The 144,179-nt window shown below is 45.0% G+C and overlaps 2 protein-coding genes across 2 annotated transcripts; both read right to left on the bottom strand.

Annotated features, from left to right (window-relative positions):
- Nucleotides 1-52,761: 52,761 nt before the first annotated feature.
- PSMG1 (proteasome assembly chaperone 1) lies at nucleotides 52,762-61,618 on the bottom strand. The gene is made up of 7 exons (XM_080919592.1): nucleotides 61,476-61,618; nucleotides 60,452-60,558; nucleotides 59,017-59,168; nucleotides 58,387-58,449; nucleotides 56,881-57,079; nucleotides 55,139-55,275; nucleotides 52,762-52,922 (listed from the first exon to the last, which is right to left on the bottom strand). Exons 1-7 carry the CDS (start codon nucleotides 61,610-61,612, stop codon nucleotides 52,848-52,850), a joined length of 870 nt encoding a protein of 289 aa, XP_080775718.1. The 5' UTR covers nucleotides 61,613-61,618; the 3' UTR covers nucleotides 52,762-52,847.
- A 2,527-nt stretch (nucleotides 61,619-64,145) lies between these two features.
- On the bottom strand, nucleotides 64,146-139,027 carry BRWD1 (bromodomain and WD repeat domain containing 1; the record flags this gene model as incomplete). Its single annotated transcript, XM_080919615.1, has 42 exons — nucleotides 138,770-139,027; nucleotides 138,638-138,696; nucleotides 138,517-138,546; nucleotides 138,359-138,418; nucleotides 125,142-125,292; nucleotides 123,197-123,295; nucleotides 122,731-122,891; nucleotides 121,471-121,692; nucleotides 118,778-118,878; nucleotides 117,536-117,606; nucleotides 116,672-116,772; nucleotides 116,394-116,434; nucleotides 115,372-115,470; nucleotides 113,143-113,293; nucleotides 111,864-111,998; nucleotides 108,363-108,491; nucleotides 107,971-108,196; nucleotides 106,261-106,449; nucleotides 104,973-105,156; nucleotides 103,049-103,142; nucleotides 101,760-101,891; nucleotides 98,132-98,223; nucleotides 96,554-96,743; nucleotides 94,179-94,304; nucleotides 93,995-94,102; nucleotides 91,912-92,036; nucleotides 91,116-91,198; nucleotides 89,640-89,751; nucleotides 88,881-88,942; nucleotides 87,232-87,387; nucleotides 86,924-87,044; nucleotides 84,919-85,044; nucleotides 83,453-83,522; nucleotides 83,188-83,229; nucleotides 81,430-81,573; nucleotides 80,217-80,369; nucleotides 78,247-78,407; nucleotides 76,471-76,697; nucleotides 74,877-75,044; nucleotides 73,810-74,652; nucleotides 72,390-73,313; nucleotides 64,146-64,516 (listed from the first exon to the last, which is right to left on the bottom strand). Exons 1-42 carry the CDS (start codon nucleotides 138,816-138,818, stop codon nucleotides 64,146-64,148), a joined length of 6,888 nt encoding a protein of 2,295 aa, XP_080775741.1. The 5' UTR covers nucleotides 138,819-139,027.
- Nucleotides 139,028-144,179: the final 5,152 nt, after the last annotated feature.

The following is a 144,179-nucleotide window of genomic DNA, read 5'->3' as shown; positions in this document are numbered from 1 at the left end:
CTCACTCACACACACACACACACTCTCTCTCTCACACACACACATGCACTCACACACACACACATGCACTCTCACACACACATATACTCACACATGCACTCACACACACACTCACACACACACACTCTCTCTCACACACACACATGCACTCACACACACACACACTCTCTCTCTCTCCTCTCACACATACACACACACTCTCACACACACAAACTCTCTCACACACACATTCACATACTCACACATGTACTCACACATACACACACCTGTGCACAAGCTGTATTAGAAGACACTGTCACCACCCACCACTGATGATGACCTCTTGCTGCCATTCAGCTCTTTGCTGGGCTCAATCTTGACACCTTTTCGCAGCGCAGGCAGGGATTTCTAGCTCACTTCTGCTTTGACTGAATTAGTGTTGGCTGGTTTAAAAGGTCCATTTTGTTCTGTGTGTGCTGCCCAAGCTGTTGTCTACCTCTTCTTCCAACTTGGCTTGAGGAGTACCCAGGAGTCTCTAACACTGTGGTCTGTAGTTTGCAGGGGGCAGTGGGGATGATTGGTGCCCAGAGCAACTGGAAGGAGGTGGGAACCTTGCTGAAGGCCCTGAGCCTGGAAGGAGGTGGGAACCTTGCTGAGGGCCATGAGCCTGGAAGGAGGTGGGAACGTCGCTGAGGCCCTGAGCCTGGAAGGAGGTGGGAACGTTGCTGAAGGCCATGAGCCTGGAAGGAGGTGGGAACCTTGCTGAAGCCCTGAGCCTGGAAGGAGGTGGGAACCTTGCTGAAGGCCATGAGCCAGCAGATTTGGACCAGGACGGTTCCCACAGTAGCAGTTCCCACACTTTTTTTTTTTTTTTTTTTTTTTTTGATGTGGACCCAGTCTCTCTGCCAACAGCTCATTTATTCTCCAGTCTGCAATTCTTTATCCTTCCCTGAGGTTTCCTCCTCTTTCTTCTCTCCCTCTTTCCCCCACTCCTGTCTCTGTCCATCTGTCTGTCTGACTCTTTGTATGTATGTATATGCATATATGTATGCATATGTGTGTATGTGTGCATAGGTGTATGTATGCATATGGATGTATGTATTCATATGTATATGTGTGTACATGTGTGTGCATGTGTGTGTATGTGTGCATGTGTATGTATGCATATGTGTGTATGTATGTCTCTCTGTGTATGTGTACATGTGTGAATATTCTTATGTATGTGTGTATATGTGTGTATGTATGTCTCTATCTCTGTGTGTATGTGTGCCTGTGTGTATGTCTGTATGTCTGTGTGTGTGCATGTTTGTGCTCACTGAACCTGGAGCTTTTGCCATTTCAGGTAGACTGGGGCCAAGACTGCCTGTCAGCAACCACTTGGCCATGCTCTTTTTGTCAGCACGGAGACATGAGAAGGTCAGACATGTCACATCTGTCTATCACATCAGCTCACATACTGGTAGCCCAAGATCTACTCCGTGGGAGCCATAAGCCCTTCCAGGAAAGCATAAAACACCTATACTCTGGAGACAGGCAGATCCACCTTCCTACGTGTGACACAGAGAAGAGGGTCTGGACATTAAGGTAGGGACCTTGGGCAGACCCTCCCTCCTGGCTCAGGAGACCCCCCTCTCCAGGACCAAGTTAACCAATGTCTGTGTGTAAGCTGCCTGGAGCATGCCGTTTTGTTTCCCCAGCCTCAGAAACTTAATATACAGTCACAGTCATCGTGAAAGAGGTCCCTAGGAGTGATCTGTGACCGCCCCTGCCCCCACCCCAATGGCAAAGCAGTGTTCCCATGAGTTGCAGTTCTTAAGGTAGCAGTTAACCCTCAGGTTCCAGGGGAATCCTGTGGGTCAGAGGTCTGTCTGTCTCTCTAGCCAAGCCTGCACCAAGGAGGCTCCTGACCCCTGAAGAAAGAGAGCCTGACTAGTCAGGGCAGACAGATCTGCCTGTCTCCTCAGGACTCTGATTTTTTTTCCCTTGATCAATAGGGGTAACTTGGAGGAAACCTAGATTCCCAATTATCAACATTCAGTGACCCAGCTTGTTGGCTCAAAGTGAAGGCAAGTCATAGCAGCTGACATGAGATGCTAAGATGGCTGAATTCATTAGTTCTGATGTTTTGCAGAATTGCCTGAGAACTTTTCATGGAAATCATTCCAACATCGTTGACAAGAAGCTTTGGATAATCAAACCACAGGACAAACCGATTACAGTTTAGTGATAGCCTGTGTGTACCCATGCAGAGTTTCCAGTTTCATTCAGCACTAGAAATACCAAACTGTCCTAAAATCCCAAACTATCCAGGCACTGGTATGACACCATACGTGGAAAATGCCATACCATGAAACTTTGCTTCATACACAAAGCATGGAAAATATTGTACAAAGCTCTCCCCGGGCTGTATGCATTAGGCTTATATAAACACAGCTTTATGGGTAGACTTGCATTCCTCCCTCTGTCAAGACATTCATCTGTTTTATACGACTATTGCAAAACCAAATTCCAAAGTTCAGAACACTCTAGTCCCAAGCACTGGGGATACGAGGGATCCAACCATTCAACCTGTGCACACATGCATGTGTGGGCACAGCACACATGTGGACTAAAATAAGATGCCGTGTGCATAGCATGCACTAAACATTACTTAGATAAATCTTTAAAGATAGAAGATAGATTCATGGATAGATATTGTGTTACTGGAAATATATGCAAATACCCAAGTTTCAAAGAAAAAGGTTTGGGGGGGGTTGTTTGTTTGTTTTTGTTTTCCTGACTCACACTCTCAGAGGTTGGTCTCTGATGCTGAGGGGCCTGGAACAGCACCATACGAGGCAGCAGTGTGTGGTGAAGAAGGCTTTGTTGCACAACACTGTCCTCCAAGCCAAACAACCGCCATCTTCCTATAAGCAGCTGTGTCGTCTCGCAAATGACCATCACAGCTGCTCGTGTGACCGCTGATGTTCAGCAGTGGAGGAGGGGTCGGGAGGGCAACTGGACCCTCGCCTGAGAGTCTGACAACTCCCAAGCAGCTGGAAGCAGGTTTGTCCTAATTTCACATGGCCTGGAGTGGAGCTACCTGAGGAGGAACAAGAGCTTAGAGGCTGTGGAAGACTTGTAAGGGTCTGTCTGTGTGACTGTGAGAAAGAAACCATCCATGCCTCGTGCAGACTTTCCAGTACCGCCACTTTAAGGTCACCCACATCCCTGCAAGCAGCCCATCACCCATGCTGGAAGTAAGCTCAAACTCGTTCTCCCCAAGGGACTTTGGTGTGTTGTCACTGGGACTTTAAAACGGGGAATGGTATTGGCTAGTCACCCCCACCCACCCTAAAGAGAAAATTCTCGAAACAGGCCTGTCTACATCACGACACCTGGGACACAGAGAGAGGAATCTGAGGTTTCAAAATCTACCCGGGACCTGCCCGGAGTCAGCTAACTTCTCCCAACTCAGCCCCATTCGGTAAAGATTCCACCAGCTCCAGGTAACACCACTTCTGGGTAACACCTCAGGCTGGGGCGGGAAAGCCAACATGCTTGAGACCCAAACAGCAACGTAGATATAGGTGACAGACAACTGAGAATTAATAGACATTCGTTCCCCAAATCTCAGGAACGTGTCTTCCGTCGCTCACTGAAATGAAACGAACTATGAAAAATGGTAGCCCAAGTGGAGTGTGAGCCTGTAACCCCAGCACTCTGGAGGCTGAGGCAGGGGGATAAGTGCCAGGCCAACCCGAATTACATAGAAAAACCCTGTCCCAGCATACGCACACACTTTACTATTTTAATGCACAGGTTAGATAACTGTACGATGTAATAGATTTCCTTTTGTAACACTGTCTTTTGTTTGACACATTTGAAAACATCCTAGAGGTCTGACACCCAGAGGAAGGAAACCCGCCCCACCCCCTCACTGCCCCACTCCCCGCCTCCTGTCTACACTAGAGGCTCCTCTCAGCCACACAGGAGGCAACTGCTCACCCACTTTGAACAAGTGAGGACAGACACCTGGAGGGTGGGGGAAGCTGGGCGCTCCCGTTCTCCACATCCACACTTCGTAATCACGACACTGGACACGGACTCCACGCCGTTCTTCAAGCAGAGGTGGCTTTTCCCACATCGCAGCGTACAGACTGCCAGGGCAGACCAGCTGGTGTGCTGTCCTTAGTGAAATGCAGAAACTCAGGGAAATGAATGCCTTGGGCAGAGTTGCTCCATCTGCACAGAGACCAACGCCCTCAAGCTGTTTAATTCAGAACACGTGGCCCAGGAGCCCTACTTTGGTTTACCTGAGCGAACTGCGCCCTAGACAGTCCCTATCTTCCAGCCTCTTCCAGCTCAGGGTGAGGGCAGGTGGGAGGGGCCCTGTGGGACCCTGTGCTGATTGGCTGTGGCCCGTCCACTGTAGTGCCCTCGCCAGGGAGGCTCAGCAGTGTGGGCAAAGGGCCAATGCCTGACCCATCCACCGCTGGCCTGAGATTACTGCCTCACCTGGGTCCCTACTAAAATAATTCGGGGAGACCGGATTTGGTTGTCTTCTCCAAGATAGAGGACATTTAGGCTGGTGGCCTGAGTGGGTAATACGCCTGGAGCCAGCTTTAGATTCCCCCCCTCCCCCAGGAGTGTGTGCTTCCATGGGGCAGAGGGCGCACAGCCTTTCCAGCTGACTCGGGATGTCTCGCTGTGTCCTACAGACATGAGTAAATCCAAACGAACTTAAAGTAAAAAGTATCTCCCTTCACCGGCCCTCCGGTTTCCTAAACCTCTCTCTAGCTCCTGGGAATGGCCGTCACAGCATCGCAAGGCTGGGAACTGGGGTGTTTTCCTTCGGATGCTAGGTCTGTCTACACTGCACACTCTGTGTAACGAGCCCCTCTGTTTCCTTCAGTCAATCTCCTGAGCACGTGGGACCTGTGTAGGTAGCAAGACTGAGTCACGACTTGCATGAGGCTGGTTCTGCTCATGTCGGATGAGCAAGAACCAAGAAAACTCTCCGTCATCAGCCCTCTGTTACCATCGCGGCTCTCTTGGGAGTCGTGTGGTACGGACGTGAAAATGCTGCCGACAGGCTGAGTGTCCTAGCGAGACTGCAGCTAAAATCGGTGCCTTGGCGAGGGTTACTATTACGGTGATGAAATGCCGTGACCAAAAGCATTGGCTTCCATAACCAGAGTCTCAGTCCACTGCAGGAATCCAAAGCCGGAACGCAAACGGAACGCAAACAGGTCAGGGCCCTGGAGGCAGGAGCTGATGAAGAGGCATGGAGGGGTGCTGCTTACTGGGTCGCTGCTCAGGGCTTGCTCAACCTGCTTTCTTATAGAACCCAGAACCACCAGCCCAGGGATGGTCCCCCAACAATCACGAAGTGAGAAAAACTCCACAGGGTCACCTACAGCCGATCTTATGGAGGCATTTTCTGAGGTTCCCTCCCCTCGGATGACCATAGCTTGTGTCAAGTTGATATGAAACCATCCAGCATAGGAACCGTATAGAGGTCACTGTGAGTTCCAGGACCCGAGCAAAGCCATTGCTTACAACACACGTCTCCATTTCCCCTCCCTTAAAGCCTCTTTGTTCCCCTCTCTGCGTTTCCTGGTCCCTGTGCACACTCACACTTAGCACACGAACATAACTGAGGGCTCGGATCTGCAAGTGAGAGCCACAGTGGTACTTGCTCTTCCAAGCCCATATACAATAGCATCCAGTTCCACCATTTTCCTGTGAATTCCATCATTTTATCTCTTGTCTTTACAGCTGAATAAAACCCCGTGTGGATACCTGCCATACTTTTAATATCCATTTCTCAGTGGGGAGAAGCTTTCCTCAAAACTACGTGTATCTGAAAGTGTCGTAAGACAACCTATTTGCTCTTTAGGCTAATTAAATTCATATCAATTTGGGGAGAAACCGACTACCAGTTTTTGCAAATAAAGTTTTCTTGAACACAGCTAAAAGTAAAACAAACTTTCCAGGTAGTGTTGGGTGTTTCGGGGTGACAACGACCTGGACCAATCACTGGATGCCAAGAATAATGTAACAGGCAGGTGACCCATCCTGTGCCACTCAAGCAGTTGTATGGCTGGCTGCACGTTCTCAGTGAGAACAAGCAGGCTAAAGAGCAAACAGAAGCTTCCTCCATGAAAAGAACTTCTAATCCCTATCTACCATCTCTCTGTCTCTGTCTCTCTGTCCCCTCCCCCACCCCCAGACATAGGCTGATGTGCTCAACCCCTTGGGGACCTCCTTATTTCCCCAGTATTGTGGTTTGTATGGAAAAAGACCCCCACACCCACCTATCGGGTTTGGCACTACTAGGAGGTGTGGCCCTGTCGGAGGTGCTCCGTGTCAATCACTGAGGAGCAGCTTTGGGTCAGGTGGCTCACTGACCCAGCAGTTAAGAGCTGCAGGTCCTTAGCAAAGAGAGGGAGCAGCAGATACTCCCACCCCACCCCTGCCCCTGCCCCCAGGAAGCCCTGTTTCACAATCATCCTGCCCCTGGGGATATACAAAGCCTGCTAAGGCTGGGAAAGGACAGGGCTTGCAGAGTGAGAGGAGAAGGTAGTTGGTACAGCAGACATTGACAGGATCCAGTCAGGCCAGAAGCTGAGCTGAGCAGAGAGGCTGGAACATTCAGTAGTGAGGAGCTGCCGGGAGTGGGAAATGTCTGAAGAGAGGGGACTGTTCAAGCAGGCTGTTGGGGAACTGAGGGAGGGACAGGGGAGAAACTTTGGAAGAGTTTGGGTTGGAAACGGGGTGGGGGGTGGCAGGGAGTTAGGAGAACTGGTTACTGGGTTTTTTGGGAGGAGGGTCATTTGATATGATCTTGTTTGTAATCTCAGCTCCTAGGATTCAGAAGCAGCAGAAGTTCAAAGCCAACCTGAGCTCCATAGCATACCTGTCTCAAAAAAGAGAAAGAAGGTTTTAAAAGAAGAATAAAAGGAGAAATGAGAAGGGTTGTGTGTGTGTGTGTGTGTGTGTGTGTGTGTGTGTGTGTGTGTGTGTATCACAAGCAAACTATGAACTGCAAACTTGGTGCAGGGATTTAGTGTGGCCCCAATCTATTCCCTTATCCTAAAAGCAAACCAGATCCCAAACTGTAGCCTTGGGAGCTCAGCTCCGAGAGGACATCCACCTGAAACTTACAACTGTTCTAATTCTAATCCACCACACGTGAGAAGGAGCCACAGTCATGGCCACAAAGGTGGGTCTGCCACCAAGAATCTCTGCCAAGCGGATCTGCAGCAAGGGGTCCAGCCTGCAGCTGAATGGAAACCAGAGAGGGGCTCTCTAGCCCGGGGGCCTGCAGTTCATTAAGACTAAAGGGGCTCTGAATGAGCCCTTTGTGGATCAAAAGCCTCCATTGGAAACCCAGCCAAATAACCCCACAAAACTGGCTTCACAACTTCTCTAAGAAAACCGTCACTACCCCAAGGACTGAAGACTTTTGTTCCAGACCTTTGAGCCCCCGAGACTCAAGTTACCAAGAGGTGACAAGCATGGCCAGTTGAGCCCACAGCTGTCCAGATGTGGGGAAGCCAGAAAAAACACATCAGCTTCAAAGCCAGAGCTCAGGGGAGCAAAAATAACACTCTCCTAGGTTTTGTTTACTGAAAGAGATACACACCCCACACCATCTAGTGGGACCATACCAGAAACAAAAGCTGGCCATGGACACTGCCATCTGACAGAACCTTCTCCTGTGTCCTTATGTAGTCACACAAAGGTAACTGACAGAGTCCTCCTGGTGCCACAAGCAGGTCACAGATTAGAATCACCAAAGACTTTGCAAGCTCACCACACAGATTCTCATCCAGGTGCAGATTTTCTTCTGTGTAGCCCTGTCTGTCCTGGACTTACTTTGTAGACCAGGCTGGCCTCTACCTCACGGAGATCCACCTACCTCTGAGTGTTGGGACTAAAGGTGTGTGCCACTATCTAGGTGATATTTTAAAGGCCTCTCCAAGTGGAATGAGTGTCCCTCACCCAAATGTATCTGCCCTGGACCTTGGAATGTCACCTCGTTTGGAACAAAGGTTAATATTGGAACACTACCTAAGGTCACCGCCATGCAGTGACCTGTGTCTTGTTGAGAGATGGGAAGAAGATGCTGAAGAGAGGTGGTGGGCGCTGGGCTGAGATGAGATGATGCTGACACAAAACATGGCTGCCCAGGGTGGTCAGAGCCGGTTCCTCCCACACTGCCGGAGAATACGTAATGGGTCCTGCACCACATGGTTATTTGGGAGGTAAGCCTGAATAAATCCACACCTCTGGTGACTGTAGAGATGCCCAAAATTCCAAGTACATGGAGCCTCCGAAGCTGAGATCCATCTAGAAGCCAGAGTGGCTGGGGCAGGGAAGGTTCTAGAACTCTGCATACCCCTACAATCAGCTTCCTGGCTGTGCTCCAGGATCCACATCATAAAGTACTAGTCTGGGTCCTGCAGACTCTGACGTGTCGGTCTGGGTGGTGTGCCTTGCTAGGGAATATTTTTAAAAGATCTCCACGTGCTTTTGATGTGCAGTCAGGAATGTGAACCATGTCTAGAATTAAAGACACTGGAAATTAGACCTGGCTGGGCCCATGTGAAGTGGCCGGGGTAGCTGCTAGGCCCCAGGCCTGTGTCAGCTTCCTACAGTCTGTCGAGTGGTCGTGTGAACGGCTCCTTTGTCTGGTTACCTGGGTGTGTTTTGTACTCAGTTGCATAGTGCTTGGGTCTGTGCATCCTGGTGTGATGTCAGTGCTGCGTAGGTCAGGATCTAGAATCACCCAGAATCTAACACTTCTGGACACATCTGTGATGTTTCTAGATTAAGCTAATTGAGGTGGGAAGGCAGCATTGGCACTCAGTGGGCTCAGGTCTCAGACAAAAACAAGAGAAGCAAGCTGAGGAACAGCGCCCATCTCTCTCTCTGCTTCCTGACTGTGGCCGCAGGTCCCATCATTGAAGGGAGAAATGTTCTTCAGTTGTGTAGTCACTGCTAAGGTGCCTGGGCTCCTGTGAATGAGCACTTGCCTACGCTCCTATGGGCAACCCTAAAAAACTGTGGGCTACCAAAACAAGAAGACATCAGAAAAGTAGTGGATGGGGAAGAGGAGAGCATTGGGAGGAAGAAGACAAGGTAACGGGTGAGTAGAATCGAAATACATTATGCACATGTATCAATGTGGCATCATGAAGCCTGTCATTATACATAAATAGGTCCTAATGACACAGTTTAATCCCCTCACTGAACATAATCCCATGGACTTCCTAGAAAGTGCAAATTAGAAACACAACACAGGTCAACAGTTCAGCCCCGGTGAAGGGTCTGTGTTTGAAGTGTGGCCTTTGACCAAAAACAGCAAACAAGATGTCCAACTTTGCTTCCATCCAACCATAAGCCAGGATCTGACTGAGCCCCTGACCCAACCAGTTGCAAAATGTAGACATTCAGACTGAGAAGCATTCTGGTGTGTGTTGATGTGGGGGAGGTTTCTTGGAGCAGGTGAAACAGGAATCAGCTCTCTCACTCCCCAGAGTCCATGAGAAGACAAAGGAAAGTGAAGCAGCCTTCTACCTGTCTGGTGGTCTGTGGCTGTGTAGCAGCACAGGCTTCTTCCCAGAGCAAACGTGAGGAGTTATGGCAGAAGCCTGTGGCACCAGCCAAGAAAGCAAAGCCTGGTGGTGTAGGCACAGATGTTGACTTGTTCATGCTCCTTGAGGCTTTAAGTCCAGCATGGATGCCGGGACCTGAGGGTGGCTGTATAGCATGTAGAGAGACAGCATGTGATGGCATGTGGCTAACAGACCTTCCCCAAAGCTTGTCCGTTAACTCTTGGAAAGCTCCTAGTAGATTGGAGCTAGGCACTGGGGTGTGTCTTGAAGAAGATAGGAGACCCTGGCTCATTTTACCTCTCTCTCTTCCCAGTCACCCTGAGGGAAGCAACCTTCCCCACACACACTCATGTCTTGTGCTACCACAGGACTCAAGCAACAGAGCCAAACAACATGAACCACAAGCTCTTTATAGTTGGTTGCTTGAGACATTTTTGTTATCCTGGTGAAAGCTGACCAACAGCAGGTACTCCTCTGTTGCTGTGTTCTGCTGTGATAATCACTGTGACCAAAACACTTCAGGAAGGCAGGCCTTGCTTTAGCATATGGTTCCAGAAAGACAGAGTCCTCATGCGGGGAAGGCAGGTCAGTAAGCGGGAAGCTAGCTGATTGCATTTCTCATCCACACAAAGGAAACAGAGGGGAGGGACAGGAAGTGTGATGAGACTATAAGCTCGGCCCCAGTAACACACTTCCTCTCTCTCCTATAATCTTCACAAACAGCAGCTCCAACAGGGGACTGAGTGTTCAGACGATGAGCCCATGGAGAGACTATTTCATTCAGATCACCACAGCACACAGGAGAGTGAAGAGGGAACTCTGTTCTGACTGCCCACTGTCAAAACAACCCACAAACTTCCTGGGGCAGATTAATTCATACCCAAGGGTGGAGCCCTCCCAGCAAAATCACCTCCTAAAGCCCCCCATGCTGTTGCCATGGCAACTAGACTCTATTCTGAATGATGTGGCAGTGGTGACCAATGAGAACAATGGCTGGACAGTGGCTTTTGCAAAGATGGCCCTGCCTCTGTGTCCATATATAAGCCAGGGAAGGCACAAAACATCTGACAGATCTGCAGGGAGGTGGGGCCCACCTCTCAGGTGCAGCTACCTGCTTCTCCTCTCGGGAGCTCAGGTTTCTTAGAGTTTTACTGCTGTGAACAGACACCATGACCAAGGCAACTCTTATAAGGACAACATTTAACTGGGGCTGGCTTACAGGTTCAGAGGTTTAGTCCAGTATCATCAGTGTGGAGGCATGGCAGCGTCCAGGCAGACATGGCGCAGGCAGACATGGGGCTGGAAGAGCTTGAGAGTTCTACATCTTTATCTGAAGGCTGCTAGCAGAAGACTGGCTTCCAGGCGGCTAGGACACGGGTCTCAAAGCCCATTCCAACAAGGCCACACACTCCAACAAGGCCACATCTCCTAATGGTGCTGCTCCCTGGTCAAGAATAACACATAAACCCACAGAGACACACATAGACATACACAAATATACACAAACACATAGACATACAGACACACACACAAACACAAATACACATTCACAGACACACACACACACATATAGACACACACACAGGCACACACCATACATGTACACGCACACATACCATCACTCACACAATGAGCAGCATGGTATGTTCAGCCTACAGCTGAGCACAACTTTTGATTATAGCCCAGCATTAAATCCTAAACCACTTAAGACATGAAGAATTTCCCTGCCTTTTTTGGTTGGTTGATTAGTTGGTTAGCTGGGGTTTTTATAATTCAGCTTCACGCTTCTCCAGGATGGACTTTATAAATGACAATGTAGAATTGCAGTGTCAGAAGGCTGAACACTCAGATCCTAGTGAAAAAAAGGCCCAGCGTCCGCTCCATGAGCCCTGTGCACCAGAGCAGAAGAGACCCTGGCTGAAGATATAACCACAGAGTATGGCACCCCAGTTCAGAACTGAGTAACAGAAATGTAGGAAGCCAACCATAAAGGACATCACCCAACATAGTCACAACCTTCTGTAGGTCACACGGAGGCAGCCCAACCATAGACAGCTGGTCTTGGTGGTGACAAGGTGAGCCACTGAACCAGTGGTGCCCAGGCTCTAGGGTAGAACGTGAGCCTGTGAGGAACTTTCATGAAGCCCACAGAACCCGGATGGCCTCCACAGTTCTCCTTCGGTCTATTAAAAGCCCCGAGCCCCCCACCGCATCCTGTTTCTCTTTCAAGAAAGCAGGTTGACCTCAGGCACAAGCCTTATTTCCCTAGGTTGTGTCTGCTTTTTTCTTGAATGGAATTGTTCTGTTGTTTGTTTCGGTTCCTCTTTGGGGATATCAAGGAAGCTGTGTTTCCCTTTTCCTGGTATTAGAAGTACGTCAGTGTGGGAGTGAGCAAGTTAAACAGCTGAGGACTCAGGGGCGGCATTGTGGCTTCCGAGCATCTGAGGGAGGCACTGTTCACTGTTTGTTCTCTATTATTGCCAACTGTCTCAGGGTGTGTCTCTGAGCAGATGTGTGCCTGCTGGTACAGGACAAGAGATGGAAGGCAAAGGTAGCTTCCTTGCCTGAAGGAATTCACCAGCCTCATCCTTGGGTCACAGAAGTGGGAGGAATACAAAGTAACCATCCATGGTAGGATGGGGTCCAAGTACCCTCCAAGAGCCACACTGTGTCTTAAGCTGCTCAGAGCCTACTTCTTGAACCATGGCTCTTTCGTGATTCAAAATAGATTAGAGCCGGGGAGACAGCTCAGGGGTTAAACCACTTTCACATAAGTAAGCAGCAGGCTTTAGAATCAGAGTTTAGATTCCCTGAACCCATATAAATAGCAGGTGGGTCTAATGACCCACCTGTAAAACCAGCACTCTGAAGGCTGATAGGAGATCCCCAAAGTGCAGCAGCTAGCTAGAATAGCCACATTCAAATGCTCTGGGTTGTGTGAGGGGTCCTGTCTCTAATGAACAAGGTGGAGAGCAATGGAAAAATACCCTTGATGTCAGCCTCAGGCCTCCACTTGCACACCTGCACACCTGCACATACATACATATACATACCATCTATGCAGACACATGAAAAGAATAAAAGAAAGAAACTAGCTAAACGCACACATGCACACTCGCATGCACACACACACACACACACACACACACACACACACACACACACACAATGTCATCAGATGCCAAGAGGGTATTCATTTCTTCTCTCCCAGCTTAGCTATGAAAGCAGATGCGGTCAGGTCTCTGTGCATCTTTCTTAGATCCTTTCTTCCCTATGTGGCTGCCCTGCCCTGAGCTTGCACCAGCTAACACGTCTGTTTCCTAGGGTCTAACATGTAAAGGAACACTTCCAGGCAGAGAAGTGGAGATGAGATCTGAGAGAAAACTGTCCTCTGTCTGCCACATGTGTACCACAGTGTGCAACAAACAGCAGTAACGATCTTCCATTAAAAAATCAGGGAACAGGCAGAGGGCTCAGTTGTTAAAGTGCTTGCCCTTCCAAATGTGATGTCTGACCAAGTTCAAATCTCAGAAGCAACAGAAATGCTGGGTGGGTGTATTACTCAGGGTTCTCTAGAGAAGTGAAACTAATAAAATTTATATAGATTACATAATACATACACTTATATATATTACATATACACACATGCATGTGTATGAAACTTATATTTGTGTGTATATACATATATTTGTAGTGGGAAGACCCACTTTTAATTATTCTGCTGATATATATATGGATTTGTTTAAGTGGCTTACGGTATGGTCTAGACAGCTGTCCAACAATGACTGTCTATCAGGACACTCCAAGAATCCAGTTGTTGTTCAGTCTATAGGGCTGGATGTCTCAGCTGGTCCTCAGCACATACCTGAATCTGGAAGAAACAGGCTTTAATGCCGGAGTGAGTGAAGGTAAGCAGGCAAAGAGAGCAAGCTTCCTTCTTCCGTGTCTAGGAGAAGGCATGGGGCAGATTAAAGGTAGGTCTTCCCACTACAAATGTATTAATTAATATAAGTTCCTCGCAGGTGTGCCCAGATGCTTGGGTTTTAGTTAATTGCAAGTTGACTACGAAGAAAAGCCATCAGAGTAGGTTTGCAGTCTTCCTGTGATTTCTGTAATGAAAGGGCAGGGATGGAGATCTCAGAGCAAGGTGATTATGAAGATTGGCTGCATCATTGAGCTCTGGGTTTGACTGAAAGACCTGAGTGATGTAGAAAGCAAGGGAAGATGATTCCCAACATCAACCTCGGGCCTCCATGTGCTTGCATACACATGCAGACATGCACATACACACGTGCATACCACAAGTGTGCAGGCATGCACATATATACTCATGCAAACCACACACATGCAGACATGCACATGCATACCATATTTGTATGTTTATTTGTTTGCTTGCTCGTTTCTGAGATAGGGTCTCACATACCCTAGGCTGACTTCAAACCATTATGACTTTGAACACCTGATCTTTGGCCTTCCAAATGCTAGAGTTACAGGTGTGAACCACCATGCCCAGTATCAAGCCTTCTTTATTATCCATATAAAATAATGTGGAATAGTATGATGGTGTGGAATGCTGTTATATAATATGATATGGGATGGGATGGTGATATCGTGTGGTATGTTGTAGCACCATATGGTCTGGTATATGGTATGGTATGAAATATTATGGGTAATGTACATTTTAATACTGTATGCTATTACATCTGGCTACTATCATTTCCACCTCTGGACTCAGAAATCTTCAAATACTTATGCACAGTGAAGCTCCTGGCCCTCAACAAGTGGCCAGCACCACACCCGTGGGTCCTAAACAGGTCCTGCATCTCCGGGAAAGGCAACCTTCACTCCCTTCTGGGTTCTGATGCCAGGAGTGGCAGCTCCCCTCCAGAGGGCTATGCTATGCATTGCCCTCCTTACAAGGGCAGGGTCAGAAGTCATCGCAAGAGGAAGTGAAGCCTCAGCCTCCCCTCCCTGCCTTCAGGAAACCCACACCTCACAAATCAGAGCTCAGGGCCATGAACCCTGAGTGCCAGAACCTCGGTGTTCATGGGCTGACACCAGCAAATGCTTGGAACCACTTATGCCTACACCAGGGTCAGTCACCCCTGGAGCCGATAGTGCAGCATCAGAAGGGTCCCTCCCTGGGGTCTGGGTGAACACTTTGCGAGAGTATTTACTTCCTGTTGCCATCTTTACAGTTTTCCCCCAAAAGACTGTTGCCACGGTAACAGATGTCTCCACCCTTTAGCTGTTCAATAAATAAAATGACTTTAAGGTTGTTGGGTTTTTTTTTTTTTTTTTTTAACCTCTTTTAAACTTTATCTCAATGATCTTAGGGAAAAGGGTCTCTTCTGCATGGGCTAAGTCTTTTAAGTATATTAATTGGCTGTTAGTAATGTTTTCTAAATTAGACTCAAATTTCACAAAGCTGGTGATCCTATCCAGAGCTCACCCTGTCATTCAGGAAAGAACCTGACCTTCCCAGAGACTTTCAGAATTCTCAGTAACACGTCTCAGTAGTATGTGGTGACCTGAGGCTTACCCTGATGGAGAGGCCACCAGCCCCACCTCATAATGGACCCAGTGAAGCTTCCTGTCTGTCAGAGAGTAGAACATCCAAGACACTGCTGGCCTAGCTGGACCAGCCTTCAGCTACCTCCCTTCTCCCTCCACCACCACTATTACTGAGGGCCACCTCATGCTGGCACTGTGGTCCATGTTCCCTATACAGGAGTGACCAAGATAAAGGCCCTGCCTTCCTGGGTCCCCGGTTGTAACGACAGAGAGTGAGCCATATTTAATAAACATGGAATAACACATCACAGAAAGGGATAGAGCCCAAGGAGGAGCACAAAGACTCCTCAACTGGTGCGAGAAAGCAGGAAGTGGAATATCTGGGAAAGAAGTTTCTAGAAAGCAGGAACCACAGTCCTGTCTTGGGAACAAGTTTATGGTGTTCAAGGACATTGATCAAGGAAGCTTGAGGGAAGCCAAGGATGGGCTCAGGAGGCCCTTCGCCCTCTTTCCACTCTCCAGAAGACCATCGAATCAGCAGTCCACTGACTTCTTGAGGTTTCTTATCCCAGCTGACTCAGTGTATCTATCGCTCATCTCTATAAAACCTTGAAGCCTTGATTTCACAATGTATTTTTAATTTCAAACTTTTTCTTGATTCTCTTTTATAGTTTTGTGGTGATTTGTATATGCTCGGCCCAGAGAGAAGCACTATTACAAAGTGTGGCCCCGCTGGAGTAGGTGTGTCACTGTGGGAGTGGGCTTTAAGACCCTCATCCAAGCTGCCTGGAAGCCAGTCTTCTGCTAGCAGCCTTCAGATGAAGATGTAGAACTCTCAGCTCCTCCTGCACCAGGACTGCCTGGACACTGCCATGCTTCTGCCTTGATGATAATGGACTGAACCTCTGACCCTGTAAGCCAGCCCCAGTTAAATGTTGTCCTTATAAGAGTTGTTGTGGTCATGGTGTCTGTTCATAGCAGTAAAACCCAAACTGAGAGAAGTTTCTAGCACTCTGACAAAATTCAAAGATTTTACTGACTCTGTTAAGCATATTTATTTAAAATCCATATACTTCCTATCACTATTTTCCCTTTACCTCTTAATTCCTCTCTGTGTAAATCTCTCTGTCCGACCAGAGCACCACCTTATCCCACATGCCAAGTCATTTAAAGTGACTGATCAGGGTGGGGAAAGCCACTCGCTGCACAAATATAAGGACCTAAATTCAAATCCTCTGCACCCTCATTTTTAAAAAAGGTGGCTGCATGTATCTGTTACCCCAGAACTACTGAGAGTCAAAGACAGAAAGATCACCGGTCTTGCTAACTGGCAGTCTGGCTCCAGGTTCAGTGAGAGAACCTGTCTCTAGGAATAGGTAGAGAGTGATTATGTCGGACATTCCTCTGACCCTCGTATGCGTGCATATACCACACAGGTACAACATGTACATGCATGCTTGCACCTGTACACGCATGTGCACACACATGCACACATGACCTAGGTCTTTGGATGATTCCTTGTCAGAGCAGCCATGTTGTTGGATTAAAATTTCTCTACAATTATGTATAATAAACTTCACAGAAATCCAGGTGTAGATTTATATTAAGTCGATATACGATTGAACAGTAGAGAGATAGGGGGAGAAAAGGTAGGAAAACGAAAGAGGAACAGAGATTGAAGGGAGATCAAGATGGAGCCGGGGAAAGCAGACTTAGATCCTGGTGGCTGTAATCAGTCATAGGTAGATATAAATATTTGAAGGGTTTCTGTAGGCCATTTTATCTCATATAGAAGGGCAGTTTGTGTCTTTGCCTATTGGATGTAATCTTATTGTGTGGAGGGTTCGTGAATTGAGAATCTGTTATATGAACCTGTTTGAAAAGTTACCGGACTTTGAAGTGATGTTTGTGATGGCAGTGGGGGAAAGAAGACACCGGGGTGTGAGGCGGTAGGGCAGATTCACACGATTCCCTTCCCAAGTGGTCCACTCCACCTGCCCTACCGCCTCCGTCCCGGGTGTGAAGAGGGCAGCTTGCGGGCCGAGTGACGGAGCCCATGCTCTTGGCTCCACACTAACAGCTGCGCCCTTGAAGTGAGACTGTGGGGCCGATAAAGAGAAAAGTCATTTCTTTTTTAATATTTACTGCAACATCCAGGTGTCTGTCACCTTTGTGCAGACAGAAATGACATTCGCCCATGACAGATGTGGGCTTATGCCCTAAATGTACCTACTCTGGGACTGGGCCAAAGTCAAGCTTCCTTTACTGGGAAGGCCAGGTCATTTCTGGTCAGTCCTCTGCCATAGACTATTGCTCTGCTGGAGAAGAGCAAAGCCTTATTCTCCAGAGGGTCCTGAATGCTGAGTGTATTCCATGCTGCCTAGCAACAACTCCTCCACGCTCTCTTCTAAGGGAAGGGTTCACAAACGCAACTTCACCTTGCTGCACCTCAGTCCTTCCCCGGATTCCACCCTGAAGCTCTTCACTGATTTATGGTCAAACGTCTTGGATACATTAAGTATTTTTTTTTCCACCTCCAGTTGTATGTGTGATAGATTGTTTTTAAAAATAACCCCTTCCACAGGTGCTACTTATAAGTCACAAACTAGTTCCCTGCTAACTTCATAAGAACATCAGGACATGCTTACTGGAGGTAAGGAAATGCTGTTGAGCAAAAGGCCTCAGCTCTCCCCGTGTGGGACCCCCAGCTAGGAAGAGCTGGGGGTGCACAGGAGCAGATGTGGTAAGACAGTGACATTCGGAATGTGTTTGTGAGTTGTAACTCAAATACACGTTGAGAACCCCAGTATTCAGGAGGCTGAGGCAGGAGGATCAAAAGCCCCAATCACATAGTGAGTTCTCAGGACAAACATAGGTGCCAGCCAGGACAAAATGGGGACAGCGAGGCCCAGGCTGGGAGGGGTCTTAGAGACTGTAGTCAGGCAGTGAATCCACTCTTGGAAGGCTGAGGCACAGCGCAGCAGCCTTCCCAAGGGTCCCTGCTGCCCCAGGCAGCAGAGGACTATGCTCAGAGGGCAGGGTTGTTTATGAGAGACTTAGGGTGCTTTTCCAGCTGACGGTAAACTTAGAAGCCACATTCTACCTTGAATGCCTCCCTCTACTTCCTAGTTACACATAGCACTAAAAGGCCTCCAGACAGACTGTTCCCACAAGGGTCTTCAAAAGGCCTATTTGACACATTCTGCAGCTAGTGGGAGGGAGAGGTGAAGGGAGGAAGGGCCTGGAGGGGGAAAAAGAGGAGGGAGAGAAGGAGGAAGAAGATCTGTGGACAGCCCGCTCCAGGTTCTTTGGTTTATCAGTTGCCTACAGTTGCTTCTGACCTATATTGGTGGGGACTGCATGGTCCTCAGCTCCCCAAATACTTACATTCTAGCCCTAAGGCTGCAGCTCCCTGGTGTCACTAAACAGCACAGGTTAGAGACTCATCGTCTGTCCCAGGACCCCTGACCACGTTGCCTTTGGTTACAGTGGCCCGTCACAGAAATAGAGGCCCTAACTAAGCAGCTGCTCTGGGCAACTTGCTTTTCTGTGAACCACAGCCCCAAGTCCTGACTGGAGGGGGCTCTCAACACTGGCAAATGGGGCTGAAACATGAGCCAGCCTGGGCTAGGTGAGTGAGATAGACTGAGGAAAACAGATTAAACCTGCCCTGTAGTTCATGAGTGTAAACATTCTCCTGATGGCTGTTCCTGTCTCAGTGTGGGCCGGTCTGGGGCAGGCATAAAGGTGGAGAAACACAAACCGCATTCCTAAATGTTGCAAAACAATAAATCAAGGTAACAAACTGTTAAGTTGTATCTAACCTACCACTATAAATATGCCTTTTAACAACCTGACAATGTAGCTCAGTTGTTAGAGTGTGTGCCCGGTTTATACAAGGGTAGCATAAACTAGGCAAGGTGACGTATGCTATAATCCCAGAACTTGGAAGGTACAGGCAGGATAATCAGAAGTTTAAGGCTATCCTTGGCTACACAGGGAGTCTGTGGCTAGCCTGGGCTACCAGATCATGATAATATATGACGTGCAACATCAAAAAATAATAACTTAGAATTCTGGCCCCTTGGGAACATAAAGACTGCGTAGGCATAGGAAGAGGTGGCCCTGCCCACCAGCCAGCAGGTCACTCCCTGCTCTCCCGTCTCCTTTCCATCCTGTCTTTGTCCCACTCCCTGAGAAGCCGAAACACAGACAAACTCCAGCCACACTGCTGGATGGTACATCAGGGCCAAGCCTGGGCCTCAGGCCTGTTACCTTCACAGGATGCTCTTGAGAAACAGGGCCAGGAAGCAACTCAGGGGGAGGGGGAGGCTGGAAAACTGGGGTTCTAGGGTCCTGAGTAACAAGAGCAGGTCTAGAAGGCAGGTGATGCTAAGAGAGGCCCTGTCCTGTGCCCGGAGCTTTGCTGTTTTAACTGTGGCTTCCATGGTTGCAGCTGCTGTGGTTCAGGTGTGCCCTGTAGGCCAGGTATACTCCCATGTGCCTTGTTCTCCCTTCCTACCCAACCAGCATCTTCCTCCACCGTCAGGTCGCTTTACACTTGGATCTCTGTAAAATGTCACTGGAAAGCCACCTCCCATGGGGTGGAGGATTTTCCAAGTACCACACTACATGGGGGACAGCAAAGGGGGAAGAACATCAAGAACCTCCCTGGAGGAGGGGATTAACCAGCAGTGATAGGGATAGCCTGCCTCTGTCTGACAAAGGGTCCCAGACAGGAGAGAGAAAGCAAGTGCCAACCTCACTCCACACTTCAGCAGCTGGGATTATGGAGTCATTGGGAAGATTCAGAATGAGGAGCTGGTGAGACAGCTCATGGGTAAAATCACTGTAGCCAAGCCTGAAACTGTAGTTTAGTCTGGGACACGCATGATGCAAGAAGAGAACCAGTTCCTGCAAGTTGTCCTCTGACCTGCATATGTGCACTTTGGCATGTGCATGCACACATGCACACAGCACACACACACCACACAGCATAACATACACACCATATACAACATACACATATGTGTACACATACACACAACCCATGCAACACACAACACACACAACATATACAGTACATATATAACACATATACCACACACCACACATACACACATACACCACATACAATACATATACAACACACTTACATATCACATACACACCACACAACACCATACCACACACACACACACCACAGACCTACCATACATATACACACAAACAAAATGAAATAAATTGTTTTTATTAACCACAGTCAGAGGCTAAAGACATGGCTCAGTGGTTAATTGCTGGCCTTACAGAAGACAAGAGTTTCAATCCCCGGCACCCATGTCAGGTGGCTCACAAGCTTCTGTAACTCCAACTCCAGTGCATTTTCTGCCCTCTGTCAGCACCTGTGTCCGTGTGCTCAAACGCACGTCATTAAAAATAAATTTAAATATTTAAGACATGTATGTCCAGGAATATATATTAGCCTCTTAGAACAGATGAGCCAGTGATCTGCATTCCCAGACAAAAAGGACAGACTTCGAGACCCACAGTGCCAGTCTTCAGCCAATAAACGAAGGAGAAGGGAGGGGGAGGGGCTGTGCAGTGTGATCCAGAGGAGTCTGAGGAGGTGCCCAGACTGGCCTGTGTACAGCATGAAGAAACTCAGGGCCCTGGATTGAGCGTGCAGGAGGCCGCAATGGGGCTGGGACTCGGCAGGGTTTCCCGGCAACCATTCCTTCCTGGTAAAGAGCCATGTGAGAGAAGGAAGAACTACCTCTGATAGGGAAGAGCAGCCATCTTCCAGCCAGAGGACACTACAGCGCAGTGGCCATCACCAAGGGAGAGCAGCAGAAATAAGGAAGAAGCTTCCGTCCTTGGAGTCCGAAGGACTGCTTCCGGGACCTAACTGTGGGCCGCAGCAGGGTGAGGAATGAGCTGTTCTGTCTCCCTGTCCGAGCCTTTCTGGTTGGGCTTACTCATGGCTTACAGTCTAAAGCATCCCAGTGAATATCAACCCTTACCTGCTCAGAGACTTCTTGTCCTCACCTGTGCCTTCCCTGATCTAGCTTCTGAGGAAGCCTCCCCCATGCTTTGTAGATGAGCACCTTCTCTGTGTTCTCGTGTGGTTCTTCCCTGTGTGGATCCAGATCCTGACTCCTAAAGGGACAACTGACTGTCGTGGCTAATTAGAAACTCTGGACAGCCTCATCTTAACCACTCTTTTCATGTTCCTGAGTAGTGTGAGGGGTGTGTGTGTGATCTGTATGTGTGGTGTGTGTGTGTGTGTGTGTGTGTGTGTGTGTGTGTGTGTGTGTGTGATGTATACTCTGTATGTGTGTGGTGTGTGTAGTGTATGTAGTGTGTGTGGTATGTGTGTATGTGGTATGTGATATGTATGTGGTATGTGATATGTATGTGGTGTGTGATGTATGTGTATGTGGTGTGTGATATATGTGTGTGTGGTATGTATATGTGGTGTGTGTGTGTGTGTGTTTGTGTGTGTGTGATGTATACTCTGTATGTGTGTGGTGTGTGTAGTGTATGTGGTGTGTGTGGTATGTGTGTATGTGGTATGTGATATGTATGTGGTGTGTGATATATGTGTGTGTGGTATGTACAGCCGGGGAACAACCTCACATATTGGTCCTCATCTTCTGCCTTGTTAGAGACTTGTCTCTTCTATGCCATTCTATGTACACACCAGGCCAGCCATACACACCAGGCCAGCCATACACACCAGGCCAGCCATACACACCACACTAGTCGTACACACTAGGCTAGCTGGCCTCCAAGCTTCCTGTGTCTGTCTCTGCCTCCCGTCTCACTGTAGGAGATTTGGGGTCATAGATGCAGGCTTTTTCACATGGGCTCTGGGGATCTGAAGTCAGGTCCTCACACTGGTGTGGTAAGTCCTTTACTCACTGAGCCATCTTCCAAGCCCCCAGCCCATGCATCCTTATCGTGTGTGTAAAGTAAGGCTTTATGGGGGAGTGACTTGCTTAAGGTCACACAGCTGGTGCAGCGCAAAGCTACATCCTGCAGGATCCCACAGTGCGCCACCCACTGGGTACCCACAATGCCGCTTCCTCTGAGTGAGGGGTCAGGGGCTGTGTCATGGGCTCCCCAGCAACACTCATGGGTTCCGGGTAGAGAGCCTCCTTCCTCAACTGGGACCTAATCGATGAGGCAGTACCTCCTGTACTACTCATGTCTATTTCAAGGACATGTCAGGAAGGGCAGCGTCTGTGGATTGGGTGCTGGCCGCAGTTCCTATCTCTGCCACCCACGTACGAGTCAGGCACAGTTAGGTGTGATCAAAACCCCCAGGACCTAGGAGGGCGGAGGTGGAAACAGATTCATGGAGTGCAGTGGTTAGCCAGGCTATCAAAAAAAAAAAAAAAAAAAAAAAAAAAAAAAAAAAAACAAAAAAAACAAAAAAAACAAAAAAAACAAAACCAAACAACAAAAATCAAGCTCTAAGTGGGGCGTGACACGGAGCCTCCAAGTGTTCACACAAACACATGTGTGCACAGACACAGAGAAGGGCAGGGAGAGGGAGGGAGAACACACAAGCATGGACCCCTGGCTGCTGCCTGTTCTTGGTATGTTTACTATAAACACTGTAAACAGAGATCGTTGAAGCAAACATGGATATGGTCTGGAACTCTATTTTTAACTTTGCCGGGAAGGGGGCCACGAGCTCAGTGAGTCACTGCAGCATTCAAACAGAATGTTTCCTCGCATTCCCCAAATTATACCCTCCGTGTGGAATCAGAAATCACGGGCTCAGAGAACTTCCTTTACAGTACTAAGAGCAGAAAACGCGAAACGTCTCACATCTAGAAGCCAGTCCGGAAAAGCAATCAAGACCCGTATTGCAACGCACAACTAGCGCCACCTTGAGTTCAGGAGGTGTAAGTGACACTGGAGGCCCAGAACACATGCCAACTGTCAAGACATTGATTAACTAGAAACAGCCAGCTGAGGTCACCACTGTCTCAAGACTCCCATGAAGAAACAACAGTGCTGACTCAGTTTGTCCTGGGCCTCTCTTAAATTTTCTATCCAAGAAATACACGCTGTGTTTGCAATTTGCACCAGAGCTTGGTTAGTGAAGTGGGGGATGGTGCACCCACGGACAGGGGCTCATGCAGCCAAGTGGAGATGCTAAACCCTGTGCATGCCTTCGTGTGGGCTGAGATCTGTTTCAGTGGATTACTACAGCACCCAACGCCATCCAAGAAATGTCAGACAAGTTGACCGCAGCAATTAAGTTGTCTGCCATCTGCAAGGGGGCTTGGCTTACAGCTTGCTAAAGTTAAATATATTTTGAAAAGAAAAAAAAGCCAAGTTTCTCAGTGTTTTGCCTATCTGTCAATCTCAGCCACGTTAGCCTTGGAGTGTCTGAAGGGAGGACTGTTCTCCCTCAAGGAATCGTTTAGTATTGGCATGCTGAAATTTCAGAACCCAAGGAGCACTCCAAAAATGAATTACTCCTTGAGAAACCCCGATTCTAATCTTGGGGTTGGCAGAGCCAAAAATTGGCTAGAAAGTGAGCCAGGCTGCAAGATGAAGGTCTTCTATCATCATCCCAGATGGCAAGTTCTTTTCCAAAGGAGCCAGCCCTGCGTGCAAACCTAAGCTCACATTCCTGCCTTCATTTCTTCAAGTCATGAGTACCTAAAGGTGACAGTGAACCCCCACAGTGAAACACTCACAAAAACCTTACTTTCTGAGCTGCATCCCCAGGCTGAGCTGTGGGAAGGGGGAGGATGAATCATCTGTAATCCTACTATGGGCCTGCCTAGAACGATCAGATCCTTCCCAACAGCCAGCTTTGACCAGGGCAACTTTCCAATCCATTCTTCTTGGAGACAAATTATCCCAGGACCAAGAAAAGCATTGTTGAATGTTTCCCCTCTGCACAAGGGAAGACAATGTGTCTTCCTCAGGTGACAGTCGGTTCTTCTCATCTCAAGACAATGGAAAGCTAAGTGTGGCTCACATCTGCAACCCCAGCGGTCCAGGGATAGGAGCAGAGGGCTAAGAGTTCAAGGCCTGGATGACATAGAGACTCTGTCTCATAGAAGAGGGATAGAAAGAAGCTGATGAGGCTGGGGAAGGTGGGGGTAATCATGGTGGAATGATGATCAACTGGTTCCCTAGAAAGAAAATCAAACCCCGACGTGAGGCTGTTTCAGTTTCTATGATCTAAGTATGCCTACACTGGCCAGTGTTGAGCCATTGATATTTAATAGCCAGGTGATAACACTCCTAAACCTCAACAACTAGTTCCCAGGAGCTGCAGGAGCTGAACTTCACTCAGCCAGCACTGACCAAAGCCAATAGTCAGCCAGCACTGACCAAAGCCAATAGTCAGCCAGCACTGACCAAAGCCAATAGTCAACCAGCACTGACCAAAGCCAATAGTCAGCCAGCACTGACCAAAGCCAATAGTCAGCCAGCATTGATGAAGTGCCAATAGTCAGCCAGCATTGATCAAAGCCAATAGTCAGCCAGCATTGATCAAGTGCCAATAGTCAACCAGCACTGATCAAAGCCAATAGTCAGCCAGCATTGACCAAAGCCAATAGTCAACCAGCACTGATCAAAGCCAATAGTCAGCCAGCATTGACCAAAGCCAATAGTCAGCCAGCATTGACCAAAGCCAATAGTCAGCCAGCATTGATCAAGTGCCAGTAGTCAGCCAGCATTGATCAAAGCCAATAGTCAGCCAGCACTGACCAAAGCCAATAGTCAGCCAGCACTGACCAAAGCCAATAGTGAACCAGCACTGATCAAAGCCAATAGTCAGCCAGCATTGATCAAGTGCCAATAGTCAGCCAGCATTGATCAAGTGCCAATAGTCAGCCAGATGCCCGAGATTGGAAATGTGTTGGCTGGGTGTGGTGGCACACTTTATAATCCCTGCGCTCAGGAGACACAGGCAGGAAGATCACAAATTCAAGACCAGTATGGGATGAGGGACCACGCTACAAGAAACAAAGGTGAGGAGGGAAGGGAAGAAAACGAAATTTCCAGTCTCCCAGAAGAGTTGACTGCCTGCTACACCCATCTTCTTAGGTCACGCACAAAGGAACAGAAACCAGCAGCTTGAAGGCAGAGTATCCCACCTGTTCTAGAAGTTCAAGAGGGCAGAAATCCAAAGGCAGAGCAAGTCAGTGCCCCTCTTGCAGCTTCAGCCAGCCGTGCATTTGATGTTACAAGCTGTCTGTATAGATGGCTCCCTCCACTCTGGCATAACTGTCACCTCATCTGGCCTCCAGTCACATTGCACAAGACCCTGCTCCACAGTCTCCTCCTCATCTATAACAACATTACTTCCAAATAAGGCCACCTGCATGGTGCCAGAAACTAACACCTCAGCATATCTCCTCGAGAGGCTGTTCACGTGTTGGTAGATGCGAGGGTAACCCTTCACCCACGCACATGCTGGCAGCAGAAAATGTCCTCTGTGGGTGAGGAGGAAGGAGAGAAGGGAGGAACGGATGGGAAGACAAGGAGAAGGAGACATTGGAAGGGAATAATTGTTGCAAGATATTTGATCACAGTGAACCTCGAAATTGTATTATTTACTAAAAACACCTGCTTCTGGTTGTGGCATGGCTCAGCCCTTAGCACACTCCTTTAATCCCTCTGGCTGGAATACAGACACATCCTTAGCACACACTTTTAATTCCAAATGATGAACATGAAGTTAGTTTATAGAAGAAAGAAGCCATGTTTGAAAGTGATGTCTAACTGAGGGGCAGACAAAGTGACGGATCAGAGAAAGATTTGACAGAATCGGATATGCCCAACTGTCATGAGAAGAGAGAGAAAAGGGAAGCTGCTTAAGAGGCAGTGCAGAGAGAAAGGAAGAAGGCAGTTTTACTGGGAGACTTTTACAGAGACAGGTTGCAGAGGAAAGCAGAGGGAGAGAAAGAGAGGAGAGAGGGGGAAGGGAGGGAGGGAAGGAGGAAGAGGGAGAGAGAGGGAGAGAAAGAGAAAGAGAGAGAGAGAGAGAGAGAGAGAGAGAGAGAGCAAGCCAAACACAGGTAAAGACTGTAGTAAAAAATTTTTAGTTCCAATCCAGAGTTTATACCCCGCCTTTGACCATTTAGTTCCCAGATAAATGACACACAACTTTTATCATTTATAGTAAGTCTTAATCAGCGCAAAAGCTGGGCAGATATCTACCCTCTATGTTATCACAATCTATTTTCCTATCAATAGCCCCGAGTTATTACTATGTTTTATCTGGGCTGTTCTTAACTCCAATTGGCCAGCCCTCCAGGCTGTGTTGTCATGACGGCTTTCTCGTGTTAGTTTGAGCCCAAGCAGAGCAATAGAGGAGAAGCTGAAGGGGGTGGGGGGGGGAGACAGATTGAATCAATCAGCTGGGAGAGGAGTTTAAGCCAAAACGGCTGAGTTTAGCCAGCCAGCCAGAGCTCAGAGAGAACTGGAAACAGTGAGTGTATTCAGAGTCTCAGAGGCTGAAAATGCTCTAGGCCTAGATGAGATTGTAGGGGGGTTGGGGGGGCAGAAGCTTCCAGGACTAGACCAGGGTTAGCAGATGGAGGCAGTGAGCCTCAGAGATGACAACTACGTCGGATGAACAAAGGAGACATTTACATCCGGCGCCCAGCAACGATTAGAAATAATATGAAGGTATAGGGAAAGAAGTGGAAGGTGGGTGGGCAGTGAGCAAAAAGAAGGGAGGGAAAGGGCAGAGAGGGGATGGACTTGGTCAAAACATCACATACGTATGTATGAAATTATCAATGAAAAAGAATAAGGGAGCTTCAACATAGTTTTTCAAGAGAACTCAATTCAGCCCACAACACCTACAAAAGTCAAAACACAACAATTTTCTGGGCCTCTCACTGGGAGCAGGACTTCTTTATGGAGAACTATATTGAAAGAAAAGCACTTTAAGCTAAGAGCATAAATCAGATTTTTCCACAGCATGAAGCAATGCCACCTTCTCACATTTATCATTTCAAAGGATTTCCTCCACAAAGCTCTTCTAAGAAAACCCTTGGGAGTGTTAATCCTCCCAGAAGAAAAAGAAACAAACTCAAGAAAGACTAAGTAAGTTAAGGCTCTGTAAACATCTCATCCAGAAGTAAGTTTGAAAATTAGCAAGTTAAAAGATATCAGATCTTTCAGCCCAGGATGCATCTCATTTGGCACAGTGCACCCCCAGCATGCCTCAAGCTCTAGGTTCCATCCCCTGCACATGTAAACTGTGTGTGTTAGCACACACCTGTAGTCCCAGCACCTGGAAGGCCGTTTCTTTGCTGCCTTGGGTCCAGTCCCCACAGTAGACCCTGAGGTAGAGGCTCAGAAGAAAGAGGTTGGTGGCAGTCTACAGGAGAAGGCTCCTGCTGTCAGAAGCCAGCCCAAGTGAAGATCTGCAAAAAGAAAAAAAAATAACACCACCAAGATTCTTGTGTTATCTGAAAAGGTAAAGCAAAACAAAAAGAAACGGAATGGGTTTTGAACCATAAAATGATTCAAGGGTGTAGAAATAGGGGGCTTAGTGAGTTGGGGTGTCAGGCAAAGTCAGAAGAGAGGGTTCATCTCTGGTCTTGCATACAGCCAAGGGGCCAGGAGGGGCCCAATGCAGAATAAAAAACCTACCCAAAGCACTATGAAGGGTGTGGTGGGTTGAAAGAAAATGGCCCCCATAGTCCCATAGGGCATGGCGCTATTAAGAGGTGTGGCCTGCTAGAGGAGGTGTGGTGTTATTAGAAGAAGTGTATCAGTCGGGGTGGGCTTTGTGGTCTCAGATGTTCAAACCAGACCCAGTGTCTCCCTGGCTCCTGTTCATCAGCTTATCTGTACAACACCATGTCTGTCTGCTTGCTTCCCACCATGATAATGGACTAACCCTCTGAACTGTAAGCCAGCCCTAATTAAGTGTTTTCTGGTACAAGAGTTGCCGTGGTCATGGTATCTGTTCACAGCAACAGAAACCCTAAGACAGGGGGTTTAATGATTTGTTTGTTTGTTTGGTAAGACCACTGTGTGGTTATTGATTGTGGATTCTAGAGATGACATCATGAATGTTGGACATCTCTAGGTAATTTTCTAAGAAGCTGGACCCTTAGCCTATATCAGGAATAGTAGGGTAGTGTCCAGGGAAGGAATGAAGACCACGTACCCGGTAGGAGGCAGTCCTCCCCTGATGGTCCACGTGACATGAACTTTAGGGTAGGTGATTCCTACTCTGACCCAGGTCACCTCTGTCCACCAGTTCTCCCACCCTAAGGGACAGGTCACCAGAGGCTTCTGCACATTGGGTTTAACTCTCCACATGGTGGTTGGTTTTTTAATCCCAACCCTTAAATATATTCATGGTCTTTGACTCAATATTTCCATTTCCAGAAAGAAAGTGCTCTAAGCTTTAATGAGGACTCTCCCAGCATCACTTCCCCCACATGTGCAGGGCCCTTCTAAGCACACACCCGGGGAAGCTGGCCCACATGTGCAGGTCTGTAATTAGACTTGTGACTGTATAAAGATGCTCTTTCTGAGGAATTGGCCCGAATCTGTAAACAGCCTTGGCATGAATTCGAAAGGGAAGAGTCATGTGTGCCCAAGGCCAGGGCCACTGACTTTCTAGCATGTCCATACTTTAATGGCAGAAGGTGGCATCTCTAACATGAGAGAGCCACAGACCTGGCAGGAGTCCACATAACAACCCAGGATTGCCCCAAGGGCTCAGAGAAGGTAAACTATGAAAGCACCTGGCTTTGAACCCTCATAACCTGCTCTATGATGCACTTCCTTCAATGAAGCTGCTCCTCCTAGGCCCGCCCTAGCACCATCAGATGGGGATTGAGTATTCGAAACATCTGAGTCTATGGAGGAAATTCTTATTCAAACCACCCAGGTGCTGAATTTGGCAATTGTGACTAGTGCTGGAGTAACTACTCATTGGTGTGCAGGAACATTAATGTAAATATAAGACATGCACACATCCACATATGTGCACATAAATCACCAGGTAACTACTTGTGGTTTTTTTTTCTTTCAATAAAAAGTTTACTGTAAAAAAAAATTTTAAACAGCCAAGAAAAGCGCTAAAGGAAACGTAAAAACACCACCCAAGCCCCTGACACTCACCGGTTAACAGTTGTAATCTACTGACCTCTGGGGTAGGTGAATCTACATATTGTCTTACTTTTCTATTGCTATGAAGAGACATCATAACCAAGGCAGTATATAAAAGAAAGCATTTAACTGGGGGCTATGGTGGGTTGAGTGATAATGGCCCCTCCCCCATTGGCTCATAGAGGGTGGCATTATTTGAAAGGCTTAGGAGGTGTGGCCTTGTTGAAGTAGGTGTGGCCTTGTTGAAGTAGGTGTGGCCTTGTTGAAGGAGGTGTGGCCTTGTTGAAGGAGGTGTGGCCTTGTTGAAGGAGGTGTGGCCTTGTTGAAGGAGGTGTGGCCTCATGGGAGGAACTGTGTCACTGGGGATAAGCTCACTCTTCCTGCTGCCTTCTGATCCAGATGAGGAACTTTCAGCTGCTTCTCCAGCACCATGTCTGCCAACACCCCACCATGCTTCCTGCCATGACAATGATGGACTAAACCTCTGAGCTGTCAGCTGGCCACAGTTAAATGTTTTCTTTTATAAGAGTTGCCATGGTCACCACAGCATTAGTCACCCTAAGGAAGGCAGAGGCTTACCTAAGTCTCAAAGGATCCATTCAGAACTAGCATGGCTGAGTGCGTGGCGGCAGGGAGGCAGGCACGGTCTGGAGCAGTGGTTGAGAACTCACCTCTGATCCACACAGTTGGAGCCAGAGAGAAAGACTGGGTAGGGTGTGGTTTTTGAAACCTCAAAGCTCACCCCCTGCAGCACACTTCCTCTAACAAGGCCACACCTCTTAATCCTTCCTAAATAGTTTTACCAACCAGGGACCAAGAATTCAAATATATGAACCTAGCAGCCTTCAGATGAAGATGTAGACCTCTCAGCTCCTCCATTCTTGTTCAAACCACTACACATATATCAAAAACATGGAATCGTATGGCATGCTTGCCCAGGCTAAGAAGACAGTATACATTGTTATATACCCAATAGTTAGTGCATATCATGTGTACATTTCACAGGTCACACGGGATTTTATTCCTAATGACAGAGTGGTTTGTAAGAGTGAATGTTTCATAGGCTCTGGGGTTCATACCTATAATCTCAGACCTTTTGAGGCTGAGGCAGGAAGAGAAGAAGTTTGGAGTCATCCTGGGCTACCCAGTAAGATGTTGTACATGGGCTGGAGAGATGGCTTAGCAGTTAAGAGCACTGACCAGCATTTGGCCAGCCTGGGCTAATCAGTAAGATGTCACACAGCATTTGGCCTGCCTGGGCTAATCAGTAAAATGTCACACAGCACTTGGCCAGCATAAGCAACCCTCTGAGTTCCATTCTCAGCACTGGAAAGTGAGCTACCTTCCACCAGTGCCAATCAGACAAGTGAAGGCAGATCCCAAAAGACAGACCCTACTTCCAGTGAGAATGGTGTAGAATGGAACTGGAAAGATGGTTCGAGTTCAATTCCCAACAGTCACATGGTGGCTCGAAACCATCTGTAACTCCAGTTCCAGGAGGTCTGATACCCTCTTCCGGATGCAGGTGCATAGACATGCATGCAGGCAAACACCCATACATGTAAAAAGTTTATCTTTTAAAACAAAAAGAATAGAAGGGAACACATGATTTTTCTTTAGGTACTGTCACATCTGTTTGCTCACAGGGGCCTTTACTTAGTGTGATGGTTTGCATATGCTCAGCCTAGGGAATGGTACTACTAGTGGGTGTGGCCTTGTTGGGATGGGTGTGGCCTTGTTGGGTGGGTGTGTAACTATGGGTGTGGTCATGTTGGGTGGGTGTGGCACTGTGGGTGTGGGCTTTAAGACCCTCACCCTAACTGCCTGGAAGCTAGTCTTCTCCTAGCAGCCTTCAGATGAAGATGTAGAACTCTCAGCTCCTCCTGCACCATGCCTGCCTGAATGCTGCCATGCTCCCACCTTGATGACAATGGACGGAACCACTGAAACTGTAAGCCAGCCCCAATTAAATGTAGTTCTTATAAGAGTTGCCCTGGTCACAGTGTCTGTTCACAGCAGTAAAACCCTGAGACACTTACCCTTTGCTTTTTCTCTATTCTGTTTTGTTTTTTGTTTTTTTGGGTTTTTTGTTGTTGTTGTTGTTTTGTTTTTACTTCGTGAACAGTGTGCTTTTCCTATTAAGGAAGTTGGATCAGATGCTCTAACAAAAAGACCCCACCGTGAGTCGGTTTCTTAAGAGAAATGAACATCTGCTGTCTCACCAATCACAGATGCCCAGCAGGGAGGTTTGCTCCACCCGCCCCTCACAGCCAACTTTTAACACTTAGGGCAGAGCCGTAGCTTACCTCTGAAATTAAAACGTTGAAAGTTTGTTCCCCCATGCAACCACACTGATAAATGAGACCTCCAGGAGAGAAGTCAGTGGGTCAACAGAATTCTGCCTCCTCCGTGGGTGACTAACCGACTGTAAGTGGTTCAGTGGTCAGTGGTAATCTGTGACATGTTCACTCTCCCCTTCTGGTGCCTCCACATGACGACACAGCATGAGACCTTCAGGGTGCCTGCTTCATGCTCATGGATTTCCCAGCCCTTAGAACTGTGAAGCAAGTACCGCTTTACCCTCAGTGAATTACCCAGTAAGAGTGCTAGTTACAGCCAGACAGTGAATGTAGACAGGTTCCCGGCACCCTGCTTCTTTACCGAGTCCTAAAAGAGATCACTCTCACCTGCAGTGTCGAGGTTGCTTCTGTGTCCTATCTGTGACTGGGAGAAAGCACACCTATTTTTTAACACCCCTGGCCTGGGATGACCCACACCACACTATCCACTGAAATCTACTCATATGACCACAGCAAATCCTGAGAAGGCTCAGACAAGCAAGAGGGTGCCAGGCATGAGCAGCAACCTTTCTTACCTCACAGTCTTCGTGGGCTGCAATGTGGCAAGGTTTAGCCTCATCCTTCAGACAGGGCATCGGCTTAGGTTCCAGACACATCTCCAGGCCCAATGTTAATCCCGGGTCCCTATTTCGTCCACCTGTACATCAGTTCCCTGTACCAAAGTCTTCAACCCCTCAAAGTCGTCCATGAGACATCAATTTCTTCAACTCTGGTTAGTGCTGACATTCTGACCCCCTTCTAAGAACCACGAGCATTCTTCACGGCATCTAGGATGAAAAATTCTCACCAGAGCCTCCAGCAAAGTCACCGTACACACCAGCTATAATTTCATAAGACATAGTCCCTAAATCATAAAGTGTGTGTGCACTGGACCCCGTGTTCAGTGTCCACCCAAGCCATCTTATTGATGGTCTACTTGCTGTGAGGAGACGCCATGACAGAGGCAACTCATAAAAGAAAGATTTGATCAGGGCTCGCTTACAGTTTCAGAGGCTTAGCCCATTACCGTCATACCACAGAGCATGGCAGACCTGGAAAAGAAGGTGAGAGCCACTTCCTGATCTACAGGCAGAGTGAGAGAGCTGAGTCTGACGTGGGCTTTTGAAACCCCAAAGCCAACCCACAGTGACTCACTTTATCCAACAAGGCCACACCTCCTAATCCTTCTAATCCCACCAAAGAGTTCCACTCCCTGGTGACTAAACATTCAACTATATGAGCCTATGGGGGAGGGAGGGCTTTCTTATTCAAACCATCCCAGAAGCCCCTGGAGGACTAGTGCTTTGTTGATTGGCAGTAGAACTTTCTGAGAAGACCTCCACAGTGGCTTTAAAGCGTAACCAGGTTATAACAGCTGCAGGACAATCGCACAGGCAGAGGAGAGAGAGAGTTTGAGCCCTGAAGGTCCCAGGGTCATGTAGCTCAGGTTGGACTGAAAGTCACTGCATTAACTTCTTTGCCCTGGCAGTCCAGGGGTCTCTTTTCTTCAGCGGAAGACTTCTTCCCCAACATCTCTCTGGAGTCTCTGCCCCACCCCTGCTGCTCCACCCGCTCTGTGAGAGTTAACATTCACTAGATTTAGAATCACCAAGGAGACATGTCTCGGAACATGTCTATGGGGGCATTTCCAGGAAGCCTTCACCGAGGAGGGAAGACGCACTCTGAACGCGGACAGCATCATCCGTGAGTTGAGAAGTCCGGGGATGGACATGAAGAATGTGAGCTGAGCAACAGCATTTGTCTGTCTCTGCTTCTTGCTTTCCCACCACGATAGAGCCCTACTCTGAAAATATGAGCTCAAGACAACCTCTTCCCCTCTCCACCCTCGTTGCTGACTTCAAAAATCCCACAGCTACAGGAAAATGGCAAGCACTCGTGACCGAGTCTGCCTGTGATTCTGAATTCCTCCCTCCCAGAAGAAACCCTAACCCTAAGCACCTGGAGGCTGCAGGAACTCCATCTCCACGACAGACACCTCTGCCCCTCCCTCCTGGCTTCAAGCACATCACCTGGCAGGGGAGCTCTCCTGGCACAGGAGGCCAGATTTTCATTCTTCTTCAGCCTTCCTCGTTCAGGCTTTTAAATACGATTCATATAATCCCTTTACTGGTGACTTTATTTAGAAGCCATTATGGGGATATTAATTAGCCTCATTTCAACAGTCTCAGGAAAATAATGGAAGTCCTACAATAGAGAAGAAAAAGAGATGGGGCATCCGCCAAAACGCACATGCTTAAGCTCATCGCCTCGCGTGGACATTTAGTGATGCCCCAAATCAATTACAATATTAACATCCAAACATAGTCAATTTAGAAACTGAGCAGGGCTAGAGAGATGGCCCACTGTTCTTGTTGAGAATTCAAGTTAATTCCATCCCCTTCCAGAGGCTCACAAGTGCCTGTAAGTCCAGATCCAAGAGAGCAAACGCCCTCTTCTGGCCTCCACGGGCACTGCATTCATATGCATACACATTCCAACACATACATAATTTAAATTATTTAAAGATTTATTTTATGTATATGAGCACACGGTAGCTGTCTTCAGATACACCAGAAGAGGGCATCGGATCCCATTACAGATGTTTGTGAGCCACCATGTGGTTGCTGGGAATTGAACTCAGGACCTCTGGAAGAGCAGTTAGTGCTCTTAACCATTGAATCATCCCTCCAGGCCCAATTTAAATTTTTTAAAATAAATGTTAGAAACAAAAAGTTAGAGTCTTATTTTAGCCATATTCTTTTTAAATTTTTTAATCTTTTTTTACTGGATATTTTATGTACTTACATTTCAAAGGTTATCCCCCTTTCCCATTCTCCCATTCCCCCTCCCCTTGTTCCATGAAGATGCTCCCACTCCAAACCACCCACTCCCACCTCGTTGCTCTGGCATTCCCTACACTGGGAAACGAGCCCTCACAGGATTTAGTCTTCTTCTAAAGTTCTACCTTACAACAAAAGGATTTTGGTAGACACTGCTCAGTTAATAATGCAAACCAACATTAGGTGCTAGTATTACTAGTGTCTGATCTGCAGCTTATTTTTAATGTGCAATTGCATCAATTTTATCAAATAAGACAAGTGAGATATATCTTTGCTAGGAAATATATAATTATAAACACAGCTTAAGTTATCTACTAAATAACACATAGCATTTAAAGCTTAACTTTTGGGAGGAGGGGGGATGGGAGGGGGGATGGGAGAGGGGGAAAGGGGGATAACCTTTGAAATGTAAGTACATAAAATATCCAATAAAAATTAAATTTTAAAAAAAGCTAGAGCACAGATATGATAGTGTACATCTTTAATCCCAGCCCTCAGGAGGCTGAGGCAGGTGGATTTCTGTGAGTTCCAGGCCAGGTAGGAGTACAAGGTGAAACCCTGTCTCAAAACAAACAAAAGCATACAAATAATAAAACTAAAATAGTGACTAAGGGAAGCCGAGGCATGGGTACGAATTGGACAGCCCGAGCAATTTAGGAAGACTCTATTTCATGAAAAGCCTAAGGGGGGGGGGGGCGCGGCGGCAGAGAGATGGTGGCCCAGTGGTTAGAGCACTGACTGCTTTTCCAGAGGTCCTGAGTTCATTTCCCAGCAACCACATGGTGGCTCATAACCATCTGTCATGGGATCCAATGCCCTCTTCTGGTGTGTCTGAAGACAGTGACGGTGTATTCACATACATAAAATAAATAAGTGTTTTTAAAACAATAAAAAGGCCTAGGGTAACGAGAGGGGAACTCAGAGCATTTGACTTGAACACACGAGGCCCTGATTCCATGCCTAGCACCACACCAACCAGACAGACACTGGTCACAGACACCATGTAAGTTATGATGCTAAACAGAGAAGTTACAAATATCACAATAACCATTAACATGAAACCCAGAGGCTTGAAGGAAGCATGTGCTCTTGGGAAAACGGTGGCAAGAGACTTGGTCACAGCAAGATTACCCTTCAGTTTGTAAGAGCCACAGTCACTCTAAGATACAGCACAAGTCCCAGTCACGTGGGAGAGGGGTCCCTCTGAACATCCCCCAAGTAAGTCCACAAACACTCAAGGAGAGGAGAGTTCATGAGGGTGCAGAGCTTACAGGAGGTCCACTTCAGCCCCACTGGAAGTCCATCACCATTACGAATCCACCCTGGAGGTGGTGGAGATGCATGCCATTAATCCCAGCACTCAGAAGGCAGAGGCAGTGAGTTCAAGACCAGCCTGGTCTACAGAGCAAGTTTCAGGACAGCCAGGGCTACACAGAGAAACCCTGTCCAAAAAGGAAGGAAGGAAGGAAGAAACAAAGGAGAAAAATGCACTGTTTCGAGGAAAGCCAGGTCAGTGTGCTATAGATACTTTTCTTAGCAGTCAGAAGTTGTTAAGCTAAAAATTGGCTTTGTATTTTAATCTAATGGGTTATTGCATGGTTGATTTTTAAATTTGCCTAATAGCATCCTTGACATATAGAAGTTTTTAATTATGTCAGGCTTATCAATATTTCCGTTTAGTCTCTTATTTGGTAATGTCATGGTTTACGGCACGGCACAAGAGAGCTCTCCCGTCCTAGATTAGCTAATACATCCTTGCTGTCTCCTGAGATGACTCCATTATTATGGCCCTGTGTCCCATGTCCTAGAATGCTTTCTTCACCACCAGGGTAATTTGTTTCTATAAACCATGTTGCTGCTGACCGGTTTAAAAGCCATTTGTTCACAGTTTTTGCTAATCAGTGACTTTTAAGGTGAAGAAGTGAGACTTCAGCAAGTTATTCACCCTTCCGCTCGCACCTTGAAGCGTGGCCGTAAGATAAGCAATAAAATTTCACAGGAAGCTGCTTCTTTTGGGTGCCACATCAGCACCATTCCTGTGTACCAATCCCCTGCGTTCCGGCTCTAACCGCTTTCCTGACTCAGACCACCGCTTTTGTGATCTCAGGTGTTAACTCTGGAGTCGTTCTGGTGCTGATCATCTGGTTTCTTTTTAATAGAAAGCTATGATTGTGCCAACAATATCCGTTCGCTTACAGCCGCCACAGCCACCTCGCCCCGGGGCGGAGGGCAGGGGCAGGGAAATCATTGGCAAGTCCCATGATACCCACACCACCTCCAGCTCATAGTCACGGCAATCCACACGGAGCACAGCACTGTGCGGAGCTGGAGATCCTTACCCTGGACATGGTAACCAATACTGTAAAGGTCTCACATGACCAGCATTGGTCTTTCCAAACATGGCCACCTATGGTCCTAGTAACCTATGCTCTTCATATGGGCAGCTTCTCTGGAGTCTGCACATGGGTGCTTTGCTCAGGCCCAGCCCAGACATGAACCAATGATTAATGTGATGTGTACAACACAGAATCCAGCTGACTCCCCCACGGCCTCTACTCACTCCCCGCATGAGCCTTGTCGTCTGCGGTATTCGGAGACACATCATTAAGCCTCTGCAGCCCACTTTTTAGAACAGTATCTTCACCACCATCGTGGTTTATGCTGACTGGCTTGAAAGTTGTGCACTCACAATTTTGCAGACCAGTGACTTTTTTTAAGGGGAAGAAGTGTTTTTGCCTAAGTTGTGAGCCACCTTGCAGGTTCATCCTGGAAGGAGACAAGAGAACTGAGAAAGAAGCCTCTATGTAGGCCAGCCCCTCCAAGGTGGCCTCACTCCATCCGTTTCCCTGCCTGATACCTGCCTCCTGCCTCCACAGACAGGGGTCTGCTCTCAGCTGCTGTAAGTGCAGTGCCTTTGAAAATCAAAGCCTCAAACTGACTGGTTATGCTGTGTGTGTGTGTCCTTCTGTCTCTGCTTCTGTCTCTCTCCCTCCCCTCTTCCACTTTCCCTGAGACACCAAAAGCACACTGGTAAGTATGGCCAAATGTGCCGATTTCTGAATGCTACCCCACTGTGCCTGTATGAAAGGATGGTGGGCTTGCACCAGGGAGATTCAGATGAGGGAATGACTTTCACTGAAGGACGAACTGGTTTGGGTGGGAAGGACTCCAGTAGCTTTGGGGTGCACTAAAAGCTTATTCTTTTCATTATAATTATGGATTCATAAAGCCATAGCCAAAAAAGACATGGTTAGACTATAAGGCCTTCGTTTCTTTGACCTAACATCTGAGCTCTGTTTCCTTCTAGCCCATCATCCCTGTCCCAGGACACTGGTTCTCACCCCCACCGGCTGTGATGATGTAGGAAGGAGAGACCTATACCTTCCACACTCTGTATAGCACCTCCCTTCCCCCACCCTGCATGGTGCCTATTCCACGGATGCTGAAAAGGGGGAGCCTTCCATTATTGTGGAAGACAGAACGATGGGCGTGAAAGACATCTAGCAATGTATGACACTCTCGTAAAGCAGGATAGGCGCTTTATTTTAAATCCCACCTACTCCCTGCTGCCCAGGCGCCAGCTGTCTCCAATCATCAGAATGCCCAGAGGTGTCTCCCCCTCCAAAGCACTCAGTGACCAGCACTCTCACCTCCCCACACTGACCGCCTGACTCTGACCGCCTGACTCTCTTGCTACCCCAATGTGGCTGCACCCTCTTCTGCTTCAGCACCTACAGAGCAGGCAGACCGGTCACTGTGCACAATGAGACCGGCTCACATAAAAGTTATTTGTATTGAGCTGTACGGCGAACAGCATCTTCCTAACACCTGCCAAGTCCTCATGCTAGAAGTCTGGGAAGACACCTGAGTCCTCGCCTCCACTGCCACCACCTCCAAGCCTTGGACAGACTTCACTTTTCTGGAATTAGAAACCAGAAGGGAGGCAGACAGCAGGGACAGAGGCCAAGAGTTCTGTGTCCCTGTGACACAGCAATCCACCCCGGGTACACAGCCTGAGAGACTTCTGTGATCCCTCTAACAGGAGAAACTGAGGCAGCAACCCTGCATGCCCCAGGAGCAATGCTGCTCGGAGAGCAAAGCCTTCCGCTTGCCCCGGCTGCTGACAGAGTACGCTTCTTCCAGGAAAAAATTATTGTCATGTCTGCAGAGAAAAATCCAGGGGGAGGGGTCGAGGGTGAGGGTGGGGGTGGAGACAGTTTTCTATTGTTCAAAGTCAACCTTCTTCAACATGTTTGTTCTTTCTTTCTTGATGGGACTGTGTGTGTCACGTAGGCACGCGAAAGCCAGAAGGCAACCTTCCAGAGTCTGTCCTCCTTCCCTACCGCATGAGTTCCTGGGATCAGACTCAGACCATCAGCTTTTGCAGCAAGCACCTTTAACCCCTGAGCCATCTTATCAGGCCTCAGACTAAAGGTCTAGTGCACACAGATGCCTGTGCTGTGATTTTAAATGCTTGTGGGTGGTCGTAGAAGAATCCAGTATTGATACAGTCGGATATTTAGGGAATATATCATAGACCCAGGTTAGCCAGGCCCTGAAAAAAAAGAATCTTTGCTGAGCAATACTGCCCCCTTGTGACTAATCTTCACTCATAATTTCAGTAGGTTAGGGAGGGCTGCCCAGTAACATATGGCTTGTTCAACCGCTTAGCACAGTCTAACGCTCTTGTGTGCCTGGAGGGAACATTTATATGAAATAACCCCTTCTAAGTGAGCAAGAGTTTGATTTAAGAGCACTGTCATCAGATATTCACCAGAGTTCACAGTAGCACTTGAGAGAACGTGGGCTGCCGACGTGCCGACAGCTTCGCCCCCTCACAGCCCTCACACCAGCCCCACTGAGCGTGGCAATGTCCAGGGGACTTCAAGTGTAAATTCCTCCTGACCTGGAAAACCCACCTGATGGATTTGTTCTGCTGTGATGAGAGACAGCTCCTCAAAGCATTTTCAGGGATCCTAAAAAACTGTCTGTATGCAGAAGTCGATACATAACTCAGTTTAGGATGAGTCGTCCACCAAATACCACCCAACCCAACAGTAATAAATCTCCTGTATGAGGCACATGTGGGGCTGAGGGCTCCAGCCTCTGGCTATAACCTGAGGTCTACGCACAGGCAGCAACTGTCACGCCTGTGACTGTCTCAGCCCTGCTTCTGATGTGCAGTTTGAATCTTCAGCTTATGGAGATCACCACAAGATGCACATTAAAGCACCCTCAGACTCAGTCGGGCAGTGTGTGCAGGAAGGCATAGCTTGCAGGACCCTAGCTCCTGTGGGAGCCCTTGGGTCCAAGCTGAGACAAGTTGATTCTCAGACTCAGTCATATGTTGAGAAAGGCTGAAGTACTGGATCACATCTGAAGATGACTGAGGTTGTATGGCACTTGGGCTGAGCACTGAGCATTTGAAAGTTCCCCAGTTTCAGAGTCTCTGAGAAAGGAACAGAGATTAGAGACCCTTTCTCTTTGAGCCTTAATAAGCTGTGTGAAGGCTCGATGTCAGTGTTTTGATCCTACAGGGTTGGCTCTGTGGAAGCCTCCTTGTGCTGAGAGGCTGCATTAAACAAAATAAGACACGGACAGAAGACAGTGTGGCCTGTGTCCAATTGGAGGGCCATTCGGGTTCTCCAAGATCTCAGAGAACTTATATGGATGAAGGTTGCCTTTCAGCCTGAATTCAGAGCTGTCCGGGATGCCCTAGGGCAGCCAGCAAGCTGATTTCCGGATCCCTTCAAGCCTCACAGCCACAAGCCAATGAAAAGAGGATACCAATGAAAGAGTTGTGTCCGTTGCCTGGAAGCCACATTGAAAACCACTGCTCTGGACTTTAGACATCTGAACATTAGCAAGCTTCAGTCCTTGTCCTCTTGGGTGGCAGGCTGAGGTTACATTCAGGAAAGGCAGAAGAGGAAACGGTTTTCCTAGTGTGCCTTGTCCAGTGCACCACGACTCGAGCGAAGGAAGGTGAAGACCCGGGCTGGAGAGATGGCTCAGCGGTTAAGAGCATGCATGAGGCTGGACTTGGCTCACATCTTTAATCCCAAACCTTGAGAAGCAGAGGCGGATCTCTGTGGGTTTCAGGCCAGCCTGGCTTATATAGCAAGTTTCAGGTCAGCTGAGACACATACTGAGATGCTGTCTCAGAAAAGTAAAAGAAAATAAAAAAGAGCATACACACACTCATAAATAAAACAAATAAACCCTTATTTTTAAAAACAGGCAAAGATTTGATTTTTGAAGTTGTACTGCCCGCTGTTTACAAGGCATGTGGGCTTGTGTACCACCATAAATCAGGTGGTTCCTACCGCGCCTTCCTTGGGTTAGATAAGTTACTATAACAGCTTACCACATTTAGGAAAACATTTGCTTCTTTCTCACTTGATAATAAGAGGATATAGCTCAAGAGGCGCTACACTGAAGAATTGGCAATAGCAAGGAATAGGAAGAGGTGTACCCCCAGTACTTCCTTGCTCACCCACTGATGTCTCCACGCACTGCAGATTGAATGCTCTTATGGAGGCTTCAAGAGCACGTGTCAGATTATTCCGCTCGATATCTGCCTCTCTCCTCCCTGAAGGATGAAGATGGAGATGGAGTTACAAACATTCAATCCTGGCTTCGTCTTCCTGATGCTGGACCCCATCCTGAAGCTTCCTAAGTGACCAATAAGAGGCTCTTCAGAAAGAGAAAAGCACGTTTGGGTGGTTTCTTTCTCCTCCTCCTCCTCATATAGATCGTCATGAGCCACCATGTGATGTCCCCTTCCACCTACCTGGTCAGGGCTAGTGCCCATTTTAACAGACCCATTGATCATTTCAGAAACCTCTGGTTACTGTACATCACCCAGACAAGACACACTCCTCAAATTCAACTTGCATATTTGGCAGATTAAACAACATTATCATAAAAAAAAAGAAGTGAGAGGTGTGTCCGCGCTGTTGTCTGCTGAGGGAAATCACGTGACTTTTTCACAGCACCGGCCTCTCTAGACTGAAGGCCTCAGGTCCGATGTGGAGCAGAAGAGAAATGACTCAGGCTGTGGAGTGGGTGAGTCAGCTTTGTGCTATGGGAAACCAGCTGACTGCTGCAGGGGAGACCGTGGAGGGTTCCCAGAGGATGCTTTCGTAACAGATGACAGGAAACGGCGATTCTCAAAGACAGTGAACAGGTTTTATCATCAGGTAACTGGAGAATGACATGAAGCTTAGCCAAGTTCTCCCATCTCCAAGACTACAGCTCCCTGTTGCCTTGGCTAGTTGCTATGTGACCTCCAGCCCCGTGGGAGTGGGAGGCTCGTCACTCATGCCCCTGATCCAGTCATTCTCACTCACTGCTCTGACAAAATGCCTAAAGAAAGATATTTAAGGAAGGAAACATTTATTTTGGCAAATGGCTTGGGCCAGGCTAATGGTTTGAGCCAGACTAGAGGCTTGGGCCAGGATAATAGCTTGGGCCAGGATAATGGCTTGGTCCAGGCTAGAGGCTTGGGCCAGGATAATGGCTTGGGCCAGGATAATGGCTTAGGTCCAATCCATCATGTTGGAGAAACCATGGCAGCAGAGAAACTGTGAAGCAGCTGGTCATGTTCCATCAACGTTCAGGAAGCAGAGAAGATAAATCTTGTCTTAGTTAGGGTTACCATTGTTGTGATAAAACACCATGACAAAAAAACAAGTTGGGAAGGAAAGGGTTCATTTGGCTTACACTTTCACATTGTAGTACACTTTCACTGATGGAAGTCAGGACAAGAACTCCAAAGCAAGATTTTGGAGGCAGAAGCTGATGCAGAGGTCATGGAGGGGTGCTGCTTACTGGCTTGCTCTCCAAGGCTTGCTCATCCTGCTTTCTTATAGAACCCAGGATGACCACCTCAGGGATGACACCACCCACAGTGAGCTGGGCCCTCCCCCATCAATCACTAATAATTTTTTTAAATACCCTATATGTTTGGCTGCAGCCTGATCTTATGGGGGCATTTTCTCTATTGAAGCTTCCTTCTCTAGAGACCTTGAGTCAAGCTGACATAAGAGTATCCATCACAGCCTGGTGCTCTTGTGTTAAGCCTCAGACCTCCCTTATGGGATAGTTCCAGCCACATATAGGATGGGTCTTCCCTCTTTGGTTAAAATATTCTGAAAATAACCTCACAGATACACCCTGAGATATGTTCCCATGCAATCTGACCTGATCAAACTAATGAAGATTAATCATGACAGAGAAGAGTCTAGAGAATCTTCTATTTCTCAACCACTGAACCAAAGTTTTCCTCTGATTGGCTCAGAGTTCTCCTATCTGTGCCACAAGAAGTCCAGTGTACAGGTGAGCTTGAACTGGTTCAGCTTGGTCCCACCCAGCCTACTACCCCAGAATGTCTGCCTCCTGTTAGAAAGGGGACAGGTTGAGTGGTGGTGGGGAGCTCTAAGGTACCTGGGTTTGTTCTTTATCATCAGGCATCTTGGTCTGCTCTTGTTGCCTGAATAGAATACTAGACATTAGAAAACATAAACAACCAATGCTAGAGACTCATGTAGATTTGATCCTTAGCACTACAAAAGGAAGAAAAATTAAAAATATTTTCTCAGTACAGAGGTACACACATCAAGGCCCAGGGAGCAAGGTTGGCTTTGAATGAGGCCTGTCTCCTCTACATGCAGGTGGTGCTGGCCCCATGTCCTAAGAGTCTTTTCCTCAATCAGTTTAGCAGTTCCTCAGAAAATATTACTACCTGAGGACCCAGCTATACCACCCCTGGGCATATACCCAAAAGATGCTCTAACATAACAAGGACACATGCTCCACCATGTTCAGAGCAGCCTTATTTATAATAGCCAGAAGCTGGAAAGAACCCAGATATCCTTCAAGAGAGGAATGGATTTGTTGTACATTTACACAATGAAGTAATACTCAGCTATTAGAAACAATGACATCATGAAATTCCTGGGCAAATGGATGGAACTAGAAGCTCTCATCCTGAGTGAGGTAACCCAGTCACAAAAGAACACACATGGCATGCATTCATTGATAAGCAGACACTAGCCCCCCAAAGCTCTGAATATCCAAGAAACAATTCACAGACCTTTTCAAGCTCAAAAAGAAGGAAGACCAAAATGAATATGACTCAGTCCTTCTTAGAAGGGAAAACAAAACACTCACAGGAGGAAATACAGGGACAAATAAAGAAGCAGAGATTAAAGAAAAGATCATCCAGAAACTGCCTCACCTGGGGATTCACCCCATATGCAGCCACCAAACTCAAACACTATTCCTGATGCCAATAACTGCTTACTGGCAGGAACCAGAGAAAGGACTGAAGGAGTTGAAAGGGTCTGCAATCTCATGGGAAGAACAACATTATCAACCAACCAAATCCTCCACAGCTACCAACCAATAAGTACACATGGAGAGACCCATGGCTCTAGTTGCATATGTAGCAAAGGATGGCTTTGTCTGGCATCAATGGGAGAAGAGGCCTTTGGTCCAGTGAAGGCTCATTTTTTCCTGTGTAGGGGAATGCCAAGGCACTGAGGTGGAGAGGGTGAGTGGGAGAGGGTGCACATTCATGGAAACAAGTGGAGGGGGAGAAGGGTGAGAATTTAGAGGGGAAGGGATAACATTTGAAATGTAAATACAGAGAATATCCAATAAAATAATTTTTAAAAAAAAAGATGAGACTCTAATCTTTATTCCTAAGGGAAAAGGGGGAACTACTTTTCTATTGTTATTAAGAAAAAAATGGTCTCTTTCCAGTTCATAAGGAAAAAAGCTGTCAGTGTAATATCCTTTCTCAGTTCTTATTCTTGCTTAGGATACAGGATCACATGGTGTTCCAAGCATCTCTTCTCAAAAGTCTACAAGTTCAAACATAAGTTCAAATCATAAATGGAATAAGAAGTAACAACAGAGATATTTACATGTGCTTCCATTAGGACTAGTTATCTAAGGAGACACTATCTCCACAGGTTAAGAGTTTGAATCAATAGTTCTTATGTCTAAGTTAGCAAGGTGTTCTCAGGAGGCAAATCATCTGCCTCATGTCGCATTAGTACTGAAGTTTTATGTAGATAAATCCAGACAATATTTTTTGCCCTTGCACCTACAAAAAATTATCCATTCCCAGTTTTATGACCTTGACTTATTAAATAATGGTTTCACAGCCAGATCAGAAAGAATGTTTTCCCGATAGTAACTATGTTTCACATTTGCTTTCTATCCTAGTACAATTAGCTTGTGACACAAGAAGATTCACAGAGCCCTAATCACAGCTTTCATACTTAGAGGGGCATGAAATTACCTGTAAAGTTTGTATAAATTTAGAAATTCTATAGAATCATTGTTAGAAATTAAGACATCATCTATCTGACTACATAGCATTACTACCAGAGAGTACATTTTCATTGATCTGCAGAAAATCTGACCAATAGGATAGGCTAATGCCCAGGGATCATTATGATATTTAATAACAGGAAAAACATAATAACAAGAATCACTTCTGAGATGAACTCTCTAAAAGCCTTGCAGTTTTAGAATGTATCCACAGCAGCCATGGTAAACAATGTGTTACCTCCAGGAAAGCCATTTGTGTTTGCCTCTCCTGGACTGCTCTTACACACACACACACACACACACACACACACACACACACACACCTTTAATCCCAGCATTCAGACTGCGGCAGAAGCAGCAGACCTCTGTGAGCTCAAGGCCAGTGTGATCTACATAGTGAGTTCTAGACCAACCAGGGCTACATAGTAAGACCCTGACTTAAAACAAAAACGAAACAACCTTGAAGGATAGGAGATGGGACACTGCTATTTTGAGGGTTATTTTGAGCCAACAACATATTGAAACCCAGTAATAAACAAGGCCCTGATTCAGGCAAGGTGAAAGGACACATAAGTGTCCCCTGACTTCCAAATGTAAGCCATGGTATTTAAACGCCTGCACTCATATGCACATGAACATAGCCATACATATCAGAGAAAAATTAACTTTTATAAAGAAGAACAAGCATGCAGTTCCAGCCAGGATCCCTGTCCTACACGGAGAGGCAGTTCTGCTTGCCCTGCTGAGTGACAGACCTAAGTACCTGGACACTACACCTGCTCCACCACAGGCACTTAGCAAGTCAGGCCCCCTTCTCCATGGGCCTCACAGTAGCTCTCTCTGTGATAGATGAGGCTTCTACAGGTGAAGATGTAGTTGCAGGAGAAGATTTACTGTCATTATTCTTCCTTTTCTCAATTAACCAAGGCTGTCACCCACGCCTGGCAGTGAAAGTCAGAGTTTCCCACAAGTAACTACGCCAGGCTGCTGCATCCAACCTTTTCTTCTGCCCTCTCACAACCTGCTAGACAGGCAGTCAATCCAGGCTGCCTTCAGAAAAGGCATGACTGCCATCAAAACGTTCCCACTTGCACCTTCTCTGTGTCAAGGAGCGCCATTTTCCCAAGCTTTCACTAAAAACAAAATGCAACTTGTGGAGAAAGACTGGCTGGGGCGTTGATTTGCAGTTAAGACTGACTACTTAAGCAGTGCCTGAGAGGTCTTAGATTAAATAGGTCATTGGAGAGGGTGCTACCATGTCTCACACGCAAAGCACGTGTGGTAACTACAGTTAGTATGCCAGGAATGGGCTCCTACATGATGATCAAGGCATTCTAAAGCTAGATTATTAAGTTGAGAAGCTACGCAGTCAGGTTGAAATAGCCTACTCCGCTTCTCTCTCAGGCTAGAAGGGAACTCTCTTAGGTGATTTTAGTTTATGTGCAGACACTATTCATGGTGAACCAGGGCTATATATGAGCCTTGGAGAGTGGGAAAGGGTAAGGTTTCATTGGCTGGAGTTTAAAGTACCATGAATGCCTCATTTGTATGGAGAGGCATTCCAGGAATCCCAGGTACTTACTGAGCACGTTCTTACTGAGCACGTTCTTACTGGGAAAGAAGAAGCTGAACTTGTAGGTCTGCCAAGGACTATTCCATCTTCCCCAAGTAGAAGGTGTGGGGGCTTGGGCTCAGAGAACGGGGAAGCCCTGCTGGTAATGGGAGCCCTCCATTTCTCACCTCAGAGGAGCTATCTGGACATGGTAGACTGTGACCTTAACTAGCAGAGTTTCCCCACAGGACGGCACGAGTCCCTCCTACTGTAGAAGGCTCTTCACTCAGTTCATCTGATCTATTCTTTAGGCCTCGTTCACCAAGGGAGTCCCAACTGAAAAACCTCCACCCGTTCTCCACAAAAACAGAGCACCAGGGATCCTCCAAGGGTCTCTCACTTTCTCCTTCCATCGCTGTCAGAACAAAGTTGTCAAACTTGAACATGATTTAGAGAAGAGTCTCCATTGGCATAAAAAGCGAAATCTAAATGTAAATGTCCTCTCTTGCTCTGTTTACATTGCTGGAACAAAACACCCGAAACTAGGACATTTATAGCAAACAGAGATTTACCTGGCCGAGATTCTGGAGGCACTAGCGGGTTTGGCGTTTGGTAAGGCCACTTCCAAGATGGTACCCTGAATACTTTGTTATTCAGATTGGAGGAATATCACCCCTCACACAGCAGAGAACAGAGAGAGAGAGAGAGTGAAAAGGGAACAAGCTCTTACACCAAGCTCACTCGGGGATGGAGCCCTCAGGGACAAATGGCTACTAAAAGGACTCACCTTACCACCATGACAATATTGACTAAGTTTCCACATCAGGGAGAACCTAGAACTGTATTTGAGTTTATTCTGCTTCTTTCTCTTCTTAAATCAGCAGCATTCAAATTAGAAACCTACAGCAAGGTGCAGTAATTCCAGCACTCAGGAGGGAGAGGTAGGAGGATCTCTGGGAGTTTGAGGTCAGTCTGGTCCACACAGTGAGACCCTGTCTCAGAGACAGGAGAGACCAACAAATCAGCAATGTGTCAGCAAAAGCATGTCAGATCCTGTGGTGTGCCGCATGCAGAGTGAGCGTCAGTCCTCACTGCTCCTGATTCTTGGGCCACACTGAGCCTCTTGCTCCATGAGCTCATTCCCTCGTCCTGTCTTCCATCGTTACTCATTGCCTGGGGCATTATCAAGGCAAGGCCTACTGGACAGAGCCGTCTATCTGCAGATGTCCTGTGTCACTTCCAGCTGAGACCGCCCACTGCCTGAGCTCTGTGCTCACCTGCCTAGAGCTGACAGCTCCAGTTTGTCCAAGCCTGCAGACAAGTTCTACTTCAGCTGACGTAACCCCCTACACCAGCTCATCACCTGGGACTCATCTCCTTAATTTCTGCATTCAAAAGATTAGCAAGTCCTAGGAAACAGTGAAGATTCAAGGGTTGGATTTCTGGGGACAACGTGATCAACCTGTCAGATCACTGGCTGATCACAGCGTGGACTGGTGTCATATTATGAGCTCCGAGTTCATCTCTGCTACTGGCTGATCTGGCACTCAGCAGCAGGTCCAGGGTGTCCAGGGACACCAGGCATAGTGTCCCTGATACTGTGGTCACCTGGTGCATGAACTGGCTGAACCAAGGGACTGACTGCTATTCCAGAATGTAACCTCTGAACACTCATGAATATTCAACGTCTATGTTGAGATCACCGCTGAGTACCAGCCTGGTCTGCAGAGAGTTCCAGGACAGCCAGGGCTACACAGGAAAACCCTATCCCATAAAAATGGGGGAAGGAGGCATTGCTGGAGAGATGGCTAAGTGGTGAACACTGACTGATCTTCCAATTCTGTTCATTTCCCGGCAACCACGATCTTTAATGGAATTCAATGCCCTCTTCTGGTGTGCCTGAGGAAAGTGACAGTATACTCACATACATAAAATAAATGTTAAAAAAGACAACAGAGGGAGAGGAAGAGGGAGGGAGAGAGATCACCATATCACCTCTGGTTACTACCAGTTTCCAACCATGTTCCTTCTAATTCATTGAGCATCCAGTCAAGCGTCAGGGCAGCCCATGAAATGAAAGACAATGGCAAATCAGCCATTCTGATGAAATTGAAATTTCAAATGAAATGCTGTCAAATGAAAGACAGCAGCAAAATATGCAGCCAGGTAGGCTGCCCCAAATTCTTCCCCCGGGGATGATTACCATCCTTAAAGAATGTTCCAGAAAAGGACTATATTGCTACAGTGTCCATTTTGATGTGATGCCCTCTGTAAGCCAGGTCTTCATCTCCTCTTCCTTGTCAACTAACAGGAGGGAACATCCCAAGTGGCCACAGGTGTGCAGAGGAACCATGCAGGGTCCTTGTCCCACCACACTCCACACTGTGACATACACCTCACCACAGGCCCAAGCAACAGCATCACAAAGCAAGAGCAAACTGTGTCTTTAAGGCTGAAGCTGCAGCCGCACTCACAGAGCTAAGTCAGTACAGCACAGGGCTCAAGCTCCAGCTGAGAACAGATCCCCATCTCTCACAGCGTTGCTTGTGGCCCTGCAAACATTCTGAACAGATGCAAACTCTACTACAATAACCAGAATGCTTCAGCATCTGCCACCATTGTATGTTCATAAATATGCAGATAGTCGCAAACCCTAACATACAGAAAAAAACAAAAATGCCTCCAAAAGTGAGTGAACTGAGACTAGAAATAAATGGGACATGTAAATATCTATATAAGGATTCCATAACCGAAATGAGGTGGGGACGGAAGGGAAACAGCTTGTCTACATGCACCAAATTAAAGCTTCACCATGCTGCTCACCCTGTGTCTGGGAAAACACTGTGGCTTCTCTGGGTTTGTTACTCATTATCTTAGTACCAACACCAGGTGCTGCAGAGCTAGGATGATGCTCCCTGCATTGCAAGGAGCCCTAGTGTCTTAGGGTTTTACTGCTCTGAACAGACAACATGACCAAGGCAACTCTTATAAGGACAACATTTAATTGCGGCTGGCTTACAGGTTCAGAGGTTCAGATCATTATCATCAAGGTGGGAGCATGGCAGTATCCAGGCAGGCATGGTGCAGGAGGAGCTAAGAGTTCTACATCTTCATCTGAGAGAGGGATGCTAGCTGACTTCTTGCTTCCAGGCAGCTAGGACTAGGGTCTTAAAGCCCACACCCACAGTGACACACCTACTCCAACAATGACACTCCCTGGACAAAGTATATCCAAATCATGATACTCCACTTTCTGGCTCCCATAGCCTTGTTCAAACATATGAGGCTATGGGGGCCACATCTAAACATAGCATAATGCAAACTACATTTAGTTTAACTTCCAAAGTCCCCATAGTCTATAGCAATCTCAACAAAGTTCAAACTCTCTTCTGCAATTCATCCAATCACTTAACTGTAATTCCCAAAGCAAACCAGTAAGTAACATCCCTCCATGGCCTCTGCATCAGCTCCTGCTTCCTGACCTGCTTGGGTTCCAGTCCTGTCTTCCTTTGGTGAGGAACAGCAATGTAGAAATGTAACCTGAATAAACCCTTACCTCCCCAATTTGCTTCTTGGTCTTGATGTTTGTGCAGGAATAGAAACTCCGACTAAGACAACATCTCCATAGCTGATGCCAAGCAGTTTTCAGATCTCAACTCCTTTTCATCTTTGTTGACTGCAACAAACTTCTTTCTTCTGGGCTGATTCCACTCCCTGTTAGCAGCTTTCCTCAGGAGATAGCCCAGGACTCTGGCATCTCAAACATCTTGGTGTCTCCAAGGCAACTGCAATGTTATTATATCTTCTTGTTTCAATGTCTGGGATCCACACAAGATCTTCTGGGCTCCTCCAAAGAGCCAGTGTCACTTCTCTAGCTCTGCCCTCAGGTTGTCACTCCACTGCTGCTGCTGTTCTCGGTGGTCATACATGGTACTGGCATCAACAATTCACTGGAGTCTTCCGATGCAACTAGGTGTGGAGAGCAGGTGTGGCGGCAGTCCCAAGATGACGCTTGGGACTCCAGCCTAGTCTTGTGACTAGCACCTGACTTCCTCCTGTCCCCCCCCCCCCCAGATTAGCCACTCCTACCATGCAAGCTGCGCAGGCACACCCATGATGCGAGATCAGGACAGATGATGCGGACCTATGAACTGCAGCCATGAAACATGGACTGAGCAGGCGGAGTTGAAAGAGGATAGAAGGGACTGCTCTTAGGGGGAGAGAGAAGAGAGAAAGAAGGGGAGACAAAAGGTTTTAACTTGCATGCTTTAAGGTTCCTGAATAAACCGCTTTGAGAAGAACGCTGTGTTTTCGCTCCTTTTCTGCTGGTCGGAGACGGTAGCGACAACTAGGCTTAACCAATAGCCTCTCATAGGCTCTTTTTATGGCCCCAAGCCTCAACTCCTTTGCATGATCCCTTCAGTCCTGGACCATCAACTGCAACTAAGGCTGCATCTTCACCAATGGCCTTCCATGGCCTCTCACAGTGCCAACCCTCAGCTGCTCTTCATGACCCCTTCATGCTTCAAAACCAGTAGCACCTGGGAGACTCTTACACATTACCAAGCACAGCTGCAGCACGAGGTACAACCCTGGCTCTCTCTGGAACACAGCTTTTTTGTGCTCTCAGAAAACACTTCCCAGAAGACTTCACCTCAGTGATGCTGATCGGCTTTTAACTACCACGTTTCTTAGCTCCATCTAACCAGCATCAGTTGTCCCAGTGGTCCCTTTTATTCTGGACACTATAAAGCCAGAGCCTCATGGCCAAAACTGCTAAGTCCTGCTGCTTGCAAGAGCTGAAACATGGCCTCCTTGTTCTATTACATTTTCATTAGCTTCCTCTTTTCCAACTCCTTCACTACCTAAGCTTGGCTGTCCTGGATCTTGCTCTGTAGACTGATCCTGAACTCAGAAATCTGCATGTCCATCCCTTGGGATTAAAGGTGTGTAGCATCATGCCTAGACCCAAATTTAGCTGGGTGGGATCTTGTCCCAAGGTCACCACTCCCTTAATTCAGTTTAATATCCTTGAACACAGGATTCAGCTTCATTTCACTTCCTGGTGCCCCTTTAATACTTGAACTGTGTATTTTATATTTTTCCTTTCTAATCTTGCTATGCTTGTTCAAACCGCTCTTCGTGAGACTTAACCAGAGAACAAAGTCTACGATTGGCATTTCTAGGACTTCCTTTGTCAATGCAATTAATAAAAATTTCATCTTAGCCTCAGGTAGACTCTTCAGGCAAGGGTAAAAAGCAGCCACATTCTTCACCACAAAAACAGTTTCTACACCACATATTGAAACTTTTCTCTGAAACCTCTTGAGCCAGGCCTGCACAGTTCAAATCACAGCAACAAAGCCTTCCATATTCCTACTAGAATGACCCATTAAGCCCTACTTAGAACATTCCATGACTTTCCAAATCCAAAGTCCCAAAGTCCACATTTTTCCAAACAAAAACATGGTCAGGCCTATCATAGCAATACCTGAGTCCCTGGTACCAACTTCTGTCTTAGTTAGGGTTTTACTGCTATGAACAGACACCATGACCAAGGTACCTCTTATAAGGACATTTAATTGGGGCTGGCTTATAGGTTCAGAGGTTCATTATCATGAAGGCGGGAGCATGGCAGCATCCAGGCAGGCATGAGGCAGGAGCTGAGAGTCCTACATCTTCATCTGAAGGCTACTAGCACAATAATGGCTTCCAGGCATCTAGGATGAGGGTATTAGAGCCAACACCCAAAGTGACACATCCACTCCAACAAGGCCACACCTCCTAATAGTCCCACTCCCTGGGCACCATCACACCTGGCAAAGTCAGCCTGAGGAGCAACCTGTCAGCAGCACTGACTGAAGAAGAAATACATCTGTCAGCAGCACTGACTGAGGAGATACATCTACTAGCTGCACTGAGGAAGGGATACATCTGCCTGCTGCACTGACTGAAGAGACACACCTGTCAGCTGCACTGACTGAAGAGACACACCTGTCAGCTGCACTGACTGAAGAGACACACCTGTCAGATGCACTGACTGAAGGGACACACCTGTCAGCTGCACTGACTGAAGGGACACACCTGTCAGCTGCACTGACTGAAGAGACACACCTGTCAGATGCACTGACTGAAGAGACACATCTGCCTGCTGCACTGACTGAAGAGACACACCTGTCAGCTGCACTGACTGAAGAGACACACCTGTCAGATGCACTGACTGAAGGGACACACCTGTCAGATGCACTGACTGAAGGGACACACCTGTCAGCTGCACTGACTGAAGAAGGGACATACCTGTCAGCTGCACTGACTGAAGAAGGGACACACCCATCAGCTGGGCACATCGGTCAGGTGCACTGACTGAGGAGAGGACAAATGACTGACTTGTTACTATTTTAGTTATAGGTATGTCATCATTAAAAAAAATGAAGTTACAATTAATTTTTAAATTTTTTATTACCCTCAAAACAGCCCAAGACAGAATAAAGTACAAAATGGTAGTGACTGCTCCCTGGAACAGGCAGGTCTTGGCCACAGCTCACCACCTTTGGGGTCATGTGTAAATGTTGCTCTGAATCTCATTTGTGGTCATCAATTTCTTCAGTATTTCTGTGCTTTCAGGAATGTTCTGGAAAGAGAAAAAGGGTTGTCATCGAATACCAGGCCCAACATCACATACACACATGCGAGCTGCCTTATGCCTTGTTCAATGTGAAGGGGAAAGTAAAGTGGTTCAGACCCACTGGCCTGGCCAGCTTGACACAGCTCAGTCAGCTGAGAGGAAGTTTCAAACATAGGCTTGCCCAGAGCAGGCTAGCTGTGGGCATGTCTGAGGGGATGGTCCTGATTGATAACGGATGTGGAAGGTGCAATAGTGAACCTGCTCCACAAAGCCATCCTCTGGCCTCTACATCATGACATGCACGAGTACACACACACTGTACACATACGCGCAGTAGACACACAAGTATAACAGAAACTTAAGTGTTAGCAACAACAGATTAATGTAAGGTTAGTCACATTCACGGCCAGCTCAGAGGACTTTTGAGACATTGCCGTCTTCCTCCTGAACTGTTTTCCTCAGAAGTTTGCACTTACAGCAGTAAATCAAAGACCTGTGCTCTGGAACAGCCTGTGGTAAGGACAAGCACTGACTGGGCGGAACCGTTCTGCTTTTGGGCAGCACCACTCCCCAGGCTGAGTAAGGAAGACAGCTAAGGATAAGCCTGTGAGTGAGGCATAATTCCATGGTCTCTGCTTCCATTTCTAACCTGAGTTCTTCCCCTCAGTGATGGACAGTGACACGGAAGTATGAGCCAAGTCCGTTCTTCCTTCCCACAGACTGTCCTGGATAGAACAGTTTATCACAGCAACAGACACTAACCTAGAACACATTCAACACATCCCCCTGCCCAAACCCTCCAAAATCTGGCTAATCTGCAGCCCTTCAGCACCTCATCTCTCACAGACCCCCACCCCACAACCCTCATATGGGGGTCCATGTCCTCCTCAAATTCTGCATACTGCCTCTCCGCTCACTTCTCCCATTACCATCTTCTGAAGTCAGCTCCACTGAACCTCTCTCAGCCACCTTTTCTAAGGCTGACTTCTTGTTCCTTCCAGGCAAGCCACACCATATGCTTCCCAGCATGTGCTTGCCATCACGAGCCAGCACCTCCTCCTGTCTGTGGAGCTTCCCGGATAAGGATCACATAGTAGGTCCCAAGATAACTCCTATTTACAAGTGTAAATCACACTCACACGCCGACTCTGGCCTGCTGTATTTAGTCCATAAGACGATGGCACAGAGGCCAGGGAGATGGCTCAGTTGAAGGGTCCCAAGAACATGAGGACCTGAGATGCCCTGAGCCCATATGAATGCTGGGCACACTGATACACACCTACAACCCCAGTGCTGAGAACAGAGGCAGCAGGACTCCTGGGATGGGCAGACCTATCAGCCTGACCAAATCCACAAGCTCCCAGTTTTAGAGAACAAGGTGAAGAGCAATAGAGGAGGACACTCAACAATGACTAGACCTAACTCACACTCATACACACATACAAATACACACATACACACAAACACACATACACACACTGTATCCTCCACACACTAGTTATATGTTAACAAAGATTACAGGACCCAACCTCTAATGCCAACACAAGGAGAGGCCAGCCTGGGCAGCATGTGAACGGCTAACTCCAACAAGAGACAAGACTCCCAGGGTGGTCATCTCTCCTGCCACCAGGTGTCATCTTAGGGCAAAAATGGAAATGCTGAAAAGTAATTTAACCTAAAAGTTTATCTCAAATTGATATGACATGTGATTTTTAATCTCAAAACAAGTCCTGATATTAACTGAGAACACCATCCACAGCTGAAACAGACAGCCCTTCCCTGCCCTTCCCATCAGCTAAATGGGAGAATGCAGTTGGCTAGCCACACAAGCCTACTGAAAGAGAAGCTAAATTTGAAATAACTCGGGGATGAAGACATGGCCCACAGTTAACATCACTTATCCCTCTAACAGAGGACCTGGGTTCATTTTCCAGCACCATGTCAGTGGCTCACACACCTGCAACCTCCGCTCCAGGAGCTCCAACAGGCATCTGCATGCCTGACACACACACATAAAGCTAGGGCACACAGACGTCACTGCAGTACTTTTTAATGCACACACAGGACCAAAGTCTCCACCACATTACAGAGGACCAGCTGGGGCACGGTGAGCTCACTGCGAAGCTCCAGCTGTGCTGCTCAGGGTTTAAGTTGTCCTGCAGCATTCCCATCATTCAGTTCACTGTGACATCAGTCACCAATGGAGAGAGCTGCAACCTTACCTTCGCCAAGCATTTCAAGCTCCTGGAAGAAAGTATAGGCTTAAAAGCTTCAGCCGTGACAAGGTCCAACTTCATCACATCCGTGTAGCACAGATACAGAACCGCAGGGACTTTCCACACTTGACAGTAGCTCAGAACTACAAACACACAAAGAAAAGACTGCCTGTTTGTTCTATTTGTTTCTTTGGTTTTTAAAATTTATTTATTTAATGTATGTGAGCACACTGTAGCTGTCTTCAAACACACTAGCAGAGGGCACAGGATCCCATTACAGATGGTTGTGAGCCACCATGTGGTTGCTGGGATTTGAACTCAGGACCTCTGGAAGAACAGTCAGTGCTCTTAACCACTGAGCTGTCTCTCCAGTCCCCGTTTGTTTTGTTTTTTAAGACAAAGTTTCTCCCTCTGTAGTCCTGGCTGTCCTGGAGCTCACTCTGTAGACCAGGTCAGCCTTGAACTCAAAGAGATCTGGCTGCTTCTGCTTCCCAAGTGCCGGGATTATAGTTGTGAGCCACCACTGCCCAGCTCTATGACAAGATTCTTAAGTTAAACACTTTTAAATAATAAAAGCTGATTTGAGAAAGTCCACTGTCTGCCTCTTTTAATCATGGTATCTACTATCATGTTGACCCAATTATGGGTATCTTCTTTTAAAACCAACTCCCTTCTTAATAATGTTCTGTAAATGTTATCTTTATTTTTCATTTTCTGAACATCTTGCTAGAATTGTAAGAACTGATGTATTAGAATACTGTCTCTGAGGAGGCATAAAGAATAATATAACTCACTCTGTGAACTAGTTTTCTCACACTGATAACCGTAACACAAAAGGCAAAGCATTATGCTTAAAAATGCATCCATTAGAAACACACTGAAAACAATGGCACTCTTCTGACATCATGGGTGTTCGCAGTGCTGTGGTCATCAGTAGTGTCGGCACGACAGGGTCTACAATGACCCAGGAGACAAGCCTCTAACATGCATGCGGGGTCATCCAGATTAGGTTAAGTAAGGCAGACAGACCCTCTTCACCTGTGGGTCCACGATTCCTAAGGCCAAGGAAGGACTAAATAAAGGAGGGAGTTGACCCTGAGCATTCTCCTTACTCTACTTCCTGGAGCAGATGCAGTGTGACCTCAGCTCTTGCTGCCATGATGGGATGTGTCCCCCTCAGCTGTCAGCCAGAACAACCCTTTCTCCCATAAACCACTTCTTTATGTTGGGTATCTTATCACAAGAGAAGCAGCTCATACTAAGAAGCATGATAAAATGTTAAACAACCAAGGGGCTCCACAGTTAAGAGCACTCACTGGCTGCTGAGTTCAATTCCCAACAACCACATGGTGGCTCACAGCCATGTCTGAAGACAGCAAAAGTGTACTCACATACATAAAGTAAATAAATCTAAAAGAAAGAAACAAAGAAAGATAAACAACCAAGCTTCAACATTCAAAACTTTCTACTTAGAAAATTCAAATTGCCAATTTTCACATACCAACAATCTACATCTAACACTGGGCTCCACGCTGAGACCGAAGAATCCGGAACAGGGAAGAGGCCCAGCAGCAGAGAACCTAGGCTGCTGTCACAACTGTAATGCAGAGAACCCTAAAGAGCTGACGCTTCTGCGCACAAGCACAGACCCAAGGAGCCGACAGCAATGAGCTGAAGAGTGCTTCAGAACGTGCTCACTTGTAAAGCAACAGCCACCAACAGAGCCTGACAAAGTGTGGAGCTCCCACCTGCTGCAGACAGGTCATGCACGATATTCGGCTGTTCCAGCAGAGGGCAGCACACAGCATCTTTGAATTTCTGAGTTTTCAGGGCTCTCAGGAAAGGAGAAGACAGGCTGCAGGTAGACTGGGAGGTCTTATACTCTGTGACGTGCCGGCAGGTGAGGACTGTAACCTGCACACTCTTTCTGGGCCGGAAGCCGAAGACCTAAGACAACATGGATTTTATGTTAAACTGAATTTTTCCTCACCACAAGCACTGCTCTAGTAACAGCCCTCAGCAGACAGCAACACTTCATGCTGCAGGTGTGCAGCAGACTGGATGGAGTGCAAGCTTCGCTGCCCGTACCTTGCTCTGAGATCTCGGTTTCTGACCTGAGGATGGCAGCACCCAAGATCCCTGTGATAGCAACAGTGTGGCAGATTCATTCCATCTTTAGATACTAAAATACCTGCATATTAGATTCTAAAATATCTGTTTTTAGAAACATCCATGAGCTTCCTTAGGTCATTAGATACTAAAGTGTCTACGTTCAAATGAATAGATGTGTTTAGAAACATCCTCCTCACTGACAGGTGGGATAAATGGTAAATGTTGAAAGCTCCGGGCACATCAATCACCATCTGATTGCTGCATCCTGTCTGCACATAAATATACAATTGTGCTTCTACTGAAAATAAGTCTATGCCATCCAAGTAGTAACATTTGCAGTATTCAACACAGTGAGTATTCCTAATCCAAAATCCAAAACCTTTTTGTCTGCCTAATGACAAACCACGTGGAAAACTTCATACCATGAAACTTCACAACTTTAAAATGTTATAAAATTTATTTAAGCTATATATGAAATATGAACTTATGTTTAAACTTGCATCAACTTATCCCTGAGACATGTCCTTCTATATATACAAATATTCTAAAACTTTAAAAAATATGAAATATACAACATTTCTAGTCTCAAACATTCTGGAGAAGGCATGTTCAATATGTAATGGATAGTTTTTCTCTTAAGTCCCTGAACTCAATTTTCCAGTGAGGGCTCGTAACCACACCTAATGCTAAGAAATACAGGTGTGGCACTTGGAAGTGTGGCAGTGAATGGTGACTATTCCCTCAAGGCCCCTGACTGTCCTCTCCCTCTGGGCTAGGCAACAGCAGAGTTGCTATGCCGCTCATTTTAAACATGTTCTTTTACTTTTTGGTTTCTGAAGTGCTTTCTCTGTGTGGCTCTGGCTGTCCTAGAACTTGCTCTGTAGGCCAGGCTGAACTTGAATTTCCAAAAACAGACCTGCCTCTGCTCTGGCTCCCGGACACTGGGATCAAAGACATGTGCCACCATCACTTGGCTAAAAACTTTCCTAAAAAAACAAAAACCACTCCATAACGTAACTGCTACAACATTTTCTTAAAGAAACAAAATGCTAAACTAATATTTGACTCAAAGATCTAAGTGACCAGACCCCAGTCCCCAGGAACAGTACACAGCTGACTAGCTCACCGGGTTTTCCTCTTACCTTCTCCAGCCACTGGAACTGCTGATCCTCAGCAATGTAGCAGCTGCACTGACAGAGAAGAACCTGGAGGGAATTTAAGAGTTCTCATGTACAGTCACACGCCTGGCCCCATCTCCACATGGCGACTACTAAACACCAGTGACAACACTGCTCTCTGCATGGAAATCCCCCCAGAGGCCCAGGTGCTCTTTCAAGGGGCTATGAGCCTTTGGGACCTAACTGTGTCCTTGAAAGGGTGTGGCATTCAGCTCTTCCTCTCCCTTGCTCCTGGCCTTAGGTACGGCTGTGCTGCCAAGAAGCACCAGCTCTCCCCACCCCAGCAGGCCTTCGAGCTAACAGTGTGCCTCAGCCAAGCACTAGAATTTCAAAACTTGCAAGCCAAAAACCAGCCTTTTCTCTCTGTAAGCTGATTATCTTTTGGGCATTTGTTACAGCAATAGAAGATAGACAGAAATTTGCTAGTCTGCTCATTCTAACATTTAATAATGAAACCTAAACTCACTGAGACACTAGAAATGAGTATCAGGGAGGACATACCTGGTGGCAGAGGAGAGGCCTGGCGAGAACCTGCTTACTGAGGGCTCATGCCTACAGGACTGTTTTAAGAATATTAAGTCAAGTTTCACATACCGAGGGATCTGATTTCAGTTGATAAAACACACAGAAAACATCTGTAGGAGACAAGTGGACAGTGTCTGTAGTTCTACACCATTCATTCCAGAGCTTAGCACAACCAACTTCTTCCCAGACTCCTGAGTTCATAACAAACGATGACAGAAATGCTGTGGAGAGAAATGTTCACATGAACTGGCATCTTCTGTGTGAGCTATACTTCCTACTCCAACAGAAGCTCAGCTGCCCCAGAACTCAGCACTGAAGCAGAACTCACACTGCCTACTGCTCTGTGGCTCAGTTTAGTTCCTAGCACCCACCCCTGGTGACTCACAGCCGTCTGAAAGGGGATCTGGTGCCCTCCTGTGACTTGTACTCTTGAGCAAACCCACACATAAAAAAACTATGCACATAATTAAATTTTATTGGTGGTGTTTTGTTTTTCAAGACAAGGTTTCTCTATGTAGCCTCGCCTGTCCTAGAACTAGATTTGTAGACCAAGCTGGCCTTGAACTCACGAAGTCCACCTGTCCTGCCTGCCAAGAGCAGGAAGGATTAAAGCAGTGTACCCCCACACCTGGCATAAACTTCTTTTCAAAACATTAAAGACCATTCAATTGGACCACTTTGAAGCAAACTAAATATGAGGCTGAGGACTCAAAGTCTACACTCTCCACACAGATCTACAAACAGGGACTGGAAAGACAGACTTGTCCACAGACTTTGTGCCAGTCTCACAATTTAACATTCTTCTAAAACAATTAGGCAAGCAGAACTTTACATAATGGGTGAGCCTACTGCTTACCTACACAATCTCTAAGTATTAGGGCTCACAGGGCAAGAGCTCTTAACTAGAGTTCTCAAATGATCTCGTCAGAGCCTGCAAACCCACTGAAATTCTGAAGAGCTCCACACATACTAACATACAACACTGTTCCAAGTAAACTCACATCATTCTACCTTCAACCTACCAGGTCAATAAATGCAAAGACCTTAGAACTGAAGTGCTCCAGATGTTTGCAATTATTGCTAGACCTCTTGACACCACAACAGACTGGAAAACAGGGCCTTGAACTGTAATTCTGAAGCTAAACATATTTCCTTTAAATCCCATTGCAAAGATGGAAAGAACAGGCAATCTACCTTACTTGAAATAAAATTACTGTGGCTTTTTAAGACAGGGCTTCATGGAGCTCAGCTTGGCAGTGGAACTTCTTCATGCTCTCATGTGCCACCTCCCACCTGCTGAGTGCTGGGATTTTACGGTGCACAGTTCACATGGTACTGGGATTCAAACCCAAGGTCTTGTGCTAGATAGGCAAGCGCTCTACCACCCAGGTCACATGCCCAGGACCTGTTGTGATCTTTTAAAATACATATGAGATGCAGAGAGAAGTAAGTGAGCTCCTAGTCCACTCCTCGGACAGGACGTCTACTCCTGACACTGACTTACCTGCTGCGTTACTTCCTACTGCAATTATAAACTTGGAGCAAGGGTGCTTCTCCAGGAGCGCAGCCTCCAGAGATGTTTCTGTCTGTCTTCGGAGAAGTCGCACCTCCCTAACAGCAACACAAAAGTAAACAAATGTCACCGTAACTACCATCACACTGTAAGAGACGGTGATAAAATGATAGGCAGAATAAGAGATGAGTGATAGAGGCTGGAGAGATGCTTTTCCCTAAGGAGAACAGAAAACTGACTTCTCAAACACTCTTGCCAGCAAAATGCTTAAAGTGACCAAGACTCCAGACAAACGGTCAAGCATTTAGTTGTGGCAAAAGTAATCGAAGACTGACCATCACACAAGTCAGGGCTCTGAAAGGTGAGGGGGGCTGCTGTAAATAAAACCAACGGCCAAAAGTGTCTGTAGTTGATACAAATCACCAGAAAGTACATTTTAAAAATCTAGGTGAATTTGCCTGTGGACTGGTACGATACTAAAAACTTGTTATTAGCATACCTGGGGCAGGGAAGATGCTAAGTTGCCACCACAAGCCTAACGACCTAAGTTCTGATCCCAAAACCCATCTAAAAGCTGAGAGTGGAGGTACCGGAAAAACAGAATTCTTATGGTCTGGGGGCCGGCTGGTGAAGCAGAAACAGTGAGGTCTGGGTTCAGTGAGAGACTTCTGAAAAAGGAGGAGAGCGTCACAGGACATCCAAGTCCAACGTGTGGCTCAACAACATACAAACAAAAAAAATGAGTACGCATAAAGGCAGCATGCTTAGGAAGGGGGTGTGGGGAGTCATAACAGTCGTAACTGGAAATTCGTAGGGGTGGTGGGAGAGAAAATGGATGTGGTAAACCTTGGTCAAGGGGCCGGCGTGACCACATTTCTGTGTGTTTGACAGTTTTGAAAGAAATACGGCCGACACGCGGCGTAACCTAAAGCATAGGGTGGAGGGAGGGCAGGCGTTGCTGCGTGGTCGGCGTCCCAGCCGCCCGGCAGGTGGGGAGGCCTTCCCGGAGCCTGACCTCTTCCGTGCCAACTGCCGACGGACCTCCCGGTCCTCCGGCGTGTCCAGCCTGCTCTGCTCCTCCTCCTCTTCCTCTTCCTCAGTCCCAGCTCGGCATGGCGCCTTCACCACCTCGCCAAAGAACGTGGCAGCCATGACACCTCAGCCCTGCGCGGCCAAACAGCGCCTGCGCGCCGCCACCAGCCACACCCCCTTAGGGCTCGCCCCTGAGCAAGGCCACGCCCTCAGCCTGGGTGAAGACCAGAGAGCTTCCGGTCCGTCGCCCGACCTCTCCTACGGCGCGCTTCCGTTAGTCTCCCGGCCCGGGCACGCCGCGCCCGCTCGTAACGACCCACCCGTGGAGGAAACTCAGAGCTGCGGGTGAAGCACAGGCAGCTCCAGGTCTGATGACTGCAAGAGGATCCAGAGAAAATGAGCGAGGCTGCAAGGCTAGGCTTTTAAAAACCTGGCCACGTGTAGCTCTTACACAATGTTTTTTTACTTTAATGTCAGGAAGAATATGTGTTTCTGGTTTGTGTGCTGGAAGACAAAGTCCCACCGAATACTGCTCCCACACGAGAAAAGCAAACAATCACGAGGAAAAAGGAAACTGGGACCTCAGTGAGAAATAAAAACACATTATAGATTTACTTGTGAGGAAATAGGGCCTCTATTGCCCAGTCTTTGGGTAAAATGTAACTAAAAAGTAAGTAAATATTTGGGGAATCAGGAAACTTTTCAAATCAAAACGCTCAGGAAGTTGTTTAAAATGATGCTTAAAGTCTACTGAGGAAAAAAGCATATCAATTTTAACATACATACTAAACAACCCTCAAACATTTATTAATAAGAAGCGGATTAATACCAAATAGGACATTTTGTGTAGCCACAGCACACATACAAGATTATAACTATGGTGTCTTAAGACTCGGACTCCAGGGTTGGTAGACACAAATTGAGCTGAAGGACAAATGTACCTGGCTTTCTCTTTGTTAAGCTGATATTTTGCCGATAAATATACTCGATTTGATTTCTCAATCACACATGAAAAAGGTATTAACAGAAATCTGAAACATGACTGTAAACCATATGGAAGTAGTGGCTCATTGACCAAGCTGTATGTTCTGCACACATACATTTCCAGGAGGGATTTTACAATAGTGTTACTCCATTACAAGAATGTTACTCGATTCAGTCACAATAAAGAGACCAAACACTTTAAAGGGTAAATAAAATATGTTCCAATTAAAGGCTAAACCAGAAAGGGATTCCATTAGAAAAGGCTGGACAGATCAGATGATGACAGAAAGTAGCCCTACCATGGTAAATTGTAAATTCAGACCTTCAATTCACACTGCCAAAAAAATCACATCTTCATAAGACTGATATATTTTCATCTCGTGGCATTACTTGAGGATATAATTGCCCAGTAAGTGATTCTATGACATTTGGGGTTGGACATTAAAATTTTTCATTGAAGCTTAAAAAAAAACAAAAAAAAAAAAAAAAAAAAAAAAAAAAAAAAAAAAAAAAGACCATGCACCAAAGAGAAAGGCAATTCTTCCTATGCTTGCAGCAAGATGCTGAGTTGCTACACACACTATGTTAGAATATTCTGACTTGTGTTTTTGTTTTAAAGCAGGCATGCAACCACAAACAAGTTTCTCAAGTAATCTGGACACTTTGGCCATACATGTAACTGGAAAATGTGCATTACTGTTAATGAAAAAACACACACCCCTTGGTTCCATGTTTTTGATTTACACATGCAAATTATGCCTAAAGCCACAGCTAATTTTAATTGGAAGAACAAACTGTTGAAGACAAGTTTCTCCAGTAACATAAAAAGGCTTGACAGTACATTCACAAGTCACATCCGGTGACCTTAATGTCAACCAATAGCCATGAACTAAAGTCCACTCACCCTCTGTAGGCAAAGCATTTGTACACTGGCAAAGGCCACACTGGAGGCCAGATTCCTGACATTTGGCTTGTCAGTGAGGTTGAAATGAACCTGCAGTGTACATTACTTTTAAGGAGCAGTACAGAGACTTAGATAAAGCATCTTGTTTCGGACTACAGTCTGGCCACTACACAGAGGAAATGAAAAGTGTGGTCATCACACAGAGAGCTTTCTTAGAAAGATACATCCCCTGAATTACTCACACCAGGTGGCTGCCATTCAGTATGAATTCTAATGCTATAAATAAGACATTAAAGACAGTCTTTCCCACACTCCTCTTCAGAAGTCAGTAAAACCCTAACATTGACCCCCCCCTTCCCGGTTCTTTTTGTGTTTAGTCCCCAGGGACATGCACTACATGAATTGGAACCAGTTAAGTCAGCAGTCATATGGGCTTGCTGCTCCCTCCTGTGGAAATGGCCGAGTTTTCAGACTGGTGAGGGTAAACCATTGAGTTTAGCATCGTTTTCCCATATACTTCCATTTCTTAAGAGGACCAAGCTGTATCAAGCCTTTGCTTTACATTAAATGGACCCTCTGCCTTCTCACCTGACTACAGTCCACATCTCCTACCTCCTTGGGACACCCCGTGTTGTAAGGCTGACTGGAAGCTGTCATCCCACTTTGACCCAGAGTAATGGCTTTCACAACATTGTTCAGAAGGTCCTGGGAACGGCTTAGGGTATTGGAGGCGCTGACATTTCTAGTACCCTTTCTACCTCAGGGTCATGGCTGGGCTTTTTCTCTCCGGGTTCTGAACCGCCTAAGATCTAGTTCCTTTTCGTTCTCTGAATGTACGGGTGCATCATCCTCTTTATAAACACTCAGTAATTTTTTCTTAGCCGCAGCAGAGGCTTGTCGATAGGGCAGTTTTCTGCTGTTCGTCCTAAGGCCGACATTCTCTGGTCCTGAGACCACTTCTTTTAGATTAGACATCGTCTTTATTTTATTTGCAGCAATGGTAGCACATCTGCGGGGGACTTTCTCGGGCACCGTTTTTGCTTTCAGGGTGTCACTATGCATCTGTACTGGTTCCTTCTCATTAAGCATACATGGTCTCGTTTTTGTATAGGGTTCTCTGTCTTTACGAACAGATTCTGAAAAATGAGTGAAAATTCATGTAAATACAGAAACCTTGTCACAAGACTGTACTGTATACATTCCTCAACAGCCCTGAACCAGTCTCATGTAAAGGACTAAAAAGCTGGTTCAACTTCCATTTGCTTTGCTATATGGACCAACCACTGTCATCTCCAGTAATGGCTAGCAAGAATGGGGTGGAAACCTTCAGCCTCATAGAGCTACTCACCTAAAAGTATTATGAAATGTTTAGATTAAAATGAGAGCAACAGCCTGCGGTGGTGGTGGCACACGCCTTTTAGTCTCAGCACTGGAGAGGCTGAGGCGGCAGATCTAGCTCGAAGCCAGCCTGCTCTACAGAGTAAAGGAGTTTCAGTACAGTTGGGCTACACAGAGAAACCATGTCTAGGAAATCAAAGAGAGAAAAGGAGAACCATGTGTTCCCATTCTGAGCTTCATTTCTAATCCTCCTTCAAACTATTTTAAAATATTTAGTAGCACTCTGAAGTAACTCTAAAAAGCACTTCTGACAATGGACTCTTAAGTCCAGTACTTCCTTTATTCAAGTACTTAAATTTCTTAGCTTCTCTCCAATATTAAAAACACCTTACACACCTGGGAAGCATGGACCTCCCACCTGTGGATGAGAGCTCAAAATTTGTATTTCTGCAAAAGTCTCTACATCAGACACAAACTTCAAGTGCTGCAAAGCTTCGATATATCTGCTACCAGCTGGAGTTTGGGGATTTCTTAAAACTAGTCTTACAGTCATGAAAAGTCAGACATGAATGTGATGGCCACATCACTACAGACTGTGAAAACACTAACGTAACACTTCGGCATCTGGAGGACTTGGCAATGTCTGTCTTTGTTACTGAGTCCCAGAAAAAGGCAGCCTTTTGGTGAGCTACTTTCAAGCAAGTCTGGCCTGGCTGCTTGCCCATGCCACCTGACTATAAATAAATGTAGCGTTGCAGCAGGTGTGGTGGCACACAGCCTTTAATCCCAGCACTCCCACTTAGAAGGAAGCAGGCAGATCTTAGTTCTAGGCCAGCCTATAGAGTAAGTTCTAGGACAATCAGAACTACACAGAAACTGACTCAGAAAACAAAAGGTAGCAATGGCTGCTCTTCCAGAGGCCCAGCCTGTTCCTGCCACCCAAAAACTCAATCTGATGTCTACAAGCTCTTCCAAACAGGAGACCATTCCCTCAAAGGGTTAGGGTTATGGAACTTCCACTGTTTTACTAGGCTAGTCTGAGGCAACTCCAGGAGCATGCTATTTCATTGGGCTCTGTAGAAACAAAGTGCCTTGGTGTTTTTACCTTCCGGAGGACTTTGTTAAAAGTTGAGAAATTACAAGTTGGTGTCTCCATCAATGCCAAATACAATATGAACATTAAATCCATTTTGAGCAAATATTAGGACATAAGTATGCTACAGAAGTGCATTTTTAAAACATTACAAAATTAAGTGAAACACGTATCCTCTTAAAGAATTCTACTAGTATCTGCCAAATAACTACATACATCCTTGCACTGCATACTAAGAAAACTGTAAGACAGTTTACTACCAGTATTGTGTATTAGATAAAACCCCATCACAACTAAAAATCTCATCCCAAGAAATGATGCATTTGCAGTAGTTACTTCAGATGTGATAGAAGAACCTGCGATGAGAGTTTATCAGCCTGGTAAAGAAAGGGAAAGGCTAATCTGCAGAAAAGAAAAACCTTAAAGTACCCTGGTAAAGTAGATTTGAACCTCAATCAACTTCTGTCCTAAGTAGGGAAAAGTCTAGAATTCCATCTTCAGAAACTCCAGGCAATGACAGTCTCAAGTTCAAGAGTGAACAAGTGAAATTCCACAGAAAACATGAAGGAGGCCGGAAGTTAGTGGGGACTCAGCACTAACCAAGCTGCTGAGAGCACTGCTGAGTATTCCTGAGAGAAACAGGGCTGGCAAGATGGCTGGCTTCGTGGGTAAAGCCCTGCTGCAGAAGCCTGGAGCAACCCAGGCATGCAGTGCAACGGTGCAATAGTGAACCTGCTCCACGAAGCCATCCTCTGGCCTCTACATCATGACATGCACGAGCACACACACACTGTACACATACGCGCAGTAGACACACAAGTATAACAGAAACTTAAGTGTTAGCAACAACAGATTAATGTAAGGTTAGTCACATTCACGGCCAGCTCAGAGGACTTTTGAGACATTGCCGTCTTCCTCCTGAACTGTTTTTCTCAGAAGTTTGCACTTACAGCAGTAAATCAAAGACCTGTGTTCTGGAACAGCCTGTGGTAAAGACAAGCACTGACTGGGCGGAACCGTTCTGCTTGAAGCATTACTCCCCAATTTCCAGGGACTTCTTATACCCAAAATGTGCTCAGACATCTCCCCAATTAAGTCCTTAGTGTGGCAGCATTTGAAAATGTTAAACTGGTCAGCATCTCTCAAACCTGACAGATGTCTAACCCAAAATGGAACTTATCCTGTTCCCGTGTGTGCATGTCACTGGTGGCTGTGACTCAGTGGGTGCCCTACAACTGTAACTGCCACTCTCCACCAAGCATTTAACCAAGCTGCTATAACTGGAGAGTGTTCTCATCTGCACTTCACTGACAGCGAAACTGAGCCACGAACCTCCCAACTCTTGGAACAGTGTTCTTAATCTTCCAAAGCAGGAGCTTCCAAAAGCATCCAGCCAACTGCCATTTCTCTATATAACGGTATGTAGTGTCCTGTAGGAAAGCTGCAACAGTACAGAAGCATCTTCTCCACCGGGACAAAAGATGGTCTACAAATGTGAACTCATCCAGTGGGCACAACCTGACTTTTCATTGCTACTACATCTAAGGTACATTGTACAGCTGTGCCTCATTCCCTGGAAATAGGCAACTGGTGACATGAGTTGGTGACTTTCCCCAGCAACGTCTCTGCATTACAAACTGTGAGCAGGATTAAGATCCCGAGAAGCATGCTGTTTCAAGCAAGGCCTCCCAGTCAGTTCAACTCCCAGGCACAGGCTAGCTGTCTGAAGGAGAGAGCCAATAATAAGATCTACATGAGTGCAAGGAAGCACTTTGAGTATTTAAAGACCTGTAGCTTGCTGGAAGCATGGCAGCCACTTTGGCCTCCCACAAGCAAGGCTCTGAGGTGCATCCTATGAACTGTATGTAGTTTGCTGTAAGTATGTGGGAGAAAACTTTAAAAATCTGCCCACTGGGCCTTGGATCATAAAACAGGTCCCTGTACTGAGTACTGCACAGCACAAATAAACAATAGCACAAAATCCAAGGATCACTTAGAAACTAAAGTTTGGTTTAAAATGGCTCAGTAGTTAGAGCACTGCCTGCTCTTCCAGAGGTCCTAAGTTCAATTCCCAGCAACCACATGGTGGCTCACAACCATCTGTAATGGGATTTGATGCCCTCTTCTGGTGTGTCTGAAGACAGCAACAATGTACTCACATAAATCTTAAAAAAACAAAAGATCCTTTCACCTGTAAGACACTGATGAAAATGGACAAATGTCTAAACCCCATGTGTCGCTGAAGGAAGGAGGTGGGCCACCATAGCCCATGCAGTCTGTAACTGACCCTGTTAAAATCAGAGAGTTAAGGTTGGCCAATTTAAAGGCTCAATAAACTGTTTGTGGTAGCTCGACCTTCAATCCGGAACTGAGGAGGCAAATGGATTTTCCGCGTTCCAGGCCAGTCAAGGCTACATATTACATATTCTCTTGACAACTGTGTTTCAAAAATGGTTCAGGAATTAAAAGCACTGGTTGTTCTTCTAGAGAACCTAGATTCAGTTCCCAGCACCCACCCGACCATCTGTAATAACCCCAGTCCCAGGGGATCTGATACCAACCACTCTTCTGGCCTCTGTGGGAAGTGTACACACACGGTAGACATACATGTAGGGAAACACATAAAATGAAATTTTAAAACACTAATAAAGGTCAAAAGCCTTAAAAAAAGAAAAAACCTAGTCTTTAACATATATTCAGGAAGTGCAGCGAACCCAGCTATAACACACTTCAGGGGAGCCTATGGATACCTGCCACCCACTCTCAAGTCAGTGAGCCCGCAGGAGCCAGACTTTGAGGCTTGACCATCAATGTCATGAATGAAGCCTTGATCAAGACATCAGGTAAGGAGGTAAGTTCCCAATCAATGTGATATTAGACACAAGATTTGCAGATTATACAAGAGACTTGTTTTTGCTTTTTTAATCCCTTTAATGTTGAGACTTCCCAGGTGTCCTTAGGAATACTTGTAAGAATTTAAAAATGTTAAGATGTAAGAACACGTAACACAGCCTCAGCATTACTCTTTACTTCCGTCCTCCCTCAGCAACAACATGAGCTGCACGTGGAAGTCGAAACTAACCTAGTTAACCAGCATTATACTCTTTACTGTCTTCTCAGTGACCACATGAGCTGCACGTGGGACAACTAACCTAGTTAGCCAGCATTGTCCTCTTCTGTCCTCCCTCAGTGACATGAGCTGTACGTGGGACTCGAAACTAACCTAGTTAAGAGTCCACACTGCCTCATCTTCCCTTTGCTTTGGTGGGTTTGGTAGTCACTGGAAGACATCTGAAACATGCTGGCTTAATGATCAAAGAATGGAGCTGGTTACTTCAACCGTTAAAGGACAAAGCAAAGCCCATCTCAAGCCTGTGAGTTTGTTCCTGCAACTGGGACACTGGAAGGGAAAGGAAAACAAAGCATCTCATGCATCTTTAATTTTGCATTCTCCTCGTTACAAACTTCAGATGTCTTTTCAGTTGACACAATCACATTCAACTTGTAGTGAGTAAAATCCAGGTCAATGTTCATATAATACAGTACAGTGATTTAAGAAAAAGACCACCACAGAAACTGGGACTGTGGTGTGAACCCATTCTTACCTAAAAGCCATGAATGAGGGCAAAGGCTTAGTGACATGTGACTGTGGACAGTGTGTCTCTGGCAGTACTGTATGGACCTGTCTGTGATGCAACCCTTTGGTGATGTTGAATGGACCTATTCATAAACCTGATGCATTGTTGTTCTAGGTCTTGAAGTGCTTTTTAAAAACATGTCTTACTCAAAACCAACTTCTCCTCTAGGTACAACTCCATTACAGAAGAGACCTGTATCACAATTTCCAAGATCACACTAACTTCAGACATTATTTGATCAGAAGTTTTTCACTTTAAAAAACAAAACAATGACCATCCTAGGAATTACCTGGAAATAGGATACATTTTCTTTTTATTCATAAATTACTACACATTGTGAGTACACCTTTTAAAATAAGATATGGGGGGGGGGTCTTTTAAATCTTTTTTTTCTTAATATGCTTGGTAATAGTAATCTTTCAAAGGAAGTAAAAAAAAAAATCAAACCTAAATACTTCAAACTTCTTTTAAAAATTATGAATGAATAAAAATAAAATCACAGGACTTTGGACATACAAAACTAGAGTGGGAAAAGGCTCCTTTTACATGGATACCACTAACTACTTCAAGTGCAACAGAAGCTAGAGCACTTATTTCTGGACCAGTTCACATTCACCTTACAGCTTTCTCAAAAAGACAGACTGATCCTAAACATTAAAGTACATCTGTGCATTAAATCCCTGCGCATTTCAAACACCTAGTGCTCAATGTAAACATTATAACTATTGTTAAACATCCTTAATGGTACTTAGGAGTGTCACATATTCAAAGTTAATGTTAGAAATAGCACCATAACCAAAAAGGAAAAAAAGGAAAGCAAAACCCCAAACATCCGCACAAACCCACATCTTGAATTCAGAAACTGAGAGCTGCTGTCAACCACACCCAACATCTCCAGGTCCACCTCTGCTAACAGACCCTAATCTGATGAAACCAAACCTGCTTCTAACACAACTGGACAATCAATAACCACTTAACACTCAGTCCCCAAATGAAAACAGCTCTATGTATAAAACCCAAACTTTGTAAGAGTGCACATCATATACCTGTGGATTTTGGGTGCCATTTTGCAGATAACGATAAACATGGAATTACAATCCTGAGGGACTTAACGGGAATCAAATGCATTTTCGGTCAAAAGAGAGCTGACCCAGTCTGTGTCCCTTACGTCTGTCTGTCAGTCTGTCTGTAAGAGCTCTATGGAAAGCAGCTTACCAGAGAGTTCCCTATCTAAGAGAAACAGAGGTGCCTACCAACCACAGCTGGAAATGTTGGAAACCATCATATCTCTTGCATGAGAATGGAACGAGTACTGCCTACCATGTCAAATAAAATCCAGGAGACATGGAAACAAAGCGAACACTGGAGAACAACACAGGCTTCTCTTTCTCTGCCACCGCAGGAGAACAGGAGACAAGAGCTTGTGTATGAAACCAAACACAACTAAGTCAAAGAGCACTTAGAAAGTGTGCACACTAGAGCATCCCTTTCACTAAGGCAAAAAGCACTTGAAAAATGTGCACATTACAGCGTCCCTTTCACTCATGGGAAGCTTTTCAAAGAGAAACCCACTGGGAAGAGCTACATAGACCAAAGATAATCAATCCACCAAAGACAAGACCCTGGCTAAAAGTAAGTGTTCTGTGGTATCTGGGATGATGTGTGTGATGCTTCTGAAATGGATTTCAGAATCACCGAGTTTCTCCCACTATAACAAAAATTCACTCAGTGTCCCAAGCACAGGAAGCTTATGGTACATGAGCAGCAAAAGCCAGGGATGGAGAAAGACACTCAACTGTTTCCCTACACAGACAGGATTTACAACTGCACTCTCAGCTCTACAGTTGTGACAAAGAGAACTCTACATGGGACTGAAATACCATTACCCTACACGCTCTTATTAACACGTTCCCTAAATCTAAGGCACACAAACTTCTCTACTTCAGAGTAAGATTATGGAAGAGCAAGAATTTGGTGAATCCTAATAGAAAGTACAAAAACAATTTGTCAGTAAACAATCTAAAACAAAATACTATGGCTGTTCTCAACTTAGACCTTTAAAATATGCACTCCAAAGATGTAAAATAATTTACAAGCACTTTATAAATTCAAGTTTATAAACATGAAAATCATCAGGTTTGCCTTAAAAGAAAAAAAGACAAGAATTTGGGGGGGAGAGTAGAAGTCATGTCAATAAAAATGACCAGATATATAACGTATACTGTATTCTAGGTGCTTCGCCTACTAACCATGGCTGCCCTTGCCATGATTATGATGTCAGTGTGCACATAATATTCATCAAGATTCTGTAAACATAGCTCGCGTGGAGTTTTCTCCTGCTACATGGCAGGGGTTTACAAACTACTACCTCTGGATAAATTCAGAAAATAACTGTGGCACTGCTACCACAAAAGTAATGCTCACTGGTGTGGATGACACAGCTGTCTAGTGTTTAACTGTCTCCCGGCTCTGTGTGTAGTCAATACTGTCAAAGTAGATCTGCCCCCAAAATGAAGCACATTTTGGCACCTGTGCTGAATGCTGCTTCAAAAACCAGCAAGTGCAAATAAAAGTAACAGTCATGATTTAGTCACATTCACAACTTTTCATAGAAAAATATAAATATATTCCCTGAATTGTAAGCCAGCTTTCACAGTACATTACATTCCAGTCAGTCTACTGAGCACACTGGCTCTCAAGGTCGTAAGGTGCAGTCAGGGAGCTCTAATGAGCTCTCTATGCTTCTATCGTCTTCCCCATCATGGTATCTCACCGTTCTCCTACCCTGATTTCTTGTTTTTATTTTTGAGCGCCGAACAACTCTCTTAGCTTTTGCATAGTCCAAGTCCTCCCAGTCATTGTCGTCCACATCTAACCTAGGACATTTACTCTGTCTTTGATGTCTTGCAGGCTTAGGTGGGTTGGATGTGGAGGGTTTACCTTTGCTAAGCACTCTTGCTTTCCCTTTCCTTTTCTTCTTCCTTTGGGCTTTTGTATTTTCGGTACAGTCTACATCAGATTCAGTTACTGATCCCAAGTCTGACGACTTGGGACTGGTGTCCGGTCCACATGCTGAACTCCCCATTTGTCCAGGCATGTCCTCACCATCTACCTCAGGATGCCCTCTCCTCCTCTTCACCCCAATCTCTGCTGAGGCCTGAAGACTGGGAGTAACTGGTGCTGTCCTACTGAGCGGGGCTTTACCGTACGTCCTGAGTCTTCTGCCGTTCCACCTTCTTAACCCATAGTTCAGTTCTTCTTCAAAGTTATTCTCTACAGTAACTTTCTGGGCCAAAACTGACTCAGAAGACAAGTTAATCTCACTATCCAGGGTGTGGCTTTTGGGATCTTCGTGAGAAGGCCCAGCAGAGGAGCTGTGGGTTTGAGGAGCTGGCCTTATGCAGACACCATCTGTCTGCCTCTTCTGTATGTTTTTTGTTTGCTCAAAACCGGAAGCCCCTTCAGAACCCAAGTCTGCACTTGCAGCCTGACTGGCATTTTCCGCACTGCCTGGGTGCTCATCCTCAGAGAGCTTACTCCTGCAGGCAGGCTGTTCCTCTGGCATTTCACAAGGTGCGTGTTTCTCCTCACTGCTCAGCACCGTCTTTGTGGTACGAGCATATCGAAAGGATTTTTTCCTTCTCCTTTTGCTTCTAGTGCACACACTTTCTGAGCTGACACCTTCTCCATCACCTGTGAGCTTCATTTTATCCGTTACCATATCAGCGCTTCCAGTAATCCTCAAGGGACTGCTTTTGTCTTTGGATGACTTCTGGGTTACCTGTAGATCACTTTCTGAGTCACTGGAACAGAACCTTTTCCGGGAAACTCTCTTTCTTTGTTCATTCTCTTGTGATATAGAATCTAAAAATTAAGAGTATTCTTTTAATATTTGATATAAGACTTTCTAAAGTAATAATTGAATGTTTAACATTTAAGACAATTTAAATGCAGACTTCTTTTCAATACAGTGAGGTTATATTAGCTGGCAGGAAATAAGCTGGTCCTTACCAGTAATTTTCCCCACTAGTGACTCTCCCAATCCTTACCAAAGATAATGTGAACAATAGGCTCAAGAAAATTGTTCCATCACTACCATGGTGTGCTCAAGTGCCGTCTCTGATACAATGGCTATTACCAGTGTCCAAAGTAGAATCTTTAATGGAACAGTTAGGCCAGGACTGACTGACTAGTGACTAACAGCGATTAGGCACCAAGCTTGAGAATAGAAAAGGCAAACGAACAGCTAGTGTTCAACCAGAAAGAACCTGGTCAAATTAAGTCTACAGGAGGGGACAGTTGTATTCAGTGGAAGAGGAGGAAGGGGTAAATTAGTGACCGGGGGAAGGCCTGAAATTACCGTTCACATTGCTGTGTGAGTTCTCTCTTACTGCACTGCCGTTGGAATCTACATCCGTCTCAGATCCATGTGAGAAACACTGGGGGACAAGAAGGGCTTCCCTCAAGGCTTCAGAAGCTGTGCTTCCTTCTACTTTGGGACCTCTCCTCTCTCCACATTTTTCCTCACAGTCTTCTGAATCGCTCAGGATCTTGGCTTTCTTAAGCAAATGTGTATTCTTGCATAATGCACTGCTTCCTGGTTCAGAGTCGGCTTCCTCAGAGATGCTATCTGCCCCAAGCTTCTGCTCAGATGTTGAAGGGTCAGCAGTGCTGCTGGGCCCATGATCCAATCCATGGTATCTGGAGTCTTCCTCAGAAGACTCTATTGGACGGGATTTGGTTTTGCATGCTGCTGCAGTGTGGGATGTGCAGCCATTAGCATGCCAGGTCTTCCGGGCTGCTCGCAAGTCACTGTCTGACTCCGAGTCACTAATGCTGTTCTGGACAGCATGAGGACTGGACATCAACAGTGCCTGGCTCTGGTCTCTCAGTTCTTCAGTCTCTGACTTAAGGCTCTGATCATCAGAGTTGTGGAGCAGCTTTTTCCTGGCCACAGCCGATGCATTGCGATGTGGCAACTTCCGCCCGGAGCAGGGGCTCTCCGAGCTCAACTCTTCTGCGTCACTCATCAGCTTTATCTTGCTGGCAGCAACAGCAGCACACTTCCGGAGAACTTTCCGGCTGCTTCTAGCCTTATTTTTCACATTTTCATCTGTTGCCACTGAATTGTTATCAGAATCACTTAAGTAGACTCTCTTCCGAGTGGCTTTCCTGCCACATCCATTTTCTAAAGAAACAGAACCTGGAAATAAAGTAACACAATTAAAGTTTTTCTTAGTCCAGTCAATGCTGTGCTACACTTGCAGGCCTCGCCGGCCGCTTACTATCGGTCCTGCCTCAGCTTCCTAAGGCGACACCAGACCTACAAAGTCTTTAAATGCTTCTGTAAGGATCACCCACACTGAACTTAAGAGACACTATCACATCCAGATGGATTCAGTTAGCAGACCACTCGCTCTCACTGACCAGCTTTTCTCTGGGCAGCTCTTGTTCTGGTCACCCTGAGGCTGCTGCTTCTCAACACACCGCTGCGCAAAGGGCACTCTCGAGCTCCAGAACTCGCTTTGCTTTCCTCTGAACTATCTGAAGCTGAAGAAGATGAAGAGGTAGCTAAGAAATCTTCCATTTCACTTCCTAAAAAAAAAAAAAGAAAAAAGAAAGGAAAAAGACATGTGGACTCATGACTGCACCCATATAAGCAAACGTTGTCTTATAACCCAAAGATCTAATGATTAATTTATACTTGGTGTTCAAGCGATGGCTCCATAAGAGAGCACTTGTTCTTGTAGAAGACCCACAATCAGTCCCCACTACGCTTATGGCAGCTGCCCACACTGCCTGTAACTCCACTTCCAGGGGATCTGATGACTTTTTCTGGCCTCTGTGGACACCAGGCATCTATGTAGTACACATGAATACAGAGAAAATAAAAACACAAAACTTTATTTTCTGTAAAACAGATTTATTTACCATGTATATAATGTTCTGTCTACATGTATGCCTGCAGGCCAGAAGAAGGCACCAGATTTTATTATAGATGGGAAATGAACTCAGGACCCCTGGAAGAACAGCCAATGCTCTTGACCTCTGAGCCATCTCTCCAGACCCACAAAATTTTTTTTAAATTAAAACTAGATTTTTAAAATGCTTTAAATATTTGCAAATAATGCCATGAAGAAAAGTTGACAAAAAAAAAAAAAAAAAACCCTTTAGATTAAAAAAGAACACAATCAGTATTCCAAATTAAGTCATGCTTGTATATTCAAAAAAAAATGACCACCACATTCTGAGCTAGATTCAGAAAACACTCATTCACAAGTAAAACCCCATTTCAAACTTAATTAGCCCCTCTAATTATTGTGCTTTCTGTGACATCAGGAGAGGTTTCCATGCCAAAACGTACAATCACTTTGGGTCCTTCAACCTCAGAAGGCAGTTTCAGGTCTACAACAGTTTCCTGACAGAACAGCTGTGGCACATAAATCCAGGGGTTGGGGGGTGGGTGGCAAACAATGAGGGAAAGAAACATGTTCATCAGGGAGCAACTGTCATCATCGCCTATGGGTGAAATGAGCATCAGACAGTGCACAGAGCTGGTTTCCATCTACCTTACACACGCTGGAAAGGGGACCTTCAGTTGAGACACTGTGCAAAGCTACACAGGACTGCATCCATTCATAGTTATCAAAGCAGCAACAGCCCAAAGAGGTGACAATATGCTGCTGGGTATTAGCTCTCAAATGACTATCCATACTTTTACGGTTTTTAGTCACATAAATATTCTTTGGAGCTGGGCGGTGGTGCACATGCCTTTAATCCCAGCACTTGGGACTCAGGTGAGTTCAAGGCTAGCCTGATCTGCAGAGCAAGTTTAGAATATCCAAAACCTCCTCAAAAAAGCAAACAAAAAATAAAATAATATACTTTGTGAAACACAAATCTTAGCAAAAACATGTAAATCTTCCAAATATGTTAATTCTGTCAAGACCTCAGTGCCAAGACTATCTCTAACCCGACAGTCCACAAACATGCTCAAAGATGAGTACATCTGGCTCCTCACCAAACAGCCCAGAGCCACTTCTGAGTGTTTCAGGTCTGTGTCTTCTCACTCTTTCTAGCGATCCTGCAGAATCTGAAGAGTCCCCAGAGGTAAAGCCTGAAGAGACGCCAGCACCTGTCTTGCGGGCTGCAGACAACGGTACCTTACTTGAGGTAGACTGAGAAGGAGGACACATCAACTGTGGAATTACTTTTGTCTGAGATTTGAACTGCTTTTGTTTGGCATTTCTGGCAAGAGGTATAAAAACAAGAGAAACAATTACTCAGAAAACAGAAAGTAAAGAGCTAGAAAATACCAGGATGTAAGTACGTCACTGTTTCTTAATGAGAGAAGACAACATCACTAAACCAAGTACTAAAATATGGACTACTAACAGTACTCTGGCATGGACTGCTGTTGCAAGCATTTCCTTACTCTAAGCTTGACAGTTATAGTCCATTTTGAAGAAAAGAACAAATGAACCAATTAAACAGAGAATCTGGTCCCAAGAGAAGGAAAGAAAAAAAGACGGGGGAAAAAAGTTTCAAGAAACAGGACATTAAAACCTTTCTAAATTTGACAAGTTACACTTAATACCACAGAAACGGATAAACTCCCAAGCAATATAAACTCACTAACTCCCAACCTACTCCTCTGGTGGGGAGAAGAGAAGGATTGGTAAGGGGGCGTGGAGGGGAGACTGATCTTGGAGGCAGCAAAAGGAAAACACATACATGTAAGAGGAGCAGTTCAGCAAGATCAGTGGCTAGCACAGTAGGCACAAGAGTTCACTGCGCATCAGCATGACTCTTCCGGGCTGCAGGAGGATGCACTGGTCAAGAGCACTCACTGCTCTCCCAGGGGACCCCCACGCTCAGCTCTCAGCACCCCATGGCAGATCACAACGCTCTGTAACCCAAGGCCCAGGGCATCTGACACCATCCTAGCTTCCAAAGGCACCAGACACACATGTAATAGACACACATACAAACATGCAGGCAAAACGAACATATATATATATAAAGTAAAAACGAATAAAATCTGGTAAACATTTTTAAAATTGCCTTCAGCCAAATGGAGTGGTGCATGCCTTTAATTCCAGCACTTTGGAGGCAGAGGCAGGAGGATCTGGGAGTTCAAGGCCAACCTGATCTATAGAGTGAGTTTCAGGACAGACAAGGATACATAGATAAAACCCATCTTAAAAAGCAAACAAAAAGTTCCCCAGTAATAAAGGTAAACCTTAAACTACCACCAAGGACACAAAGACAGATAAGTCTATTGTTGGTGTATCTGCCTGGTTTACAGGCATTTTAAAAGAATTCCTTCAGGGCTGGAGAGATGGCTCAGTGGTTAAGAGCACTGACTGCTCTTCCGGAGGTCCTGAGTTCAAATCCCAGCAACCACATGGTGGCTCACAACCATCTGTAATGGGATCTGATGCCCTCTTCTGGTGTGTCTGAAGACAGCTACAGTGTACTCATATATAATAATAAATAAAAACATCTTTAAAAAAAAAAAAAAGAATTCTTCAGACTGGAGCAAGGAGAAACCCATAAAACCCATGACAGGACACTCAGACACTTTCATAACTGGACATTGAAATATATAGAGGAAATATTTAAAACACATCATTACAGGGTTTCTGTAAGAAAAATAATTACAGGTTTCTTGTTTTTAAGTTAATGATATGTATATAAAACTATAGAGTGTAGAGCAGTACTCCAAAAATATGAGTTTTAAGCACAAATAAAAACACCTTAAGTTAAAAAACTGAGTGCAAGGCCACACCCTCACCTCGTGCTCCGGTGAACAGCGCCATTACACTTCTGTCGTTGTTTGAATCTTTGGCTTCGACGGAGTTTCTCCTTAAATTTTTGACCAATTTTAAAATCAAAAGAGATTTTCTTCATTTTTTCTTCAAACAAAGCAGACAACCTCAAGGTCATACTATAAATCTGTAAGGACACAAAAAGAGAACCAGAGTTACAAAGTGAGTCTGCAGGTTTTCACCGATCATCAGGTCACCTGTAGCATGGCCCCCTGACTGGAGGAACAGCTTCTTTGCTTCCATCAATGGCATTGGCAGGATATGGAAACACACATGCACACGCACACCTTTCAGAACTAGTAGTTTGTCCCCACTTTAACACTGGTCCCAACCAGTTCCAAAGTACACATTTCTCCTTAAGCCAATTTGGAAGTTAGTTTTAACACTGCTGTTTAGAAAGCAAAATAGTCTGGATCAAGGGAACAAAAGCATTTTTACATTAATCTGCTTACAATTTGGCATGCCACCTCAATCTAAAATAACAAAAGTATGCCTTCCATTGTATCTAAGAAAATGTCAACTTCATGTATTTCATGTAGCCCAGTCACTAAGTAGGCAAAGCCCACCTCCAACTCAACTCCTCACCCCCCCTGTAAGCCGGTGTCCCTGCACAGCTCATGCACACCAGGCCAGCGCCCTACCACTCAACACCACCAACTCTTATCAGGTCACTGCAATGGCACCAAGCTATGTGACTTACCAAAGAGCCCAGTTCACATCCACAATGGCTCCAGAAATAAGTGCACAGGCTGAGCAATGTCTCCGCCAATGACATACATCCTTTGGAAACCTGAGGACCTCTAGTTCAAAACCCATAATCCACATTGAAAAGTCATGGGAGGAGGACACAACAAGGGCTGACATGGTAGAACAAGCTTGTCATATGAGGGAGACAGGCACAAATCCCTGAGGCCAGCTGGCAAGAAAGCCTAGACAACCTGTAGTAGTTGGTTTCTCCCCTTCCACTATGCGGCTTCTGAGAATCAAACTCAGGTTGGCAGACTTGACAGATAACCAGCACACGCACACAACAGCAGAGCACTGGGCATATGTGCGTATTAGGAAGAACTTCCATCCCAGAAACTTAACGTAAAGGACTGAGATCTCACAGCCTCCTACACGTCTGCCCTGCAGACTCATGAGTGCTCACTTTCTGTCCCATCTCTGAAAAGCACAACAGCCACCTCTAGCACTTCATAAACTTGTCACTCATAAACGTTATGTGAGCAACCTTACGTCTGAAATATGACGGTCTTGAACATCATCCCTTTCTGTCTCCTTACTAGTTGTCACCGGAAAATTAGTAACGTATTTGAACTGAAAATAACAAGATGCTAAAAGTGACAATTTAAGAAGGGCATATATGAACACACATTATTACATAATGAACACTAAAAAAAAAAATTTCTCTTGAAACTTGAAATGAGATTGGATGCTGGCTTTCAGTATTACTCTCCAACATTATACAGAAGCACCTGGGTCTCATTCCTCCAGTCATATTAGTGGGCATTTCCAGAAATAGGCTACACTTAAAATTCTGAGCAGCATGTCTAATCTCACGCTGCTCTCCCACAATCCTTTGGGACATGACCGTCTATGTCCACAGTATTCGTATGTACATCACACAGCTCACAGCAATGCAGACTGTACTCAGGCAGCCTACTGTGTCACCGTAATTGCTCTACTGACTGTATTTATATAAGGAATCTCTTACCATGTCTAATCTATAAATTTAACTTCACTAGCTATCTGGTCACGCTTGTCATGTACACACAAGTGCATTTAAGAAAAAAGCTGCTTGTGTGCACTGGAAGCAGCTTTGCTCAGCCCAGATGTGTTTACCCAGTCATTGTTCCTGTTATATCTGCTATTAGCTAGAAAAATGTGCAGGTCACGCATACTTTGTTAAAATAAGGCACAGAAAAATTCCACCTACCTTTGATCTTTTGTTAGGTGTATATGCCTTTGCATTGCTAAATATCAACCGGATGTCTTTGCAAAACTCCACAGGGCTATCATAATTCCCGGCTTCTAGAGTTTCCCTTACTGTTCCAAAATCCATTGGAGTGTCTATAATATCTCTGTAATCCTGTTTTTTAAATGACAATTCACAAATGAACTTCATGTTCTCAAAAAGTAAACATATAAAGGGCTAGAGAGATGGCCCAGCAGTTAAATATAAGTCCCAGCACCCATACAGTGGCACACAAGCATCTATGACTTCCAACCACAAGGGACTCAACTCTTCTGGCTTTCGTGTGCAGTAGAGACAGAGTGCACAGACACATGAGCAAAAAAAAAAAAACACACATAAAATACCCATACACGCAAATGTTTTTAAAGTAAACATAAGATCTCTAAGATATTCAAAATGACAAAAAAAGGAAGCAGAGGAAAAGAATCAAGCGATTTAACAATATTTAAAAGACCTGTAAAGGCAGAAGATAGTAGTAGGACAGGAAGCATGAAGCATCAAGGTCTTACACTTCATCTAATCTATGTTAGGGCATGCCTACAATGCCCAAAGAGGGTTTCAGACCATTTTGGAGTGACACGTTTCTTAGTAACTGCCTGACATGGTACAGAAAACCAAACCCAGTCCTGTGCAAGCACTCTTAACTGCTGAGCCCCCTCTGCAGCCCTACACATAACATCAAATGTCAGTTCTTAATGGTCCTGAAACAAGAACATGAAATTTCCTGCTGTAGCAGATGGTGTTTCAGTTCTTGGACATGGGCATCACCCAACTGTCCTGTCTGTTATCTAAGTTAGTCTTTTGTACTGTTCCAAATGAGTGAGTATGCCTGCATGTCCGTGCCTGTGGAGGGCTCAAGAGGGCCTGGAGTAATAGATGTGTGGGAGTCAGAAACCTCTCTGTAAGAGCAGCCAATACACGTGTCACCTACGAGCCACTTCTCCAGCTCCAGTAAATTAGTTTTGTTAACACTTGTTCATGTATATCTCCCACTGCACACAGTTCTTAAGTGAGTTACTATGTCTGCACTAGAGCTAGCCTAGTGAGGTAAGAGAAAACACATTAACATAAGTAAAGGCTAGTCCTCTTACTCTTTTTAAGGTTTGACCTAACACTGCAATCCCACTGCTTTTCCCACATAAAAATCACCAATATTCAGTGCAAGGACACTTACTGGGTACTCCACCAAGTCCACCGGCTGTCTGAAGGGCTCCGAGTCCTCGCACTGGAAGATGAGGATGAGCAGAGCCTTGCACTGCCTCCTCCAGTCGCTCTCAATATGGCCGCTAGCTCTACTCCTGCTTTTCCAGTTGTGGACCTGAAAATGTATCTGTAGGTTATTTCAGCCTAAGTAGGAAACAGGGAGAGGACATACACTCTATGGTGTATGGTGTTGACTTTAAAAAAGAGAGAGAGAATTGGGCTCCTCTGTTTTCTGTATTATACACAAGTTGTAGCAGTTTTCACCCTGTTATCTAGCTGGAAAAAAAATTATTTCTAGAAATCTAGTCATGTCTTATGATGTCCCCCATACACTTTCTAAGAAGCTGTAGCAGCAGCATGTGCTACCTAACAAGCTATCTGCATATCTTGTTCACACACACTGGAAATGGGGTAGAAAACTCCCTAGGACTACAGCTTCCTCACATGGAAAAGATCCACTGTAGATAGCAGTTAAGAGAAGGCCCTGAGACAGTGCCTCAGATACTGGGATTAGCTATACAGACCAGTGTAACCGCAAAGAAGACAGAGTATGTCAGAGACTGCAAAAGCTAGGATCTGGTTTTATCAAAGTAAACAGAAAGTGCACTGAGAGAGGGCTTTACAATGTGGAAAAGGCAAGAGAGAGCACTCTCTCCTCTCCCTTCCCCCCTGGGAGTCCCTATCATGGAATCAGCATAACTTTAGGAAGAGTTATATCACAGCTGACTAGTGGAGTCACCTGTGTCACCGACAACAATGGACACAGCAAAGGAACACAGGAAAATTAGTGGCACTTCTGTTGGAAATGACAATCAATGTTTAAGAGATTGTTTGTTTGGCTGCTTGATTTCTTTTTTGTTGTTGTTTTTTTTTTTGTTGTTGTTTTTTTTTTTTTTTTTTTGTTTTTTTTTTGAGTCTTACTATGTAGCCCTGGCTGGCCTTGAAGTAGGTATATTTAATCAGGTTGGGCTCTCAAGAGAGTCACCTGCCTCTACCTCCTGAGTGCTGAGTTAATTAAAAGGTGTACACCACTAGGCACAGATACTTGACCTTTTTTTAACTCTAAATTTAAGGAGCATCTAGGTAAACTTTTGAATGATGTGTGTTATTGTACTTTACCTATTCTGCTATGAATAGCCTTCTCATTAATTTAGTGCATTCGTTCTGAAGGTTCTGGTGACAAGCCACATTCGTTAAGAGTTCGCGATCTTAGGTTTAGTTCCATGTTCTATCCCTTTTCCCATAAAGTCCCCTTTTCAACAAATCTATATTTTAAATAAATAATTCAGTTTCCAAATCCTACTTAATATCCCCTGAAAAGATCTCACCACTTTTCTTTACTGTTGCAAGAGAACCCTCTCTGAGCCTGGACAGCATCCTCTCACCAGCCTGCAGCCATGAGGCCCCCTGTAGTGACAGCCACTGCTCTACCTCACCGCTGGGTTCCATCTGGGTTCCATCCTGCTGCACACATCAGGCCAATGCTCTACCCTACTTGCTTTAATTTTTTTTGGGGGGGAGGTGGTATTATACTTCATCTAACCATAAGAGCTCCATTACTGCCAACTAAGCATTCCTGAAGTAACCAGAACTTAATGATTTCTATTTCTTTTATAAACCAAACTAAAATACCCACAATCATCATGTAACTTTTCAAGGCCAGAAATTGTACTCCAGATGAATATTTGGTTTTGAACAGAGAACACAGAAGCCAAGTTCACCAACTTACCCTCCTCCTTCCAGAAGACGTTTTAGGAAGATCACTATCGTCCTAGGATAAATCAGAGATCCTTACTATGGAAGTCTCACCAGAGATCATCATCAAAGCAAATATGTGTCAAAAACATGGCTTAACCATGAGAACTTTATCAATTCCTATCTTCATAGCAAACTGGATCTACCACAAAATCTGGTGTTAGATGCCCTGCAGTCTCTAGTCTCACTGAAAATCAGTGTTTGAGATCAACATGCCACTATGAGGCTAAACGTCATACCAAATCATCAGCACTGTCCTCACTGTCGGATGTGTTACTCAGCTCCGAGATATTTGTACAGTCTTGATTCCTAAAAGTTAAAATTTTCACAATTAATCACATGAAGAATAGTTATTCCTGTCACACATTCCTTCACACACACCCAACTTCACCAAAAAAAAAAAAAAAAAAAAAAAAAAAAAGATTTTAACCAGTCCTCTGTGAAAATAAGAATACATTAGTATTCTAGTTTAGAATAATGACAATGTTGGAATATGCTCAACGTCAAGTTGCTAATACAGAAACAGTCACACTCCAAGTAGCCTCTCTAGGCTGACCTAGGTGTTACCACTGTAAGACTGACATTGCAAATACCAGGAAAAAGAGAAGAGTTAAGATGGAAGGGAAACCAGCGCAAACCCTCACTATGTCAGCAAGTGTGCAAAGGACAGGAACCGAGGACACGGCACAGGAGTGACAGAAGAGGCAGAGTGCTCTACGCTGATGCAGGCCTGCTGGAGAGATGGCTCCTCAGTTAAGAGGAACCGGGTTCAACTCCCAGCACCCAAACAGTGGGGCTCACAGCCCTCTCTAGCTCCCAATCCAAGGGATCCAATAATCTCCCTCCGCAGGCCTCATTAGGCACCAAGAATACATGATGCATAACATACATGCAAATAAAACACTATATACATAAAATTAGTTTAAATGTTTTGCTTTAAATTTTTAAAACTAGAAAAGTTGGGGATGAAGAGATGGATCAGCTGACCAGCTCAGCTACCACCCAGGTTATGATCCAGGGCCTGGAGTAAGCCACCCCAAAATGTACATCTTCTGTGAACTGCTAGAGCACGTGGCGGGGACACAGGGCAATCATAGGAGAACTGAGGAGATCTGGTGAGCAGCCAGTACTGGTGGTGTGGCAGAAGCCAGAGGCCTGAACCAGACCAATGGCTCACTTACAGGGCAAGAAGAGGGACATGCTGTGGGACACACTACAGCTCCCACGGCAAGATGTTCTCTATGCTGTTTTTTATGTTCTTTTGAGTCAGAGGCTGCAAGAGTGGAGGGGGCCACAGGGGACAAAGGGAGGAGTGGACTGGAGTGCATGATGTGAAACTCAAAGAACCAATTAGACGTTGGGGAAAGAGACATGGCTCCGTGGCTAAGAAGCACTGGTTTGAGTCCCCCAGGAACCTCATGGTGGGTAGCAATTATCTATAACTCTAGTCTCGAAAATTCAATGCTCTCTTCTAGTCTCCATAGTCATCTGGCAAGCAAGTGCACATACATACAAGCAGGTAAAATACCCATACATGTAATAAAGAATTTAAAATGCAACTGAATTGGTCACACTCCTTTAATGAAATTATAATCACAAGTATACAAAGAAATGCTGCTTCAAGTAAAACCAGGCAGTGCCAACGGGGCTGCAGGGCTACTAAAGCAGTGTCAGTCACGCCTGTACCGTGCATGAGGTCACTTACTTAATAAACTTCAGAAGCTGGTTGGTTATTTTTTTAGCTGATCTTGCAATTACACTCTCAGGTTCATTAAACGTTCTTGCATTATGCTCTATATATCGGACTTCCCAAATTAACGCAGATAACCGCCTTAAACAAAAAAAGAAACATATTACCTAAAATATTATCAAAATCTAGCAATGTGAGCCTATTCAGTGAGTGTCAACATACCTTTTTAAAGACATTATTAGTTCAAGGCAGTAATAAATAATCTAATGTTATCATTAGAATGTTACATTGGAGAATGAATTGCAAAATTTAAGTAAACTTCCTATAAATCATACATACACATGTGCGTGCTCTCTCTCCCTCCCCCCCACACCTATCAGCAGCACCTTGTGAAGCTGTTAGAACTTAACAGATGGGGCTGGGCAATTGCTTCTTGCTATGCAACCATGAAGTCTTGACTGGCTCCTACCAACACCCATGTAAAATAAGGCAAGCACAGTTGCAGATGCCCTCAGCTCCACACTGGAGGGACACACAGATGCCGAGAGCTCACTATGCAGTCAGGTGACCCAGCATCAAGGGTGTAGAGGCGAGTGCCCGAGAGAAACATACGAACAGTCCCCCCCACGCTAAACCACAGATGACAACCTACCCACTCTATGCAATGAGAACAAGTATGCCATGACAACTTTGAGTCAGCTTCATTACAAATAGGTTTCTGATTCAAACACACATGAAAATATATAAATACACACACACACACACACACACACACACACACACACACAATAATTATGGAGTAGTAATGATGTACAAAAGTAATTTCATCAAGTAATGAAATTATAAAAACTGAAATATCTTCAATCACTAGAAAAATCATTACAAGGTGATTTTTAAAATTACCAATGATATAAAAGCCAACAACAAAAAGCTGATGCATCTGAGAAATAATCTGTACTCAAAAGAGCAGGTATAATTATTAACTCATGAAATCTACTTTTAAATGTAGCAGCTAAGATTTTAAATCATAGAAAGGGGGCAAGATTCTAACCATCCCCAACTTTGGCTACAACTTAAGCATTAAGGATTTTGTACCATTACTTCTTTCATTTAAAAAAAAAAAAAAAAAAAAAAAAAAAAACTGCCCCAGAAACAACTCCCAGACTGTGTGAAGTTCAAGAAAAAAAGAAAACAAAACAAACAAACAAACAAAAAAATCATGCTCAATCCTTACACACCAAGAAAACGTTGACTAATTCCGGGTTACATCCTGTTATACATGTACTTTTTGCTCATTGTAACTACTAAGACCTTAATGCAGAGTATCAAACCTTTAAAAAAAAAAGAAAAAAAAAAAAGCCAAGCACTGACACAATTGTATTTGTATACATTTATGCAAAAATGTTTAAAATTTTCTTTTATCTTTGTTTTTTAAAATAAAGTTAAAAAAAAAACATTTATGCCACAAAGTAGTATACACCTAAATCTCTACGTACAGTATCATAAAAATGGATTAATAGTAAGTTGTAATTAAACTAGAGAGTTCAGTGTTAAGAGCACACGTTGCTCATGCAGGAATTCAGTTGCAGACTCCACATGGAAGATAACCACACGACCTCTAAACCCCTTCCAGGAGGTGACACTCCCTCTTAGAACCTGCATACACACAGACATACAAATAAAAAAGAAGCTAATGTTCTAATAAATCATACATGTAAAAAAAAAGAACTTCACACACAAAATAACACAGCTAATTTTCTAGTGTACACACACACACACACACACACACACACACACACACACACACACACACACACACACACACACAGAACAAAGCTTGATGTGTCACCTTATGCCCGACTACCCACCCCTACATGTAACAAGCACCACCAAACAGGAAATTATATTCGCCAGCATCCAAAGCTCACACACTAATTATCCGAAACCTGCACATCTGTTTGTGTTAGTGACTGTGGCCTCGGACCTCTTTGTAGTATTCTTGAAAAGATTCCCCACAAACCTGTAAAACCGATTAACAAGCCTCATCCGAATTGTACAGAGGTCAGTTGGGTAAGCCACTACTGTGCAGTACTTTGGATATGTACACAGATCCACTGGGCCTGCAAAAGCTGCTGCTATATCTATAAAAGAAGAAAAAAACTCTTAAGGTTCTAAATAGTAAGCTCTTTACCTATAGGTGATATTTAGCTACAAAAACTATTCAAAAGAGATAGTTCCATTTAATATAACAAACCAAGAGGAAATAAGTAAAGAACATAACTTAATTCTTGTATAGAAAATTCATGGTTTCAGCCTGAGAAAACTCACCAAGGTTTAAGAGCTGGTCTATGCCACTGATGATTCGCTCACACTCCTCATCTCTTGGCCTCTGGCCCCATTCACCATCTTGTGGTTTGTAGAGCAGTTTCTCTAGCTCATCTGAAGTGACAGAGATACTTGCTCCCAATTCTTCTGGAGGATCAACTATGAATTCCATTTTAAAGACAATGAAAAAGAAAAGGGTTAGTGGGTTGAGTCAACTTCTAAAATGCAATGAATACTATACACTCAGTCCATTGGGAAAGCTTGCAACTTGGCTGTCTCTCCTGTCAGAAGCAGACTCAAGCTGGGTAGTGATGAATCACAACCTTATTTCCAACACTCTGGAGGCAGAGGCAGGTGGACCCTCTGTGAGTTCCACAGCAGCCTGGTCTACACAGAAAAGAGAAAAAGAAAAAGCAGACCCCAAATCTTCAACTTTCTAAGTTCTTCACTGATGCTACAAACTTGCATGAATTGAGATGTAAGCAGAGAGTATCACCTGATGAAGTATGAAAAGGATAACCACCACCAAGGCAACCTTAACCAAAGGGTTTGGAAAACAAATCTCTGCAGATAATTTAACGTTCAAACAGTAATTCCCAAAAGCTCAAGACACGGTCTGGAGATGCATCTCAGCTGGTATAGAGCTTGCCTAGTTCTTGGTGAATTTCACCCCTAACCCTCATAATACCAGAATATAGTCTGTGTGATGGTGCAGAACTATAATGCTAGTAATCAGGGGTGGGGGGATGGGGGTGTGGGGGGGTGGGGGGATGGGGATGGGGGTGGGGGTGGGGGTGGAACAAGAGGGTCAGAAGCCAGAGGCCGTCTACACCTACACTGCAGCTACTATGGCAGTCTGGGCAACATAAGGCTGTTTACTAAGCACCATGAAAACACAAACACATACAGCCCCTCAAGACATAAATAGCTAAAATACACTCTTTCAAGACAAAAATGGTTAAAATAATTCCACCAGCATAAAGGGCTAATTCCTTGAAATAGTAGGAATGGAAACAAGACCTCTTAGGAAGAAATTAAAAAATAATTCAAATTATTTATTTCCATTAAATACAAGTTCTAAAACACAAGACAAGTAGTGTGTATCATCTAGCCAGACGTGGTAGTGCATACCTTTAACCCCAGGACAGCCAGGGCTACCTTCTATATAGGCAATGATCATTTTGGAGCACTAATTAATGGGAGTGGATCACTGTCTCATGAAAACTACTCCAACATATTCTAATCTAAGGGCTGAATGCAATAATACTTGTGACAACTTCCAGAAATATGGCCATCTTCAATCAACAGAAAGATGAAGAGAAGAGTGCCCACTAGCACACAGCAGCAAGACTTAGCACTTGTGTAATCTTCAGTCATGGTCAGCATTGTCTAAGAGTCAGAGTCCTTTAGTAACACTCATTTAGGAGCCACAGACAGGACAAGACAGGATAGGTGAGCAAGGAGGAGACACATGTGCTCTGGGTAAAGTGGTCATGTGACAGCTGATGCCAAGACCAAAAGGAACCAAAACAAAGAGACATCAGACTGTTTTCTTCTAGCCAAGTTCTGAGACTGACTGATAGCTATAGGAGGAGATTTATGGACAGTCACAAACATGCCCTAGTATGTGCACAGTTATGACAAGCGCATACCATTGTCAGGAATCGGTTCCATGTCCCATGGGCTAAGCTTTTCAATCTCAGTGTTGTCCCACCTGTTTAACAAAAATTAAGGAAGCACTAGTTAGCCTTTCCCAAAAACAAACTACACAAAAACACAACAAAAACAAAGTGCTGCCAGCGTGGCAGTACGCAGCGTGAATGGCAGCACTGCGGAACAGAGCGCCAGGACAGCCAGGCCAACATAATGAAACCCTATCTCCAAAATACAAAAGCCAAACCCAAACCCACAAAGTGCAAGGGATAAAGAGAAGACCCAATAGTTAGGGACACTGGCTGCTCTTTCAGTGGACAAAGACTTAATTCCCAGCTCCCACATGGTACCTCACAACACTGCGATTCCAGCTGGCCTCCAAGGGTACCAAGCAAAATGTTGCATACATACAGTGCATGCAAAGAAAATACCCACACACTAAAAATAAATTATTACAACTTTTGTAAGGCTTATGAAAACATCAGAACCTCTACAAGACACCATAGAAGCAAAATGTCAGGTTTTGATCTACAGCCAGCCAGCAGAACGGTAAAGGTTTTCTGTATTTTGCTAATGACTCAGTATCAATGCTGAGCTGTGACTGACTCAGAAACCTTAGACATGCTGGAGGTCAGACTGAATCAGTGGCTTAGAATGACACTGGTCTAAAGCATGTTCATTATGTGGTGACCTGAGACAGTAAACATGTTAGTTACATGGTGATCTGAGATGGTAATCAGCATTTTCTGTATACAAACCTAACAATGTAACACTGGAAATGACTGTCAGGATACTGTGGTTGATAAGGCTCTTGACTCAACACAGTTCCAAACCACCAAGCATCATCAATTATAGATCGAAATCTGTCACCTGTGAGAGAAATGATCAAGTCTGAAGCACACACTTGCAACCATTATATCCAGCTTTTACCTATGAAATACCATAATACACAAAAAGCACAGAGATCAAGCGCATAGAGAGAGAGAGACTGACATCACCTCACTACTGTGTATGGAGGATTACGGCCCCTTATACTTGTTCTCTGGACAAACACAACATAGAGTGTGCTCTAATTCCTTCAAAAACACAGGAGCAAATGGGGTCTGAGGCCAGTGAGACAGGTTAATGGATGAAGGCAGCGCTTGGCTCCATCCTGAAGCCCTGAGCTCAATCTCCAGGGATTCAGGCATGGCCTTCCCAAAGTCCTCTGACCTCACTGGAGCCCACTTAAAAAAGCACAAAATAAATTTTAAAAGAAAAAGTTAAAAATCAAGTCTGAAAGTATTCTCAACCATTAAAAATGTGTTATTTTTTTAAAAGAACTACATAGCCACTAATCAATCCTACTGTTTACAGTAATTCAATAGTAAGAAAGCCAATCCTTCTAACAGGCTTTTGCAGAGGCTCCGCTACAAATCAAACGAGGGGTCTATCTCTGTGTCCTACCATGACAACTCTCCTCCCCCCACCACATACACAAAACAGTTAATAACCTGCAGGAGTGGCTCAAGACTTAACAATTTAAATGTATCCTACAACTACAGTGAATCCTGACTGGACTTCAGTCAATAAAATTCCACCTACTTGATCTATGCCTTGTACACATAAACTAGCATCGTGTTTTATAAGCAGCAAAGAAAGTCACCACATCCAGCTATCTGACCACTCTTGTGAGTTCCAGGCTAATACAGTCCTTCATGTGGAGACCCCAAACCATAAGATTATTTGTTACTGCATAATTTTGCTACTGTTATGAGCTGTAATGTAACTATCGGATATGCAACCCCAGTGAACCATTCATCGCCCTCCACCAGAGGGGTCACAACCCAGAAGTTGAGAAGAAGTTTTAAAGGCTACTGAATTACAAAATAAACAAGTCCTCCATTAAAGCTAATTATGTACAGGTAAATGCTGTGGCACATGCCTTTATCACAGTACTTGGGAGGTGGAAGAAAAGGGAGGTGCTTCTCAGAGTTGCAGGTGAGCCACAGCTACCCTGTCTAAGATTATAACAGGACAGTCATTTCCAAACATGTACAGCATAAGCAGAAGCAATGTCATTAGCTAAAGTCTACATGGAATAAGCACCATTAGCACAGGTACTACGGAGATATGTTTAAAGGTCATTTGTGCTTCTAGAAATTGTTTATATAAACCATAAATCAAAGTACTCTATGCCAGTAACAGCTCAATGGCTTTTAAGACTTTATACAACCCAGGAAGGACAGACTTACTAGGCTGCCAGTTTCTCTGTCTTGCTTCATCATAAAATTGGCGCAACACAAGAAAATCAATAACATCTGGCATATCATGGTATCTAAAAAAAAAATTAAAAATTACCACAGTGGAAAGCAGAAATATTCAGAAGTCATCTCAACCCTCCCAGTACATGTTGCACAGAAAGAGTGGGGTTCAGGATAGTCTTGGGTACCCTTCACTAAATGCCATCCACCTTGTTCTGCCACTGGTCTGGCAAGCCAGTGAGTACCACCCATCTCTTGCCGCCCAGCTGAGCCATCTTCCCAGGTATATCTAACCAAAGCTGATAAAGGAAGGGTACTAGAGATGACTCCTTTAGCCAAAGTGCTTTGAGGGCAATATAAGGACCTGAGTTCAGATTGCCAAGGTCCACACAGAAGCTAAATGTAAATGCTAGGAAGGCAGAGACAGCCAGAGAGTGGGCCAACCTAACCAAATAGTGAACTTCATGTCTTCATTTTCAGTCTCCAAAACAGCACGCTTGCAATGCATACTCAAGTGGTACCAGCACATCTAATACTCAGTCATATGTGAGACTAGGAGCCACCATGTGACGAATTTCCTGCACAGGCTCTCGTCCTCTACCCGTGTGAGCGCTGTGAAACCACCCAAGCAGCAGACTCCCTGCCGAACTGCTGCCTGAACGGTCTTAGCAGTGATCTACATGCATAGGGCATCTAAAAGGGAAGAGCCTATGGCCAGCAAAATGTAAAACTCTTCATCTAACTAATTCGATAGAAATTATACCTACCATTGTGTAGACATACATACCGAATAGAGAAAGATTTATCTGTCAGTCTGCCAGTTGCTGGATCTATAAATGCTAGTTTGAGGCAACAGAGTGTAGGTGGTCCAACCTCATACCTTAGTCCAACTATTTTGACCAATTCTTGATCCTGTAATAGACATTTACTTAGAAATGTTTTTTAAAGGCAATCTGTCAATATGTACTACTACTAGATGAAACCAATTCCAACCTTGGATTCCAGACGCTACATGTAATTTGCCATTGGCTGCTACCATTCCTCCTAATCTCCAGGGTAGTATCTTATACAGGAACATGCTCACTAAGCAGTCAGTGTGCTAACTAGAAAATGTCAGAGGTGTGAGGGGAGGAAACTCAGTGGTGCAAGACCAGTATGAAATAAGCAGTTATCACTCTAATGTTTTCTTGTCTTTGAATTTCTACTCTGTGTGTGTGTGTGTATATACACGCATGTGCCAAAGCATCCATGTCAAGGCCAAAGCAGTGCGTGTAGGAGTGGCACCACATAAAAAATGGGAAATGAACTCAGATCCTCAAGCGTGGCAACAGGTTCTCTCACCTGCCCTTTCTTTTTATTCCTTCTTTGAATAAACATCTTCATGTAATTTTGTGTTATACAATAGGATTTTGCTTATAGCTTGTTTGGTTTTGGTTTTTTCAATGTTCAGCTTCTCTGTTTGCCTGCATGAATTTGTGATGTCACATGTGTGCCTGCTGACAGCAGGACAGAAAGGCATCAGATTTCAAACAGCCTCCCTCCAGAATTGCTTGAGCATACTTGCCATCCAAGCAATTTAGAGGGTGCAGGAAGGGGAAATTCAAGGCCAGCCTGAGCTACAGGGCTGGTAGACAAGGAATAGGACAGAGAGAAAGAAAGCAACATTGGAAAAGATATCAACAGATCTCAGCTCATAACATTTATCCCACAGCTAACTTATGCATTATCTAAGTGAAGCTTCTCTGAACCAACATTTCCCCTAAAACAAGCACATCAGACTATTCTTGTACTAAGGAACATGAGTCAGCAGTTTTAAAATCTGCATTTAGAGGTCATCACCAAACCACAAACCCACACACATAAGAAACAGGCATGAGTGACAGCGAGGGACTCTTCCTCTTTCGGCAACACCCTCGAAGGTAACAATACTACTTACAGCCCTGCACCTAGGGGGCAGATGAAACCATCCCACAATGTGAACTTCATGCTTCTAAATGGCACAATCACAAAAATGCGTACACTAAACCGCAGTCTGTGGATGTACTTGTATTGCATAGTGAAGTAGACATAAAGCCAAAATCACTAAAACAAGGCCATGAAATTTAATACTTAAAAAATATTTTTTTCAGGAATGGAGATAGCCCAGTGGTTAAAAACACTGATTTTTCTTCCACAGGATATAGGTTCAATTCCCAGCAACCACATGGCAGCTCACAACTGTCTGTAACTCCAAGATTTAACACCCTCACACAGATATATATGCAGGCAAAACATCAATGAATATAAAATAATTTTTTCATTTTCTAGCTTCCTATATATATAAAAGCATCAAAATATAAACACCTATGGTATTCTGGCAATCTTTTTTTTTTTTTTTTTTTTTTTTTTTGTCCTAAGCAACAAAACGGGACTGAAGACAGCATTTCCCCCCTATCCCTCAGAAAGTTCCACAGGCGACGTGGGAATGCAGTGCAGTTTATGACAGGCACTATGACAAGGCATGTGGCTCCCATGACACTGTGTGCATGACCATGGGAACTGGCTTTTTCATGCATGTATGAGCTTTCTACTTCTTGTTTAAGATACTTGGCTCTTAAGACCTGAAAACCATTTCCCTTCAACTCTCTTGCCCATTACCCCCCAGGAAACATGCATGGACCACACAACAACCTTAAAGTGTGTGAATGACAGAGCAAAATCTTTGCTATTCGCTAAAATGTATATTTTCAACAAGAAGATATTACAAACAGATTGGAAAAGTAGGACTCCCCCGTTTATGACATGTCGGTGAATCCTTTCCATCTTTGACGACCCTCTGTCCCCAAGTTCATGTTCTGCTGCACCTGCTCTGGAGGTTAGCAATGACCTACCCTAAGATCCATTTTTCTCCATGGCTCCTTATTAGGGTTCAATTCATAAATGTTATTTCTTCTGACAGCTTCAATGTAAGCTTCATGACCCTGGCGAAAGTATATCACCTGCAAAGGGAAATGTGTGTTTACTAGGAAACCACTCAGGTTTTCCGTGTACACCCCTGAAAGTGTCTGTCCTCACCTCATCACCCATCTGAGGAACAAAGGGAGACTTCCGAAGTGTGGTGTCAGTTATCCACACAGGAGGGTGAAACTCATACAAGTGCTCCATGTTTGCAAGTTCTGCTGGAGCCATCCTTCGCAAACTCTGCCAAGGGGGAAGACAGTAAAGCTTAGGAGAAAAGAAGCAACATACACTATCTTATTAAAAACAAATTCTTCACTATTCAGAGTAGCTTTATTTGGATCAATATACAATGAGTATGGATCTAGTCCTCCTGTTACCTGCAGCTTCTGAAATCACTGTGGAACTATCTAGACCCAGCCCTCCTCGCCCTGTGCTGTGTCCCACTAGAGAGCATGTCTTCTAGGCACAGCCCACTCTGCCAAGACTGCTAAGTTTGAACACAGCCTAGTAATAATTAGGAAATCTCCTTTTATGTCTGTTTTCTATTTTGTTTACTGCATGTACGCATGCACACACCTCCAAATTCTAAGGCTCAAACTCAAGCTGCTAAGACTCTTATCTATTTATTTTAGTATTCTGAGACAGGTTTTGTTTATCCCAAAATAGCCTCCAACTAAGTATGTGGCTAAGTTCTCCATACTTGTTCCTTACACCTTTTGAGCTCAAGGAAATCCAATGAGCCACTCTGCAAGTACAAAAAAACTGAATCAACAGTATGTTGCTTGAGCCATTCAAGCACCAATAAGGTCTACCCCTTGCTCTACTGTTGGGCCAGCAGCTCTACACATGATGTCCAGTGAGAGGAGCTAGCTGCAGGGACATGGAAAAAGAGCTAAGAGTCACAGCCAAAGCCACATGACTGTGCTTGGGAAGATGAAGCTCTAGGGAGTCCCTGGTTATACCCATCATCAGACCTGTGACTCAGGAACCAAAGCACCTACATTGCTTTAGTCCAAACACATTCAAAATGGAAACTCAAAAAGAATACTTTCCACCATCATATAATGTTTAACACATTACAATCCACTTTCTTCTATACCTACTAAAGCCAAGATGGTAAGTAAAGCCAATTTGGTTGCAATAGTTTCATAAGGATAGAATATTACCATCAAAATAAAATAGAATCAGCAAATAACAGTAATGGTAGATGAGTAAGTACCTCTTAGTTTTTCACTGAAAAGGGGACACAATGTTAAAAGTCCACAGTACTGCAGGTGAACAGTCACCATGCAAACTTCTCCATGTGATGTTTTAATGTTTCATTTGTGGTATGTAATGGCTGAAGCTGAATGGCAGAGCACCTACATTTCTGACCCATCCAAGCAAGAAATACTTCTTACACCTAAGTGTCAAGGAACCTGTTACACAGAAACACAAGACAAACAGAGGCAGGAAAGAGTGGCTACTGGCACATAATAAAGAAATGAAGCAGCTGCATTAGCAGGAAAGCATCAGGATTAACAAACAGAAGACAAGCATGGAAACAAGAGGGGAATGGAGGAAGTGGGGCACACCCTTAACCCCAGCACTGAGTTAGGGACAGCCAGGTGCCAGAATGGTCAAAGCTACAGAGAAAAAGAGCCACATTGTTGCAGCTGATGTTGGTTTGACTGTTGTTTGTTTTTTATTTGGGGTGGGGGAGTGTCCTCAAGTCTTCTCTTGGAAGCAAACTCAATTCAGATCTAAAGCTACATGGACACTACTCAGAACAGTGGGACGTTCCTTCTTCTAACTCCTTTGTAACAGACCCTTAAAAACCCACTTCTAAAAGACATCAACAATTTAAAAAAGGAAAACCTTAGGAACATCTGTTTACATAAACAAAACTCAAGAAAAGTTGAACAGAAAGACAATGAGCCAGGCTGAAGCAGTATAGCAGTGGAAGACACGGTTTCATAAATACAGTAAGGGGACTCTGAAAAGAACAATCTACAAAATCATGCTTTCTGTACCATCTATATGCACAGTATGAGGTTTGAGGTCCTGGATTCAATCTCAAAACCAAGAGAAGAAACTAGAGAGAACTACAGAAAAAGGCAAGCAATGCAAGCATATATACATATGTATGTACTGTGATGGCTTGTATATGCTGGGCCCAAGGAATGGCACTATTAGGAGGTATGGCCTTGTTGGTCTGGGTGTGTCACTGTGGGAGTGACACCCTCACCTTAGCTGCCTGGATGATACTGGACTGAACCTCTGAACCTGTAAGCCAGCCCCAGTTAAATGTTGTCCTTTATAAGACTTGCCTTGCACATGGTGTCTGTTCACAGCAATAAAACCCTAAGACAAGTACATACATATGCACATGACTGAAGGAAGGAAGAAAGAAATCAGAAAAAAAAAATCAAAAAAAAAAAGGAATCAGAAGTGAAAAGCAACACTGTATGCAAGTAGAGGTACACATTCTTTTCCTGTTTATTTCTTACCTCCCTTTTAGGCTTGCTTTCTTTCTTTCTCTTCCGCCTTCGTTGAGGAGGAGACATGTTCTCCATGGACATTTCATCCTCTGAAGTACTGCAGAACCGAGTCACTCGACGTCGACAGGACATCCTTAAAGGAGGCTGCAAATTGATCCCCGTGTCAGCTGTCCAATCAGAGTACTGAGATGAGGAGTCACTGCAAGAGGAGAGTGCTTTAGATTTCATGAGAAGAGAATGTAAGCACTAACAGCAAGTTCATAATAGGACCCCTGAGGAATAAGGAGGGAAACATGGAGAGAGGAAGAGGAGAGCCTAGGTTTAACTTGAACATCCTGCTTACACCACCAGCTAGGAACCACAGACTGCAGATCAGGATAAAGGAGACAGAAATCTTCACCAGGGCTGAAAAGATGGCTCATGTTGAGAGCACCAGCTGTTCTTCCAGGGCTGGACTCAATTTCCAGCACCTTCCTGGTGGGTCACAACTGTCAGGAACTTCCTTTCCAAGGGATCTGCCACCTTCTGGCCTTGGGCAACAGACATGCACACAGGGCACAAACTCCATACAGGCAAAATACTTATACACATAAAATGAATAAACAAGGAACTCTTCACCAACATTAGAAAGAAGAAACATTATATGGAATATAAGGAGCTTCTTACATTCTGCGGCACTGGAGGTCTAACCACAGCCCTGTGTGCACCAGGCAAGAGCTCTACCATCAGAGCCACATTCAAGCCCCTTCTTCTGTCAAGTACCCTCTCTACATGACAGCTGATCAAAGTCAGGTCTCTGGCCAAGCAATAATGTCCCTCTCAGAATGCAAAACAGTTACTAAGACTTACTACAGAGAGCCCTAAGAAGAGCCCCAGCACCTCCAGGACACTGGCAGATGCTGATTCATAAATCTACCTGCATCACAGACCAACAATGCAGATATCAAGTGAGCCCGAGGGAAGCAACTCATCCCAAACAGAAAGCTTAAAGTGAATGCAGGAAAGTAGCAACAGATACAAGTCACAGTAAGGAAAGACTGTGCAGGAAGTTCTCGCACACTATGAAGCTTCACCACACAGCAAGGGGTCAGGTACCTGCTGTGGCTACTACTGGTGGATCAAGCATTCATCTCTCAAGATCTCCACAGTGTGATTAGCACTTATGTCATGGGCATTGCACAACTCAAAGGAAATTACGAGAGCCATGCATATTCTTGTGCTTTGGGATAATAGTCAGGTACAGTCACAATGGAGTTCAAAGACAAAGCTGGGGCAGAGAGCACCACAGAGAGACAGCAAAGGCTAGATGGCCTGTGCACTATAGAAGCAGAGAAGGCTGCGTGGGGTGGCCAGGTTTTGTAGAGGAAAGCAATATGAAAAAGATCCAGGTTTTCAATCTCATCATAACTGAAACCTGGATCCTAACTAAAGACATTTAAAACAGTTACTAATAAACACAAGAGGAGGCTGCTCACACACTGAATGCTCATTTAAAAAGGTGTAAGAATAATTAGTGTTAGCACTGTAGGGTGTGGTGTTCTGTCTAGCACTGGTCTTCATCTGAGGCAGAGAGGACACTCACGGTACCTTGGGCTGTCGCTGTCACTCCCACTTCTGTCACTTCTCCATTCATCGTCTTCTGAAGAACAAGAGCCTTCACTCTGATCACAGGATGTCTCCTAGATAGTCAAGAGGAAAGAAAATCTTGATCCTATAGGCTGCCCGACACACAAGCTGCTACAAGACTAGAGTGCCTAAGGAACTCAAGTACTTAGTAGAAATGCAATTAAACAAAATAAACAAACCCACAAAGGGCTTTTGAGAGACAAACTTGGTACTGAAGAACGGCTTTGGACTCCTGACCTTCCTGCAATCACAGATATGCAACACCAAGCCTAGCTTCTAAATTCTGGTATTTATCAAGGTGTTTCTAAAGAGGACCTGTGAGGCTGACAGCCACCACACTCAGGACAGACTGGGGCTTTGGCTGTTGGTACTGAGGTACACAGGAGCATCTGCATCTGACTGTTTTGCTTTTGACTGCCGAAATGAGATGGCCAGTACCTTTAGAAAGTGTGATTTCCTGTCTGTGTCTTTACTAATGAGGGGGGTGGTAGATGCTTTCCCATTTTAAAAAGGATTGATTTTCCATGACTCCATTTCAACAGCTCTTTATACATAATTCACGTTTTTTCAAGTATTTGTGGCACTTTGCTGTTGTGTCTATCTCATAACATTAACAGGTATCTTTGCTGGAGCAATTCTGAAATTTCAAATTTACCAATTTCCAATTCGACTACTGCACATAAAGTGACACTGCTATCTGAGGACTCCGATGTCCTCATCTTCAGTTATACAAACACCCAACTCTCCTTTTCACTCACATTCGGCGGCACTCACTCTGAGCTGTGTTACTTCCTCTTTCTCCATAGAAAGAGTCTCAGCCTTGGGGATCAGTGACGCAGGCATGTAGCACCAGAGCCACACTGAGAAACTCATGTCGAAGGTAGCTGCAGAAGTGAGTTGTCCTTTGGTCAGCTGTCCACTCCTCATGTTGTTGCCCTGACCTTTCTGTCTGTTCTTCCACCAACACCACTTTCTTAAAAACCACAATGACAGTATGTTCTTCCAACCTTACGTTAGCTGCCCAGTGCTTTTCTTCTCTCTATGCAATTTTACAAGTTTTCCAATATCTTCAAAAGTTTACTTAGTGGGATTTTAACTGCAGTCATACTGAACACCAATGATGGAGGATAGAAACATCTTGAAAAGGATGTGAGTCAACAGGGATGCTCCTTTGTTGCTAATGAGAACACAAAATGACGTAGGCACTCTGAAAGACTGACTGCCTCGATGCCAAACAGGACTCACCCAATCCTTGGTTTCCAGGAAGCTCCTGACATAAGGCTATGTTCACAACTTACACACAAATGCTTCTCATCCTCACGTTCATTTGTCAGAATTCAAAACCAAAGCATTCCATTCAGACTGGGGAATAATGAAGGTTATACTGAATGGAATATAGCAAAAACAGATGAGCTATCAAGCCAGAAGTCATGGAGAATGTGTCAGTGTGTGTTATGAAAGGCAAGAGGCCAACCTGAAACACAATACAATCTATGGTTCTTTTAAATGATGTCCTGGAATGGCGAGTTAAGGAGGAAGAAAAGTGCTGTGGTAACCAGAGGTGGGGTACATGCTCCAGAGTCCCAGGTACTCAAGAAGCTGAGGCAGAGAGACACCTGGTTGAAGCCAGTCTGGGCAATTCTTGCTTTGTTGCTGTTTTAATTAAAGAGCAGAGAAGAGTAGCTGGAAGAGTACTTGCCTAGCCAGCAACGGGAACCCTGGGTACCATCCTCAGCACCACATAAGGCAAGAGAACCCAGCAGCGGAAGACCAGAAATGTCATGTAAGCGACACAGTGAGCACGGAGCAAGTCTAGAGTATAGGAGATGCTGCCTTTAGTCTATAAAGATGTAAATAACAGTAAAACTGAACAGGGCTGGCAACATGGCTTAGTAGGTAAAAGCACTCACCAATGCAGTGGATAAACTGAGTTTGAACTTCAAGATATACCCAATGGAAAAGCAAAGCCACCTTTCTCAATATGGACTCTGGCCTCTGTGCCCAAGCTGTGGCACACATAAATTCACACACAGACACATATAAAAATAAATTCATAAATATAATGTTTCAAAAAGAAAATCAAGGCAAGTGTCAAGTGGTAGTGGTATACTCCTTTAATCCCAGCACTGAGACACAGACAAGCAGATTTGTGAGTTAAGACCAGTTAACTGACTACAGAATTAGTTCCAGGGTACAGCCAGAGCTACACAAAGAGACTATCTCAAGAACAAGAAGTAAGGGGAAATGGGACTCACTGGATAAAAATACTTCCTGAACCTGGCTCCCAACAGTCATATGGCGTCTCACAACCATCTGTGAACTTTAAATATTTAACTGTGCAGGGTTAGATGGAAATGGAAACCACACCATGCCACCCTCCAGCTACAGCAGTATAAACAAAGGCACAGTGTGTGGGGTGTGAGGGTGACAAGTCCTCAGAGAGAGCTGCACAGGAATGCCAGCCACAAACATGAATGGCTGAAAAGCAAAAGCAATTCAAATACCCATCAGCTAACAAATGGATAAACAACATATGGTCTGTATGCACACACTAGGATATTCCCAATACATGTCTCCTGTGTGAGAGCACTACTGTTACAAGTTACAAAGCAGAGACAGACTGAAGAGATAGCTCAGTGGTTAAGAGCACTGACTGCTCTTCCAGAGGTCCTGAGTTCAATTCCCAGCACCCACATGGTGGCTCACAATCGAGATCCGATGCCCTCTCCTGGTGTGTCTGACAGCTACAGTGTGCTCACACACATGAATTTTACAGAATGTTTAGCTATTATTGCATTATACGTGCATATGGTATGCAGACCTGTATACTAAAGACCTCAGCCAAGCTTGGTGGCAGCTGCTAGTCCTCTCTCCAAGGACAGAGAAAGGATGGTGAGGCCAACCTGGCCACTCACCAAGAACTTGTCTCAAACTTTACAACAGAAATAAAGAAGGTCAACCACTCGGAGAGGCACCTGTCAGTTCAGACAACACACAGGAAAATGGGACAACAGGCAGCCTTTCAGGCATAACAAAACCACGTTCCTTTCTCCAACAGATGGCAATGGTCAAAGCCAAACTTGTGACGTGTCATCTTTATCTCACAGTAAAGAATTAAGGGCCAGTGAGAATGCTCAGTGTGGGGACAAAGGTGCTTGCTGTCAGGCCTGTTGACTCTATTGGATCCAGAGCCCACAGGCAATCAGCAGAGCTCTCTGACCCAGGCTATAGGCAGACTCCACCAATACAGCATGGCATGCTTAGACCTCCACTCCCACAAAAAAAAAAAAAAAAAAAAAAGTTTTATATATATATAAAAAACTATTATTATTAACGAATTAAGACAAACTCAGCAGAACCTGTGGGCACAGGCTGCAAGTATGTGGGAGACAGTAAACTCCCAAGTCCAAAGGCCCTCCCCCACTTTAAGATACAGGAAGACTCTTCCTCAAGGTCAAGAGGTCAGAAGGGTGGAGGGGTGATGCCCACAATCTGCCTACCATGCCTAGATCTCTTTAATCCCTAACATCATGTGTGTACACAGGGGTCGGGCAAATCCACACCAGGTGACCCCAGTCTTTCTACTCACGTGTCTGATGGAGCCCGAAGATTCATTTCCAGACGATAGCTCACACAGGCCAGCATTTCTTCTACTATAATTTGCATATTTGCGCCTACAAGTCCGTTGTCTAGACTGGGACACCAAAACCATCGAATGTGACTGAAACAGAAACATGCGAATCACTGCAGCAAATGCACACTACGTGGGGTGAACTTTTATGGCCTTAAAGGACACAAAGATTGAAAACAATTTGCCACACTGTTAACTATAAGTTGGTGTTTTTACTTCTAGTTCCTTGGAAAGCTTAAAGACCAGGGCAGTTCACATTCACCATGCACACACTGCCTTATATGCTACCATGTTACCACTCAGTTGGTAAATGCTCAAAACCAAGTACAACCCTTAAGTAGCTGGATTCCCAGAATCCCACAAACCTGCCTGCTGGCACACACCTGTGCAATCCTACCACACTAAAGATAGAGGCTTGCAGTAGCTTTGGCTATGCAGTGATGAAAGAAAGAAAAAAGGAAAGAGAAAGAGAGAGAGAGAGAGAGAGAGAGAGAGAGAGAGAGAGAGAGGACACATATCTAGATAATCCAACACCTCCTAGCTTTCACAGGCAAACACACACATGGTAAAATAAGTCTTAAAAGTTTTCCAGGCAGTGATAGCACATGTGGAGTTCAAGGCAAACATCACCCATAGAGCACGGGCCAGGACAGCAGGGACACACCAAAACAAAAGACGAAAGTTTCCCGGCAATGTAAGGTCTACTACACAGCTTATTTAAGACAGACCTCAACTACTCTGCTCAAAGGAAGTGTAATTTCCAGCACCTGAGCATTAGAGGGTACAAACATCCTAACCCAAGTGGAGCACAAGACTGACACTGTTGGAACTTCAAGAGTGAGGGGACCTTCATGTAGCCCAGCTGTGACAATGGCTACTTCAGGAAGTCTGTCAGCAGCTGGGAAAGGGCAGGAAGAGATCTTAACGTACTGTCATTAGACCCTGATTGACAAGGACCCTTTAATGCCACAAGAACCCGATACTAAGAAATCAACAGTTAAGCAAGGTGGTAGTGGTAACAGATACACACCCAAGAGGCACAGACAATCTCGAAAAGAAACCTTGTCTTACAAACAAAAAGAACTCAACAGTTCTATGTTGGCTTTAAATGTCCAACAAAAGACTAAGCCATAAATAACTATACTTTAGAAAGCTATTGGTGATTGGTGATTTTATAAATCACAAAGACCACTGAATTTTAATTCTATGATAATTTTCTCATTTCCAGGGAAGGAGAATCAAGTTACCTTTTGTGGGAACTGGAAAGTTTTTTTTTTCCTCCCTATTACATACAGGTTTCTCTCCTCCTCGCCTCTCTCGATGCGAATGTCTTCCAGCCTCCTACAAAATAAAATGTGTGGTGACAGAAGCTCTTAGATTCAGTCCACAGTCCACACTGCAGCTTAACGTCACTTAGTCCTCAGCCCTTTAAAGCAGCACAGAAGCCATTTACATGAAACAGACCTCAGGAGGCTGAAGCAAGAGAGCACCTCATTGTAGTCAGGGGTCATCCTGCTACCACTGAGGTCAGACAAGGATCCGCATCCCAAAAAACACTGCCGACAAGTTTAGATTTATATGTTTATCTTCTAATTTATTAAAAGCAAAACCTCAGTTTATGTGAATACCTATTCGTATTAGATACAAAACATTCATTAATTTGCATTAAGCATAGTCCTATCAGAACCAACACAACCTAATAGCCCATTTCACTACTCCCAAATGTCTCCTGTGATTTTTCTAAGACTATACTTCCTTTCTGCAAACGAAATTAAAAGCAGCATTTTCGTCCTGCAAAGAACTCAATCCCATGCTGTAGACCTCACTGAACAGCAGCTGTGCATTCCTGTCTCCACATCCAGTCATCAACACTGTCCAGAACAGGATGAGAGATCAATTCAAACCTAGAGCACGCTACCGCTGCCATAGGTTAAACACAGCTTCTGTCTTCACTGTGGAAAACACTCAGGGTCCCTTGGTCCTAAAACAGCTGACTTGATATAAATATCAATGTAGAAAAGGCTAGTATCTTCACCATGCTATGTTAAGAATGTCCAAAAAAAGAAAAACTGATGGGGGGGAGTCCTTCTATGGGTTTGAGTGTTTTGCCCACACTTACACATGTAAACCCCATTTAGTCCCCTAGAATTAGTTACAGATGGTTGTGAGCCACCATGGGGATGTTGAAAATCTAACCCAAGTCCTCTGGAAGAGCAGCCAGTGCTCTTAATCAATCAACAATCTTACCACCCCAAGTTTTGCATTAAAAAAAAAAAAAACCTGAATTAAAGCAAAGCTCAAGGAAGAATTATTTTAAAGCTAAAGAAATAAGACTTGAGATTTGTCCACTTTTTTTTTTTAAACAGATCTGAGTTACTACTGGATGGTCAAGAATATTAAGAATAAACCGCTCTATTTAAGTAACCATGAAAAGTAAACACCACCATGGCACCGCTACATGGCCAGGGCAGCACCACGGCACTGCCACAGACATCAGTAGTAACAAAACTGTACTAAAGGCTGCACTTGCCTTATGACAACATTTATGGCAGCCTTGCAAAAATGGTGCCTCTGAGACATCTGGCAATTTCAGCACTGACTACATCTTTGGCAATGTGGAAGAACTACTTATTTTTAAAGATTTGTAAAGAAAATATTTTTTTTAATTGAACAACTTTATTTTAAAAAACAAAGATAAATGTACAGATTTTAAGCATTTCTGCATAAAAGTATACGAATTTTATCAGTACTTGATTTTTTTAAAGGTTTGATAGTATGCATTAAAATCTCACTAGAAACAATGAGCATAAAGTACAGGTAAAACAGGATGTAACCTGGAAATAGTCAAAGTTTTCTTGGTAAGAAAATAATTCTTGATTGTAAGGAACACATTCTAATTTTCCTAAATAAGGCATCATGCGTCTGGGAATTTCCAAATGACACTGAAGGAAAGAGGGTTTCCGCATATGAGACAGAGCTGGCACTGACAAAGTTCACTGCAGTAGCAATGGAAGGGATTAATTCTGAAATCTCTCCACAGTTAAAACATATTCATCCACTACTGAAATATACCTACAAGGTTTATTCCTACAACAAATGAGATCAAAGCTGTGTGTAGACAACCACATTAAAACATTCTCCTAACAGTTAAGAATGGATCCTTCAACGAACCTGAACATTCCTGCTGGTGCCTCTGGAACAACTACTCTTCGCTTCCAAGCCTGGAGGTCACGCTCCGTAGCGATCTGACTTCGGGGAGCATTCTGATGCATCTGACGAACACCTTCAACCTGCCCACTCCGACGAAGACCAATGTTTGGAGGAGACTGAATATCTAAACTCAGTCTTCTAAAACCTAGAAAAAGATTATCAGAAAGTATTTTTTAAAACATTTCAAATTACTATGTTCATTTAACATACAGCAACAGCACATTCTTCCTACTAGAACACACACTCCGAACAGAAAGAGGACATGCTAAAAATAGCTTGTAAGAAGAAAATTTTAACACAACTAAAACCACAATGTAGAAATACTTATCAGTAATTGATGAACTTTTTCTAGACATTCTGAAATTATAAAATATACAAATGTATTCCACTGCATCTTTATTTCAGAACAGTTTGCCTTTGGGAAAACCTTTGTTAAGGACAGCTGCCCCCTAAACTGGGACAGATATATGAGCAAACCATCTCAACCCTGGCTTCATGGGAACATAGTTTCTGTGAGCCTTGCTCACACACACACGCACAACACAACACATACATGCACACACTCTCATGCAGACACAAAAACCAGTATAATTCTAACAATAATTTATTTTTTAATTACCACCCTCTTCTTTTTAATTACTCCATATTCTGGCCCCTCTCAAGTACTTGGACACTTAAACAGGCAAGCGCGCACGTGCGCGCACACACACAGGTTAAGAGCACTTGCTGCTCTTATATAGGACCCAGGTCAGATCCCAGCTCACAACTACCTGTGTCTCTAGCCCTCTTTTGACCTAAATGGGTAGTCATACACATATGCATACATACATACATACATGTGCACACAGGTCCCCCCAGAACCATGTCTGCCTATATACCGTTGTTTCCTGCTATGTTGATAATGGATTAAACCTCTGAAGTTGTGATGGTCATGGAAATGAAACCCTAACTAAGGCATCCCACCCGTAACAGTGTTCCGGGATCTCTGAGCTCATCCTCAAATGCTTAGTTACGAAAAGGAAGTCTCCACTCAACTAGGCTGCCCAAAAGATGTGACTGTCAAAGCTAGAGAAAGCTAGAAGTAGTTTTTCTTTAAAAGCATTTAATATACTCTGAAAACCTACCCTACAGCTGAGGCAGCCGACAGCCTTCCAGAGTGCTTAAAGACCTCGTATCCACTTATCACTCTAGTATTGAACACTAGTTTTATTGCTCTCACGTTAAAGCACAGGATTTTACTCATACTCACCCCCTCTTCGGGGTGTTCCTTCCCCACTGGGAAGTCCATTTGCAGTCACATCCTGATCCACCCCCAGCCTCAGGTCTTGCTGCTGCTGCAGCTGCCGGATCATGCCATCAAGGACGCTGGACTCTGGGCTTGCATCTCCGCTGTCATTGGTGTGCAGGCTTATAATCTGTTCAATTACCTCCCCATCACCTGCAAAGTCACACACAGCTGTCATCATGACAAAGAAGCACATGAAGCTCAGTGGTGGAGTGCCTGCCCAGCATCAACAAGGCTCTAGACTCCAAGTTCCCTGAGCAAAGGAAAACGGAAACAAACCACTATGGTTAGTAAAGTAGTTTTCAAGAGCTCACCAACTAGGAAGACACCCTACACAACAGGTGTGTCACTAATTCAGAAGCACTGCAGGACTAAGTCACAGAAAACCTTCGAGTTACCTGGAGTTCCTCTAACCCTGCGGCACACTATGGCCCTTCATTTGCACATACTGAAAACTGCTATCCAGACCTTGTGTCTGGGAACAGCCACCACCGGTGGCCATGGAACAGAAGCAGTGGCCATTCTTCCAGCTTGAGGAAAAAGAATATGGCTATTGTCCAGCAGAAGACAACCAGTCTCCACTTGCCCCAGAGGTCCTAAAAGGAAATTGCCTTAGGTAGTGGAAAGCTGGGTGTCTCTTTTCTTTAGAGTGCTGTTTTCAAACCCAGGGTGTTCTGAAAGCCAAGCAAATGCTCAAACCACTACAGCATGCAGAGCCTTGGGTATTACAGTGTAACTAGCACTGAGCATTACATCAAGCACAATCGCTGGACTTTCTAAATCGTTGTACTTTATACAGGGATCAGTGGCTCACACCTTTAATCCCAGCATTCAGGAGGCAGAGGCAGGTGCATCTGTGAATCTCAAGGCCAACCTAGTCTACGGAGTGAGTTCTAGGACAGCCAAGGTTACTCAGTGAAATGGTCTTGAAAAACAAAAGAAAAAATTAAAGTGTCTTTGCTTTTCAAATAATGCCTTTTCAGAGGTTCATGGTGAGAATTCACAGAAGGCTAAGACATTACCTCAAATAAAAACACTGAGGCTATAACCCAAAGTGCTGGCTTGCTGAATACTCATGAAGACCTCGAGTCAACCCTGAGACTACAAAAAAACCCACAAACAACAAAAGGCAGAGAAAGTCACAAAGAACAAAAAAGACGAATAATTCGAGGAATACAAGCCCAACGTAAGTCACACAACATACACATAAATGAGTCCTTAAAACTAATAGTAATATGATACTGAAATGTAATGTCTCACAGTAATAAATACATAAATAGATCTGCAAAATATTAGCACTTAGTGACCTAAAAGCATCAGAATGGCTTGTGTTATTCTTTACATTTATTTAAGTGTGTGCTCACAAGCACACTAGCAGATGCCTACAGAGCGTCCATGTGGAAATAAGGACAACTGGTTCTCTTCCCACAAGCCCTGGGCATCAAATCCAGTTTCATCAGGCTATATAGCAAGTCAGTACCTTGACCCACTGACGCAGTCTCCAGCCTGGTGTCACTAACCACCAGGGAGAGAACACACCTGCAATCTCTACTAGTGCTACGGAACTCCAATTTCAAGGCCAGCCTACTCTACACAGGAAAACCAGAAATATGTGGCAGAATCTGAAAGGCAGACACACAGACACGCACACAGAAAAAAGAAGTTTGAACTTACTTGTGGCCACATAGCCTAGCTGTGGAACCAAATGTTCGTCCGCTGAGTTTTCTCGGCCTGGTACTAATCTCTGGAACTTGGTTGGATGAGGGTTTCCATCCACATCTACCAAGAATGGTGGAGGCATAAGGTGAGGTGCCTGCTGTGTCTGCTCATCTAAGACATAGTTATTGGAATCTCTTATCAGTGGTCGGTAGTCCGTATGGAAAAACATCTGATCAGGAATCTATAAAAGTACAGATCATAGAATGACAGTTTGAGATTTGTATTTGTTAAAGACAATAATATTAAAGGTACTTAAAATCAGAAACATCAGGAAATTAAATAACTATTTCCAAACTTCCTCTCCCAGCTATTCATTTTATATGCTATAAGAAAGCATTAAAAATGACCTTTTCATATGGCTTGCTGCATCCAAAACCAAATATCAGAAGATGTCCATGAGAATCTGTACAAGCAAAATGTTGTCCGTCCTGTGAAAACTTGCAGTCAAACACAGCTCCGTGCCCTTGTCCTTCGATCTAGGAAAGCCGGGGGAAAGAACAGTAGGCACATTAATAAGCTGCTTGCTTTAGCTCTATGTGTATGACTACTGTTCACGCCACATGTTCATGTTCACAGGGGCCAACACAGGCTAAAAGGACACAAGACCAGCTAGAGGTAGAGGTGCAGACAGTTGTCAGCACAGCCTTGATGTGCAAACAGCAAGCCCAGTTCCTGGGCAAGTCTCTCCAGTTCTCCTGCCACTATGCAAACACTATAAACAAAATTTTAGATTCACTTTATTTACCTGTATATGTGCTCCATGTTCATGCCTGATTTGTCAGTAGTTAGAAGACACAAAATCTCTAAAAATTAACTGATGGTTCTGAACCTCCATGTGGGTGCTGGGACCCACACCTAAGTCCTTGGCTAGAGTATCAAGTTCTTAACCACTGAGTCATTATTTATTGAGCAAGTAAAGTGTGCTACAGAGACCTCTTTAAAATGGAATAAGTAACTGTCTACAATATGTCCAATGTTTTATTCTTTAACTTTTTACTAAGAGTTAGGGTTTGCATCAGGGCTCTGCATGTACCAGGAAAGCATTCTGTCAAATCGACCCACAGGCATCTAAGTAAGGGGAAAAGATTAAACTAGAAAAATCCTCAAAGATCTAATCCTTAACTCTCAAAACGATCAAATGAACATATAAAAACAAGAGTAAAGGTGCCCTTCATTTCACAGGTGAATGGTTTCACTTCTATTAAACTTTCTTAATAGGTAAGAGGCCAATATCCTCTTATATACTGGGAAATAATTGCAGAAGCCAAAGTTAGTATTTGAAAATGGAAATTAACTGAGTTCTAATGAACAAGACTGACACTGAGAACCCTCAAGGTCGTGGGTGCTCACACCTTCGCTCCTCACCTTGCTACAAACCAGTTTTCATGAAAGATGCTGTGTATGTCAAGAATGAGAATTCTTTCAACCCCCTCTTTCACCTGTGAAACTACACGGATTTAGCATCTCCAAGTTACACAAAGTCAATTATGCTTTTGTTCAGGAATTATTCACATCTACCTGAATATATTTTTTTGCTGAAGCCAGTAACAGTAGCATATACCTTTAATCTCTCAACCCCCAGGAAGCAGAGGCCAGAGGATCTCTTATGAATTCCAGGCCAGTCAGGTCCACATAGCTAGTTCCATGTCAGCCAGGGTTACATGGGAGGGAGGGAGGGAGGGAGGGAGTGTGTGTGTGTGTGTGTGTGTGTGTGTGTGTGTGTACGAGTGCGTGCGTGTGTGTGTGTGTTGAGACAAGGCCTTACACCCCAGCCCAGGCTCGAATGAAGCTCACTATTAAAGTCAAACTAACCTCACCATCCTGTCTCAGCTCCCAAATGTTCTTGCATTGTAATTCTTACTATAGGTGTGGGCTACCATGCCTGGCTCACATGTTAAAGTCCTTGCCCAAGTTTTACAGATTTACTTTTGAGGGTCCCAATTATATGTACATGAGAGGGCGTTTTGTGCACATGCACAGCACCTAGTGGTAGACGGCAGTCAACTCTGGTTCTTGTCAGGAAGTATGAACTTACTACTGAGCCACTTCTCCAGCTCTACCCACCTCACTATGTAGACCTAGGTGGCCTGAAACTCACAGAGATCTGCCCGATTCTGCACCCCCAGTGCTGGCATTAAAAGGGTATGCCTGGCCAGTTTAACACATATTGAAGAGATGGATATACCTGTGACTTATGTCCATGGTTTAGGTGTATTTCCTAATAACTGAAATACAGAGACAATTTTCAGAGATGCCTGAACACTGGTTTAATTGAGCTATCTGAAACTGTTAACTGCATTTAATGCTAATAAATAAATTATTCCATCTTAAGGTACTGAACTATTCAGAGTTTCAGGCATGATAGTACAGGGCTTTAATCCCAGTACTGAAGAGGCAAAGGCAGGTGAGCCTCTGTGAGCTGAAGGCCTTCCTTATCTACAGCGTTCCAGGATAGGCAAGACTAAATGGGGAGAGTCTCACAGAGAGAAGATGGCCAGTGCTCTGAGGAACAACTCTGAGATTGCCTTCTAGCCTATACATGCACACACGTGCACACACAAAATCTCAACTTCACTATCAATGATGTACGAAGAGATTCAAAGCAATGCAGTGGTACAGTTTAAAAGCCCAAGACTCCAAAAAGAGAAAATTAAGTATGTTATTTTCATCCCTGATAATCTGAATTCACATTTACAAGTATGAAAAGGTCTCAAGAGAATGAAATAATAAAAACCTCCAAACTGTACAGACACGGACAACATTGAAGAATGATCCAGACATGACACACCTGTAACCCTGTGTAAGACCAGGAAGAGGCAGGAAGATGAGGAGTATTTACAGACACAAAATACATACAGTAGTGAGAATTAAGAATATTTTATGTTGGATAACCTGATTAATGCCATTTTAACCGAATATTTTAAATTATCTTATGCACACCAAGTGACATTAATAACATATTAAGTGCCTAAGACAACGTGTGAGAAAACCGAGGCTTGTGTTTTTGCATTTAAAAAAAAAAAAATCTGTGTAGAGAGATTCTATACACCACTTGTCAATAAAAAAAGCCAATAGCCAATGAGCTGAGGCAGAAAATAGGAGGTGGGACACTGGACAGAAGAGAGGATTCTGGTAAATGCCGAGAGGTGTGGGAGCCTCACTCAGGAGTGTGGGGGAGACGAGCATAAGTGGACAGAATAAAGAGGAGCGTGAAGTTTGAATGGGTTGAGTGACAAGCTAGTGTTGGTGTGACATATGGTCATAGCTATCACTCTGAAAGGCACTGGAGCAACTCATCTAACTGACCTGGATTGCACCCCTTTCGTTCCTACCATGGATGTGTCGTAAATCCTACAGAAGGATCCTAATTTGGTTCTGGAATCATTTTATACAGGGATCTAGACAGCCAGGCTGGAGATGGTAAAGCAGGGAAGATTACAGTCTCCTCTGAGTGCCCAGTGTTCAATTCCCAGCAGCACCCATGTGGTGGCACAACCATCTTTAACTCCAGTCCCAGTGGAACACCATCTAAATCCCAGGTCCAGAAATCTGCTGCTGCCGTTTTCTAGACTCTGTGGGCACTACAGAAACACCCTACACAAGCAGATCATCTGCACACCCAAATAAACTTAAGAAAAATAAAAAATTAGCACACTGAACTAAATATAGAAAGAGCTATCAGGGTAACTTCAGAGCACCTACTGAATTTAAAGACTGTCACATACATGTGCTATGAGACATGCAATAAGCTTCCGTTCCCCTTGGTGTGTAGAACAGTGGCCGCGTCTGTTAGCACCTGCTCACTCTCACAATGCAAAGAAGCACAAGTGAAAGCTCACATCACTCACCATGTTAAAGTAATGCTTCATCTTGATGCCTTTTGTAATATCCCATATAAATATGCTGCCGTCGTGTCCTGCAGATAACATAATTCTGGAATCAAAGGGATGTGTCTCCAAAACAAACACTTCATCAGCATGTCCCTTTATTCAACAAAGTCATAATATTAAGGACAGTCTGCAAGTTATATGTTGGAAATCTTTAAAGTCATAGCACATAAGGGTTTTAACACTATAACAGTGATTTATACATGTATATAAAATCCCCAGTCATTCGGCTCATTTATATAAAAGTTTATCCAGTATATGCATAACATCTATGCTATAGTTTCAGAGAAAAGAGTTAAGAGCGCTGATTTCGGAAGCTGAGGGTGTTGGAAAAGCTCAGTGCATGAGTGTGTGTTTCCAGCCTCCAGAGCTCACGCTCAGGAGCACTGTCAGCTCCACAACTCTAGCTCTGAGGCAGAGCCTCTGCACAGTAACACATAATTAAAATAATAATAAATGAATACATCTTTTTAAATTCAGGGCAACCAACCAACCCTGTGAGTTTGAGGACAGGCAAGTATTTTGTAGAAAGCTCTAAGATAACCAAGCTGCAGAGAGAAACGCCGTCTCAAAAAACAAAACATATGTTTAAGGTCCTCCTGAGATACCAGGATGAAAGCCAAACCAGAACTGTCTGTTTCAAAAACTATTTTAAAATGCTGAGCCAGAAATGGTACCACATGCACACAGCAGGCAGAGACCAGTGGATCTTTTGAGATCAAGATCAGTCTGGTCTAAAAGTTCCAGGGTAGCCACAGCTATACAAACCCCACCCAAATTTTTTTTTAATTAATTAAATAAATTATAATTTCTGGGGCTCAGGGCTAAACAGATGGCTCAGCACTGCCTGCTCTTCCCGAGGTCCTGAGTTCAAGTCCCAGCAACCACATGGTGGCTCACAACCATCTGTAATGGGATCTGGTGCCCTCTTCTGGTGTGTCTGAAGAGAGCGACAGTGTATTCCCACATATAAAATAAATAAATCCTTAGAAAAAGAAATTCTGGGACTAAAGGGATGGCTCTGTGGTTAAGAGCACTTGATTTCAACCTAGGTGTGATTTACAGAAACACAGCAGCTCACAACTGTCTAACTCTAGTTCCTCTGACCTTTGTGGGCATCAGGCATATACAAGGCATACATACATAGTATGTACGTCCATACATGCATGAAGACAGAACAATAATAAAAGCATTAGTAAGAAAAATGTAAAGTTCTGGATCATCATGGTAAAGTGCCTACCAGTAAGTTATGGAGCAGCTGTCCAGTGTAAGAGCTCCACACCTTGAGGACATGGTCATTCACAGCTGTGACCACAGTGCTGTCATCCTGATTCCAAGCAATCATTGTAACTTTGGGTTTCATAAACCTCTCTTCCTCTGAAGATGTGTCTCTACAAAACAAAGACATGTAAGCTCACTGAGGAAGCAGGTCACGCAGTGCACAGCCCCTCATCAATATGAGCACAACAAAACTGACAAAGTGCTTCTCACACTCAAGTACTGATCAAGGGTCTGATCGCAGTGGCGAGAAGCCTCTAATTCCAGCAGAGAGAAAGGAGACTCTTCCAGGTCAGGTTATCCTCCACTACATGAGTTCAAAGGTCAGCCTGTGCTACATGAGACAGAAAGAAAGGGAACAGAGAGCAGGGGGAGTTCATCTGTCTATCAGGTTACAGAAACTGTTTCTCCAGAGAAGAAAGTGAGCTGAGCCATCGCTCTCTGCTCTCAAAGGTGATGGACGTCCCGCTTCACGTCTCTGCCATCTCAGACCATAATCTGAACCTGGGTACCAAGTAAAGACTGGCTCGCTTTGGTTGGGTCTCTCGGGATATTTTATCACAGTGACACAAGGACAGGGCTTTAGAACAGAACCTGCATGACACAATCACCCAGAAACAGAACAAACGAAGCCCACTGACCCGAGTTTTTGTTCCGTTTTGATTTGGGGGTGGGCATGGTGGGGTCCTCTGTGTAGCCCTGGCTGCTCTGAAACTTGCTATGTAGACCAGACTGGCCACAAACTTACAAAGTTCCACCTGCTTCTTTAGTGCTAGGATTAAAGGTGTGTGCCAGCACATCCAGCCTCAGCCACTTTGTAAGCCGCAATTTTACCATGCAAAGTCTCTAAGTTAAGCCCAATTTTTTAAAAAATTTAGTTTTTTAAACTATATTTGCTTATGTTATCCAATCTCCAAGAAAGCATCTACTCTTACTCATTTATTTTTGTTTATCCAGAGGGATACATAAGGCAGGCAGCAGTAGATGCGCCTCCTTGACAAAATCTGGAATCACTTGCAAAGTCACTGAGGCACTGTTTAGATGAGCATGAGAACACGTAAGGGTTGTCTGTATCATCGCAAGGCAGAATCATCTGCCCACTGTGGACAGCACCACTCCCTAGGCAAGAGATCCTGAGCTATGTTAGCTTAGAGAAGATTCTGAGATTGAGCTATATGTGGGCAGCATTTGTTCCTCTTCCTCCTGCCAGCATTTCCCTACAATGGACTTTGAGTTATAAGCCAAATAAACCCTTTCTCCTCTATTTGTGTCAGGGTATTTTATCCAGCAATAGAAAGAGAGCTACCCAGAAATATACACTCTACCCAGCCCCAGAGGTCATGTCACATAATCCAGTGGCAGGAAGTGGAAACAAGAGGATGAGCAATTCAGCGCCAGCCTTGCCTTCAAAAGGGAAAGAAAAAAGGAGGAGGGGTGTGGCTAGGGAGAAAGCAAAAGAGTACAGGCTTCTCTCGCAGAGAGGGGGTCACCTAGGTCTGTTCCAGGCACTCACAGTGGGCCACTGACTCCACTCCAGCTCCAGGTCTCGGGCCTCCACGGAAACGCAAATGCAGCAGCACATTCTCCCCTCTACCACTCCAACCCCACACACAAAAATTAATTCTTAAAACCCTATTCTTAGCACTAGAAATAGTTTGGTTGGGTTTTCCCCTCCACACTGGAGATTTTAGATGCAAATCCTGAAAACAACATAACAGTAAAAGTACAAAGTGATGGTTAATTCTGTATGTGCCCGTGACTTATAGACAGGACCATGAGAACTCTGGCCCCATCACAGTAGGTTAATCACAAAATGGGTTTATGGAAGGGTGGCAGGTGGGCCTAGCAGGACCTACATCCTACCCACGGCTGACCCCTTGTCCTGGTCTCTGCTTGCTCTGCTCTGCCACATCCTCCTCCCATGGTGGACTGAAGGCCCTCGAACTGTGAGCCAGTAAGTCCTTTCTCCGTTTGCCCATTTCCTGGTAGTTTTGGTCAAAGTAATAAATACACAGGTGCACGTTCCTTCATTAATTCAGCTATGAGATTGAAGTATTTAAACACACAAGTCAGTAACTTGGACGATAGTTATTCACCATATATAGGAGGCATATTAAACTCTTGCATCAAAGTTAACAGTGTGTGTAACACACCAACAACTGAGCTATGTGTAAGACTGTCAGTGACTTACCCTGAGATCCTGGCAGCCATGTCCAGTAAAATGCTTTTCCATTCCAACTGTTCAAACCTCCAGATCCGTGCTGTTCCATCTCGGCTACCACTTAAGAACCTTTAAACATTCAGAAAAATCTACTCACATGATAGCTACCGAGTGCTATAATTAACATCAAGTGAAATACAAGTCTTAAAGTACCTATCCTGATGAACATGATATTATTCAAAGGTCAGATTATCCAGGACAAGCCTAGATGGGGGAAAACCCTGATTCACTATTGTTTGCCTGGCCCTACAAAACACAACACACTACAAACTGAGGTGTCTCACAAGCACAATGAACTTTAGGAAAACAATGTAATTCAAGAGAAGAAAATGTACCTAACGGGGTAGGAGGACTTAAAAGATGTCAGGAAATTAGCAGTAGAACAAACTCCACTCCATCTTAAGCTTGTCCATTTTAAATTCTAACTCAACAGACACTGAAATACAAACTATGAAAATCAAGGTTTAAAACCGCAGAATGAGAAAGAAGCCAGCCATATCCTACAGGCCAGAAGGTAATTGTAATACAGATTACCAAATGCTTGCTCCTAAAGATGTTTCCTTGCTTGCTTTAAGATGTTTCTTAACCTACTCAGAAGGAAAATGTCTTTCTTAGACTTCCTTTTTCAGGCAGTCAGTCTAGTCTGGACTACAGAAGCTGCAGGCACACAGCTCTAAGACCTCACACAGCACATCTACTCAACCACTGTCTGCTGATGTAGTTCACAAGAAGGCATGATGGTTTTAAACCTGCTGAGACTTCAATGTCAGAAAAAGTATAGGCTGGCTTTAGGGCTCAATGGCAGAACACCCCCCAACCATGCACAAGACAAGTTCAAGCCCTAGGACCAACCACCACCAAGTTTGAAAGTCTCGGGACATGTTACTATACACAAATAAAAAACAGCATAAAGTAGAAAACTATTTAATAGTAGCAGTAAGCAGTGTGTTTTATTTGCCCGAAAACATACAGAGATGCAAATGAACACTTACCGGTCACCATTGTTACAAAACTGGATACTATCAACTTTGTCCTAAAGGGGGAAAAGCAAATATGGAAACTATTATCTATGTTGTGTATTAATTCACTGAACAAGTTTGTGCCCTAAGAAGCACACAAAGGGCCAGTGTGGTGGCATAAAATAAATAAATCTTAAAAATAAATAAAAGTAATCTGTTCAGCAACAACCACCCAGTTAAATTAGTAAAATTGGTCTTAGAAGTAAAAGAATTATTAACCATTTACAGAATTTAAAAAAATAAATACTTACAGTGTGGCTTTCAAGTTCGGCAATTTTTTCAGGTGCTTCGAATCCCAAAAAATACATTCTGATCACATGATCAGTACTACCTGTGGCTAAAAACATACCACCTGAAATAAAAATGTTAAAGTTTAAATGTGTGGCTTGCAACAAATACACCAACAAGCATATGTCCATGCATTTAGCACAAAGTTCTGACTGGAATCAGGGTCCTCTAGCTCCTTAGATAAGCCATGAAGCTGCTCTAGGCTTGGGTGAAAACAGTCACCCCTACTAGGAACACTCACTATCTCTTCTCAGCCTTACTGAGCACCCGTGCCCTAAAGACCTAAAGACAAGCAGAGCCTGTCTTCTGAGCAGATGCTTCAGTGTAGTCCTCACCTGCAACAATGTCACTTCCTCAGGAAAACACATTGGGCCTAGTCTACAAAATATGTAAACAAGTCCACTGGACAAGAAAAGAATCAAGATTATAATTTTGCCAAGACTCTGTGTTAAATATAAATAAATTTGAAATTAGGCAGAACATAAGAAACCATATTCTACATATGGCCACATAACTTTAGAACAGCTTATTGACACCATGAGTTTCCTTGCTGGGCATTTTCTCTTACGTATCAATGACTATCAGATAGGAAAAAGGAAGAAAGGGAGTGGGGTGACCTCCCATCACCTCCTTGTCAAGCCTACCTCTACGGTCTCAAGTTTGTCTTTGTTCCCTTAAACCCAGTACTTAAAGATCTACATGAAGTACAGGAGAAGTGAAATTGTAACTGTAGGTTATGTAACAACATGGAGAACAGAAGTCATCAGCTACCCTCTGACTGAGTGACTATGGAGTCACACTAAGAGCAGCACCACACGTGATCTTACCCCCGCTGAACGAGGAGCACAGCATCTGCACACCAGGCCTCGGCTTTTCCGTGAACTTCAGGGGGCGTGGACTTTAAAAGAAGATGATATGCCTTTAGAATACACGGTAACAAACCCATTAGAGCACTGGAGGTTGTTCTATGACTACAGACATGGTGTACATGGTGTTGTGTCCGTAGAGGGCACACATGCCATGGTGCACTCACAGAGGTGTGCACCATTCTCATCCAGGAGTTTCCTCTCCACCTCATGGGGTGGAGCTCAGTCATCAGGTTTCCAGAGTAGGAGCTTTTACCAAGAGCTGTATCACTGGCTTTAAACTACTGCTTCAAGCCTAGCACATTAACATCATTAACAGCTCCTTGTGCTAGAGATCTAACTCAACTAGTAGGCTGCTTGCTTAGACAAATCTGAGTTTAGTCACAAACACTACATAAATGTAGCAGACCCAAGTGGCCCATGTCAACATGCCTTATCAATGAAAGGACTTCAGAATCTAGCTCCTCCTCACATAAGACAAAGTACACCTCAGTATCAATCTTTAATTTTTATCAAAAATACTGAAGTTGGAGGGTGGGGTACATTATAAATTCAGACTAAACATTTGCTACATGTATATAATCTTAAGAGTTGTTCACTAACATGGTAACACACACACACACACACACACACACACAAAATCTCCCAATTTAGTTTAAGACATACTCCTAAGTATCTGCTCCAATGTCACAAACTTTTAACCCCAAAGGGGCACATGGATCCCTGTGAGTCAGAGGGCAGCCTAATCTGCATAGCAAGTTTTAGGTCAAGCCAGAACTATTCAGTGAGACCATCTTTTTAAAATATATATATATATATATATATCTTCTAAATTATCTTACAAATTCTATACAAACTGAGTATAGTATCAGCCTTTAAATTTTAATAAGCATTTTAGTTCCTCAGGTCCATGACCACACTAGGTACTGAGAAGTCACAAACAGCTTGCAGCTGCGACTCTCCAGCAGCAAAAGGCTCTTGAATACCATACTACTGTCTGAATTTCTGATTCCATACTTTACTCTCCGTTTCTCTCAGTCCACATGTACTACTAGAATTCGCTTACTCCACAGTGAGCTATAGTCCTTTCAGCGTCTCTCAGTGACGGTGACAGGAAGCGATGCAGTAACAAGTTCAGGAGGCAATCAGATGTCCATCCGTCCTTACATTACAGAGGAGAAATACCACAAACAGATCACTCACCTGAACTTCAATGACTCCAACTCCCACTGCCAAAAGCAAACAGTGCCATCAGCACCAGTAGAAACCATGTACCGCTGAGGTCCTTTGGCCATTGGGCTAAACTGAAAGTCAAAAACATGTATGAATCATCTTCCAGAGTTTCTCCTTCATCACTTAGCAGTTTCAATCGACATACTAAGAAAATAAAGTACAAATTCAAGCTGTAGGTAACGTCAGTGAGAACTCTAGGAGTACACATTAACTCACATGTGGTTCCGATGATTTTCAATGTAAGTAAACAGGAACCACAGTGTCTTGATCTGACATGGGCAAGATCCAGGTTTAGGATACTAGAAGCAAGCCAGACCTGAGCTTCAACATCTCACACTATTCAGTGGAGAAACCAGACTCTTGTCCATGAAAAGTACATGGGTATAATGACAAAAGCAAAAACCTAAATTAGACCCAAGTACAACTTACAGACCTTACAGAATAAACAGAGCTAAAACACCGAGTTCCACTGAAGCATCAGTATTTAAAATGCTTACTCATGTCACAGGGGATCTGCTGTCCCATTTCCCTCCACTATAGTTTTGCTAATCCTGCCTGGACTGATATGGCAGTTCTGGGGCTGCTGCAGCTGCAACCAACACAGTGATTCTCCTGTCTCAGCTTCCTAAACACTGGGTTTAGCAAGCATTGCCCACCACACCCACCCAATCTGCACTTTGAAATGTGTTAATAACTGTGTGTGCAGACCACACCCCAATCTGTACTTTCTATTGTGTTAAGTGTGTGTGTGTGTGTGTGTGTGTGTGTGCTCACACACAGTCCACACCCAATCCACACTTACTAATGTGTTAACTGTATGTGAACTGAGATTTATTTTCATATTCTGTTAGACTCATCTATTGATTTTCTTTTGAGGGTTGGGGTTTGGGAAGCAGGATCCTGCTATATATATAGCCCAGAACTGGCTTTGAACTTATGACTCTCCTACTGTCATTAAAGGCCTATGCCACTACAAAGAGCTTCAGCCACTGAACTTTTAAATCAGCTACAGATTTAAGTGAAGAGTTTGCCTCTATTCTGGACCAATGGTGGAATTGCTTCTGCTTATTCCAACTGGCTACGTAAGCACGGCCACACCAGCGCAGACTCAGAACACATGTCCTCATCTCCGCTCTGCTCTCCTACTCGCCACTGCGTAGCTCCTGTCCAGCGAGTTTGGATGTTATTAACATTTATTTGCATTTTCCTCTAACATTCCCTCTTTATGCCTTATGTTTGCTTGTCTCTAAATGAAGCAACATCTGCTCTTAGCCTGTACCAGATGATCACTGACACGGGAGAACTGAGATGATTTGAAGCTGGGCTCTAGCTTCTGTAAAGGTAGACATATTTCTAGACCATCCTCACTTGTAGGATGAAACTCTTCTAACTGTGACAGGGTTGTTTTTCTTTTACCAAAACCCTACACAGCAGATCGTAATTTTTATCCTCATCAGCTAACTCCCTAAATCTCAAACAGCGCTCACAAGCTCTCTTCTATACTTGTTATTTATTACATCCTGACCAATGCATATGCCGTTATAAAGCCTCAGCCTTTTCATCTCTGTACGTGTTTCTAGCAATTTTAGGGAAGTCCTACTGAGCCAATAGTTGTAAGGTGGCAGTCAATGGATTCTAACAGAATTATCAGGATGCTGCTGTCCCTTCTGACAGGAGAGCTGGCGCCTCAATCTGATGCTCTCTATGCAACAGAGAGTTAACCAAGCATTCAAGGCCTCACAAGCCTATTACAGCGTAACCCTCACCCTGCACTCTGGGCTTAGCAAACCAAAGCTGCACACAAAGATGGAACCAGCTCTGCACTTTACACCAAATCCAATCAAAGGCCTCACAAATCCGATAACAACGTAAATCAAGCTAAGAAGTGTGATTAAAAACATAACGATCAAAGGGTGGGTGTGGTGGTGCACCCTTTAATCCCAGCATTCAGGCAGAAGCAGGTGCTTCTCCGAGTTCTAGAACTCCCAGATCCTGAAGGTCACTTCACAACATCCAGCAGAGCACAGCTGAGTGGCTCAGGTTCCGTCACCACGGAGAATTGGCAGTGAAGAGTGGGCGGGGACTTAGTGTCTTCTAGAACAACCAACCTTAAGATGTGCAAGCTCTGTTTTACTTCCAATTCAAACCATTAAAATAAATAAATTTTCTCTATTTGCATGACAGCTGGCAATTTTAACGTTACCTAGTAGGTTGTTTTCAAAAGAAATAAGCTTTAGAATTATAAACTGAAAAAGAACCTGACATGGCAGAATTTGCTTCAGATACAATGGGAAATGGTCGGGAAGCCTGGACAGCTGACAGGCCACAGGGACCCACCCACTTTGTTTCCCCACACACTTCCATGCTGAAAACTACTTTCCACTTACATTGTAAGAGGATTTTTAAAAATAAATTTAATCAATTCAATTCCACAAATTTTAAACAAAAATATAACTGCCAATTTGTAACACTCTCATCCAATTCATCCACTGAACAGTCAGTCACCCAGAAAGCCCCACCTCCTTATGTGTTGTTAACCTCCAGAGCTAAGATGAGTGCTCACTAACTCCATGGGCACCGCACACACAATTCGTTTCTTCATTCATTCTCGTGCTCCTTCCCAATTCCAAAGGTTGTGTTCGTGTCACTAGGCTACAGGTTACCTGCAGAGACGTGATCGACCCGGTGTGTCCTTGCAGCACAGCAACGGGGGCACAAGTCCTCAAGCACCACACCCTAATGATCTTATCACAGCTTCCTGCGGCAATCAGTGTGTTCTCGTAGTTGACGGCCATGTCTGAAATCTCTGCAGAATGGCCTCTTAATGTAGACAACAAGCGGCCATTGTGTGTTGACCAAATCTTTACCAAACAGTCATCTGAACCCTAGGAAAAAGCAATAGCCCAGTACAAGTGTTAACACAGCATCCATTAAACTTGAACAGGGAACCCACCATTAACCCCTCCCCTTCCAGCCAAATCCTGAAATACTAATACCATCAGAACACACGTGAAATAGATAGTAGTTTTCAAGCAAAAGCTCTACATAGAACAGTGCACAAAGAATTTTCACTGCATTCCAAGAATGCAATGGGTCCCACCCTAAGCTCGGTTCCCAATACCAGCTGCAGGAACAAGTTAGATCACCAAGCTACACAATTAACAGTCTGACACATCCAGATTCCTGGGACCAGACTACCCACAGTAGTGGGGAGAGCACCCTCCTTTCAAATAAGTGAACAAGAGTCGCAAACTTGCAGTCCCCAGCCACACAGTACTCACCATTATAACACAGCTAAGGATGTTTTCTGTCCACTTTAAAATTTTTTTATGCTAAAAACACTGGAAATGTCACACTCCATAGTTTTCAAATAAGCACTTCAACACAGAAAAGTTGTTTTATAATGAATTTGTTTTCCTATCAGTGATTAATCTATGTAACCCCAAGTCATCACTAATGAGCTAAGAATTTAATTAGGAGAGGAATTTTTTATTGATATATTCAAGATTAATCTTAATATATATTTAAGATGTCACTTAACTCCTTAAGTCTCAAATAGGCTAGAAGAGAAATTTTTAGTTACATAATTTCTATTATTTGAAAACAGTATAAATCCCAACAGAGCTAGAGAAATGGCTCCACAGTATTTTTAAGTTGGGTAGACCCAGCAGCCCTCAAACTCGCTGTCACCTCCCCAGCAGCTACACAAGATTCTTCAATGTTTTGGAACCACCATTCTCAAAACAGCTGAGACCTGGCTATGTCCCTTGGTCACTTGAAATACTTATTGAAACTACAAAATATTAGGCCCTGTAGCAGATCTAACAGCCTTCCCATGTTCTTTCAGATGCACCAGAGAGCCCCGAGGAAGGAGATTACAGCACTCCAGGTGGAACCAAATGGAGGTTAAGAAGTGAACTCACTGTAAAGATTCTATGTCCTGTCCTATCAAATGCTACACAGTATACAGCAGACAGATGTCCGAGAATCCTCCTGTGCATCTTTATATGCTGGTACATAGTTCCTGGGAACGCTGTGCTAAAAGTGGAACACCCTGTGAGCTGCTTTCCTCGATGTATCTCCACTAGGAAATAAAAACAACAAAACGGTTAAGGGGCCGATGTGTAAAAACTAACAATATCCGCAAACAGTTTCTGGAGGGTAAGGTAAGCACATCTACTTAAGAATCCCTAAGGACAAGGACACGAGGTACTAGTTCTACTGTGGTGACACCGACACTCTGGTCTTTCTCAGTTACTGTCAACAAGGGATGGACACATCTGTGCCTATCACTACTGCAGTAAATTCTACCAACACGCCACAGCATATCTAGTCTGCAAGATAATTCAAGAAACAGTTTGGGGTACCTCATAGGCCAACCTCACTCACCAAGACTCGGTGGGGGGCCATAATTCACGGGCATTTCAGGAGGTCTTCCTCTGTGAAGAGCAGCAAAGGCAGAGCCCTTCCACACTGTGTGCCTGCAGTCTTTAAAATGAATTTTAGATACACATAAAATCTTGAAAGTTAACCCAAAGAAAGATTTTATACAATACTTACGTATATTAATAAACTCTTTATTCAGGTTTTACCAACTAATATACTAATATACAACAGAAAAACCTGGGAGGTTTATTATACTATTTCTGAGAGAAACTTGAAACATCTCAGATACAGCAGTAACACAGCACAGCACTTTACAATCCACCAAGTGCTTTCCACATACATCAGCTCATGGAGTCCTCACAACAACCCTGTGAGGTAGGTGTCTCTGCTAATTACACATGAGGTAAACGAGGCTCCCAGGTCCAGGACCTTTAAAGAGATCCCGTGTAAATGATTACTTGTAGGGACTGTAATACTGAGTTAACTTTATTTTTCAATGCAAAATACCATACAACATTAAAAATGAGCAGTCTTATCACAACTGACCCCAGTGTTCAAAAGTTGAGAATTTTATGAAGATATTTTGTTGTATCTAAAAATCTGTGACTTCACTCATTCGTTCTGAAATCTGTTGGCTTGCCTTGAGCTCATTAGGAAGAATTGGCCAGTTTAAGTTAAACAGCTTCCCACTTTAGGGTGAAGGCAGCTCTTCAGAGAGGAGCACAGGGTTCGTGTGAGCTTTCTAAAGCTGCATCCCCACTGGATCTAAAGGAACCTCACTAAGGGAAGAAAGGACCTGCCCCACTTGAGGTCACAGAAGAACAGAGGCCAACACACAGGCCTTTGTGGCCCACTCCAGCTTCAGAATTTAGAAACAAGGAGAGGCATCGCTCTAAACCTCCACTGAGCGGAGCTCAGGGTCCCCTAACTGACAGGCATGCCATGTTTCACATGAAGAGAAGGTGTTCTCTGGCACTAACACAAAACACGAGCAGAAACAGGGCCTCGCTGAGGTCTCCTCTGCCGGTTCTCACACAGGCAGGCCTCGTCACAGAACAACTCTGAGCTTTAGCCTGACACAAGAGAAAGGCTACCCAAGCCACCACAGTGAGACAACTAACTACAGATGCTCACAGTGGGCAGCAGGGCGGGGCAGTTAGCAGGCACTGAGAAATAACTAAGGCCGGCAGGCTGGGCTGGCAGAAAGCCAAGCAGGGTGCTTTCTCGGTCAGGCTTTGTGCTACTGGAACATCTAAGAGGTAGCATCACATCACATCATCAACAACAGCTCATTAACAAAAAGTCATGATGAGATTGAAGTATGCTAACATCAGAACCAACACACATGCCCATTAGCAGTTTATCCACATGTATACATACAGCATATCACACATAGGTACTCAGTCTAAGTCAGTCATATGAAGCTAACAGAAAAACTAGAGAAGTTCCAAACATTTTGCTAGCACATAACTTAGGGGAAAAAAGTTAATTAAAAAAAAAAAGAAAGAAACCATGCAAGTTTACATTTTTGGTGCATGTTTTTCAAGCTGCTACTTTATTTTTTTAAAAAAATCACTTCTCCTTATTATGACAAAAGACTTTCAGAATCTAAGTATCAAAAGAAATAATCTAGTATTTAAAGAGTTTATTAAACATATACAAGTACATCCATTGAAGTTATGAGTGAGCTACAAAATGGAAAAAACTAAGAACTCACATTGATAAAACCTCAAGCACATCTTAAATTCAAGCTTTTTAGCTTAACATCTACGCCTTTGTAAGTTTGGGATGGAGAAGGCCCCACTGAGCACGTGATAAAATCAAGGATCTACACTGAAGTCAGAGTTATAGTCCATGGTATTCATTACCTTCCACAGTGCTTACACAGCTCCACAGTTATAACGTAAGCTACTAATGCAAAGCAGAACACTTCTTCAAATTAAGGTACCTTTTGCTGTTCGTAGCAAAGACTGCCTTCCTGCACCAAGCAAAGAAGTGACTCTTGAGATACTGGGCGGGACCTCTTTATCCAGCATCGGGCCGATGCGCTGGCAAATCTGTAGCAGGTGGTCAGGAGCCACATGCTTATTGGACAAGACCTGATGGAGAGGTGAGTTTCAATAATACTGCACACAAGAGTACTCAAACATTTTTTTTATTGATAGCCAGTTAAAATGTAAAATCACACTGAAAACTATAAAACATAGTAAGAAAATTTTAAAAATATAAACAGTAAACTATTTCAAGTCTAACCAAAATTTCAAAATTTTTCTTCACAGAAATTGACAATTTTTGGTGTCTCTCTTGTTGTTTTGGTTTTTCAAGACAGGGTTTCTCTGTATAGCCCTGGCTGTCCTCAACCTCACTCTGTGTACAAATCTGGCTTCAAACTCAGATCTTCCAGCCTCTGCCTCCCAAGTGCTAGTATTAAATATGTGCACTTAGGGCAGAATTTTATTCTAAAACTTAAATGCAAATGACATAGAAAAGCCACACCAACTTTGAAAAGGGGCAAACAATATTCCATTTCAGGACCTGTTGCGGAGGTACAGTACCATAACCAGAGGGTGTTAGAAGACAAAGCCATGGGAGGAACTGTACATGCACAGAAGAAAATGGCATGTCTCTAAAGCACTCATCTCTGACAAGGTACAAACTCGAAACCGTGCAGAAAATGTCTTCCAATAAATGGCACTGGAACACAGATTTTAAGGTCCATGTTTTGCTGTGGTTGTGTATGTGGAATGCACAGGGCCAGTTGAGCAGCAACACTGACTATGTACAATGAAAACTTTAGACCTGTCCTAACACAATGCACATGGAGATGTGATCACCGTGTAGTCTGAGCTCAGCACTGAGTAAGTCCCTGCTATCCTGGACTTCATACCGCTTTCACACTGTAGGACAACTGAATCGACAGACAGGACAAACACTGCAAATACATCTGCTTATGATGTCTACCTGCGGCAGATGAACCGGGCTCAGACCAGAGTTTGCAACTTGACAACCATGCCCACCGGTGAAAGCCCAACTGTGCAGACGTCACCACAAGGAGGTGATCCAGGTGGCAAATGGGTGTGACAAGCACTGAGCCAAGTGCAAGCCACTAGGAGCTACTGCTGTTATCAAGTAGACTAGCCTGGCTGGCATTAAAGACTGACCAGAGCAAAAACTGGTCGGACACTTGTAATCCTAGCACTTGGGAGGAAGAGGCAGGAGTTCAATCCCATACTCAGCTACACAGTAAGTTCAAGACCACCTTGAGCTATCAGACTCCGTCTAAAAGAGCAGAGGCAAAACGAAAAAAGAACAAATGGAGAAACTTCAGATGGGAACATAAGGTAATAGAGCTTTTGAAAACAGGACAGCCACTCTATGCTTAGGTATCTGATAGTATGTAAAACACACACTCATGAAAGTAGGCCCATTCCATCCATAGACAGCCCCACCTGGGGATCCATCCCATATGCAGACACCAAACCCAGACAACGTGCCAATGCCAAGAAGTGCTTGCAGACAGGAGCCTGGTATGGCTGTCTCCTGAGAGGCTTGGCCAGAGCCTTACCGATACAGATGCTTATACATATGCTTGCAGTCAACCAGAGGAGCTCAAGGGTTGAAACCCTTCTGGAGAACAATAATATCAACCAACCAACCCCCCCCCCACTTCCCAACTCCCAGGGACTAAACCACCAACCAAAGAGTACACACATGGAGTGACCCATGGTTTCAGTTGTATATGTGGCAGATGATGACCTTGTCTGGCATCAAAGGGAGGGGAGGCCCTTGGTCTTGTCAATGTTTGATGCCCCAGCATAGGGGAATGCTAGGGTGGTGGGGCGGGAGTGGGTGAGTGGAAAGCACCCTTGTGGTGGAAGGGGAAAGAGGGAAGGAAGGGATGGGAGGTTTCAGAGAGGAAAGAAAGGAGGCCCATTTGTGTTCTCAGTGTTTAAGTATCTGTGTGTAAGTGTTCTGTCTGCATCTGTGCGATATGTGCACCTTCAGACCAAGAGTGAATTTTCCCTAGAAGCAGAGCTAAGGATGATTGTGAGTTACCAAGTGTGTGCTGGGGACCAAACCCCCAGACCTTCATGGAAGCAGCAAGTGCTATTAACCAGGAATAGGAAAGTTTCTTTTCAATTAAGGCAAAAACCAATTTTTAGTAACAAAAGAGTAAATATACAATACCAATATAATATTTAGCATTAAAAACAAATCCTTGAGCCAAGCACAGCAGCTTACGTAAACCTATGACCACACTTGGAAGGTAGAACTCATGTTCCAGACCAACTTGACCTACATATCAAGTTCCAAGGCAGCCAGGGTTACAACAGACATTTTTTTAAAAGATTTGTTTGTTTTATGTGAGTACACACTTGCTGTCTTCAGACACCAGAAGAGGGCACTGAATCCTACTACAGATGGCTATCAGTCAACATGTGGTTGCTGGGAACTGAACTCAGAGGTCCCGAGTTCAATTCCCATCTCCGCCCTCTAGCCCTACAATAAAAAAATTTTTTAAAAGACCAGAAAAGATGATCTGCACGTGAGCAGCACTAATTAACAGTGGTGTCTAACCTTCCAATGCCAAAGCCCTTTCATAGTTCTTCATGCTATGGTGGGCCCCAACCATAAAGTCATTTCATGGCTACTTCCTAACTATCATCTTGCTCCTGTTATGACTCCGAAAAGGAGTCAAGACCCACAGGTTGAAATTCCATGAATTAAGACTCACTAAGAAGAAGAAAAGAGGTGATCAAAGTGGTCAGGGAGATGTGGGGGAGGGATCTAGGGAAGTTGGGATATATGTTCATTAACATATCAAAGAACAAAGAAACTCTTAAATAATAATATACTAATAAGATACAACAGAGACCACCTACTGCATTCAGAATATCAGAGAATTCATGAAGGCACCAGTAGAACTCTTCACTGTTTTCATTGTGGTAACAACATTCTGCTTTTATCAAAGTAAACACTTAAATAGAATCATGAGTCCGAATGTTAACTGTACTTCAATAAAGATAAGCCACAAGAACTGTAACTTTAACTCATGGAGACACCCACCATAAATGACATGAATGCATCTCAAATAAAACTGAAGGATATATATGCATGTGTGTGTATATACACATACACACGCATCAAACTGAATGACATATATGCATGTACATGTGTGTATACACACACACACACACACACACACACAAAATAGGTCTTGAACTCAAAGATCAAACTGCCTCTGGGATTAAAGGTATGTGCCACCACATCCAGCTTTTTTTTAAGACCGGTTCACTTTGGGCCCTGACTGGGCTGGAACCTGCTAGGCATTATTGCACTAGCCTTGGATCTGTAATCTTTCCTAAGCCTCAGCCTCCAGGACACAGGGATTGTAGGTGTGGATTATAGTAGTGGATTTGTGGCTCTGGGTTGGAGGCTGCAGGCTGGTTTGCTGTTTGGGTAGGCGCTGTTTACAGCTCTGATGATTTAACCCAGAGCTTCATACACGAACAGGAGGCAATCTAAAACCAGGCTCCTCCATTAGCACCATGGCTATGCAATGACACAAGCTTTGTTTCTGAAACAGGGTTATGCTATGTCTGGAAGGCCAGGCTGGCCTCCTCCATTTGAGACCCTCATCCTCAGCTGTCTAAGAAGAGACTGCAGTGCCTGCTTTATGCAGACACACGACCTGAACACCCCTAAGACGTTGGCTAGATGAAGAAATGAAGCACAGCCACTTCTCTCACAGGCTCTGTAATACCAAGACGCCAAGCACTCTCTAAAAGCCAAACACATACACTAGTTTTTCATGCTAGGTTGTACAACAGTAATGGTGGCTTTTCAACGTGGAACTATCATGTTGTACTGGAATACATTCCTAATAAATAAATGTGTTATGTTATATAGGACCTTAGTGAGTAGTTCTGTTATTTTCTTTGCCAATGATTTATTGCTTGCTATTCTATATCTACTCTATAAAATAGAAATTGGGTTAGACCAAAGCCACGGTCACACAACCATCTTGAGATCAGAATGCACCATAAAGCAGAAGACCACCCACAGCACACTTGGACCAGAAGTGCTACGGAAGGCGCAGGTGCCGTGGGTAGCAGAGGTGTACAAGAACCACAGGGCTGGGAAGATGGATCAACAGTACTGGGAGCACTGGCTGTCTTGCTGAGGATAGGGACGCAGTTCCCAGCACTCACGATACTCTCAACTGTCTGCTCCAGTTCCAAGGGGTCTGACACTCTTCTGCTCTCTAAAGACACCAGGTTTGTTCTTGTACATACATTCAAGCAAACCGCTCATATGTACAAAATAAGAGTTAACTTCAAAAAACTGTTGTTGTTTCGCAAAGGAAGCAAGCACCTTGAGCCTTGAAGAAGCAGGGGCCAGCCATAACTGGACAATAAGCAACTGCAAACACTGACAGCTGTCAGTTAAACCTAGCAGCAGTTGATAAAACTCTACAAGGACCTTCAAAGGCCACTGAACAGTTGAAACAAGTTGAAAAGGTGAAAATGTTCCAAAAAAACAAAACAGAACCCTTTCGGCCCCTGACACCCTGAGACTGGCCACAAGAGCTTCAAACCAAACCTGCACAGTCTGGTCTGACCCACAACCACCTTCACAACAGTGAAACGCGTACCGGAGAAGCCCAGAAAACATCAGATGCAACAAAAATTCTCCACACTAACAAACCCTACACCTACAGCAGCATTTGTAAGCTCAACACACTAAGCTATGAATTTGGCCTTGTCAACCATAATCACCCAGCTTCCTGCCAACCAACTACCGATTTCCCAAGAATCTTAACTCATCAGTAAGAGCACCAGCTGCTCTTCCAGAGGTCCCAGGTAAAACAGCACCCACATCCGGTCCCAGCCACCTGTAACCACAGTCCAGGGCATCTCACACCCCTCACAACTCTGTGGGCACCAGGTATACATGTAGTACAGACATACATGGAGAACACCCAAAAACAAACTACAACAGTAAATCAGCTGGGTACGGTGGCACACACCTTTCAACCCCAGCACTCATGGCTGAGGCAGGAAGATCTGAGAGTTCCAGCATGATCTACATAGTAAAGCCTTATCTCTAAGTAAGTAAATCTAAATATAAAATTACAAAGTGTTGGTTTGTTCCTGCTTTCATTAATATAGGTACATTTGCTAGAATCTATCTGTGACCTGTTAATTCGTGGTCAAGCACTCTTGGTTCCTCCCCCACAGTCGTTGACAATAAGAATAAACAAAAACGACCCACACACTACCTAATACTGTCTGACCCACTATGTCATTAGGAGGCCCAGCATCACACAAGACACAGCTGCCGTCAGCAACTGACAGAAGCAAACAGATCACAAGTGGCAACTACACAGCCTGTTTGAGGTCAGTTTTGTTTACCCAAGACCATGTCTCAAAAATGAAAATAAAGATAAAAATAAAATATTTACTAAGATTGAAAAAGACAATCTTAATTTTTAAAAAAGTCAATGTGTTCCAATTTATTGTAGTCAAGAAAAATCGAGCAGGTGTGGCGATGCAGGCGCTCAGGCAATAGCAAATGATCTGTGAGCTCAAGGGCACCCCAGTCAGAGCTACAGTGAGATGATGTTGTTCTGCCTGGTTACAGGGGATCCATCCCCTGGTCCCACGAGCAGGTGTGTGCCATGGAATGCACACACACAGAAGTAGACACAAGCAGTAAATGAATAAAGCTAAGTTTTAAACAGAAGGCAAAACAGGTGGCTCGCCAGTTAAGATCATTTGGGGGTCTTGCAGAGGACCCAGGTTTGGTTCCAAGCACCCACCCACATGCTGGTTCACAATCAACTGTGACTCCAGTGCCTTCTTCTGGCCTCTGTGGACACATGTGGTGCATAATTGCTAACATAATATATATACATCTAAATGGGTTTTGTAAATTTTTTTTTAAGAATATAATTCGAGCTAGAAAAGATGCCTCAGCAAGTTAAGAGTGTTCAGTCCCAACCCTCACACCCCAAGTTCCATCCCTGGACCCCGTGTGGTCACAAGAGAACACTAACACTAACTTGCACGTGCATGCTGACCTGAGTACATGCACACACACACATAAAAGTGTATACACAGAAAATAAAAGTGTTTGCTGGGAAGTGGCAGCACATGTTTAATCTCAGCACTCAGGAAGCAGAGGACAGCCTGATCTACAGAGCAAGTTCCAGGACAGCCAGGACTACCCAGTGAAAACAAAAGAGTATTTACAGACATGCATACAGGCTAAGATGTAGTGGCTCGTGCATTTAATCCTAGCATTTGGGAGGCTGAGGAAGGCAGATCTCCAAGTTCTGGGCCAGCCAGGTCTTCATAATGAGTTTCAGAACAGGTAAAGCTACACAGTGAGACCCTATCTCCAAATAAATATGTATACATACACACACGTATGTAGAACTACACTAGAAAGGTCACAAATGCCCAAATCCTAAGTCTTTGAAAGGAAGTCTTGCTCTTACCCTCAAAGCATGCAAAGTCAGTGATAAACTAATGCCCAGGGACAGTCAACTACAAACTACAGAGGCCTAGTCACCACACTTACAGCCTGTGAGAAAACAGTATGGTGATTTTCACCAGATCATCTGACTGTCCCCTTTTATACAACAAACCGAAGTACAAACTGAAGTATTCAAACAGCCACACTATGTTCTTCAACACAGGACAAGGTGGACAGACCACTTAGAAGCTGTTTGGAGAGCTGGAGTGACACAGGGCCAGAATGGAACTACCTTGGGCTGTCTCTGGGCCACTAACTAGCTAATTACTACTGCCCACCTGTACTGTGTCTGTACAATGTCTTCACGGTGTTAGGTAAAATTCTTCCTGGAATGCTAGAGTGGACTCCACCTTTCTTTTTCATTATGCTTTTGGGGTCTTGTTTGTTTGTTTGTTTGGATGGTTGGTTTGGTTTTTTGAGACATGTTTCCTGTGCAGTCCTAACTATCCTGGACCAGGCTGGTCTCCTGAGATTTGGCTGCCTCTGTTTCCAAAGTGCTGGGATTAAAGGTATGCATTACCTCTGGAATCCAGACTCCACCATTCTAAAGGCTAACACCTGAAGTGAACTCTCCATTTCACTGTAACCAGTCACACATTTCCACCCATGCATTAGACAATGGACTTTATGGCTTTATTCTTTTGCTTTAACAATTTCATGCAACTATCACATTTGGAAACATGGTACTCAGGATAACTTAATCTTAGTTCCCCAGCTGCAAAATGGGAAGATGGTTAAGATCCAGAACCATGAGCTGGGGCTGTAGCTCAGCAGGAGAGCACTTACGTAAGCAGGTACAAGGCCCAGGGGATGACAGAAGCAAACTCAAGATACTCAACTGCATCATCTTTTGGGGCTAAAGAAATAACTCTAATATGTTAAGGGCACTTCTTGCTGCTCTTGCAGAGAACCTGGGTTCAGTTTGTGGAAACCACATGGTGGCTCACAACCATCTGTTAATCCAGTTCCAGGAAATTTCATGTCCTGTTCCAATATCCATGGGTTAATAAAACACATGTGACACAGACACACATACATGCACACATGTGCACGCACATACATACACAGACACACACATACATGCAGGCAAAGCACTCATATCCATGAAAATCCATCTTTTTAGGGCTAGAAAGATGGCTCAGCAGTTAAGAGCACTGACTGCTCTTCCTAGAGGTCCTGGGTTCAAATCCCAGCAACCACATGCTGACTCACAACCATCTGTAATGAGATCTGATGCCCTCTTCTGGTGTGTCTGAAGACAGCTACAGTGTACTTAAATGTAATAAATAAACAAATATAAAAAAATACATCTTTTTAATGGCTTTTTTTTAAAGTGTCATCTAATGAGGATCATTTTCTAATTTTAAAATATTAGGCCTATTCAACTAATGTATCTTTTCCTTAAGAACTAAAGAAGTTAGGAAGAAAACACACAAATTCACAACCCTACTTATACAGAAAGCAACAGAACAAAAAATCACATACAAAGAAACAAATAAAGGGACCTATATCCTGGAGGCTCAGACCTCAGTGACCAGGAGCCTGTGGAAAGGAAGCAGCACTGCCACGCCAAGAGACTCAGGACTGCCACACCCCTCTCCTCAGCACCAGGCACAAAAGCAGCTCAGTTCTTATCCATGTTTTAGTGAGCTAGTCAGGTACCCTCCCTGATTCAGATAAACTGATTAAAATGGTGCCATTTCTAGCTGCAACCTTACAAATACTGATGACTTTAATCTCAACATTCAGGAAACAAAAGCAGACAGATCCCTCCCTGTGTGCCAGGCCATCCAGAGCTGACTGCACATGCACATCTTTCTAAAAAGATTTACTCATATTTTATTTGCACTGGTGTTCTGCCTGCATGTGTATTTGTGTGAAGGTATCAGATCCCCTGGAACTGAAATTACAGACAGCTGTGAGCTACCACATGGGCGTTGAGAATTTAACCCAGACACTCTGACAGAGCAGCTAGTACTCCCATATGCTGAGCCTCTCCTCAGCCCCTACATGCACATCTTAGAGCCGCTTCATTAGATTAAGTTATCTTTGGACCTGTTGCACAGAGCAAAGCTGGTAGGGGCATGGCAAAGTGGCACACACCTAAAATGCCAACACAAAAGGAGGGCAGATCAAAGTTTCAAGGCCTGAATACATCTAAAATTCCAGATAAGCCAGGACTACAGAACACAATCCTGTGTTCGAGGAAGGGAAGGTGAGACAGGAAAACACAAGGAAAGGAGGGCAAATAAAGGACAGAAAGCCAACTCGGGAACATGGGCAGAGATGAACTAATGTGCCAAAGAGTAAAAGCAGCTAGTAAGAGGACTAGAAAGATGGCTCATCGGTTAAGAGCATATGAGTTTGAGTCCCAGCACCCATACTAGGTAGGACCATCATAACTGCCAATAACTCCAGTTCCAAGAGATTCAGCATCTCTGGCCTCAGAGTGACCCAAACTCGTAGGAACACACACACATGTATACATAATTAAAACAGAACATTATTTAAGATTTGTATGTGTTCTACCTGCACATATTCTATGCACCGCATGTGTCAGGTGCCCTTGAAGGCCAGAAGACAGTATGGGATCCCGAGACTGGAGATAGAAAAAGACAGTTATGAACTGTTATGTGGGTGCTGGAAATGGAACCCTGGTCCTACTGAAAAAGCAGCCAATTCTCTTAATCACCCAAAGATATACTTTTTTTCTTAAAAAATAAGTAATTACTAGACAGATAAAAGATTTCTAATTTAAGGTCTAAGAAAAACTGCAATGTGCCTATCATGGTAATACACTCTTTTAATCTCAGTACTGGCAAGCCAGCCAGAACTGCCTCATGGGACCAGGCATGTGAGAAAGTTCTATGTAAGCATTCAGAGTTGTAGTGATAATCAATCTGCTAAGGACAGTACACTGTAAGGATGAACTGCTTTCCTCTTACTGGTTAAGATACTACCTTATATAAAAATGCTGTTCAAGGCCCATGAAATGGTTCAACAAGGAAGGAGCTGGAAACACGCATGGCAGAAGACAGACTCTAACAAGTTGTCCTCTGAACTGCATTTGCACTATAGCATACACACATCCATACATATACACATACACATAAAAAGGTGTGTCAACACTCAATTTAATCTGCAGCAAAGGGAGACAGACAATCTCATTAAGAGCCCCCCCTGCTTTGATTAGTTCCAAAACAGTCTCTCTACATAGCAAAGATTGGCCAACCAATCACCTTTGCCTACAGGCAAGATAGACTCCATTCCTTTTTTCAGAGAGCCCCTCACCTTTACCAACCTAGCCATTCTGAAATCTCATGTTCAGCTCAAGAGTTCTATTCCCTCTCCCCTTACTACTTATAGATCCTGAAGATTCCAGTTAAATTCTATGGATTACCAGGCCTGTTAATAAAGAGCTAAGTGCTGACAGAAATCTAGTCTCTGTCCCTTACAGGAAAGAGCACTCTTGCTGCAACGCAAGTCAGATAAGCAGCTCAGGCACAATGTAAACTGCAGGACAGCACCAGGAGGCAGTGTGAGATCAGGGGGAGCTTTCTAATTCCTAGTCCCCACGTGCACAAGAGACTCCAATCTGGCTGACTTGGTGCCCACTGTGGACATCCAGAATGTAAAAATCCCAAATTATTCTATCAAAGAGTTAGAACCACCGAGGAAAAGGAACATGAGAAACACTGTGAGCAAACAATCAGATAAAGGCAGGTGACTAATCTCTCACTCAATTCAGTAGAATAATCGTACAAAAATAACTATTAAAGGATTTTAAATGGGGGGAATACAGTTGGTTAATTTTTTAGAAAAGGTTTTAAGATATATTCAAACCAAGCATTGTGCTGCAAACTTGTAAGCCCAACACTTTTTGAGTTGGAGGGAAGATAATCAAGAGCTTGACAGAGGTTATCCTCAGATACATATTTAAAGGCCAGATAGCCTGAGCTACATGAGACCCTGCCTTAAGCCACCCAACCTGCAAAAAATGTTATGAAGGCATTTGGAAAACCAGAAGAAAGCATCCACACAGATTCTGTGATACAGGAACAAAGGAAGTTCCATTTTAGCTGTGCTAAGCTGAACCTGGGCTGTACCCCTCAAAAAGAAATGGTCCTTTTATTGAGGCATGGTGGCATACTCCTATAGGAAGGGCAGAAGTAGGTGTTCAGGGCTAGCCTGAACTAGATGAGACATCAACATAAACAACAATAAGAACTTGATATACATAAATGTGCACAATCTGCTTCAAAATATTCCAGGTGGGGCTGGCAAGAGGGTTCAGTGAGTAAAGATGACTACTGTGAAGCCTGTAACACCCCAAGTTCAACCCCCGACCCAATGGTGGAACAACACCCCCAAGTTGCCCTCACCCACTCACACCTTCCCCACACACACCAAATAAATGTAACTTGCACAACATAAATTACAGAGGGAGAGATGGTTCAACAAATAAAAGCATGCGCTACAAGTTGTGTTCTGACCACCACATACCTGCCAGGGCACTCCAGTGACTACCACACACAACCCCAGCAGTTACAAGACATTCTGTATGGAACGTGCTTAAGAAGGAACTCAATAGGTTCAGAGGACACTGGCTAACAGGAGGCTTGGTGGGTGAGAACCGACACAGCTTTCTGATTGGTCACTGGATAACAGGTAGCTGGTGCCTGGTCAACTCCATTCATCTGTAGAAAAGTTTCACTAGTGGGAATTAGAACGGAATGGAACTGTAAACACAGCAATTGGTGACTCAGTCCATGAATATGGGGGAATTCCCATTTTGTATGTGCTTCAAAAGCACACACCTAAATACCAAAGTGAGAATAGCTGATGTCTAGAAGCTACAGTCAGAGGCAGGTGGATCTATGTGAGTTTGAGGCCAGCCTGGTCTACAAAGCAATTTCCAGAACAGCCAGGACTACAAAGAGAAACAGAGAAACACTGAAATATGGGGGGGGGGGGCATCAGAGAGAGAAAAACAAAAAACTACAAAGGAAACCCTGTCTCAAAAAAGCCAAACAAGAAAAAAGAGGGTACTTCTTGTCTGTCCATGTGTGCTGTGGCTCCAGGGTAGATGGCAGAGGCCCACTTGTGAAATGGGTTCCCTCCTCCACTCGGGGTCCCCAGGAGTAAACTCACATCATTAGGGGTAACAGGAAGTAGTTCCATAGATAAAGTCATCTAAGCAGCCTGAGCATTTGTTTAAAAACTCTCAAGAGACAAATTAAACAACAAACCAGCAATCCTGTTTTACTCAGCAACTGCATATGCCATAGCCAGCACCTGGCTGAGGAAAGGACAGTGGCAGAAGCTCTAGACCAGTGTCCTCAACCTTCCTAAGGCTGCGGCCCGGCGGCCCTTCACTGCTACACAACTAATTTTACTACTGTTACGAAGCGCAATGCAAACGTCTAATATGCAACGCTCACACCCAGGGACCCGAAGACTGAGAACCAATGCTCTGGAGTGAGTTCTTGCCCTGCACTATTGAGCACTCCAGTTAAATCCCTAGCCCTGTAAATTCAAGGTGTCTAGACTTAACTACTCGCATACATGACAGACCTGGCTGACTCTGCTCTCTACAGGTCTTGCTTGGACACATGGTGAAGCCAGTGAGATGGAGCTCTCCTGTAATCCCTGCCCAGTACAAAGCTGAATGAAGCAGGGCTGCAAGTCAAAGCCAAACGGGCCTATGTAGCCAGAAACCAACAGCACATTGTTCTCAACCTCTGTAATAAACATGCTCAGTGTGGGTTAACAGGTGATTTGTTTTACCTTAAAATTGCCAAAGATATTTTTCTGAAACATTTGTGTTCCATTAACGATAAACAACTAAGCCAACGACAACAAAATCCCCATCTATTAACTAGATAGAAACTGACTTATACACAAGAACCTCTAAGCAAGAGTAGGGACAATGAGGCAAAGGGAAATAAATGTAACCCACAAGTTACCACTCCTCCAGAAAAGAAAGGCAAGCACACACACCTTAGTCCGAGTCCTAGGAAGCAGGATCAGAGTTCAAGGCCAGCCAGAGGTACATAATGACACCCTGTCTCAGAAAATAAACGGACTGACGGCTGTCAACTTAAAGCCTGAACAGCTACATACAGCAAGATCACGTGTGAGCCAACTTTCTAAGGCAGTCAACACAGTGAAGAGGTACCACGCTGACACATTCACTAAGCAGAACTTTCTGCGATCCTACCGAGGAAGCGGGGCTCAGTATGGGGACATTTCTCCACTAAGGATTCTATTCCTAGGAGACAAGTGGTCTGAAGGTCTGGGCGGGGAGGCGGGGCAGAAGAGGAGAGACCAATGAGAGCCTGGGTTACAAGTCGGCCCGCAGAGCGATGAGAGCGCCACGCTGAGTGGCTGGCGGCCGCACCTGGAGCCCCAGCCCGGCCGCGAGCCAGGGGCGCCCCCGCCTACGCCCGGCGCCGCCCCCAGGACCGTTTTCTGCCAAATCCGCCCCCATCCCGCCACCGCGAGCCCTCGGGGGTCCGGCCCGTCACCGTGGACCACCCCCGGGAGCGACCCCGCGGCGCCCGCACGGGAGCAGAGACCCTGCCGGGGGGACGCGGGCGCGCGGAGGACGCGGGAACTGCTCACCAATTCCTCGTAGCTCCTGTTGTGCTCGTTGCCCTCCCAGTCCAACCTCTTCGGCAACAGCTGGAAAGAGACACGAAAGGCGTCCGGGTGACCACCGCGGCCGGGAGGCCGGGCGGGACGGGGACGCGGGGACGGGGACGCGGGGGCGGCGGACCGACCTGGTACTGCTCCAGCTCCTGCACCAGCACCTGCGGCAGAGAAGACGTGCGGTCAGACCCCGCCGGCTGCCCCGCTCGCCCCCGGTTCGCTCACCCGCCCGTCCGGTACGCCGGGACTCACCTGCGCCGCTCGGCGACACGGGCCAGCTGAGAGGTAGCGGGCGATGAGGAAGTACAGCTCTGCGGGGAGAAGACAGGGATGGTCAGCGGCGGCCGCGCGACACCGGGCAGGGGACGCGCGGCCGCGTCTTACCCGACTCGATGAGAGGCACCGGACGTCGGGCCGGCGAAGGCTCCGCCATGGCGGGGCGCTGGGCGGGAGCGAGGGAGCGAGCGAGCGGAGCGTGTAGGCCGCTCCGAGGCCTGACCCGTCCGGCGTACCCCCAGCTCCTCAGGCGCGCGCCGCCGCCGCCATGCCGTGCGCGCCGCGCACCGACGCGTCCGCGGCAGGAAGTAGCGCGGGACGGAGGGGCGGGAAGCGAAGTAGTCCCCCCCGCGGGGAGCCGGCGGCGTGGCACGACGCGGATGTGGCGCCCTGGGCCGGGAGGCGGGCCTCGCCTCGGCGTCCTGCGCGTCGGGGGGCGGGGGGTGAAGCGCGAGGGGCGGCGAGCCAGTCGGGGCTGTGTCCGCGGAGCGGGGCGGGGGGCCGGGGCGCGCGTGGCCGGATCCCTGCGCGCGGTGAGGCGGCCGCCGGCCTTTGTGCGGCGGCGGCGCGGCGAGCCGGTGCGGGAGGCGAAGGAGGCGGGGCGGGGCGGAGCCTGGGAGGACGGTCACCTGGGCTCGGCCTGAAGACCCCGAGGCTGGGGAGGAGCTCGGCGGGAAGACGGAGGCACCCAGCGCGGAGCCTACGTCACCACCTGCCCCGCTGCCCGCCCCGCGGAGGGCTAAAGATACCCGGCGCGGGTGACGGGGTCTTCGGGTCCGCGGTGGCTCAGAGGGGCCGCGGGAAGCGGGCTGCGGCCACAAGTGTCAGTCTTTATGTTGGAGAGGTGGAAGAGTCCCAGGAAAGATTCCCCTAATTACCGCGCTAGGCTCCTGACCCAACCGGATCTGTTTCACCAGGTCCAGGGTGCGCTGACAAGCTCTGACGTAGGGAGCCGAGCCGAACCGAACTAAACATGGCCATTGTTAGATTAGGCAGCACAGGGGCAAAAAAAGAGGCCTGACCTCAAACGACCGACTGTTATTCCAAAAACACCAAGGGGAAGAAGAGCGCCTGTCTGGGGCTAGGATGTTGTTTGTATCTATAAAGAACCTGGGGTGGTTCCACTTTTTCCTTATGCTTAGGACTCATTACTAGGGTGGCTCCACATTCTTTTCTTCCTCCCAGCGATGAGCTGACGGGGAAGGTCATTTGTAGGAGTCCTGTCTTGTGACCAAGGCGTTCTATCAGCCAGACTTTCTCGTGCCTGCGTGCGAGCATAACCTCTGCAGCGTGTGGAGGCGGAACGTGGTGTCCCAGTCGCACTGGACCTTAGACTGGCTCCAACTAGCAGGTGTATGATGTCAGGCAAATCACTTAACCTGTGTCTCAATTGGCCGTATCTGTAAATTGTAGCCAACTGTGCTGCTACTTCCATAGCGTAAGGATTTTATGAGTGGAAAGGCAGTTCAGCACCTGAGTTGACTTTTCGTTAATTACCTGGAAAGTGCGTGTGTGTGGTCGATGGCCCACACCTGTTCAGAGGAATGCTAACTCAGCAAACACCGAGGGTCCGGTAAAATGGAACCAGTAAACTCAACCGTTCCTATCAAAACAGTTTGATGTCCTTTAGGGGAAATGTGAACTATAATGGTAAGATTCGGAGCCCTGACATAAAAACCAACTTGCCTGAGGGAATGGCACACAGAACTTCACTCCCCTGGGGACTTCATGAATCTGAAGAACTCTAGCTTCCGGCTGAGGAAGTAGCTTAGTCGGGCGGCTTGCCTGACCTTGAACTGAAGCAGCACAGAAAAGGAACACCTACTAATGCCAGCACAGCAGAGGTGGGAGGTTCCTAAATTCTAGGACGTGCTTATCTGCATATGTGAGATCCTTTAAAACAGATTTAGTCCTAGTATGGGAGTGTCTCCAACTGGAATTGGGAAAACTGGAATGTTCCAATCGAGGAGAGGTTGCAGGTTGAGACCAATGGCAGGAAAAACATTAAGCCATAAGGATGAAGAGATGGGCTTGGTGCAGCACCAAGGAAACCTGTAAATAGGCATACAAGCCATAGTCAGTGCTAAAAACGGGCTGGAGAGACAGCTCAGTGGTTGGAGCACTGGATGCTCTTCCAGAGGTCCTTAGTTCAATTCCCAGCACCCACATGGTGGCTCACAACCATCTGTCACTCCAGTTCAGGGGACCCAATACCCTCTTCTGACCTTTCCAGGCGATGCCCATACACACAAACTGGCAAAACAAACATTCACATAAATCAAAAAAATAAATTGTTAAAGATGCATAACTGGAACACTTTACTTGACATTCTAACTCAAATATCCCCTTGTGACATCGGGTTCTCTCGAAGATGAAGTGTTAATTGACCACTAAGTCATCCCTCCAGTTCCTTTAAATCTTTAGATAGGCCAAGGAGTTAACAGAGTTATTTCGTTTCCTAACACTATCATAAGTTAAAACGTAGATCCCAGACAGAAAGAAGAATCTATCCCAAATGCTGGTCATGGGTCCGGCATTAATTCTGGTCCTGGGCAGGGAGCATGGGAGCCCTTACATGAAATCAGAGGTGTGACATGTGACTCTTGGGCACTGGGGTTGGTGCCAGCACCGGCTGAGAATGGAAGGAAGGATAAAACAGCCCAGGCAGGAGTATGACTTACACAGTAGCATAAGACAGTTTTCAGGAGCTGGTTCTCCCCTTACTCCTGGTCCTAGAAATTGAACTAGGACCATCAGGCTAAGTGGCAGAAGCAACTTCCATCTTTTGAGCTCATCCCCTCATAGACACCACACACACATGGCTTTCTGACCAGGTGGACTGTCACCCCCATTCAGCTCAGTCTGAAGACCCTGATGAGTCGTCAGATACCCACCAGGAAGAAGAAAAAGAATGCCCTGCCATCCAGTAATGCAGGAGTAGCCGCCAGCGTACAGAACTCTCCAACCCAACACAAGTGAATACAAATCATACTAGATTACCCCAAAGAGATTACACAAAGAATTGAATTATCAAAAAAAAAAGTACCAATATTAGAAGTCTCAGCAGCAGGTAGTGTGGAGAGAATGCGGCCACCATCTCCACCCTGTGATAAGTCTTGGAGACGTTCCTTTTTTAGGCAAACACACAGGCCCTAACAGCTGCATCACCTGCAGTTAATTATGCCCCAACCTCAGAGCTCACAAAGAAGCCAGAGAAGTGGAGAATGACCCCAGCCAAGGGCAGTCAGTCAGTGGTGAGCAGGAAGCAGGCACAGGTGAGCCAGCACCACCCCAGCTGGAGTCAGGCGTTACCCTTTACTATGCAGGGTTACATGTGATTGCTCAGCCAGCACACGAGATCAAAAAACTTGAAAGGCCAAGAGATTAATACATGCAAGCATGTCAGTTATACCATACTTTAAGAACAAGGAAGCTAAGGCCTACAGAGTTTAAAATCTTCCCTAAGGGGTCAGTGAGAGGGTTAAATGGGTAACAGTGACTGCTACCAAGCCTGACAGCCTGAGATAAATTCTCAGGACCCACATGAAGGTGGAAAGAGAAAACTAGCTCCTGAGAGTTGTCCTCTGTCCTGCATGCTACACAGACATGCACACACACACAGTGTTTTGGTTCACACTACACATACATGCACACGCACACACACACACAGTGTTTTGGTTTTGTTTTATTTTTTTCCCTAGGACAAGAGAGAGATCTGTATTTAATATTTACTGTGCAATCGTGAGGCTCCTCTGGATCCCAGAACCAACAGGACAAGCTAGACATAATAGCTCCAAAGAATCCAGGGGGATAACTGAGACTGGAAAGCTTCCAGCCTAGCCAAAAAGAAAATGCCCCAGGTAGAGACCCCACCTTAAAGGAGTAGTCAGAGGGGGCAAGAAAGGGAGACATCGAACCCCTCTGCCTTCTGTGTGCATGCACCAAGCCACACAAGCAATTTCTCTAGACATGCCAGAGTGAGCTTGGAAAGCCACCGACACCTCAACTCTGCACAAGAGCTACAGGCAGCTCAGGATTGCAGAGCGTGGGTGAAATAGTCTTCCCCAGGGAAGAGCACACCAGGCGGGTGTCCAGTACCAAATGCTCGGCCATAAATCTATGCATTCAAGTAACTGTGCATACTGAGCAGATTACATGTACAAAGACATATGTACATGCATGTAATGACAATGAAAACAGAGGCCATGAATTTGAGAAAGAGAAAGAGGGGTATATGGAGGGGCTGGAGGGAGGAAACGGGAAATAATGCAACTACATAATTTCAAACATAAAAACACTAGTGGGAAGCCAGGAGCTCCATCACTCAGTTGGAGTGCCCAGCATGCGGAGCCCCTGGGTACGGCAGCCCACACCTAAAACCCCAGCACCCAGGAGGTGGATGCAGAGGACCAGAAATCCAAGGGCGTGTGTTGCTAAATAGTGTGAGTTAAGTAAGGCCCGTCTTGGTGTACAAAACCAAACCAAAAAGCCACCTCGGTGGAGGCAAATCAATCTGACCGCAGCAACCGCACAACAGAGTGTTCAGGAAATGAAGGTTCAGTGGTTCACGCTTGCCCAACACTTGTGAATTCAACCCTTAAACTCCACCCCCAGAAACAAACAGTAGGTTAGGAGCTGGATAGCCTGCTACGTACACGTTGCTTTCAAAAGTTCCAATCCAGGGAACCTGGTTCTATTGATATCGTGCCTGAGTGCATACACAAAGCCAGTTCCCAGGACTGGCATAAACCAGATATGGTCACACACACCCGGAGGAAGGAGGGTCAGAAGTTAAGTCAGCATGCCCCATATCCAGACTCCTCAGTAGAAGGGAATCAACTCCTCTGACGTCTGTGGGTTTGTAATGGCATAAGCACACCCACTGTGCACACGGCAGTAATTTTGTCTTACATTCTTATGTATATATGGTTGCACACCAGAAGGCAGCACCAGATCCCATTGCAGATGGCTGTGAGCCACCATGTGGTTGTCGGGAATTGAACTCAGGACCTCTGGAAGAGCACCCAGTGCTCTAACCATTGAGACATCCCCTCCAGTCATCTCTCCATCCCCAGTAATTTAATTTTTAAGCAAGAGTTCCTGGCTAGCCTGGGCTCCCTCACAGGGCTGTCTCAAACCAGAAAGGAGAAGTCAGTTTTTGAAATCCTGAAAAACAAGATAGTGAAGTCTGTAGAAATTCAGTGTCTATATAGGTTAATGGGGAAAGTTTGGTTTGGTTTGGTTTGGTTTGCAACAGGGTCTCCTTATGTAGCCCTTTCGGTCCTGGAACTTGCTATATAGAACAGGCTGTACTCAAATTCACAGAGATCCTGCCTCTGCCTCCTGCAGGGATTAAAGGCATGTGCCAGCATGCCAACCAGAAACTGATGTTAACTGAGTTTATTTTTTGAGTTTTGATACAGGGTATCACTCTTTAGCTCTGGCTGGCCTCAGCTCTCTGTGGACCAGACCTGGCCTTGAACTCATAAAAACCCCACCTCTTCCTTTAGGAGTGCTG

The sequence above is a fragment of the Micromys minutus genome, assembly GCF_963924665.1.
Source record: "Micromys minutus genome assembly, chromosome: 7".
Classification (NCBI taxonomy): domain Eukaryota; kingdom Metazoa; phylum Chordata; class Mammalia; order Rodentia; family Muridae; genus Micromys; species Micromys minutus.
The sequence above is the reverse complement of the archived record's forward strand: the minus strand, read 5'-3'. Positions and strand labels throughout refer to the sequence as shown.

Coding starts and splice junctions, on each gene's coding strand:
- PSMG1 (XM_080919592.1), bottom strand. CDS start 61,612: ATGGCTGCCACGTTCTTTGGCGAGGTGGTGAAGGCGCCATGCCGAGCT. Junction 60,559..61,475: donor CGGCAGTTGGCACGGAAGAG/GTCAGGCTCCGG, acceptor TGTTGCTGTTAG/GGAGGTGCGACTTCTCCGAA. Junction 58,450..59,016: donor AACTGAAATCAGATCCCTCG/GTATGTGAAACT, acceptor AATTCCCTCCAG/GTTCTTCTCTGTCAGTGCAG.